General features: G+C 34.4%; 2 protein-coding genes, 1 non-coding gene and 1 pseudogene across 3 annotated transcripts; 1 reads left to right on the top strand and 3 right to left on the bottom strand.

The window, feature by feature from the left end:
- Nucleotides 1-43,532: 43,532 nt before the first annotated feature.
- On the bottom strand, nucleotides 43,533-44,429 carry LOC139876020 (hevamine-A-like). The gene has a single exon (XM_071863319.1). The coding sequence runs from the start codon at nucleotides 44,427-44,429 to the stop codon at nucleotides 43,533-43,535; it is 897 nt and encodes a 298-aa protein (XP_071719420.1).
- A 1,537-nt stretch (nucleotides 44,430-45,966) lies between these two features.
- Nucleotides 45,967-73,014, bottom strand: LOC139841269 (uncharacterized mitochondrial protein AtMg00810-like). Its single transcript, XM_071831497.1, has 2 exons — nucleotides 72,858-73,014; nucleotides 45,967-46,319 (listed from the first exon to the last, which is right to left on the bottom strand). Exons 1-2 carry the CDS (start codon nucleotides 73,012-73,014, stop codon nucleotides 45,967-45,969), a joined length of 510 nt encoding a protein of 169 aa, XP_071687598.1.
- Nucleotides 73,015-103,907: 30,893 nt separating this feature from the next.
- Nucleotides 103,908-104,014, bottom strand: LOC139886872 (small nucleolar RNA R71). Its single transcript, XR_011772733.1, has one exon. It is a non-coding gene; the product is annotated as a small nucleolar RNA R71 (small nucleolar RNA).
- A 19,512-nt stretch (nucleotides 104,015-123,526) lies between these two features.
- On the top strand, nucleotides 123,527-125,102 carry LOC139841256 (non-specific lipid transfer protein GPI-anchored 19-like; annotated as a pseudogene).
- Nucleotides 125,103-144,179: the final 19,077 nt, after the last annotated feature.

Raw genomic sequence — 144,179 nt, 5'->3', positions numbered from 1 at the left:
TAGTAGTTACCTATATTGGTTCCGGTGTGATTGTAAGTGAAACAAGGATGTGACTCGTTGGTGGTGGTGATAATATCCGAAAACAATATCAGATTTATTGATAGGTTCAATGATGGTGGTTCGTGTGTGTGTGTAAGGGAGGTGGTATTAGAAAATGGTGCAAGGTGGTTATATATCGTGAAACAGAAAGAAAGAAATAAAATAGTTGCAGGTGTGGTGATGTTGTGATTCGAAAGGTGTTCACAACAGAAAACATAAGCATATTCAGCAGTTGAGTTTGATAGTTGTAGTTGTGGTGCTCAGTTAAATAAGTGACAAAAGTGATGGTGATGGTTGTTAAAAGATGGTGGTTTGGCTCGCGGTTTCAACGGCAAAGAACAAGCAGCAACAATCACTAGTATCATTACTTAAGTGGGTTTCGGGCTGAGCAGCCTTTTTTGTTTCGAATTGAAAACAGAAAACAATTATAGAATAGTAACAACAACAGTTTTAATGATGGTTTGATGGTAGTTAAATGCGAGAGTTTACAACAAAAACAGTAAGACAATTGTGGTAACAGAACAAGAGGTTTGTAGGCGGTTTAACAGCTGAATAGAAACATTACCATGGTGGCTGCAGCAATAGTTGTTGATGATGGTTGCAGGTGTTTTCAAATGGGACTTCTCGGTGAATGTTGTCCTCAAAGTTTGGATGAAGGTGGTGTGTGTAACCGATGGTAAATGGGTTGGGTTGTGGTTCGAACAATAAATAGAAAGATGGTGGATTGAAGTGGGTTTGATGGTCGTTTTCAAACTCCAAGTACAATTTTACGAATACATCACTAACACGACACCAATATTGTAGGAAGGAGGTTCATAAAGGTGGTGGGTGATGGAGGTGTGGTTGTCCAAAGGAGTCGATGGAGAAGACAAAGTGTGAGATGGTCGAGTTGTATGTGTAATTGCTTTAAGCATATGTATATATATTCCATAGACATATAGATTAGGTAAGATAGAATATAGAGAATTAGATAATCAAACACAAACAGTCGCTCTCAATCTCAATCATAATTCATACTCACGGGTGTAATAATCTATTACCTGTCGACACTTTAACTCTTACATACAAGAATCAATTGAAATGGAAATATAAAAATAAAAAGTTGACCATGATTGATAACAGAATTCACGTAATTATCTGATTTATTACCATTATTGATTAATAAATATAAATATATTAATTATAATACAAAAATAATAATAATAATAATAATAATAATAATAATAATAATAATAATAATAATAATAATAATAATAATAATAATAATAATAATAATAATAATAATAATAATAATAATAATAATAATAATAATAATATTGATAACCATAATAATAATTATTAATAATAATGTTAATAATAATATTATTAATGATAATTGTGTTATTTTTATATTAATAACAATAATGATAATTATAATATTAATAATGATTTTTAATGATAATGGTAATAATATTATCTAATGATAATACTAGTAATAATTCTAATATTACAAATTACATGTATCAAATTTCATATCTTTATATTATATATATTTATATTTATTTATATATATATATATATATATGTGTACATATTTATTTACAAATAATGGTTCGTGAATCGTCGAAAATAGTCGAAGGGTAATTACATATATGAAACAGTTCAAAATTTTTGAGACTCAACCTAACAGACTTTTCTTATCATGTCGAAATCATATAAAGATTAAGTTTAAATTTGGTCGGAAATTTTCGGGTCGTCACAAAAGAGACTCGTTAGTAGAACCAAATACAATATCATCAACATATATTTGAACAATAACCAAATCATTTTCATGTTTTTTGACGAATAAGGTATTATCAATTTTTCCCATTTCGTATCCATGATTAATAAGGAAGGTTCTAAGTCTCTCATACCAAGCTCTAGGAGCTTGTTTGAGTCCATATACGACTTTCTTATGTTTAAACACATGATATGGTTTTTCAAAATCTTCAAAGCCGGAGGTTGTGACACAAATACTTCTTCATTAATGTCACCATTTAGAAAAGCACTTTTGACATCCATTTTATATAGTTTTAAGTTTTTAGAACATGCATATGCAAGAAGTATTCTAATGGACTCTAGTCTAGCTACGGGAGCAAAGGTCTCATCGTAATCGATTCTTTCTTGTTGTCTATACCCTTGTGTAACCAACCTAGCTTTGTTTCTAACAACCTTCCCATCTTCATCTAATTTGTTCCTATATACCCATTTAGTTCCTATGATATTTTGTTCACTCGGTAAGGGAACCAAATCCCATCGTCACTCCTTTGGAATTGATTTAGTTCCTCTTGCATGGCTTCTACCCAACTTTCATCTAATAAAGCTTCCTTGACGTTTTTGGGTTCAATTTGGGAGATGAATGCATAGTTTGCAACTAGATTGAAGATTTGTGATCGTGTGGTTCTAGTATTGATATCTCCTATGACTTGATCTATTGGATGATCCTTAATATGTTTAAGGTCAGTTGTGGGTTCTAGATTGTCTTTGCTAGGATCATTTTCCAACTAAGATTATTTCTCATTGGTTTCCTCGACTTCTTTGGGTTGTGCTAGTCACAATGGCATCTTGTTCAATCACATCATCATCTACTAGTGGTTTGGACTTAGGTGGAGGAGTTTCATCAAGAGTGACATCTAAAGATTCTTCTTTGACATTAATGTACTTGTTTAGAACCATATAGGCTTTGCTCTCTAACGAATAACCTAAGAATACTCCTTCATAGGCTTTAGGTTCAAACTTTGTTAGATATTCCTTTTTGTTTAAGATGAAAAACTTACATCTAAATACCCTAAGGTGACTCACGGTGGGTTTCCTACCATTTAGAATTTCATAGGGTGTTTTATCCGTTGAATGCCTAATTAGAACTTTGTTTTGAATACACGTAGAGGTGCTACCGCTTCACACCAATTTTTTTGAGGAATTGATTGTTCACTTAACATTGTTCTACTCATTTCTTAAGAGTTCGGTTTTTCCTTTCAACAACCCCATTTGATTGAGGAGTGTGAGGAGCCGAGAAATTATGAGAAATTCCATGTAAATCACAAAAGACTCCAAATTGGGCATCATTATTAAATTCTCTTCCATGATCCGTTCATATGGTGACAATTGTACACCCAAGCAAGTTTTGAATTTTTGTAGCAAAAAATTACGAATCTTTCAAATGACTCATTTTTGTGTTTTAGAAAAAGTGTCCATGTGTATCTAGAAAAATCATCAACGATTACCAAGGTGTATAAATTCCCACCATAACTTTGAACGGATGATGGACCAAACAAATCCATATGTAGGAGTTCTAGATATCTTTTAGTTGAAATTAAGTTTTTAGGTTTATGACTAGCATGGACTTGTTTTCCTACTTTACATGCATCACAAAAATGACTTTCATATTTTAGCTTGGGTAAATCTCTATCCATTTCTTTAGAAGATATGTTGTGAATTAGTGTCATATTAGCATGCCCAAGTCTCCTATGCCACAAAGTGGTAGTGTCATGAATGGAAGTAAGACAAATATTTAAATGTTTAAAGTCATTTAGTTTGCACATGTAAAGGCCCTTTTTCCTAATTCAATTTATAACATTTTTACCATCTTTGGTTATATGTGATGATGATTTAGTGAATGTCATATTATAACCTTTATCACATATTTTACCAACACTTAGCAAATCAAAGCTTAGATTCTTAATATGCAAGACATCTTCAAGAGTAATTTTAGAGTTAGTGATGTGATATTGCTTAGTTCTACATATTTTTACTCGCAATATCGGTTAGTTTCTATTGAGTTTCTATTGAAATGTTCTGATAGTACTCCAAATGAACATATATTTAGTAGCAATATCCTCCCAATATGTAAATTATTTAGTTGTAATTGTCCTATTTTAAGTTGTAATCGTTTATATTAAATAAGTGCGAAGACAAAAGGCGAAAACGACGATTTGAAGATGCAAATGACCAAAAAGCTCAAATGTACAAGATACAATCCAAGTGGTTCAATTTATTGATGAGAAACATCTAAAAATGACAAGAGTACAAGTTGCGGAACGCAAAGTACACGATATAAAATAATACGCAAGGACGTTCGAAAATCCAGAACCGGGACATGAGTCAAATCTCAACGCTCGACGCAACGGACTAAAAATTACAAGTCAACTATGCACATAAATATAATATAATATTTAAATAATTCTTAAAATTATTTATATATTATATTTATTTATATATTATGTCGGCAAAGCTAAGATCCAAATTGATGTGAGCTGGAAAATCAAACTCCACGACTCGCGGAGTTTGAAGGCCAAAAACTCCACGACTCGTGGAGTTTGAAAAATCAGAAATCCCTATAAAAGGCCTTGCATTCTGCCGAGTTTAATAATAATAATAATACTCCGTAGTATAATATAAATAATATATATATATATATATATATATATATATATATATATATATATATATATATATATATATATAGTATAGATTAGTGTTATATTAGATTAGTTTGGGTTATGTAAAAGTTATTTTTACGAGTTTTATTGTCGGAGCTCTGTTCGTGTACCACTACGCGATAAATAATCAATGTAAGCTATGTTCTCCTTTTTAAATTAATGTCTCGTAGCTAAGTTATTATTATGCTTATTTAAACCGAAGTAATCATGATGTTGGCCTAATTACTAAAATTGGGTAATTGGGTTTTGTACCATAATTGGGGTTTGGATAAAAGAACGACACTTGTGGAAATTAGACTATGGACTATTAATGGGTTTTATATTAACTAAACAATACCTTTTTAATTTAATATACAAACTTATAATTTGACGTATTTATATATAACCACATACGCTTGACTGGGTACGGTGGGCGGGATATCTATAAATACCAATAATTATTCATTTTACCGGACACGGAACTGGATTAATAGTTAATAGACTTGTTGAAACAGGGGTGAATTACATTCAAGGGTAATTGGTGTAATTGTTAACAAAGTAGTAAAACCTTGGTTTACACGCAGTCGATAACCTGGTGTATTCATGAAATAAAGTATTAAAATCTTGTTACAATTCGAATTCCCAATTAGTTGGAATATTTGACTTCGGGAATAAGAATAATTTGACGAAGGCTTTCGCTCTTTATATTTATGACTGATGGACTATTATAGACAAATCCGTATGGACATATTAAATAATCCAGGACAAAGAACAATTAACCCATGGGAATAAACTAAAAATCAACACGTCAAACATCATGATTACGGAAGTTTAAATAAGCATAATATATTTTATTTCATATTTTCTCGTACTTTTATTTATTGTCATTTTAATTATTGTTATTTATTTTATATTGTTAGTTAAATATCATCATTTAATTTACGCTTCGCTTAAAATATAAAATCGACAAACCGGTCATTAAACGGTAAAATCCCCTTTTATATATTAGTAATATAATATATTTTGTACGAATATAATGGTTTAAAATATAGTGTGAAATAAGCCAGCTCCCTGTGGAACGAACCGAACTTACTAAAAACTACACTACTCTACGATTAGGTACACTGTCTATAGTGTTGTAGCAAGGTTTAGGTATATCCCGTTTGTAAATAAATAATTAAAACTTGTCATATCTTGTGTAATTTGTAACGTATTTCGTAGTAAAATATAGTACTATCACGTACCCCCACGCTACCACATCAAGTTTTTGATGCCGCTGCCGGGGAAGTCGGCGAAACTCTATATTTTTAATTTATTTTTGTATAAATATATTTATATATATTTTTAGAAAAACAATATAAAATAATTTAAAAAAAAAGAAAAAGAAAAACCCGAAAATGAAAACTCCACGACTCGCGGAGTTTACAGGCTTAAAACTCCACGACTCGCGGAGCTGCCCTGACGCGCTGACAGAAACCCTATTTTCGCTTTAATTACGGAGTAATATTATTTATTATTATTTTTAAACCCTAATTACTTTATTAGTTTAATATAATTAGTTTTAATTTTTATTAAATTGTATTTTAAATTTTAATTAGTTTTATTTATATATATAAATTAATACTTTTATAAAATAAATATAAAAATAATATTTTTATAAAAATAAGTAATTTTATCACTTTTTATTTTTATATTTTGTATCTTTTTATTTAGTGTAATCGTAATATTTTTATCGTTCGTAGTTAATTTTAAATTTAGTTTTGCCGTAGCTTATTTTTATTTTTAGATTTTTAGGCTTTGCCGTAAAATCTCTTAAGTGCTATTTCTTTAGACTAAGATTTAGGTACTCTAGAATTTTGCGACGATTTTAAAATTTTAGTGCCTTTTAAGTCACGACGCGCTACTTTCTTATTTTTATTTCTCGATATTTTTCGACTCGCTTCTTTTTCTTTCTTATTTCTCTCCACGCTAGTTTTAGGACTTAGAAATTTTCTCTACTTCTTCTCTAATAATTCCAAACGAAAAATTATTTTAAGTGGTTAAATTGATAGACATCCAAATTTTCTGCTTCGTAGTAATAGTTGGATTTGTTAGTGGCTGAGTTGTGCGCTTCCGATTTAAAGGGTTCTGGCTCCCTGCTGCATTTATTGGCTATTCGAAACGTGGGCAAAAGAAGAAAAGTCTATTAATTTGATAACTTATATAATTTTTATATTTATAACTAATAGGATAATTAAAATTTGGTAATAAGCGCATTATGAAAAGTCTCGAAGATATTTTGGAAACTCTTTACGACATACGAAATCAATACTCTCAACCGAGTGTTGATGACAATTCGTTCGGTCAATCTTGGATCACGAATGAGGAAACAATAACTGGTTGTGAAATCTGTGGAGATTATCACTCAACATGGGAATGTTATTATTACGTTCCTATGGAAAATTACGCACCCACGGAACCTGAATGGAATGATTATGAAGAATACAATTCAAATTGGGATTATTCTCAAGAATATTTCCAAACTCAACAACCAGTAGACGAGGAAAATTACGTGTCTGAAAATTTATTAGACAATATGAAAATCAAACTCGAAGAACTCAATGCTCAAAATGAACAAATGAGAGAGTTTGTAAACCGGAAAGCTGAAACTCTATCAGACTACACACCTGTTGATCTGAGGAGTATTGTACAAGAAAATCTCATATCATCGAATTTTGATGAATTCGAGAGCTCCGAAATCACCAACTATCCCGATGATACTTTTTATTCAGTCTTACCAATTTCACAACATAATGACACATTAGCCTCTACCGACAAAATCATCAATCCATCAATGGATGATGATGAAGAAGTAAGGGTGACAAAATGGTACTCTTGGGAAAACAATAACGTTGAAAATTTTACCCCCGAGGCCAAACCGAACTTCACCATTCCACAACCTTCCAACCTAATATTCTCAATAGACGAGTCATCCACCGGAAATGAACTACGAGCTGTAATAGATAATGACACCTCGAATTTCACCCAATTGGGTAATAGAGGTGAAAACTTTGATCCTGAGAATAAAAGGAAGGAAATATTAGGAATTTTCCACCCTATAGAAATAAGTATGTCGGTGTATATCAATCCATTTGACCAAAAACCAGAAAAGAGACATATCCATTTACTAAAAGCTACACTTAAAAAAAGAATTAAGTAGTGACAATCGGGCGAGTCTAAACTTTAAACCCATTGATATATTATACACCACTCGAGATGTAAATAACTGGCTCACTACTCTAATTCGTGGAACTCATTCTACCGACTTTACATGTCGTCAGCTAAGTGTGGGGAAGTCTAACCCCACTTAACGTTAAATTTGGGGTTCGGGTTAGTGCATAACTCGTTAATAAAAATGCATGATAATTTAGGGTAAAATACGTATATTCAAAGATTAGCGAACAGTTCAGAAAAGCAACCGTTTTTGAAGAAAAATATGTGTGATAAAACAAGAAGGAATGAACAATGAGGCGCGTCATCTATCATTTGACGAGCTTTGTAATTACAAATTGGGTATTTTCAATCACTTTTCTACACTAATCACCCTCATGAATTTATAATTAGAGTCTGATTTCATGCAAATGAGGGCATTGCATGATCTCAAGTGTGGGGAAGGGTTATAAATTCTCTCGGGTTTATACGCCAAATTTTATGAAAATTTGAAAAATTTTCAACTAAATGAATTTAAAATCATGTTTATATATATTTATGAACGGTGAAAATTAGGTGTTAATACCGAAATTATCGTTACCTCGGAAAGGACATAAATTGAGAAACACCCTAAAATGCTTGAATTTATTTATTTAAGAATAAAAAGGCAAAGAAAGAAACTAAGTGTGGGGAGAATGTACCTAGTTATTCAATTAAAAACTATCTAGCACATGTTTCTGTAAAGTTTATTGCAGGTGCTTTTGTTTTGGACTAAATTAACTATTTTACCCGATGAAAGAAAAGAAAAGATGGATCTACACGATGAATCAATTCCATCATTAAAAGGAAGTAAAGTCTTCTGAAAACGACACGCGCTTCTTGATTTAGGTCATGAAGTTGTCGTCCAGACCAGCTGTAGGTTGACCAAAAAACCTAGAAAAGTCATCTCTAAAATCAGCAGGAAATCCACGGACCTCAGCATCAAACAGGGTCGCCAAGTGGTAAGACTTATCCTAACCATGAGAGGATCTGTCTTGTAAAATGGGGAGGACGCCGTGCAAATTAGCTGGATAAGACTAATGAATCAGATCTCCAGAAAGGATAATCTCTTTAAAGATTAAAAATCAGCTTTTAAGCCTGATATTACTCAATCCTTGAGATTGACCTTAAAGATTGAGAATTACAAACTCATGGAATTCAATGATATCTAAACTCGAGCTTGAACGAGAAAATATTTTGATCAAAATTAAAACCGATTTGTTTTCTGAAAACCTATTTTCAATGTGTTAATTACCATTGAACGTAAAATCCTAGGAATTCACCTGGAATTCATTAGGTCACCTGAACCAAATCGGGTGTCAACCGTAAGAACGGTGGTTGCATAGCATGGTCGGAGACAGGACCTTGTGCCAGACTGAAAAAATTATAGGATGATCTTACTATTGCTCCTACAAAGGATAGTACTAGCATTCGACACGTTTATAGACCATAATCAAATGCATGTCATTAGACATTGCCTTAACAGTTTCTTGTTCATCGCTTTCCTTTACAACCGGACGGTAGTTTGCCGAAAGGTAATATACGGAGCAAGTATACTGGACGTGTTGCTTTCCTAATACAAGGTTAGCAAGTGGGTGACACAAAACCATAAGTTTTGAGCTAAAATTTTCAAATCTGAAACCCACAAAACCCACAAAAATATTTTGCAACACCGGTGAAGGGTTATTCCGGAAAACTTGTCTAGGGTAAAAGCTAGATTGAATTTTTAAAAGATCAAATGTTTTCATAAAGATCCAATTTCCTAACGGATCTAAATTTTCATAGTCATGTGGGACTGTAAACCGCCTTTCAAATGTGCACTTTGCTTTGGAAACCGAAAGTAAATCGGCTATTTGATTGCAAGTGTCGTTGACCTAAACCCGAGGCAACTGTGGATGACACACCCACCTTTAACCATGGTTCTATCGTTACTATCATTGTTTATACCGCCATCTCAAAATCACTGATGTATAAAGTGTGAAAAATAAAGAAGTGATTCGTGTGATGTATTATATTATTTCAAGTTATGTATTGCTTGAGGACAAGCAACGTTCAAGTGTGGGGATATTTGATAGTGCTCCAAATGAACATATATTTAGTAGCAATATCCTCCCAATATATAAATTATTTAGTTGTAATTGTCCTATTTTAAGTTGTAATCGTTTATATTAAATAAGTGCGAAGACAAAAGGCGAAAATGACGATTTGAAGTCGCAAATGACCAAAAAGGTCAAATGTACAAGATACAATCCAAGTGGTTCAATTTATTGATGAGAAACGTCTAAAACTGACAAGAGTACAAGTTGCGAAACGCAAAGTACACGATATAAAATAATACGCAAGGACGTTCGAAAATCCGGAACCGGGACATGAGTCAACTCTCAACGCTCGACGCAACGAACTAAAAATTACAAGTCAACTATGCACATAAATATAATATAATATTTAAATAATTCTTAAAATTATTTATATATTATATTTATTTATATATTATGTCGGCAAAGCTAAGATCCAAATTGATGTGAGCTGGAAAATCAAACTCCACGACTCGCGGAGTTTGAAGGCCAAAAACTCCACGACTCGCGGAGTTTGAAAAATCAGAAATCCCTATAAAAGGCCTTGCATTCTGCCGAGTTTAATAATAATAATAATAATACTCCGTAGTATAATATATATATATATATATATATATATATATATATATATATATATATATATATATATATATATATATATATATATATATAGATTAGTGTTATATTAGATTAGTTTGGGTTATGTAAAAGTTATTTTTACGGGTTTTAAGGTCGGAGCTCTGTTCGTGTACCACTACGTGATAAATAATCAATGTAAGCTATGTTCTCCTTTTTAAATTAATGTATAAATTAATGTCTCGTAGCTAAGTTATTATTATGTTTATTTAAACCGAAGTAATCATGATGTTGGGCTAATTACTAAAATTGGGTAATTGGGTTTTGTAGCATAATTGGGGTTTGGATAAAAGAACGACACTTGTGGAAATTAGACTATGGACTATTAATGGGTTTTATATTAACTAAACAATACCTTTTTAATTTAATATATAAACTTATAATTTGACGTATTTATATATAACCACATACGCTTGACTGGGTACAGTGGGCGGGATATCTATAAATACCAATAATTATTCATTTTATCGGACACGGAACTGGATTAATAGTTAATAGACTTGTTGAAACAGGGGTGAATTACATTCAAGGGTAATTGGTGTAATTTTTAACAAAGTAGTAAAACCTTGGTTTACACGCAGTCGATAACCTGGTGTATTCATTAAACAAAGTATTAAAACCTTGTTACAATTCGAATCCCCAATTAGTTGGAATATTTGACTTCGGGAATAAGAATAATTTGACGAAGGCTTTCGCTCTTTATATTTATGACTGATGGACTATTATAGACAAATCCGTATGGACATATTAAATAATCCAGGACAAAGAACAATTAACCCATGGGAATAAACTAAAAATCAACACGTCAAACATCATGATTACGAAAGTTTAAATAAGCATAATATATTTTATTTCATATTTCCTCGTACTTTTATTTATTGTCATTTTAATTATTGTTATTTATTTTATATTGTTAGTTAAATATCGTCATTTACTTTACGCTTCGCTTAAAATATAAAATCGACAAACCGGTCATTAAATGGTAAAACCCCCTTTTATATATTATTAATATAATATATTTTGTACGAATATAATTGTTTAAAATATAGTGTGAAATAAGCCAGCTCCCTGTGGAACGAACCGGACTTACTAAAAACTACACTACTCTATGATTAGGTACACTGCCTATAGTGTTGTAGCAAGGTTTAGGTATATCCCATTTGTAAATAAATAATTAAAACTTGTCATATCTTGTGTAATTTGTAACGTATTTCGTAGAAAAATATAGTACTATCACGTACCCCCCCGCTACCATATCATGTTCCAATGAAATGGTTTGAAGTATATGGTTTTTGAAGTTATTTGGTTAAAAGTTCTGCTATTTTGAAGAAGAAATCGTGAGCTGAAAAGGAGTACCAAGTGAAGACTTAAAACAGAAAAAAAAATACTGGTCGAATAAGTGCATCTCGCGGCCGCGATTCACCTTAATACAGTCACGAGTTTGACCTTTACTCGTGATAAAAGTCTCACGTTCGCAATACGTTAACAGAACCTCGGAAACAGAAACAAGGCAATTTCGCGATAAATATTTAGTGCGATGCGGCCGCGATTGAGATGAAGGCTCGCGATTGCGATTCCTCTAATGCGGTCGCGAGATTTAGCAGCCGACTCAGATTTTTGGATTAGTATAAATACTCATTTTTAACCCTTTTTAGGGTATGCAGTTTATTAATTACGAATTTTATTGTTCCAACCATTAGGGTACGAATTTCCAAGTCTTTTATTCAATTTTTCATTATCTTTGCAACATAACAACAATTGTGGTTAGTTTAATCTTGCTATTACTTCTATTTTTATTTATGTTAATGGATTCAATGGTTTATTTTGCATGTTCTTGTGTTCTTTATTTTATCATGAGTAGCTAAATTAGTTGTATTCACTTAGATGATTGAACTAAGGTGAAAGGTTGCTATCTCTATGATTTGAACAATTAGATCTTATTATTTCATGTATTTTTTGGCTAAGAACGACTGTTATTGTGATTTATCATTAGTTGAAGTTGAGGGGATTATTAACTAGTCAATGAGAGTTGAGTAAGTGGTGATCTTTAGTAGATTATTGAACGTGAATAACTTAGGCCTTTGGTTGATTATATACGAAAGACCGGTATAATTGATTAATTAGTAACTAAACTGTGATAGAACTTAGTAATTGTGGAATTGTTATGGAGACTTAAGCAATTCAAGTCAAATTAATATATTGATTAATACATTGGTAACTAGATTAGAGAATTAGGATAAGCGAGAGTTGGGTTAATGATTTAGTTGATAATCTGTGAGAATTGAGAGATAATCATAGTGTTACCACCATTACAATTGTTTGAAATGAACTTAACAGCAATCCTGATCCGAAGGAATTGAATCTAAGTGGATACCTTTGTCTTTATTGATTTTAATTTATTTTATTACGCGTTTAAACTCTAAACAAAACAACCTTAATTTTACTAGAATAATTACAAGTTAAAGTTTATGATAAAAATGCTCTATGTGGACGAACTGGTCAATTTTACTTATAAAGTGCTGCACGATCGGGACTAGTTGCCTGTATTGTGTGATAATTATTGGGTGATATTTACTTGTTATTTTTAGATTACAAAACACACATCAACTTTTTGGCGCCGCTGCCGGGGAGCGGTGTTCAATCGGGAACTTATGAGCTTTTAGTTATTTGATCCTTTTGTGAGAAGCAATTCTTGCGAAAGTTACTTTTCTGTCATTTTTATTTTTCAGTTTTACGCGTGGTTTTGTTGTGGTGTGATTACAGGTGAGGTATCAATAACTCTGAAACCGTCTAGAGTTTACTATACGCGCAGCAAAGCTAAAGAAGAACAGGAAATCGCCAAAGGTTTCGCTGAGTTACCTTTATATATTCCAGATTTTGAGTATATTAAGGAAGAAGTTAACATGGCTGAAGGAGGAGAAGGACAGACTATGGAAGCAATGATGAAAGCCACAAGGGCTGGTAATAGGCATGCCATTAGGCAACCGATAGTTAATATGGATTTTGAGGTCAAAGGACAGATTCTTAATATGATAACTCACCAATTCCAGTTCAGGGGTACACCGAAAGAGGGTGCATCCGAGCATCATCTGAACTTCAAAAGCATTTGCAATTTGTTCAAGATTGCTCAGGTTGCAGATACAGTTATCTATTTGAGGGATTTTCCTTGGTCTTTGAAAGTTGACGCCAAGGATTGGTTAGAATCATTGCCCGAAGGTAAGATTGATAGTTGGACTACGATGGAAGATAAATTTTTGCAGCGTTTCTTTCCAGCTTTGAAGGCTGCTAAATTGCAAAGTGACATTAATCACTTTGTTCAGAAGCCACATGAGACACTTTATGATGCATGGACACGATTCGGTAAAATGTTACGCAATTGTCCTCAACACGGGTTGAACAACTTTAATAAGGTCCAGATATTTTATAAGGGTGTTAATGTGCCGATGTTAAAAAGGGTGATTTTGCGTTCATTTCTTTGCTGCATGTGGTTCTTTGATGAAAAAGACTCCGGATGAAGCTTTTGAGATCATCTCTGAAACTGCTACGCATTCATATGATTGTCATCAAGAAATGGATGTCTCTCGCTCTTCTCATGTTGCTAGTACCGAAATTAGTGACGAGCTTGCTTCAGCTAAAGCTCAACTTGCGACTTTTAAAAGACAGATGGAGTCGATAACTAAAGAAATGAACGCAATCAAGGTTGGTTGTGAGTTATGTCAAGGACCGCATCTCACGAAAGATTGTGTTCAAGCGTCAATGGAGGAACAGCCTAATTATCTGGGTTATGTTAAAAAGGGTGATTTTGCTCTTAGCAAATTTCCGGGTGGAAGATGATTTTTCAACCAAACGGGTAATACGAGTGGTACTAATTATCAAAGTTTTAATCAGGTTTATCAGGGTAATCAAAAGGTATATCCGTACAGGCTGCCTGGGTTTAATAATAGAAATCAGCAAGCACCGCCTAGAAATTTTCAGCAACCGATGCAACCTGTTCAACAACCAGAAAATAAGATGCCTCCGTTGAAAGAATTGCTAAGGGGTTTTATTATGAAAACTGATGAGAGCATTACTGCTTTGAGACAGGATGGCGAATCGACAAAACAGCAAGTTAGGAGTCAACAGGCCTCAATTCAAAATTTGGAACGTGATGTGGGTCGTATTGCTCAATCTTTATCGGAGAGACCATCGGGTACTCTCCCATCTAACACGCAGTCCAATCCGAAAAACCGAAGTGATGTGAAGAACAAAGAGCCTCAAGTTTCTCCTTATTCGCAAGAGAATGCTATTTCTAGCTTTGAGGGTTATGGTTCCAATGAGGTTGTTCTGACTTATACTCATAATGGCACAGACGGTTGAATTCGAGTTAGTGATATTACTCCCGCGTATGGTAATTACTTGATGAGTTTAATGACGGGGAGTTCTTTGAGTTCGGGTAATCAAGGGTCCGAGGTGAATAGTGTGGAGACTACCGAGTCTCCTGAGTTTAGTGTTGATGAGATTAAAGTGGAAGAAGAGGTGAAACCGTCACCTAAGTTGAAAGTGTACAAGCCGCCCATTCCATATCCGAGAGCTATTCCATCCGAGCAACCAAAGGAAACTGTTTGTAAGTCGTTTAATAATACTAATAATATTTGTGTAAATGTTCTTTTGGTTGATGTTCTTGCAGGTATGCCCAATTATGGGAAATTTTTAAAAGAATTGATGGCGAGAAAAGGAGAGCATGAGCAGGCATCCTCCACGTTTCTTGAAGCAGAATGTGCTGCTATTTTGAAGAAGAGTGATATGCCACCAAAGCTAGGTGATCCCGGGCCATTCATAGTGCCCTGTAGGATTGATGACTCTGAGATTTTTAAGTGTTTAACTGATTCAGGTGCGAGTATCAATCTTATGCCGTTATCTGTTTATTCACGTTTAGGTTTAAATGATCTTAAGTCAACTAATACTGGAGTTAGATTGGTTAACCAGTCGATTAGTAAACCCATAGGGATTGCTAAAAATTTGGTGGTTAAGATAGGTGAATTAGAGTTCCCAGCATACTTTGTGGTTGTTGACATGCCTGAAGATAAGGTTGTACCCATTATTTTAGGTAGACCATTTTTAGCAACTGCAGGCGCATTAACTGACTGGAGTACTTGCAAGTTGATTTTGAGGGATCGAGGTAAGACATTGAGTTTTCAAAAAAGTTTAGTGTTAAACCACCACCCACACCCATTGATTCTGTGAATGTGCTGACTAGTGAAACTGATAATGTTAAAACTGAGTATAGTAAAAACCTAAGTGTGGGGGTGGAGTTGTTAAAGAAAAACATGTGGTTAAACCGCTCGATGATAGTGTTGTTGATAGGTCTATGAGAATGTTATTCGGGCGGGTTAAGAAAGCGATGAATGAGAAAGATGAGAAGTTAAGACTTTGGTTAGTTTCTAATTTATCGGAGAAACAGAAAGAAAAGTTAAGAGAGTTAACTAGGGAGTCAAGAGCTGCGGATGATTGGTTGATAAGTATGATCGGTAGTGGTGTTGAAAATGGTAGTTCCCATTGTTTGAAGAAGGATGGAACCGCATACCATCCGGGCAACATTTGAGGAGAAAGTGGATTCTAGTGCAAGACTCGTTAATAAACCTGCTCAATGTAAAACTTGTATAATGCATGTGTTTTTAAAACTAAAAAAATAAAAATAAAATTGAAAAACGAAAAATCCAAAAATATTTTTCTTTTTGTGTTTTTTGTTTTTGTTTAATCATTACAGGTACCATTATGTGATGACAATCGAGGAATGACCGTCAGTGCAGAGCCATCTGTCACTCCGTTTCGCGATTATGTCACTCTACATCCGGTTATGTTTTTCCCATTCACTCTATTGTCCTCTCGAATTTATATTTTATTTATCTGATTTCATGTAAATGAGGGCATTACATGATATTAAGTGTGGGGGGAGAGATATAAATTCTCGAGGATGTAATGCACTTGGCTTGAGTCTTATTTTTAACTAAAATTGTTGAAAAATTGGGGAAATTTTAAAAATTTTGACTCGTTAAAAAGCCAAGTGTAATTTTTATGAAGCAAATGTTATCACTATTATAAGTTAATTTGTGCAGGTACCTCAATGATTTTGGTGATTTTGATATTTTGTAATTTCTTTTACATGAGTGTGTGTGTAATAAGGAAGCAAAGTCTTCAAGGGTTCAAACAAACCCAAATTGTAGGATGATTCAAGTCCATCCATAAAGGAAGTTAAGTCTTCCGAATGCCCGTCTTACTTGGTGTAGGAGACTTCATAATCATTTCATACTGACATTGGTTAATACTTCATTTCACGATGTATTATACCGATGTATCGTACTGTGGGAAGAGGAGCCTTGACCTTCAACCGTGCTGTCTTTTTATACAAGAGAAATGGCTTCGTGCTAGCGTTTGCTTAGACAACGCACGCCATGGTCAAAAGCCATGGTAACCCTTAAAATACGGGAATGTAGTATCTGCTTCCTACATTTTCTTAAAACTAGCATAAAAGCTAGATGCATGGGAAGTGGGGTCCAAGGACCTTAAATTAAATAAACAAGTGTTTAAACACTTCCAGGACAATCGAGTCCTCCCATGTTGTTCTTAGTAAGTAAAGTCTTCCGAACTTGTAAGTAAAGTCTTACAAGTTATGCTTGTTTCAAAAGACCATTGCTTGAAAGTAAAGTCTTCAGGTTTCGTGCAATAGACCCTCCGAAAAATTTACACCCAACGTAGTTCGCTTCAGTGCAACTACCCATGCGGATGTCCCATAATCGGGAAGGCTTGTATTCACACAGGCTTTTAAGCCAAATCATGGAATTGATGGACCTCTTAATTAGCCACGTGGGGCACTAATTTCACAAACCTCCGTCAACGCTTTCGCCCTACTATGAGAGAAACCATAGAGTTGTGATAGAAATCTTGATGAGTGCCAGTTATCCTGTCCCCGGATTGACCATAAAGATAGGGGTAACCAGTCCCCTACGCTTTGGAGCACCCACCTTAACCCAGATTTTGGAATTAACGATTATTGGTGTTTTGGCGACATGGAGGTGAAAGAGGAATAGCCAATACGGGTTGATTAGAGGAGCATATCTTTGGAGGCGTATACTTGATGAATGGTAATTTTTATGATGCTTAAAGTTTTACTCATTTTGGTTATACTTTATGATTTTCAAGGTGACTATAATTCATGATACATATTGATTGATACCTTGAACTTATTTTGGTGAAATTGAGTAAATTTTTAACAATATTGAGGGTGATTTTGATTGGTAATTTGTTGAGTCAATGGCTATCCCGTGAATCCTACGTAATTGATCAAAGTCAAGGAGGTCAACTTTTAAAATATGAAAAGTATTTACTTGATGATTGATGTTTTGATGACCTTTTAGAAGATGTAGTTGACTTTGACCGGGGGAATGATTGTGTTGGGTAGACTTAGGCTTGAATAGGTGTTGAATGTTGATGGTTTTGATTGAAGACTTGAGCCTTGTACTAATTTTGTGAAGAGTACACGATATGGAGTTAATGATTTTTGAAGACGATATCGGTATGTTCTTGTTCTATTACTTTTGAAGAATTGTTCAAGTTTGTTTATCTTTGTTCGAGTTATTATTATTTGAAGATAGGCTTGCCTGAGGACAAACAAGGTTCAAGTGTGGAGGATTTTGATATTGCTCCGTTCATACATATTTTTACTCGCAATATCATTAGTTTCTATTGAGTTTTGGTTAATAATTGAGGAAATGGTGAAGGAAATGTTAATGTTTGAGTTGAAACGTTCCTATGAAATGGTTAGAAGAGTTGTATGGTTTTTGAAGTTATTTGGTTAAAAGTTCTTCAAGAGTAATTTTAGAGTTAGTGATGTTACCTTTACCGACGATTTTACCTCGTACATCACCATCAAAGATTACGTCACCACCATTATGTTCTTTGTACCTTGTTAAGAAGTCTTTGTTCCCCGTCATGTGCGTTGTACATCCACTATCGATTATCCAATCTTTTTCTTGTACAACGCCATTTAGGAAAACCTATACTTTGTTGATTAATATCTTTGGTACCCAATGTTTATTGGGTCCGGGATGATTAGCATCAAAAACTCCTATTCTAACCCATCTTTTTACGATTTTAGCGTTGTAGTTTCCTTTTGGTTGGGCCCTTGTTTCAACGATTTCCTTTCTAGGGTTTCTAGAGTGGTTAGTTTTATTTTCTAAGGAATTCTTTCTAATTTCTTCTCTTTTAAATGACCTAGTTTTTAAGAATGGACCTGTAATCGACTTCACGATCTTGTCGTGCTTTGACCGCACGTCCTCTGTGACGTTTGGCTTTCCTTGAGACTTAACAAACATTATAGGTTGTTGTTTTGATGATTAAATTTTGAGAGAGTTTTCTTTAAAACCTAATCCATGTTTGTTATGGCTTGTCCATTGAACACTTAAATGTCTTCTAGCACTTTTCCACTTTTATTATATATTGAAAGCTTGATTTTATTTTCAAGTAGTTTGACGGTTTTGTTAAGCGTTTTATTTTCATGCTTTAGATCATCACAAGTAAGACATTCGTGTGAGTTAGCTATTCTTGCCTTTAGCCTAGACACTTCTAACTTAAGTGAGTTATTTTCTTCTTTTAAGTTAGTATTACCAGTGCTAACTCTACTACTTAGATTACAAAGCTTAATGAAACTATCAAAATTGAATTCAAAAGAGTTTGAAAGAACCTCATTGTCGATTTGTCCGACTAGGCAAGTTTCATTATCTCTTTTCGAGCTTGGTGCTTCAATGGCCATGAGACATGTTTCCTTTCCTTCTTCTTGTATCTCATTCTCTTCATCATCTCATGCACCTCCAAGAAATGACTCCTCGTTCTTTCTTTTGGGGACATTCACTTATCAAATGGTTTGGTTCACCACATCCATAACACTTCCTTATGAACTTCTTCTTGGAATCAAAAAGTGTCGTCTTTGAGTCCATTAGCCTTCGGATATGATTCCAGGGTCTTCGGTAGAATTTCTTGAATGATTGAACAATAAATGCAAGTTGTTCATCATCATTTAGGATATCATCTTCATCCTCTTCGTATTCGCCTTCTTCACTTGCTTTGGCCTTCAAAGCAATTGACTTATTCTGTTCCTTTTTGACTTTGTCCGCCTCTTCATCCTTGTCTAGGATGACCTCATGGACTTTGAGATTTCCAATGAGCTCATCAAGAGACAATTTTTCCAAGTCCTTTGACTCATCTATTGCCTTTTACTTTAGGTCTCCATTTTGAGGGTAACGCTCTTAAGAATTTCCGAACACATTGCTTTTTGTGTAGATAGTACCTAAAACTTTCAAACTTGAACAAATATTGTTAAATCTAGAATAAGCAATATCAATTGTTTCATCATCCGATATCACAAATTGTTCATATTGCGCTACTAACTATTAAACTATCTCATATTTCCTTTGCACTCTTAAGCATAAAGACTCTTTCATATTCTTTTCTAGGCAAAGTGTTAAATATGACTAGTTTAGCTTGATAGTTTTTCCCTACATCTGTTTTATGTTCTTTGAACCAATTATCTTCGGGTACAATTATTCTAGTTTTCCTATCCTCACTTAGTGTGAATGGAACATAATCGCCCTTGGTAATTATGTTCCAAACATCTATATCTTTCACACGGACATATGTTTCAAATCTTTGTTTCCAATAGCAAAATCCTTCACTCTCAAGTAGAGGAGGTCTTTGCATAGAGGAACCTTCACTATAGCTCAAGTTCTCAAATTTTTATTCCATGATCTTTAACTCAAATGTTTGCAAAAATTTATTTTTTATATTAAAAATTAAAATTTTATCAAAATGTTTAGAGCAACTGCTCTGATACCAATTGTAAGTAACTAGAGAGGGGTGAATAGTTACTTAGTGTGATTTGTAAAACTTTTTCGTTTTAGAACTTGAGATTACTATAGTGTGATTTGATTAGTTTGTTCACAAGTATAATAAATATAAAGATAAGAGATAAGAGAACAAACACGGAGTAGTGGTTCGGGAAGATGTTAACTAATCTTCCTTAATCCACTCCTCAATTCTAACGAATTGAGAGTTAGTTTCACTATGATGCTCCAAACTCGGTGGAGTGTCCGGATACAACACTAGCTCCTCGATAAGCCGCAACTTATGAACCCTTACATCCCTTTGAAGAAAGAATTCACAATCACCAAATGCTCTTACTAAAAGATCCCAATGCTTCCTCTAAGTGAAACCTCACCTATCTTCTAGATCCCTTTAAGAAGATAGTTTACAAGTAAACTCACAACTAATTTTACAATCACTCTTACTTGAATCACTCTAAATAGATTACAATAGTATTTAAATGATATTAGTAAATGTATGAAAATGTAAGTGCAAGAGGTGAGTCTTCAAGTGCTCTAAGGTTTGACTTTTATAAGCAAGAGAAAATTAACCCCGGATGACTGCGGCTCACCTCACGGTCGACCGTAGGTCGACCGTGCAGGTCTCTGACCTCTGAATTTGTAGCCGTTTGAGATCTTAACTTTGTCATTTTCCCTTATTAGATGGCTGCAATTAGATGGCAAAAACATCTGAAAAGACCTGCATTACCCCTTTTATCTTGAATGTATTCTTTGAGGTTGACCTTTGCTTTAAATAGGAAAGTCACGTTGTACTAGAGGTGTGTCATTGATTTCCCTTTAAGGCAAATGCAGAATTTTGATCCCATGACAACCATAAGCTTCCAAACTTCAAGTCACAAGTCTTCAAGCCTTTCAACATTAGTTTTGCAAGTATATGCATTCATTGGTTACTTGCAACCTTCCAAATTAGACCAAATTGTTTTTATATGAAGACTTTTGGGAGTTTACACTAAACTCTTATTAAGCATGCAATTAATGCTTAATGGTTAATCAAGTGGAGAGCATCTCTTTAATTGGAACTTTAATGACCATCTAAAGTATTACTTTTAATTCAGATTTAAAATGATAACTTTTGAAAAAGAACTTTTAGCCATACTTGTGTGCTTAATATTATTCAAAAGCTAAAAGTGTCATTAAGGCGTCATTAAGTGTGATTAACCAAGATTAGTGTTTTAGTGACCAAAACTCATTTGGATATGAAGAAGGCAACTATTCTAGGCATGTTTAAATAAGTTTTGTAAATTATAGATGCCCCGAAGTAGTCAAACATTTTTTGATCAAAAACACGACTGACGGTGGAGTCGATCGTGCACCTTGTTTCGTAAAATCAAGGTACAGGGCATCCCACGGTCTAACCTGCGGTCGACCGTGGACCTAGCCGTGCTCCTTTAGTGTTTTTCAAATGTCTCTTTTGACTTAACGGTTTTGTATTGGTCGTTTGCTAGAGATTATGTAGGCTTGTGAACTTGTGTTGTTCTATACGCTTTTTAAGCACAAAAGACTTGGTGTCATCATCAAAACAGAGTGGTTAACATTTGAATATTATTATTGGATCACTAACCAACATGTTTGTTTATGCACGATCCACATGAACCTCACTTTACTGCTCTTAAACGCCTTTTCCGTTATATTCGTGGAACTGTTGATAACGGGCTTCAGATATCTCTATCATCCACCACAAATCTCATTTCCTACTCATATGCAGATTGGGGAGGTTGTCCTGACACTTGCCGGTCTACTTCAGGTTATTGTACTTTTCTCGGCGATAACCTCATTTCTTGGTGATCTCAACGACTTGTAACCATCTCCCGCGCTAGTACGGAAGTGGTATATCGAGCGGTTATCAATGTTGTGCTGAGACATGTTAGATCTATAATCTTCTTCACGAGCTGCACTCACCACTGTCTCATGCTACCTTGGTTTAATGCGATAACGTAAGTGCCGTCTATCTCTCCACCAACCCGGTACAATGATAATGCTAAAAACGAACATATATTTCATAGCATTATTCCTCAAGAAAGACAAGCTTTTAGTTGCAATTGTTCTATTTACAAGTGATATTCGTTTAAATAATAAAAAGTGAAGACAAAAGACAGATTCGACGAATTGAAGACGCAAACGACCAAAAAGCTCAAAAGTACAAAATACAATCAAAGAGGTTCCAATTATTGATAAGAAACGTCTCAAAATTACAAGAGTACAAGACGCGAAACGCAAAGTACATGATATTAAATTTTATGCAAGGACGTTCGAAAATCCGGAACCGGGACCAAAGTCAACTCTCAACGCTCGACGCAACGAACTAAAAATTACAAGTTAACTATGCACATAAATAAAATATAATATTTAAATAATTCTTATAATTATTTATATATTATATTATTATTTATAAACGTCGGCAAGCAAAGAAACAAAGGCATGTGAACTTCACCAGCTGGCCATGCGATCGCATGGCCTGGAAGGCAGAAAGCCATGCGATCGCATGGCACACTTTTTCAGCCCCAGGTCCTATAAATTCGCAGTTTGGTGAACGAAAAAATTATCCATATCCATCTCTCTATCTATACGTAAATATATTTATATTTATATTATAATTTTAATTTTAATTTTAAATTCTAATAATAAGGGTATGTTAGCGAATGTTGTAAGGGTGTAAGTCGAAATTCTGTCCGTGTAACGCTACGCTATTTTTAATCACTGTAAGTTATGGTTAATGTTATTTTTAAATTAAATGTCTCGTAGCTAAGTTATTATTATGCTTATTTAATACCGAAGTAATCATGATGTTGGGCTAAATTATTAAGATTGGGTAATTGGGCTTTGTACCATAATTGGGGTTTGGACAAAAGAACGACACTTGTGGAAATTAGACTATGGGCTATTAATGGGCTTTATATTTGTTTAACTAAATGATAGTTTATTAATTTAATATAAAGATTTACAATTGGACGTACCTATAAATAACCATATACACTCGATCGGATACGATGGGCGGGATATTTATATGTACGAATAATCGTTCATTTAACCGGACATGGGAATGAATTAATAGTCTATGGAATTATTAAAACAGGGGTGAAATTATGTATAAGGACACTTGGTATAATTGTTAACAAAGTATTAAAACCTTGGGTTACACGCAGTCGATATCCTGGTATAATTATTAAACAAAGTATTAAAACCTTGTTACAGTTAAAGTCCCCAATTAGTTGGAATATTTGACTTCGGATATAATGATAATTTGACGAGGACACTCGCACTTTATATTTATGACTGATGGACTGTTATGGATAAAAACCAGACGGACATATTAAATAATCCAGGACAAAGAACAATTAACCCATGGGAATAAACTAAAAATCAACACGTCAAACATCATGATTACGGAAGTTTAAATAAGCATAATTCTTTTATTTCATATTTAATTGCACTTTTATTTATTGTCATCGTATTTTATCGCACTTTTATTTCTCGCAATTTCATTATCGTTATTTACTTTATGCTTTAAATTAAGTTATATTTATTTTTAATATTTTACATTAGGTTTTAACTGCGACTAAAGTTTTAAAAATCGACAAACCGGTCATTAAACGGTAAAAACCCCCTTTAATAATAATAATATTACTTATATATATTTTTGTATTTTTACAAATATAGTTTTTAAAATTATAGCGTTAAGCTTGTTTAAGAGATCCCTGTGGAACGAACCGGACTTACTAAAAACTACACTACTGTACGATTAGGTACACTGCCTATAAGTGTTGTAGCAAAGTTTAGGTATATCCATTCTATAAATAAATAAATATCTTGTGTAAAATTGTATCATATTTAATAATATTACGTTGTAAAAATAATACTATTTCCTAGTACACCTCGTACACATCAAGTATTTTTGGCGCCGCTGCCGGGGACATTCTTGCTTAAACGCCGGAAGCGCAACGCTATATAAAAAAAAGATTTTTATTAATTTTTAGTTTACTTTTATAAAACTACGCTTTTATAAAAATACGTTTTAAATATTCGAAAATATAAAAAGAAAAACAAAATTTATATATTTTTAAGAGTTTGTTAAATATTTAAGTTCTATAAAGTTTCTTTATTTTTATTTTGTAAAAATATAAGTTTTATTTAATTTATATAAATATATTATATAAATATCTAAATCAGAAAACATAAAAAAAATAAATAAATAAGCACTCGGCCCGATCACTGTAACAGCCCAAAGTCTGGCCCAAATTCGTAGACCATGCGATCGCATAGTATTTCAACGGTCAGGCCATGCGATCGCATGACCTAATTTGACAGGCCTGATAACCTCAGCCGACAGTTAGGGTTTAATTAAAATTATAATTATTATATATTTAAAACCCTAATTAGGGTTTAGTATTTAATTAATTTAGTTTAGTTTTTAATTAATTTGTTTTAATTAGTTTTATTAGTTTTAATAAATTATAAAATTAATAGTTTTATTAAATAAATAATATAAAAATAATATTTTTATAAAAATTATACTTTTTACAACTTTAAATATATTTTTATATTTTGTACCTTTTTATTCGTTTTAGCGTAATATTTGTATTTTCGCTCGTTTTTAGTTTCAAGTCATAGTTTTTGCCATAGTTATTTTTACTTCTAGATTTTTAGGCTTTGCCGTAAAATCCCTTAAGTGCTTTTTCTTTAGACTAAGATTTAAGTGCTTTAGAATTTTGCGACTCCGTTTTTATATTTTAGTACCTTTTTAAGTTATTGCCATTTGGGATATAGAATTTCTTTTAAGCTTTAATATTTTTAGACGCAACTTTTAATTTTTAGTTTTTAGTTCCTTTTTAAGTTTCGACGCGCTACATTCTTATTTTTATTTTTCAACTTTTTATTTTTCGACGTTTTTCGACGCGCTCTTTTTCTTTCTTATTTCTCGACATTCTAGTTTTTAGGACATAGAATTTTTCTATTTTTTCTCTCTAAATTTCTTTAAACTTTAACGAAAAATTATTTTAAGTGGTTAAATTGATAGACATCAAAATTTTCTGGTTCGTAGTAATAGTTGGATTTGTACGTAGACTGGGTTATTGGAGCCAAACAGTACTCAATTATATTGAGACCAAACGAATCCTGCCCCTCTGCTGCATCTTTTGGCTACTCGAAACGTGGGCAAAATCAGAAAAGTCTATTAATTTGATAACTTATATAATTTTTCTTATTTTTATAACTAATAGGATATTCAGTGAATGCACCGAGCAAAACGTTCACCACCTTTTCTACGTTCACAACCTGTAACTCGATCAAGACATCTAACAAATATTGTCGCCGTTGATTTTTCTTTAGAATCGTCATCCAGTCGACCAAGTACTCCAATTCAAATTTTCGATAATCCATTTTTTGAACCCGACCTCACAATTGAGAATCCGGAGAATATTCAGGGACAATTCATAGATCCTGAACCATTAATCTTTCCTCCGGAACCACCAATCATTCAAACAGAGATTGTTGAGGAACCTACCATTAAATCAGAATCCTATAGTGATTCAGATTCAACAAATTCAATCATGGAGAATCTGGAACCTCTAAGTATGGAAGACCGAATGAGAGCTAAACGCACTGGCCAAGGTCATGCAATTACTCAACCTGACATAAATGCGCCAGATTATGAAATCAAGGGACAAATTCTACACATGGTAACTAATCAATGCCAATTTAGTGGTGCGCCGAAGGAAGATCCAAATGAACATCTTCGTACCTTTAATTGGATCTGCACACTATTTAAAATAAGAGAAGTGGAGGATGAATAGATATATCTCATGTTATTTCCCTGGACTTTAAAGGGAGAAGCCAAATATTGGTTAGAATCGTTACCTGAAGGGGCGATTGATACATGGGACATTTTAGTTGAAAAATTTCTTAAACAATTCTTTCCGGCATCTAAAGCTGTGAGACTTCAAGGAGAAATTGTTACGTTCACACAAAAGCCAAACGAAACTCTATATGAGGCGTGGACAAGATTTGGAAAGTTATTGAGAGGATGTCCGCAACATGGTTTAGATACTTGTCAAATAGTACAAATATTCTACCAAGGATGCGACATCACAACAAGAAAAGACATCGATATAGCAGCTGGTGGTTCCATTATGAAGAAAACAGAAACTGGCGCTTACAAAATTATTGATAACACTGCTTCCCACTCACATGAGTGGCACCAAGAAAAAGATATCGTTAGATCATCTAAAGCAGCTAGAGCCAATTCTAGCCATGACTTAGATTCCATTTCCGCAAAGATAGATGCTGTTGAGAGACGAATGGAAAAGATGACTAAAGATATTCACTCAATACGAATAATTGTGAGCAGTGTGGAGGACCACATTTGACAAAAGATTGTCTCGGTATTGAACTAACAATGGAACAAATAGAGAATGTTTCATACATAAACTAAAGGCCTGGAAATAATTATCAGAATAATTATCAACCGCCAAGACCAAACTACAATCAAAACCAGAATTATAACCAAAATGTTCCATACAACAACCAACAAGGTCCTATCAATCAACAAGTATCTAACAATACTTACAATCAGCAAAGACCTATTTTTCAAAATAAACCACCACAAAACGATGATAAAAAGCCAAATTTAGAAGACATGATGTCGAAACTAGTTGAATCTCAAACTCAATTTTTCACATCTCAGAAACAAACCAATGAACAAAATGCTCAAGCATTTAGAAATCAACAAGCTTCTATTCAAAATCTGGAACAAGAAGTGAGTAACCTAGCAAGGTTGATAGGTGAAAGAAAACAGGGAAGTCTACCTAGTGATACTAATGCTAACCCCCAGAATGAAACAGCTAAAGTCATTACCACAAGAAGTGGTATCACACTTAAACCACCTGAAATACCTGTAATTTCTGATAATGCTATTCCTACTCCACAAGAACCACAATCTGATCAAGATAAGGAAAAAGAACCGGTAGTTGAAAAGGTTAATGAAGATAACACAATTAAGGCTAAACCTTATGTTAAACCATACCAACCACCACTTCCTTATCCGAGTAAAATGAGAAAAGAGAGACTTGAAGCCAAGCAATCCAAATTCTTGAATATGTTTAAACAGATAAATATAAATCTTCCTTTCATTGATGTGATTTCAGGAATGCCTAGATATGCTAAATTTTTGAAAGATCTAATCACAAATAGAAAGAAAATGGAAGAACTCTCGGCTGTTACTTTGAATGCTAATTGTTCTGCAGTGCTGTTGAATAAGATACCAGAAAAATTATCAGATCCAGGAAGTTTCACAATTTCATGTTTTCTGGGTAGTCTTAGTTCAATAGAAGCATTGGCAGACTTAGGTGCTAGTATAAATCTAATGCCGTATTCACTATACGCTAAACTAGACCTTGGAGAATTGAAACCAACACGAATAAGCATACAACTAGCCGATAGATCAGTAAAATATCCTAGAGGGATAATGGAGAATATGCTAGTTAAAGTTGGAACTTTAGTATTTTCAGTAGATTTTGTTATTCTGGACATGGAAGAAGATTCTCGAGTACCTCTCATATTAGGAAGACCATTCTTAAACACGGCTAAAGCAATAATAGACGTGTTTGGTAAGAAACTGACCCTAAGTATAGAGGACGAGAGTGTTACCTTTTTAGTTGATAGAGCCATGCAACAACCGCAATCTGCAGATGATACATGTTATTATATTCAAACTATAGAATCACATGCAGAGTTGTTAGAAGAATTTCCAGAATTACAAGGAACAGGAGAATGTTCTTTAGGAGAAGGAACTGAACCAATTGATGAAACTGAAATGATAGACACTTATGGCTAATGGATATGAACCAACAACAGAAGAAATTCAAATGCTAAAAGAAGAAGACAAATATCGATACAAATCATCGATAGAAGAACCACCGACATTAGAGTTAAAGCCACTTCCAAACCATTTGGAATACGCTTATTTACATGGTGAGTCTGAATTACCTGTAATAATATCGTCTTCTCTTACTGAAAATAATAAATCTCAACTCATTTCTGTGCTAAAAGCTCATAAACCAGCTATTGCATGGAAAATTCATGATATTAAAGGAATAAATCCTTCGTATTGCACACATAAAATCCTTATGGAAGAAGGTCATAAAACGTATGTGCAACACCAACGAAGACTAAATCCTAATATGCAAGATGTTGTTAAGAAAGAAATTATTAAACTGCTAGATGCAGATCTAATTTATCCAATTTCTGATAGTCCATGGGTAAGCCCAGTTCAATGTGTGCCTAAGAAGGGTGGCATGACTGTCATTACAAATGAAAAAAATGAGCTTATTCCTATTAGGACTGTAACAGGATGGCGTGTTTGTATTGATTATAGAAAATTAAATGACGCCACCAGAAAAGATCACTTTCTCTTACCTTTTATTGATCAAATGTTGGAAAGATTAGCTGGAAATAGTTACTATTGTTTTCTTGATGGTTTTTTCGGATATTTTCAAATTCCAATAGCACCCGAGGATCAAGAGAAAACCACATTCACGTGCCCTTATGGTACTTTTGCTTACAAACGCATGTCATTTGGACTTTGCAACGCCCCTGCAACCTTTCAAAGGTGCATGATGGCAATTTTTCACGACATGATAGAAGAATGCATGGAAGTTTTCATGGATGACTTTTCAGTCTTCGGTGATACTTTTGAAACATGTCTAGTTAATCTTGAACGAATGCTTATTAGATGCGAACAATCAAATCTAGTACTTAATTGGGAGAAATGCCATTTCATGGTTAAAGAAGGCATCGTTCTTGGTCATAAAATTTCAAAGGAAGGAATTGAAGTGGATAGAGCTAAAGTAGATGTAATTGCTAAACTTCCGCATCCCACCAATGTTAGAGGAGTTAGGAGTTTTCTAGGGCATGCCGGTTTTTACCGACATTTTATAAAAGATTTTTCTAAAATTGCCACACCTATGAATAAACTCCTAGAAAAGGATGCTCCATTCATCTTTTCAGATGAATGCATCAAATCTTTTAATATTCTTAAAGAAAAACTCACTAATGCGCCGATCATGATAACTCCAAATTGGAATCTACCATTCGAACTAATGTGCGATGCAAGTGATTTTGTAATGGGAGCCGTTTTAAGACAAAGGATTGAAAAACGATTTCAACCTATATATTATGCTAGTAAGACGTTACAAGGAGCATAAGCAAATTATACAACTACTGAAAAAGAACTCCTTGCTATTGTCTTTGCTTTTGACAAATTTTGTTCATATCTCGTTCTAGCAAAAACGGTGGTCTATACCGACCATTCTGCTCTTAGATACCTATTTTCGAAACAAGATGCTAAACCAAGATTAATCCGTTGGATCTTACTCTTACAAGAGTTTGATATTGAAATCCGAGATAGAAAGGGAGCAGAAAATCTCGCCGCTGATCATCTTTCTCGTCTTGAAAATCCCGAATTAGAAGTTCTAAATGAATAGGCCATACAAGACAACTTTCCTGATGAATATCTATTGAAGATAGATTATAATAAAATTCCATGGTTTGCAGACTATGCAAACTACTTAGTATGTGGATTCCTTGAAAAAGAATTGTCGTACCAAAAATGAAAGAAATTCTTTAGTGATATAAAACACTATTTCTGGGAAGATCCACATTTGTTTAAAAGTTGTCCCGATGGAATAATACGCCGATGTGTATTCGGAGATGAAGCTAGTCAAATCTTAAACCATTATCACACAGGACCAACAGGAGGGCATTATGGGCCTCAACTTACAGCAAGAAAAGTTTACGATGCTGGATTCTATTGGCCTACAATTTTCAAAGACGCACACCTTCTTTGCAAATCCTGTGATGCTTGTCAAAGGGCCGAAAAAATAATTCAACGTGATGAAGTGCCACAAACTTTCATTCAAGTATGTGAAGTATTTGACATTTGGGGTATTGACTTTATGGGTCCATTTCCAAAATCTCATAATAATCTCTACATTCTCGTTGCCATTGATTATGTATCTAAATGGGCGGAAGCACAAGCTCTCCCAACTAACGATGCACGAGTTGTAGTCAATTTTTTAAAACGTCTTTTTGCAAGGTTCGGAACACCGAAAGCTTTAATAAGTGATCGGGGTACTCATTTTTGTAATAATCAACATGAGAAAGTTCTCAAAAGATATGGAGTAACTCATAAAATCTCCACCGCATATCATCCACAAACAAGTGGACAAGTTGAAAATACCAACCGAGCTTTAAAACGTATTCTAGAAAAAACCGTAGGATCAAATCTGAAGCAATGGTCTATTAAATTGGAGGATGCGCTCTGGGCTTTTAGAACAGCCTACAAAACTCCAATTGAAACCACACCTTTTAAACTCGTTTACGGAAAAGCATGTCATCTTCCGGTAGAAATTGAACACAAAGCATTTTGGGCTTTGAAGACATGTAATCTTGATTTACATGAAGCCGGACGTCTACGATTAAGTCAGCTAAACGAATTAGAAGAATTAAGACTTGAAGCATACGAAAATTTGTTAATCTATAAGGAAAGAACGAAGAAATGGCATGATAAAAAAAATCAGAAGTTCAAAAGAATTTAAAGAAGGAGATAGAGTTCTTCTTTTCAATTCACGATTCAAGCTATTTCCTGAAAAATTGAAATCAAGATGGTCTAGACCATTCATAGTCAAAAGAGTTTTTCCATACGGAACAATAGAGTTAATAAATTCAAATGGGATTGAATTTAAAGATAATGGTCACAGAGTTAAACATTACATAGATAGTCCAATGGAAGTCGACAACGAAGTTAATCACAATTTCGACACCACGGCTAACTAAGTGTGGGGAGAATCAAGTCTTTAAAGGATAATATGTATTTCTGTTAGAGTTAGATGTTCTGTTTTCGTGTAGTTTCCGAGAATGGAACCCGAATGGTCTTTCCCTAGCAGACCCTAAAGAACTAGTCTTCTCCCCCCATTCTGAATTTTTATTTTTTTTAAGTTTTACGAGATGAAGACTTCCTGTGAACTAAACCATGGTCTAATGCTACACGCTTTGATCACTAAACGTAATAATGACACCCTTCCAAGTGAAATAGTATCATTAATCAGAGGTAAATTGGACGGAGTAAGAAAAGAATCCAGAAACGAAAATAATAAGTTACAATTTGGTAAAGAAAAATCAAAAACCGCAGCTAAAAGAAGAGCACGACACCTTGAAATATGTCACAAATGCGGAAAATGGTCACACGAAGTAAAATGCTCGACGAATCAGACATATTCCAATACCGAATTTGTTACTTTATGCAGAGACGGACCGTTTATATGTTTAGAAGAAAAAACATTAAATGCTCGAGGTTACGCCTATGTAGCTATGGAAAACCAATTAGTCCGACTATCTTATGAGTGGGCTAAAGCAGGTCACTAAGAATTCTATTTCACAGGTAAGTCTGTACAGTTTTCAATTTTTATTTTTATTTTTTATTGTTTTTAACCTTTTGATAATAAACGCTAAATCGTTCTCTATAAAGTATTAAATTGGTACTCAATAAAATTAGGTTTTGCGACCGAAATTAATGATATCATACAAAAATTTATTACATCACTGCGAAATTTATAGTTTATTCTTAAGGTATAAATATCTTTAATCAATCAACCCAAAATATTTCAAAAATTCGTCATGAGTTAAACTAGGTTATGTAACCGAAATTACTTTATCGAAAAGAGGGGCGTATGTTTTTGATAATATTTGATTGATTAAAGTAGGATAAAAGACCAAAAAGATTTTTAATTTTCTTTTTACTTTGTTTTTAAAATTAATATTAAAATAATATTGTAAACTTTTTAAATCAATATATTTATAATTGTAAATATTTAAAAAATTAATATTTTTAATATAAGTTTGTATGTATAAAAACAAAAATATAATTTAAGTTTGGTGTGAATTTAAAAATAAAAAATTTACTTTATTTCGCTAAGTTAAAAAAATTGATTTCTAAAAATTCGTCGTAAGTTGAAGACTAGGTCGTTGAACCGAAATTGCTTTACCCAAGGGAGGGACGAGAACTTTTATTATCATTATTTTTAGCCTTATTGAATTAAAGTATGCCAAAAACATTTAAAAAAAACCTAAAAATCTTTGCTTTTAAAATTAAGCTTAAAAATGACAAATTTTAAAATTTTGTCGAGGGACGGACTAGGACAACGATTCGAAACGCCCTCATCCTAAAAAGAAACAAATTTTAAAAATTTTATTAATTATATGTTTTATAAGTTTTAAAGTTTTTTTTTTATAAATTATAAAAAAAAAAGCAAATGGTACTGTTCCCGGACCTCCATGCGATCGCATGGAGTTTGGCCTTTATAGCCATGCGATCGCATGGCCCTGGAATTTTGGCCAGAAACAAAAGCTCTCAGCGAGCTGTTCTTCATCAAAACACACACACAAACCCACGAAAATACCCCAAAATTCTCTCGAAAATTCACCATTTTTCACCAAATTCAACCAAATTTCTCGCTACAATCTGCTCTAAACATGAATTTGATAAGGAGTTTATCAAAAAGGGTAACAATTTCACCCCTAAATCTCTTTAAATTTGATTTTAAGTGTTCTTGAGCTATATTTTTCATAATTTGATTTTGTTAATTTCTAGTATAATTAGAGTTAAATTGTTAGTATTTTATGTATGTATAACCTAGATTGATGCTATTTAACATGATTTGAAGCCAAAAACTTCAAAAATTTTAGAAATTTAGGGTTTGTGTTCTTGAGCAATTTGGGGCTTTTTGATATAAACAGGTTATGGCTGATTTTTGTCATGAATTATTGCTAAATTGAGTAGTGTAACATGTTTAGGTAGCTAAATGATCCAAACTTTAATCCTAAACATGATTTTTGAAGATTAAAGTGGACTTTTTAGGTGCAAAATTCATGAACTTGATTAATTTGATATAATTGCCATTTGAGACTTGTTTAATTGTTAGTAAAGATTGTTTTAACATGTTATTTGAGTTAAATGCTTATGAACTTTGTATACATTTTCATATGTGCTTATTTGAAAAAGTGTAAAATTGTAAAAAAAAATTGTGAAAATGTGTATAAGTTTAATTTTGATTGAACATGTTATTGTGATTGTTTTAAATTGTTATTTTGCTAACACTAATGCATATTTGGATGCACAAATTTTGTGTTTAATGTGTTTTGCAGAGAGCCGATACTGGAGGTTCATCATCATCATCATCATCTAGACGACCTGCTCAAGAACCAGAACCCGAACCAGAACCACAACAGGAACAACAACATCAGCCTGATCAACATGTACCTTATTATGATCCGCTACAGTTTGTTAATGCATTCATAGTATTTCCTATGCATCCACCTGTAGAATACCCAACGATTCCTGAACACACGTTGCATCCTAATCTGAGATTCGATAGACGATGGAGAGATTACCCGGCATATCAAAGTAATAAATTCAAATTAATAACGAAAGATGTAGAGGTGCCTATGGTAATTGATTGGGATCCTTTGGAAAGGGTCCAACTAGCTGACCATGTTAGGGAGCATCTGATTCAAAGGTATGGCCGTTCTTCTTTTACCGATTGGGAACGTCTATTCACCATTCGTAGACCTGTATATAAGGAATGGTGTGTTGAGCTGATGAGTACTATAGCATTAAATGTAGATGTAGATAGATTAGATGATAGAAGTTTTCTTAGGTTTATACTAGGCTGTAGGATGTACAGGATGTCCATGCTGGACATGGCCAGGGCATTACAGATATATACGCCCGCTGTATTACTACTACCCGATTGTATGAATTTGATTTATCGTGGTGAAAGGGTAGATAGGAATTTTGACGCGAACGCCGTTTGGAGGCGTATGTCTGATTATAATGTTTTTGGGCGGGGAGGAACACATACCTACTTACATATTAACAGAGCCGAGCTTCGTATAATTCATAGATTTTTGGCTAACTCGATTACACAGAGAGGTCACAACAAGGAAAAATTGACCTTACATGATTTATTTTACCTAAAGTGTATTCGAGACCCAAGAGGCTTTGTTAATATCCCTTACTGTGTTGGTTTTTATTTATCTAAGATGGTTGAAGGAATACAGGAAGGGGGGATTATAGGAGGAGGTATTTTTGTTACTCTCATTGGAGAGTATTTAGGTGTAGATAAGAACCAAGGGGGTCCACTTTTAGAATGTAGGGAACAGGTTGAGCTTTTAGGATTGAGGGTTTATGCGGGTGCTAAGGTATTGAAGAGTAGACACAACCAGGCAATACCCTATGTAGGTAGTCATCCGCAGGTAGAAATAGGATCAGACGAGGAGATGGAGGAAGCGGATGACATTAGGGATGTCATTCGGGAGGCTATGACTGATGTCTACCAACGTGTAGAGGAGGTAGATATGACAAACGCGGAGAGATTTCGTCGGATGGAGCAGTGGCAAGCCCGGAATGATTACGAGCATTCCAGGCAATGACAGCATGATAGATGGGACTATCATCAGCGTCAGATTATGAGCCGGTTGTCACCTCAGGATCACTACGTCCCGACCCGACCCGCTTACTATCCTCAACACCAGCCCGAGATGAGACCACCTTATACACTCTACGACCCTAACCAGGCATACCAGTACACCTATCACCAACCATGGAACCCGGACGATGGCATGAACTGGAACCCCTATCCAGATTGATTTAGTTCCGGTTGGTAATTTATATGATTTCTAATTTTTATTATTATTTCTGTTTATTTATGTTTAAACACATTATATTATGATACTTTTATTGTAATGTTTAATATTTTTATTATGTTGTACTAATGTTTCATATTTGATTTGAAAGTGGGATTTTAAGTCCCATTTCAAATTACCTTGCATGTTTATATTTGTATGTATGTATATTGTCAATTGTACAAAACAGGGTAAAACAGCGCATTTTCAAAGACTGGCATTAAGTTCAGCAAAAGCTACTAATTTTGACGACAAAACGAAAAACAAATGTGATGTAACAACAAGATGGAATGAACAAATGATATGCACCATTTATCATTCAGCAAACAAAAGCCAATATGTTTGGAAACTTTGATAAAATTTAATCATTTTTCTACGCTAATCACCCTCAATAATTTAAATTGTTACTGATTTCTTGCAACTGAGGGCATTGCAAGATCTTAAGTGTGGGAATATTTGGGGTTAAATTCTTTCGAATTTTTTTAAAAAAATTTTTATACACTTGGTTACCATTAAAAATACTAGTAACGCAGTAGTTGTATTAGAATCTAGTGCTCTCTGATAATAAAGAACAACCCTAGTCTTATATACTGACTACCCAATTCTAGTAAAAAAATTTAAAATGAACTCAAAATCATGTTTATACATATTTATGAACGATAAAACTAGGTGTTAACACCGAAATTATTGTTACCTCGGAAAGGACATAAATTGAGAAACAAACCAAAATGTAAGAATTCATTTAAAATGGAATAGAGGACAATAAAAAGGAAAATAAAAGCCAAGTGTGAGAAAATCTACCAAGTTATTTAAAACATATATCACATATTTTTGTACAAATAACTGAAGATACTTTTGCTTTGGACTAATCTAAACAGTTTTACCCAATTTACTATAATATATATGAAAGAAAGATGGATCTACACGATGAATCAATTCCATCATTAAAAGGAAATAAAGTCTTCCGAAAAAGAAACGCGCTTCTTGATTTAGGTCATGAAGTTGTCGTCCAGACCAGCTGTAGGTTGACGAAAAATCTAGAAAAGTCATCACTAAAATCAGCAGGAAATCCACGGACCTCAGCATCAAACAGGGTCGTCAAGTGGTCAGACTTATCCTAACCATGAGAGGATCTGTCTTGTAAAATGGGGAGGACGCCGTGCAAATTAGCTGGATAAAACTAATGAATCAGATCCCCAGAAAGGATAATCTCCTTAAAAGATCAAAAATTAGCTTTTAAGACTGATATTACTCAATCCTAGAGATTGACTTTTAAAGACTGAGAATTACAAATTCATGGAATTCGATGATATCTAAACTCGAGCTTGAACGAGAAAATATTTTGATCAAAATTACAAACCGATTTGTTTTCTGAAAACCCATTTTCAATGCGTTCATTACCATTGAACGTAAAATCCTAGAAATTCACCTGGAATTCATTAAGGTCACCTGAACCAAATCGGGTGTCAACCGTAAGAACGGTGGTTGCATAGCATGGTCAAGGACAGGACCTTGTGCCAGACCGAAAAATTATAAGGGTGAGCTTTACTATTGCTCCTACCAAGGATAGTAATTGCATCCGACATGTTATAGACCATAATTAAAAGCATGTCAGGGGACATTGCCTTAACAGTTGCTTGTTCAACGCTTTCCTTTACAACCGGACGGTAGTTTACCGAAAGGTAATATACGGAGTAAGTATACTGGACGTGTTGCTTTTCCAATACAAGGTTAGCAAGTGGGTGACACAAAACCGCAAGTTTTGAGCTAACATACTCAAATCTGAAACCCACCAAACCCACAAAAACAATTTGCAAACACCGGTGAAGGGTTATTCCGGAAAACTTATCTAGGGTAAAAGCTAGATTTAATTTTCAAAAGATCAAATGTTTTCATAAAGATCCAATTTCCTTAAGGATCTAAATTTTTATAGTCATGTGGGACTGTAAACCACATCGTTACTACCATTGTTCATACCGCCGTATAGAAATCACTGATGTACAAAGTGTGAAGAATAAAGAAGTGATTCTAGTATTTTTATTTCAAGACTATATTGCTTGAGGACAAGCAACGCTCAAGTGTGGGAATATTTGATAATGCTAAAAACGAACATATATTTCATAGCATTATTCCTCAAGAAAGACAAGCTTTTAGTTGCAATTGTTCTATTTACAAGTGATATTCGTTTAAATAATAAAAAGTGAAGACAAAAGACAGATTCGACGAATTGAAGACGCAAACGACCAAAAAGCTCAAAAGTACAAAATACAATCAAAGAGGTTCCAATTAATGATAAGAAACGTCTCAAAATTACAAGAGTACAAGACGCGAAACGCAAAGTACATGATATTAAATTATACGCAAAGACGTTCGAAAATCCGGAACCGGGACCAAAGTTAACTCTCAACGCTCGACGCAACGGACTAAAAATTACAAGTTAACTATGCACATAAATAAAATATAATATTTAAATAATTCTTATAATTATTTATATATTATATTATTATTTATAAACGTCGGCAAGCAAAGAAACAAAGGCATGTGAACTTCACCAGCTGGCCATGCGATCGCATGGCCTGGAAGGCAAAAAGCCATGCGATCGCATGGCACACTATTTCAGCCCCAGGTCCTATAAATTCGCAGTTTGGTGAACGAAAAAAATATCCATATCCATCTCTCTATCTATACGTAAATATATTTATATTTATATTATAATTTTAATTTTAATTTTAAATTCTAATAATAAGGGTATGTTAGCGAATGTTGTAAGGGTGTAAGTCGAAATTCTGTCCGTGTAACGCTACGCTATTTTTAATCACTGTAAGTTGTGGTTAATGTTATTTTTAAATTAAATGTCTCGTAGCTAAGTTATTATTATGCTTATTTAATACCGAAGTAATCATGATGTTGGGCTAAATTATTAAGATTGGGTAATTGGGCTTTGTACCATAATTGGGGTTTGGACAAAAGAACGACACTTGTGGAAATTAGACTATGGGCTATTAATGGGCTTTATATTTGTTTAACTAAATGATAGTTTGTTAATTTAATATAAAGATTTACAATTGGACGTACCTATAAATAACCATATACACTCGATCGGATACGATGGGCGGGATATTTATATGTACGAATAATCGTTCATTTAACCGGACACGGGAATGGATTAATAGTCTATGAAATTATTAAAACAGGGGTGAAATTATGTACAAGGACACTTGGCATAATTGTTAACAAAGTATTAAAACCTTGGGTTACACGCAGTCGATATCCTGGTGTAATTATTAAACAAAGTATTAAAACCTTGTTACAGTTTAAGTCCCCAATTAGTTGGAATATTTGACTTCGGATATAATGATAATTTGACGAGGACACTCGCACTTTATATTTATGACTGATGGACTGTTATGGACAAAAACCAGACGGACATATTAAATAATCCAGGACAAAGAACAATTAACCCATGGGAATAAACTAAAAATCAACACGTCAAACATCATGATTACGAAAGTTTAAATAAGCATAATTCTTTTATTTCATATTTAATTGCACTTTTAATTATCTCACTTTTATTTATTGTCATCGTATTTTATCGCACTTTTATTTATCGCAATTTCATTATCGTTATTTACTTTATGCTTTAAATTAAGTTATATTTATTTTTTATATTTTACATTAGGTTTTAACTGCGACTAAAGTTTTAAAAATCGACAAACCGGTCATTAAACGGTAAAAACCCCCTTTAATAATAATAATATTACTTATATATATTTTTATATTTTTACAAATATAGTTTTTAAAATTATAGCGTTAAGCTTGTTTAAGAGATCCCTGTGGAACGAACCGGACTTACTAAAAACTACATTACTGTACGATTAGGTACACTGCCTATAAGTGTTGTAGCAAAGTTTAGGTATATCCATTCTATAAATAAATAAATATCTTGTGTAAAATTGTATCATATTTAATAATATTACGTTGTAAAAATAATACTATTTCCTAGTACACCTCGCACACATCATACAACATCAAAGCACTAAACATATATAGATTGACATTCATTTCGTGTGTGATAAGGTTACTACGGATGCTATTCGTGTTCTACATGTCCCTACTACCTCATAGTATGTCGACATATTTACCAAGGGACTACCTACGTGCAAATTTACAGAATTCAACTCCAGCTTGAACGTCCGCTCTTTACCCGTCGTTTCAACTGCGATGGTGTATTAGTCTGTATATTATTTATATTGTATAGATTTGAAAATCATTTAATTATAAAATCGTCGATTCCACATTCCCTAAAAATCTAACTACATGTGGATCCAAATTCCTATATATAATAGTTTTCTTATATATTAAAATTAAGATTAAGATTGAGATTAACATTCTATTGATTCAGTGTTATTGAGGTGCCTTATATTCAAATATGTTATAAGTGTATGAGTAAACAATATGTATATTTTTATGAGGATTAAAAATAATTCGTGTTAGATGTATAACTTGTTTTTACTTATTAATTAATAAAAGAAATGCCCTAATATTTTGTAAGCATGCGATGCATGTTTGGGAAAGGGTTTATAACTGGTGGGGCTTCGGAGGCGTGAACAATTTGAGTATTAATGAAATTTTTTGCGGGAAGAATCCTAAAATTAATTCGGGTTGGGGGGCGTCCCTTTGGCAAGCCATAATGGGTTAGTGGCTACATCATTTGGAAAAATTGCAATCAAAAAATATTCAACAACAAATGGTGGTGTGGATCGGTAGCTCTTAACGAAATACAAATTAAGAGAGTTTCGAGTGGATCTCAAATCGTTCGAGGGAAAAAAAGATTGAATGGCTTAAATGGCTTTCGGATCCATCGTCCTATTTGTAGTTACGGTTAATTATGTAAATGATCGTATTGTTTATTGATCTCATCATGCATACAATCGATGGCATAAATAGCTAGTAACCCTACCAATTACAGATGGGCCAAGTCCAGTAATGAGACTACATGGGCTAACACTACATAAGCTAAAATAATAGTCTAACATCCCCCCGCAGTTGTAGCGAGAGTACTACAGACGCATAAACTGGATCGAAACTCATCAAACAGTGCAAACGGGAGTCCCTTGGTGAAGATGTCGGCAAACTGATATATGGACGGTACATGTAAAACTCGAATCTGTCCCTGTGCGACTAGATCGCGAACAAAATGGATGTCAATCTCTATGTGCTTGGTTCGTTGATGTTGAACCGGATTAGTGGAGAGATAGACGGATCTGACATTATCACAGTAAACCAAAGTAGCTGAAAGAAGTGGACAGTGAAGTTCTCGTAAGAGATTCCGTACCCAGCAAGTCTCGGCAACAGCGTTGGCAACTCCCCGATGTTCTGCCTCTGCACTACAACGAGATGGTGTGAGTTGCCGCTTAGAGGACCATGACAAGAGGTTGTTGCCGAGAAAAACAAAGTATCCTGAGGTAGATCGCCTGGTGGTCGGGCAACCTGCCCAATCAGCATCAGAGTATGCAACGAGTGTGGTGGGAGATGATGCATAAAGCTGTAGTCCAAGATCGGCGGTACCCTAAATGTAGCGTATGATCCGCCTGAGGGCATGCATATGTTGTTCGCTAGGGTCATGCATAAAGACACAAATCTGCTGGACAGCACATAAAATATCCGGTCGAGTGAATGTAAGATACTGCAGTGCACCAGCTAGGCTGCGATAGAGTGTCGGGTCCTTAATAGGAGGACCATGGCTAGTGAGTTTGGCACCGGTTCGACCGGTGTTCGGCATGGATGACATGTGGACATACCTGCTCGCTCAATGATCTCAGAGGCGTACTGTTTCTGAGAGAGGAACATCCCAGATGCAGTACGAGTAACATGAATACCAAGGAAGTAGTTCAGCGGGCCCAAATTAGTCATAGAAAACTCAGTATGTAAAGAAGCAATAATCCGCTGAAGTAAACCTGTAGAAGAGGATGTCAAGACAATATCATCAACATATAGAAGTAAATATGCAGTATCAGATCCCTGGCGATAAATAAATAGGGAAGTGTCACAACGACTCTGGTGAAAACCAATCCGCTGAGCAAAACTGGCAAATCGATGAAACCAAACGCGTGGGGCCTGTTTGAGGCCATAAAGAGACTTCTGCAGTAGGCAGACGTGGTCCGGGTATCTGGGATCCCGAAAACCTGGTGGCTGATGCATGTAACCAGTCTCTGAAAGCTGTCCGTGGAGGAAGGCGTTCTTGACATCGAGTTGGTGAACGGGCCAATGTCGAGAAATCGCCAAACTGATGACAGTACGTATCGATGCCGGTTTGACAACCGGACTAAAAGTCTCATCACAATCGATGCCAACCTGCTGGCTGCGACCGTTGGCAACAAGTCGAGCCTTGTACCTGCTCAAGTTACCGTCTGCATTTGTAGAGTACATACCCTAAGCCCTAAACCTAGATATGCACATAGCTCATAGTTATAGTCGTGCTTGTATAGTTGAATAGTTGCACTGATCATACATATACACATGTAAATTTGAGTCTCAATGTTTCTGCTGTAGAGGTTAATTGTGTATAGCAGGGGGCTGCTCATTAGCTCTCACAGGTTTTTTTATTTTATTTATTTTTTTTTTTTTATGAAATAAAATTGTCTTGCTTTTCAAAAAAAAAAAAAAAGAAATTGAAAGTAGATGGGCGGTTGTCCACTTGTCCTCTTGATCATCCACTTTATTTACACGGTTGGTGGTAGGCAACCATTCGTAGCATTTTTAGTTGGAAAATACTATAATAAATACACTAAGTATTTGTGTTTTACAGAATATTTATGCATTAAAAATATACCAAATCCGTTATTTGTTTGTAGTGTGTAAATATATGTAAAAAAAACTTTTAGAGTCTGACGGATAACGATAAAGAAGTCATTCTCAATCTTTTTAATGTTATCGTTTCTCATATTCTTCAACTTTTGTACAATACAACAACAACATCTAATTTCATGAAAGTAGGGTACGAGGGAGGTGAGTTATAGATGATTATTCTACTTAATAATATCTTATCTAATTAATAAGATGGATACATATGGCATTGGTAACTACTACTAAATCATCATTGTATTTACAAAGTACTGTATATTTTGTACTTCCTAGCTATATTCCTTTCTGTTCCATTCAACCCAATGAGTTATTTTACATAACAAAAGTTATGTTCATAGGCATCTTCTAGACGACTAGACATGCGCAAAATACACAATCAAACAAGGCCTAAAATTTTAAAAGGGCTCAAAATCAACATGTTGAACACCAATAAGAGCATGAACACCATTGTATCGATCATCATTAACCAGAAGTCCAGAATCAAGTTGTAAATGTTGTCTATCAGCTCCACCTCACGAGTCTTCAACTTGAAACAGTAAGTGATACGAGGTGTATTAACTATACACGTATATATAAATTTTTTTAAATTTATTTGAAAACATATCAGCAGAGTCTCTTGCATTAACCCATTCCCTTGGCAACAGGCTTTCGAATGTGTAAGATATTGTGTTAACACCTTCTAAAGTGGCAAACATTTTATTTTTTAAGATCATTCCCAAACTGGTCACGACTTGTTGTTGATATTTCTTTGTGCTAGAGGTGACATTATCGACTCAATTACTTTTGATGTGTCAATTTGGGCTGTCATTTATTTCAAGTGAGTCAAACTGAAAATTTTATGCAAAAGGGGAATCAGTTGAAACTTGAAAGTAGCTCAAAGTTTATTTCTGATGCATATATCCTTCTAAATTCAAATTAGTTAGGTTTGTTGGTAATTACATGTTTCTTATAATCATATTTGAGGGTTGTTTTACGGCCTAAAGTTATACAGTGTTTTTGGGTTCGCTGACCCGTTTAGACCTGTTTCCACTGTACTAAAAGGTGACTTGTTTCAACCCGAACTGACCCACTACCCAACAAGTCCAGCTTGCTATCTCTACTACACGCAACTGTAATCTACATGTATCGAATTTTGGGTATATTACTTCGATGAACTTTTTTTCAGAATACCATGTCCTATATCCAGTGGCGGAACATAGAGCAACCCAAAGGGGGTATCCGCCGCCCCCCCCCCCCCCCCCCCTGGATTTAACGGGAAAAAAAATTGTACACTCAAAATTTTTTTTTTTACCAAAAAATAAGGTTTTTTTTAGTGTTCGCCCCTGCTGACAATGAAAAATTTATTAAATTTTTAGACTCGCCCCCTCTGTAGTCGGGTTCAAGTTCCGCCGCTGCCTATATCATATTCTTATGTTTCAGTTGTAAAGTTATGTTCATTTGTTGTTTACATAATAGTGTTCATACTTAGTTTGATATGCAAGTATTTTTAATGCTTTTAGTGCTAATATAGAGAGAGAATTCAGGTAGCTTATATAGTTTATTTTCAACGATAATCACATCACATATCACATAAAATATATTACTCACAAACTTTTATCTAAACAATATTATACATCGTTCTTAATGGCTGCGCTATAACCAGTTTGATCATCATAGTACTTGGACCACAACATCACACCTCCATAATTCGGAGAGCTCTTAATTAACGGGAGCACTTTAGAAGTAAGGTCGTTAATCGGAATAAACCCGCTTCCGGCTGCTTCAGATGCTGCTGGCAGCCCTAAAAAGATCTTCGAAACCGGGATATCAGAAGTCCACTGTTTCCAACCGTCTTCAAGATTACTAATATTTGCAGAATATTGACAAGGCGGATTATTATAAAACTGAACCCAAACATAGTCAAAAAGACCCGTTTGAAGTGCACCACCTAACCACGCATCAGGGTAAGGACATTGTGGGGCCGCAGTTAAGTACACTTTTTTATCGTGTGTACTATACGCCGAAAGATACCTTGCCAGATCATCCCAGTGTTGACTTCCACCAGCTTCTATGTCAAAGTCAATTCCGTCCAATGACGCGTTGCCAAGTGGACGAATACCGGTCGATTCGCCACCTAAGAAATTATCCCAAAGGTAGGTAGCTACGTTTTGAGCGTCTTGTTTAGATGCAATCGAGTAGCTACCAATCCCGCCTCCTATAGATAACATCACTTTTATTCCTTTAGCTTGACACGAAACAATGTCAGTGCTTAGATTGGTGCAGCCGTTGCTATATGGATCACAGTGACCCGCCAAGTCCATTTTTGGCGTCCGACCATTGCCAAATGTCCATAAAAAGGCTATGTTTACATATTCGTAGTTTCCTGTTGCACATGTGTCCGCTAAAGTTCCTTCATTTCCATTTTGGCCCCAATAAATTGAGATACCGCCTGCGTTAGAAGGTACTACTATATATACTAATACCAAGGCCAAAATTACTAGAGAATTTGATGAATTAAATGTCATTGTTAATGTGTTGGTGAATGGTGATTATGGAGAATGTTTATTGCTCCAATTATATAACATCTTTGAATAATATCAGGAATATAAAATATAATTGAGCATCTTCTAAGGCACTTTGTTGAATTCTGTTTGATTAGTTTGAACAGATTGTGTGAGTTCTCTAAGGTTTGTTATCTATTTTGTCATTTTATTGTTATATGTTACATAAAATTAAAATGCATTTTCTAAAAAGAAATTCCTTAATGGTTTGTTGATCAAAGGCACCAAACAAATTTGTTTATTTGCTCTTGTCATTGACCTATGTGATGTTAAAAAAGAGTTCAAATGTTTACATTTGTTATATTGTCTTGAGAATGCTACACTGACAGTACTCTGACACTCAAGTTGGTATCTTCCATATGTTTGCCCATTTTATTTATCAACAGGTAGTTATGTACTAATTTACTGAACAAACAATAGAAGAATCACAAGATATAATCCTTCAATCTCAGAAGGATAATACCTCTAATCACAAGAGGTTATTCAAACCAATCAAAGAAAACGAATGATTCAGTTTACACAATTACACAATGATTCACTCTTTAATAAGATCAATATAGTTTGATCTTGTTATAACTCACAAATAGAATCAAACAGCAAACCCTAATTTGAGAGAGAAATCGCCCAAAATTACAGAAATATGAAACTGAATGAATAAATTATAAAAGAAAATAAATTATATATAGATAAATTAATTTGCAGAAAAGCCCTTCAAGTCTTCATTCCTAGTACATCCATCTTTTGTTTTTTACAGTTCAGCCACACAACTTCAGTTTCAGAAATGACAACTTTAGCCCCTGCACATTCTTAACCCAGAAATAAATACAAAATAACAAAATAAAGAACAAATGTTTAGATTACTTTATATAATTCAATATTCCCCCTTAATCTAAACATTTCAAAATATATTGAGAAGCGTAAGTTGATCACACAACATATTATGTTGTGTCCCATTCAACCTTTTAGTAAATATATCAGATACATTCTCTGAAGAAGAAATCAAGTGTGTTTCTGAAATTCCTGAACTAATTTTTTCTCTAACAAAATGCAAATCAACTTCAAAATGTTTAGTTCTTTCATGAAACACGGGATTTTTAGCAATTTGTAAAGCTGACTTACTATCACAAAGACTTTTAACAGGTAAATCAACTTTAACTTCTAAATCTTTTAAAACTTTTAAAATCCAAATTATTTCACATGAAATAGAAGCAAGTGCTCTGTATTCAGCCTCTGCTGAATACCTTGAAACAGTTGACTGCTTTTTACTTTTCCAAGATACTAAATTACCACCAAAGTAGATGCAAAAACCAGTAACAGATTTTCTTAACATATTACTTTTTGCATAATCAGAGTCAACAAATCCAGATAATGTTAAATCACTAAACTTCTTAATAGTAATTCCTTTACATGGTGATCCTTTCAAATATCTTAAAACTCTTAAAGCAGCCTTCATGTGAGAATTCAAAGGAGCATGCATATATTGACTCAAGCAATGCACAGATTAAGCTATATTAGGTCTAGTTAAAGTTATATAGATCAATTTACCAACTAACTTATGATATTCACTTATATTTTCAAGTAAGAAATCTGAGCCATAAAAATCATCTTTATTAGAAAAAACAACACCAGATTCTAAAGGAGTCACAACAGGTTTACTAGCAAGTACACCAAATTCAGCTAAAACCTCTAAACAGTATTTTCTTTGACAAAGAACAAAAAAATCATCATTTTCAACAAGTTCTAAACCAAGAAAATATTTAAGTTTACCTAAATCTTTAATTTTAAACTTAGATTTAAAAAAAACTTTACATTCCTCAATAATAGCTTCAGAACTTCCAGTAATGATTGATAATGCTAAAAACGAACATATATTTCATAGCATTATCCCTCAAGAAAGACAAGCTTTTAGTTGCAATTGTTCTATTTACAAGTGATATTCGTTTAAATAATAAAAGGTGAAGACAAAAGACAGATTCGACGAATTGAAGACGCAAATGACCAAAAAGCTCAAAAGTACAAAATACAATCAAAGTGGTTCCAATTGTTGATGAGAAACGTCTCAAAATTACAAGAGTACAAGACGCAAAACGCAAAGTACAAGATATTAAATTGTACGCAAGGACGTTCGAAAATCCGGAACCGGGACCAGAGTCAACTCTCAACGCTCGACACAACGGACCAAAAATTATAAGTCAACTATGCACAAGAATAAAATATAATATTTAAATAATTGTATAAATTATTTATATATTATATATTTGTAACATCCCGTTTTTCCCGTACGTATTGAAAGGTACATACTTAATTAATTGTACGTTTGTAACTCATTAGATTATGCGTGATTGTATATATATATATATATATATATATATATATATATATATATATATACTTGTTAATGTGTGAGTACATAAGTTTATAAATGAGTTCGGTTAGCGTTAAGTCTTGTGAGACTTAGATATGAGGTTTAGGCGTGTATTGGAACCATGAACGAATTGAGTGTGTGTAAAACAATTTTTTGGGTTTGAGTGTGGTCGAAGTGGCCAGGTGACGGCTAACGCAGCGCCGCGAGGAAAGGGGCCGCGACGCGACATATCAAGCAAACCAAGGTCAGAACATGGGTTAAAAAGGGTTAAATTTCCCTGTGTAGTTCGCGCCGCGACGAAATGTGCCGCGCCGCGGCAGTACTGCTAGACAGGATCCGGACTTAGCTCTTTTTAAGAGATTTTGAGGGGCAATTTGGTAATTTGACGTCTAGATCAGATTGGAGCATTAAATCTGCACCACTTATTCATTTAATTCATTTCCTTTTTCTATTTTCTTTCATTTTCTCTCCCAAAACTTAAAACCCATTTGAATTAAAAGTGAGATTGGAGAGTGAAGGATTGAGGGTTGATCTTTGGAGCAAGAATTAAAGTTGTTACGTGTGTCTCTAGCTACGCGTTGATAGTCTCGGCAAGTTCTAACTTTAAGTTTTAAGTTTTAATTGGTTAATGGCTAGGGTTTTAGTTACTATAGACTTGTATGACCCATTTGAGGGTAAAATGGGTGAATTTGGGTTATGTTGTTGTAATGAAACCCTAATGGCCACAAACTAGAGTTTTGGTCTAGTGATTTGAGGTTGTAAGTGTCAAATGGTATTACTAGTCACTAATACACTTTTGGATTTATGAAAGAAGTGTTAATGGGTAAGTTTGACTTGATTGTGAGGCTAAGTATTTAAAATGGGTCAAATGGGTACTAGTTGACCTAATTGGGTGAAATGGGTATGAATTACCCTAAGTTATGTTAATTAATGTTAGTAGACTTTAAATCACTAGCCTTAGTGATTTAATATGAGTCTTGGCCATTTATGGGCGGTTGTGGTGTAGTTGAGTCATTTAATGCAAATTGGGTCATTAAATGCTCAAGTGTAAGTATTGTGGTTAATTCCACTAGTGGTGTGATTGAATGTGTACTTAATGAATTAGGTACATTGCCTTGAAGTTCGGACGTGCATAATCATCATCCTTGTGTCAAGGTGAGTGGAATAAGTATACTTGTACATATATGATGTGCTTATTTGTACGTAAGGATATGCGTTGTCCTAGTTAGTGTTATATGTGTTGTACGCTAACGGTTTTAAGAACGGATATATGTTGTCTAATTTAGTGTTATATGTGTTGTACACTAATGATTTATGAATGGATATGTGTTGTCCGATTTAGTGTTATATGTGTTGTACACTAACGATTCTATAAACGAATATGTGTTGTCCAAGGGTTAGTAATATATGTGTTGTGCACTAACGGTTGTTATGAACACTGATGGGAAATTCGAGTACCATTCCTTTTACTATTGGTTAACCATGGTTGTGTGAGTTTGGCATTAGCATAATTAATATTGAACTATATGCTATTGGTGTTGCTAGCTTCTTGTAAATTGTGGATAGTAGTTTATGCATGATGTTTGCATGGTCGTCGTATTGCTAGCTTGTATGCGGTGTTGCGTAAGTGGTTGCAAATAAGTAGGTTATATATGTACATGTATAATTATTGCATTCACTAAGCATTAGCTTACCCCTCTCGTTGTTTATCTTTTTAGATGCAGGTGTGGATAAGGACAAAGGGGTTATCGGGCATTAGGTGTCCTGTGACGATGTTTTATTGGAGCTTTTGGAAGTTGGCCTAGCATTTTGGGTAGTTTAGTCCCAAACCATGCTCGATGTGTTGTTTGGTTTAAAACTATCATTTTTGTATTGGTCATACTTGTATCTCATTCGTTAATGGCCTTTGTGACTCTTGTAAACACTAAAACTTGTTGTATGTTCCAACGAACGTGTGGGATGGTTACATATTTAATTGGCGCGTAAATGTGTATTATTTTAAAAAAAAAATTATCGTATGGAATACGGGTTGGGTTGTTACAATTGGTATCAGAGCATGGTCTAAGGGATTTAGGCTACTTGAGATAGGTGCCTAGACTTAGACTTTATTGTGCATGCACTTTTATTCGGGACTTGTAGGACTTTGGGTCTAATCGGGAATTGTTAGTGCTTTGGTTTATGTGAACTAACCTCGTGCTAATTGTTTTGTGTTGTGTTTAGCAATCATCAAACGAGATGGACGTTGTACTAGCAAGTTAATGCGATGTGCTCGCGTAACAATGATTAGCTACCATTGTTACAGGTGCAAATCGTGTCAAACAAGTAATGTACGACGATTGTTGAGTAAGATGGAGTAGTGTGGTGTATACGTATATGCATGCGTGTTATGTTCTTTTGTTTCGTCGTTTAATCCATTTCATTTTATAGAATGAAGACGAGAAATGGACCCGATAATGGTAACGGGGATACTAGTGAGGACGCCGAGTTGACGGCCAAGATTGAGGCCATTCTTAAAAGTCAAAAGGCGGAGTACCTTGTGGATATCAAGAAGATGTTCCTAGACTCAATTGACGAGTAATTGGTCAATGTAGTCAAAGAACAAGTTAAGGCCGTCCTACATGAAGATAATGTGGGAAGACGTGACTTTTTCTATAAGAACTTTAAGGATGCTCAACCACCTACTTTTGAGGGCGAAAGAGAACCGTTAAAGAGTGCCCGGTGGATCTCCGACATGGAGGGGGCCTTTCGAACTTGCGAATGCCCTCTTGATAAAAAGACGAGGTATGGTTGTAGCATGTTAAGAGGTGATGCTAAGCTATGGTGGGACGCGAAAATCCAAGTATATGGCGAAGAACAATGTATGGAGTTCACATGGGATGAATTCAAGGCGCAGTTTTTCGATGAGTACCGAACTTCGGCCGATCTTACTAGGCTTAAGGGTGAACTACGTTCCTTGAGGCAATGGTCGATGGATTTGAACACTCTCAAATCCGTGTTTTTGTCCAAGACCCAATTTTGCCCGGAGTATGTCGGGAATGATAAAATATTGAAAGAAGATTTCTATCGAATCTTAAATGATAACTATCAAGAGAAAATTAGTGTGAACGTGGTGAAGAGCTTTGATGAATTGTTCAATATGGCGAAGGGTTTTGAAGCGCTTGTGTTGAGAAAGAGTAGTTTTACTTTTGGTAAGAGGAAGTTAGAGAATTCGAATCAATCGAGCTTTTCCAACAAAAAGAACAAGAAGGGCTCCGAAAGTGTTAATAGTGTGAAGAAAGGTGGCTCCGGTGGTCATGTACCCACTTGCTATACTTGTGGGCAAAAAGGTTACATCTCTCGTGATTGCCCCAACTCACCTTCCATACCCAAATTTACTTGTTTCAATTGTGGTAAAGAAGGGCACAAAAGGCCCGAGTGTCCCGAGTTGCGCAATGATAATGTTAAGCGGTTGGAGAAGGCGGCGGGTACGGCGAGGGGTCGCAACTATTTGATGACCAATGATGAAGCCAAACAATCGAACGAAGATGTCTCAGGTACTTTCATGGTCAATTCTAATCCGACAAGAATTCTTTTCGATAACGGTGCAAATTTGTCGTTTGTGTCTCCTAAATTTGTGCCTAAACTTAATAGACCGTTAGCTAAGTTAAGTCATCCGATAGAAGTCAAAATAGCAGACGGAAAGACGGTGCTAGTGGTCGACGTGTGTAAAAATTGTGATGTTGTGTTTGGTGCTGAAAACTTTAAGATAGATCTCATTCCGATGACCTTGGGCAATTTCGATATTGTTGTGGGTATGGATTGGCTCGATCATAATAAAGCCGATATTGCATGCCATGAGAAATTTATCCGTGTGAAGACCCCGGGTGGGGGAGAGTTAATTATTCACGGCGATAAACGAAGAAGACTTGTGCCGATATGCACTTTTGCACGGGCACGTCGTTCTCTTGCTAGTGGTGGCATGGCTTTTCTTGCCAATGTTGTTGATACTCGTGATGAGCCACCACCTATTCATGAAATTTCGGTGGTAAGTGAGTTTGAAGATGTTTTTCCGGATGAGTTACCGGGTGTTCCGGAGGAAAGACAAGTAGAATTTCGCATTGAGTTGGTTCCGGGAGCTACCCCCATTGCTAAAACTCCTTATCATTTAGCGCCAATGGAAATGCAAGAGTTGTTAAATCAAACCCAAGAGTTGCTTGAAAAGGGTTTCATTCGACCGAGTTCCTCGCCATGGGGTGCTCCAGTTTTGTTCGTGAAAAAGAAAGATGGAAGTATGCGGATGTGCATCGATTATCGGGAGTTGAATAAAGTGATGATCAAGAATCGCTATCCATTGCCTCGGATTGACGATTTATTTGATCAACTCCAAGGTGCGACGTATTTTTCTAAGATTGACTTACGGTCCGGCTATCATCAAGTGCGGGTCCGTGAGGAAGATATCGAGAAAATGGCTTTTCGAACGCGTTATGGGCATTTTGAGTTTGTGGTTATGCCTTTTGGTCTTACGAATGCACCGGCGGCATTCATGGACCTTATGAATCGAGTGTGCCAACCTATGTTGGACAAGTCGGTAATTGTGTTCATCGACGATATACTTATTTATTCGAAGAGTATGAACGAACATGAACGTCATTTGCGCAAAGTATTGAAGAAGTTACGAAAGGAGAAGTTGTATGCTAAGTTCTCCAAATGTGAATTTTGGCTAAGGGAGGTTCAATTCCTTGGTCACATTGTGAACAAAGACCGTATTCAAGTAGATCCGGGGAAGATAGAGACGGTGAAGAGTTGGAGACAACTGAATACGCCTACGGAAATCCTAAGTTTTCTCGGATTGGCCGGTTATTATCGTCGATTTATCTAAGACTTTTCTAAGATCGCTTCTTCGTTGATGAAATTGACGAGGAAGAACGCGAGGTTTGTTTGGGAGAACGAACAAGAAATTGCTTTTCAATTGTTAAAGGAGAAGTTATGTCAAGCTCCGGTGTTGGTGTTGCCAGAAGGTGTGGAAGACATGACGGTTTATTGTGATGCTTCTCTAAATGGGCTCGGGTGTATTCTTATGCAAAGGGGTAAAGTCATCGCTTATGCCTCTCGACAATTAAAGGAACACGAGACGAGATATCCGACTCATGATCTTGAGTTGGCGGCGGTTGTACATGCGTTAAAAATTTGGCGCCATTACTTGTATGGTGTCAAAAGTACGATTTATTCGGATCACAAGAGTTTGAAACATCTCTTTAATCAACGAGATTAGAATTATCGTCAACGTAGGTGGATGGATGTGGTAAAACACTATGATTGTGAGATACTTTATCATTCGGGCAAGGCGAATGTGGTCGCGGATGCGTTAAGTCGAAAGAGTCATCACCCGGTGTTACGATTGGGATTGTTACGTATGATTATTACTAACGATTTTCTTGAAAAACTTGGTGTGATTCAAATAGAGGCTTATGTTCACAACAAGCATGCGGAACGAATTATGGGACAATTGGAATTCATTACTATGGGTTCGCGTGGGTTGTTGTCTTTTCAAGGAAGAGTGTGGGTGCCTAAGATGGGTGATTATCGACAAGTGCTATTTGATGAAGAACATAAGTCAAAGTATTCCATTCATCCGGGTGCGACGAAAATGTATCTTGACTTGAGGAAGGATTATTGGTGGCCGGGCATGAAACGCGATGTCGTAAAATATGTTGAACAATGTGTTACATGTTTGCAAGTCAAAACCGAACACCAAAACCCGTATGGTAAGTTGCAACCGTTAGAAATCCCGAAATGGAAATGGGAGCACATTACCATGGATTTCATCACAAAGTTACCTAAAACGGCGAGAACTCAATTTGATTCGATTTGGGTTATAGTTGATCGATTGACGAAAAGTGCTTTGTTTCTTCCCATTAAGGAAGCGATATCGTCGGAGACCTTAGCTAAGTTGTTTATCAAGGAAGTCATCTCTCGACACGGTGTTCCTATATCTATTATTTCGGATCGAGATACTCGCTTTACATCTCGGTTTTGGGAAAAGTTTCATGAAGATATGGGCACACAATTGAAGTTGAGCACGGCGTATCATCCTCAAACGGACGGTCAAACCGAACGTACAAATCAAACTTTGGAAGATATGTTACGAGCGTGCATTATTGATTTTGGTGGTAGTTGGGATGAGCATTTGCCTTTGGTGGAATTCTCGTACAATAATAGTTATCATACTAGTATCGGGATGCCACCATATGAGATGCTTTATGAGCGTAGGTGTCGAACCCCGATTTGTTGGGGTGAAGTGGGACAAAAGGAAATCGGGAGTACCGATTTGGTTTTAGAAACAAATAGCAAGATTGATATGATTCGAGAGCGTTTGAAAAAGGCTCAAGATAGGCAAAAGTCGTATGCCGACAAATGTAGACGAAAGATCGAATTCCAAGAAGGTAACATGGTGATGCTTAAGGTTTCGCCATGGAAAGGTATTATTCGATTTCAAAAACGGGGAAAGTTAGCTCCTCGGTTTATTGGACCATTTAAGGTTTTAGCTCGTGTTGGTGATGTAACGTATCGTTTGGAATTACCCGAAGAGCTTGCGGGGATCCATAATACATTTCATGTTTCCCATCTCCGTAAGTGTCTTGCGGATGATTCATCTTGGGTGCCATTAGACGAGATCGAGCTAAACAATAAGTTAGAGTACATTGAGGAACCGATTGCCATACTTGATGAGAAGGTCAAAAGGTTGAGACATAAAGAGGTTAGGACTTTTAAAGTTCAATGGCGTCGTAGTAAGGGTTCCGAGTTTACTTGGGAGCCCGAAGAGTTTGTGTTGGTTTATCTTCCTTCTTGTCATGCGGCTTGGATCGCGAGGACGCGCTCCGATTAAGTGGGGGAGAGTTGTAACATCCCGTTTTTCCCGTATGTATTGAAAGGTACATACTTAATCAATTGTACGTTTGTAACTCATTAGATTATGCGTGATTGTATATATATATATATATATATATATATATATATATATATATATATATATATACTTGTTAATGTGTGAGTACATAAGTTTATAAATGAGTTCGGTTAGCGTTAAGTCTTATGAGAGTTAGATATGAGGTTTAGGCGTGTATTGGAAGCATGAACGAATTGAGTGTGTGTAAAATGATTTTTTGGGTTTGAGTGTGGTCGAAGTGGCCAGGTGATGGCTAACGCAGCGCCGCGAGGAAAGGGGCCGAGATGCGACATATCAAGCAAACCAAGATCAGAACATGGGTTAAAAAGGGTTAAATTTCCCTTTGTAGGTCGCGCCGCGACGAAATGTGCCGCGCCGCGGCAGTACTGCTGGACAGGATCCGGACTTAGCTCTTTTTAAGAGATTTTGAGGGGCAATTTGGTAATTTGACGTCTAGATCAGATTGGAGCATTAAATCTGCACCAATTATTCATTTAATTCATTTTCTTTTTCTATTTTCTTTCATTTTCTCTCTCAAAACTTAAAACCCATTTGAATTAAAAGTGAGATTGGAGAGTGAAGGATTGAGGGTTGATCTTTGGAGCAAGAATTAAAGTTGTTACTTGTGTCTCTAGCTACGCGTTGATAGTCTCGGTAAGTTCTAACTCTAAGTTTTAAGTTTTAATTGGTTAATGGCTAGGGTTTTAGTTACTAGAGACTTGTATGACCCATTTGAGGGTAAAATGGGTGAATTTGGGTTATGTTGTTGTAATGAAACCCTAATGGCCACAAACTAGGATTTTGGTCTTGTGATTTGAGGTTGTAAGTGTCAAATGGTATTACTAGTCACTAATACACTTCTGGATTTATGAAAGAAGTGTTAATGGGTAAGTTTGACTTGATTGTGAGGCTAAGTATTTAAAATGGGTCAAATGGGTACTAGTTGACCTAATTGGGTGAAATGGGTATAAATTACCCTAAGTTATGTTAATTAATGTTAGTAGACTTTAAATCACTAGCCTTAGTGATTTAATATGAGTCTTGGTCATTTATGGGCGGTTGTAGTGTAGTTGAGTCATTTAATGCAAATTGGGTCATTAAATGCTCAAGTGTAAGTATTGTGGTTAATTCCACTAGTGGTGTGATTGAATGTGTACTTAATGAATTAGGTACATTGCCTTGAAGTTCGGACGTGCATAATCATCATCCTTGTGTCAAGGTGAGTGGAATAAGTATACTTGTACATATATGATGTGCTTATTTGTACGTAAGGATATGCGTTGTCCTAGTTAGTGCTATATGTGTTGTACGCTAACGGTTTTAAGAACGGATATATGTTGTCCAATTTAGTGTTATATGTGTTGTACACTAATGATTTATGAATGGATATGTGTTGTCCGATTTAGTGTTATATGTGTTGTACACTAACGATTCTATAAACGGATATGCGTTGTCCAAGGGTTAGTGATATATGTGTTGTGCACTAACGGTTGTTATGAACACTGATGGGAAATTCGAGTACCATTCCTTTTACTATTGGTTAACCATGGTTGTGTGAGTTTGGCATTAGCATAATTAATATTGAACTATATGCTATTGGTGTTGCTAGCTTCTTGTAAATTGTGGATAGTAGTTTATGCATGATGTTTGCATGGTCGTCGTATTGCTAGCTTGTATGCGGTGTTGCGTAAGTGGTTGCAAATAAGTAGGTTATATTTGTACATGTATAATTATTGCATTCACTAATCATTAGCTTACCCCTCTAGTTGTTTATCTTTTTAGATGCAGGTGTGGATAAGGGCAAAGGGGTTATCGGGCGTTTGGTGTCATGTGATGATGTTTTGTTGGAGCTTTTGGAAGTTGGCCTAGCGTTTTGGGTAGTTTAGTCCCAAACCATGCTCGATGTGTTGTTTGGTTTAAAACTATCATTTTTGTATTGGTCATACTTGCATCTCATTCGTTAATGGCCTTTGTGCCTTTTGTAAACACTAAAACTTGTTGTATGTTCCAACGAACGTGTGGGATGGTTACATATATAATTGGCGCGTAAATGTGTATTATTTTAAAAAAAAAAATTTATCGTATGAAATACGGGTTGGGTTGTTACAATATTATTATAAAAACCGTCGGCAAGCTAGGAGCCAAACTCTTGTGAGCTGGAAAAAGGGGCCATGCGATCGCATGGCCTGGAAGGCAAAAATCCATGCGATCGCATGGCAGTAGGTGACAGCCCACATGCCTGTAAATTTGCAGTTTTGGTTGATCATATATCCATCTTTTTCTCTTATCATTCATATACGTAAATATATATATATATATATATATATATATATATATATATATATATATATATATATATATATTATATTTTAATTTTAATTTTAATTTTAATTTTAATTCTAATAATAAGGGTATGTTAGCGAATGTTGTAAGGGTGTAAGTCTAAATTCTGTCCGTGTAACGCTACGCTATTTTTAATCACTGTAAGTTATGGTTAATGTTATTTTTAAATTAATGTCTCGTAGCTAAGTTATTATTATGCTTATTTAAGACGAAGTAATCATGATGTTGGGCTAAAATATTAAGACGGGGTAATTGGGCTTTGTACCATAATTGGGGTTTGGACAAAAGAACGACACTTGTGGAAATTAGACTATGGGCTATTAATGGGCTTTATATTTTTTTAATTAAATGATAGTTTGTTAATTTAATATAAAGATTTACAATTGGACGTACCTATAAATAACCACATACACTCGATCGGACACGATGGGCGGGATATTTATATATACGAATAATCGTTCATTTAACCGGACACGGGAATGGATTAATAGTTATTAGACTTATTAAAAGAAGGGTGAATTATGTACAAGGACACTTGGCGTAATTGTTAACAAAGTATTAAAACCTTGGGTTACACGCAGTTGATATCCTGGTGTAATTATTAAACAAAGTATTAAAACCTTGTTACAGTTTAAGTCCCCAATTAGTTGGAATATTTGACTTCGGATATAAGGATAAAATGACGAGGACACTCGCACTTTATATTTATGACTGATGGACTGTTAAGGACAAAAACCAGACGGACATATTAAATAATCCAGGATAAAGGACAATTAACCCATGGGAATAAACTAAAATCAACACGTCAAACATCATGATTACGGAAGTTTAAATAAGCATAATTCCTTTATTTTCATATTTAATTGCACTTTTAATTATCGCACTTTTATTTATTGTCATTGTATTTAATTGCACTTTTAATTATCGTACTTTTTAATTATCACAATTTTATTTTCGTTATTTACTTTACATTTTAAATTAAGTCTTTTATATAATTAATATTTTACATTAGGTTTTAACTGCGACTAAAGTTTTAAAATCGACAATTCGGTCACTAAACGGTAAAAACCCCTCTTTTATAATAATAATACTACTTATATATTTTTGTATTTTTACAATTATAAGTTAAAAATATAGCGTTAAGCTTGTTTAAAAGATCCCTGTGGAACGAACCGGACTTACTAAAAACTACACTACTGTACGATTAGGTACACTGCCTATAAGTGTTGTAGCAAGGTTTAGGTATATCCATTCTATAAATAAATAAATATCTTGTGTAAAATTGTATCGTATTTAATAGTATTTCGTTGTAAAAATAATACTATTTCCTAGTACGCCTCGCACACATCAAGTATTTTTGGCGCCACTGCCGGGGACACTAAAACGCAGGAAGCGAAACGCTATATATATATAAAAAAAAGATTTATTTAGTTCTTTGTATAAAAAAATATACGTTTTAAATATTAAATTTTCAAAAACATAAAAAAAATAACAATATATTTATATTTTTAAGAGTTTGATAAAATATATAAATTATAAAATATTTATATTTCTATTTTTAGTTTGTAAAAATATAGTTTTTATTCAATTTATATATATATTTTATATAAATATTAAAACAGAAAACAAAAAAAAATAAAATAAATAAGTATACAGGCCCGAACTGTAGCAGCCCAACCCACCTGGCCCGAAATCCTTATCCATGCGACCGCATGGATTTTTAACGTGAGGACCATGCGATCGCATGGCCCTGTCTGACACGCCACAGTTTGACCTAAATTTTTATTAATTACGGAGTATTATTTATTATTATTACTTTAAACCCTAATTAGGGTTATATTTTTTATATTATTTAGTTTAGTTTATTTATTATTTGTATTATTAAGTTTAATTAGTTTTAATAAATTATAAAATTAATAGTTTTATAAAATAAATAATATAAAAATAATATTTTTATAAAAATTGTACTTTTTGAAACTTTAATATTATTTTATATTTTGTATCTTTTTATTTGTTTATTCGTAATATTTGTATCTTTATAGTTCGTAATTAGTTTTAAGACTAGTATTTGCCGTAGCTTATTTTATATTTCTAGATTTTTAGGCTTTGCCGTAAAATCCCTTAAGTGCTTTTTCTTTAGACTAAGATTTAAGTGCTTTAGAATTTTGCGACGCCGTTTTAATATTTTTGTACCTTTTTAAGTTATTGCCATTTGAGATATAGTTTTTCTTTTAAGCTTTAATATTTTTAGACGCAACTTTTAATTCTTAGTTTTTAGACTTTTAAGTTTCGACGCGCTACTTTCTTATTTATATTTTTCGACGCCTTTTATTTTTCGACGTTTTTCGACGAGCTCTTTTTCTTTCTTATTTTTCGCCACTCTAGTTTTTAGGACTTAGATTTTTTCTATTTCTGCTCTAAAATTTCTTTAAATTTTGACGAAAAATTATTTTAAGTGGTTGAATTGATAGACATCCAAATTTTCTGTTTCGTAGTAATAGTTAGATTTTTTAGTGGCTGAGTTGTGAGCTTCCGATTTAAAGGGTTCCGGCTCCCTGCTGCATCTATTGGCTATTCGAAACGTGGGCAAAAGCAGAAAAGTCTATTAATTTGATAACTTATATAATTTTTATCTTTTATAACTAATAGGATATTCAGTGAATGCACCGAGCAAAACGTTCACCACCTTTTGTACGTTCACCACCTGTAACTCGATCAAGACATCTAGCAAATATTGTCGCCGTTGATTTTTCTTTAGAATCGTCATCTAGTCAATCAAGTACTCCAATTCAAATTTTCGATAATCCATTTTTTGAACCCGACCTCACAATTGAGAATCCGGAGGATAATCAGGGACAATTCAGAGATCCTGAACCATTAATCTTTCCTCCGGAACCACCAATCATTCAAACAGAGATTGTTGAGGAATGAACCATTAAATCAGAAACCTCTAGTGATTCAGATTCAACAAATTTAATCATGGAGAATCTGGAACCTCTAAGTATGGAAGACCGAATGCGAGCTAAACGCAATGGCCACGGTCACGCAATTACTCAACCAGACATTAATGCGCCAGATTATGAAATCAAAGGACAAATCCTACACATGGTAACTAATCAATGCCAATTTAGTGGTGCGCCGAAGGAAGATCCAAATGAACATCTTCGTACATTTAATAGGATCTGCACTCTATTTAAAATCCGAGAAGTGGAGGATGAACAGATATATCTCATGTTATTTCCCTGGACTTTAAAGGGAGAAGCCAAAGATTGGTTAGAATTGTTACCTGAAGGGGCGATTGATACATGGGACGTTTTAGTTGAAAATTTTCTTAAACAATTCTTTCCGGCATCTAAAGCCGTGAGACTTCAAGGAGAAATTGTTACGTTCACGCAAAAGCCAAATGAAACTCTATATGAGGCGTGGACAAGATTTGGAAAGTTATTAAGAGGATGTCCGCAACATGGTTTAGACACTTGTCAAATAGTACAAATATTCTACCAAGGATGCGACATCACTACAAGGAAAGACATCGATATAGCAGCTGGTGGTTCCATTATGAAGAAAACAGCAACTGACGCTTACAAAATTATTGATAACACTGCTTCCCACTCACATCAGTGGCACCAAGAAAAAGATATCGTTAGATCATCTAAAGCAGCTAGAGCCGATTCTAGCCATGACTTAGATTCCATTTCCGCAAAGATAGATGCTGTCGAGAGACGAATGGAAAAGATGACTAAAGATATTCACTCAATAAGAATTAGTTGTGAGCAGTGTGGAGGACCACATTTAACAAAAGATTGTCTCAGTATTGAACTAACAATGGAACAAAGAGAGAATGTTTCATACATAAACCAAAGGCCTGGAAATAATTATCAGAATAATTATCAACTGCCAAGACCAAACTACAATCAAAACCAGAATTATAATCGAAATGTTCCATACAACAACCAACAAGATCCTAGCAATCAACAAGTATACAATAATACTTACAATCAGCAAAGACTTATTTTTCAAAACAAACCACCACAAACCGATGATAAAAAGCCAATTTTAGAAGATATGATGTCGAAGTTAGTTAAATCTCAAACTCAAATTTTCACATCTCAGAAACAAACCAATGAACAAAATGCTCAAGCATTTAGAAATCAACAAGCTTCTATTCAAAATCTGGAACAAGAAGTGAGCAGCCTAGCAAGGTTGATAGGTGAAAGAAAACCGGGAAGTCTACCTAGTGATACAAATGCTAACCCCCGGAATGAAACAGCTAAAGTCATTACCACAAGAAGTGGTATCACACTTAAACCACCTGAAATTTCTGATGATGCTATTCCTACTCCACAAGAACCACAATATGATCAAGATAAGGAAAAAGAACCGGTAGTTGAAAAGGTTAATGAAGATAACACATTTAATGCTAAACCTTATGTTAAACCATACCAACCACCACTTCCTTACCCGAGTAAAATGAGAAAAGAAAGACTTGAAGCCGAGCAATCCAAATTCTTGGATATATTTAAACAAATAAATGTAAATCTTCCTTTCATTGATGTGATTTCAGGAATGCCTAGATATGCAAAATTTTTGAAAGATCTAATCACAAATAGAAAGAAAATGGAAGAACTCTCGGCTGTTACTATGAATGCTAATTGTTCTGCAGTGTTGTTGAATAAGATACCAGAAAAATTATCAGATCCAGGAAGTTTCACGATTCCATGTTTTCTGGGTAGTCTTAGTTCAATAGAAGCATTGGCAGACTTAGGTGCTAGTATAAATCTAATGCCGTATTCACTATATGCTAAACTAGACCTTGGAGAATTGAAACCAACATGAATAAGTATACAACTTGCAGATAGATCAGTAAAATATCCTAGAGGGATAATGGAGAACATGCTAGTTAAAGTTGGTACTTTAGTATTTCCAGTAGATTTTGTTATTCTGGACATGGAAGAAGATTCTCGAGTACCTCTTATATTAGGAAGACCATTCTTAAACACGGCCAAAGCAATAATAGACGTGTTTGGTAAGAAGCTGACCCTAAGTATACAGGACGAGAGTGTTACCTTTTCTGTTGATAGAGCCATGCAACAACCGCAATCTGCAGATGATACATGTTATTATATTCAAACTATAGATTCACATGCAGAATTGTTAGAAGAATTTCCAGAATTACAAGGAACCGGAGAATGTTCTTTAGGAGAAGGTACTGAACCAATTAATGAAACTGAAATGTTAGCTACAGTAATGGCTAATGGATATGAACCAACAACAGAAGAAATTCAAATGCTAAAAGAAGAAGACAGATATCGATATAAATCATCGATAGAAGAACCACCGACATTAGAGTTAAAGCCACTTCCAAACCATTTGGAATATGCTTATTTACATGGTGAATCTGAATTACCTGTAATAATATCGTCTTCTCTTACTGAAAATGAAAAATCTCAACTCATTTCTGTGCTAAAAGCTCATAAACCAGCTATTGCATGGAAAATTCATGATATTAAAGGAATAAGTCCTTCGTATTGCACACATAAAATCCTTATAGAAGAAGGTCATAAAACGTATGTGCAACGCCAACGAAGACTAAATCCAAATATGAAAGATGTTGTTAAGAAAGAAATTATTAAATTGCTTGATGCAGGTTTAATTTATCCAATTTCTGATAGTCCATGGGTAAGTCCAGTTCAATGCGTACCTAAGAAGGGTGGCATGACTGTCATCACAAATGAAAAAAATGAGCTTATTCCTACTAGGACTGTAACAGGATAGCGTGTTTGTATTGATTATAGAAAATTAAATGACGCCACCAGAAAAGATCACTTTCCCTTACCTTTCATTGATCAAATGTTGGAAAGATTAGCCAGAAACAGTTACTATTGTTTTCTTGACGGTTTCTCCGGATATTTTCAAATTCCAATAGCACCCGAGGATCAAGAGAAAACCACGTTCACATGCCCTTATGGTACTTTTGCTTACAAACGCATGCCATTTGGACTTTGCAACGCCCCTGCAACCTTTCAAAGGTGCATGATGGCGATTTTTCACGACATGATAGAAGAATGCAAGGAAGTTTTCATGGATGACTTTTCAGTCTTCGGTGATACTTTTGACACATGTCTAATTAATCTTGAACGAATGCTTATTAGATGTGAACAATCAAATCTAGTACTTAATTGGGAGAAATGTCATTTCATGGTTAAAGAAGGCATCGTTCTTGGCCATAAAATTTCAAAGGAAGGAATTGAAGTGGATAGAGCTAAAGTAGATGTAATTGCTAAACTTCCACATCCCACCAATGTTAGAGGAGTTAGGAGTTTTCTAGGGCATGCCAGTTTTTACCGACGTTTCATAAAAGATTTTTCTAAAATTGCTACTCCTATGAATAAACTCCTAGAAAAGGATGCTCCATTAATCTTTTCAGATGAATGCATTAAATCTTTTAATATTCTTAAAGAAAAACTCACTAATGCGCCGATCATGATAACACCAAAATGGAATCTACCATTCGAACTTATGTGCGACGCAAGTGATTTTGAAGTGGGAGCCGTTTTAGGACAAAGGATTGAAAAATGATTTCAACCTATTTATTATGCTAGTAAGACATTACAAGGAGCACAAACAAATTACACAACTACAGAAAAAGAACTCCTTGCTATTGTCTTTGCTTTTGACAAATTTCGTTCATATCTCGTTCTAGCTAAAACGGTGGTCTATACCGACCATTCTGCTCTTAGATACCTATTTTCGAAACAAGATGCCAAACCAAGATTAATTCATTAGATCTTACTCTTACAAGAGTTCGATATTGAAATCCGAGATAAAAAGGGAGCAGAAAATCTCGCCGCCGATCATCTTTCTCGTCTTGAAAATCCCGAATTAGAAGTTCTAAATGAATCGGCCATACAAGACAACTTTCCTGATGAATATCTATTGAAGATAGATTATAATGAAATTCCATGGTTTGCAGACTATGCAAACTACTTAGTATGTGGATTCCTTGAAAAAGGATTATCGTACCAAAAATGAAAGAAATTCTTTAGTGATATAAAACACTATTTCTGGGAAGATCCACATTTGTTTAAAAGTTGTCCCGATGGAATAATACGCCGATGTGTATTCGGAGATGAAGCTAGTCAAATCTTAAACCATTGTCACACAGGACCAACAGGAGGGCATTATGGGCCTCAACTCACAGCAAGAAAAGTTTATGATGCTGGATTCTATTGGCCTACAATTTTCAAAGACGCACACCTTCTTTGCAAATCCTGTGATGCTTGTCAAAGGGCCAGAAAAATAAGTCAACGTGATGAAATGCCACAAAACGTCATTCAAGTATGTGAAGTATTTGACATTTGGGGTATTGACTTTATGGGTCAATTTCCAAAATCTCATAATAATCTTTACATTCTCGTTGCCATTGATTATGTATCTAAATGGGAGGAAGCACAAGCTCTCCCAACTAACGATGCACGAGTTGTAGTCAACTTTTTAAAACGTCTTTTTGCTAGGTTCGGAACACCGAAAGCTTTAATAAGTGATCGGGGTACTCATTTTTGTAACAATCAACTTGAGAAAGTTCTTAAAAGATATGGAGTAACTCATAAAATCTCCACCGCATATCATCCACAAACAAGTGGACAAGTTGAAAATACCGACCAAGCATTAAAACGTATTCTAGAGAAAACCGTAGGATCAAATCCGAAGGAATGGTCCATGAAATTGGAGGATGCACTCTGGGCTTTTAGAACAGCCTACAAAACTCCAATTGGAACCACACCTTTTAAACTCGTTTACGAAAAAGCATGTTATCTTCCAGTAGAAATTGAACACAAAGCATTTTGGGCTTTGAAGACATGTAATCTTGATTTACATGAAGCCAGAAGTCTACGATTAAGTCAACTAAACGAATTAGAAGAATTGAGACATGAAGCATACGAAAATTAGTTAATCTATAAAGAAAGAATGAAGAAATGGCATGATAAAAGAATCAGAAGTTCAAAAGAATTTAAAGAAGGAGACAGAGTTTTCTTTTCAATTCACGATTCAAGCTATTTCCTGGAAAATTGAAATCAAGATGGTCTGGACCATTCATAGTCAAAAGAGTTTTCCCGTACGGAACAATAGAATTAATAAATTCAAATGGGATTGAATTTAAAGTTAATGGTCACAGAGTTAAACATTACGTACATTATCCGATGGAAGTTGACAACGAAGTTAATCACAATTTCAACACCACAGCTAACTAAGTGTGGGGAGGTTCGTATCTTTTTAAGAATAATATGTATTTCTGTTAGAGTTAGATTTTCTGTTTTCGTGTAGTTCTCGAGAATGGAATCCGAATGGTCTTTCCCTAGCAGACCCTAAAGAACTAGTCTTCTCCCCCCATTCTGAATTTTTATTTTTTTAGGTTTTACGAGATGAAGACTTCCTGTGAACTAAACCATGGTCTAATGCTACACGCTTTGATCACTAAACGTAATAATGACACCCTTCCAAGTGAATTGGTATCATTAATCAGAGGTAAATTGGACGGAGTAAGAAAAGAATCCAGGAAAGAAAATAATAAGTTACAATTTGGTAAAGGAAAATCAAAATTCGCAGCGAAAAGAAGAGCACGACACCTTGAAAGATGTCACAAATGCGGAAAATGGTCACACGAAGGAAAATGCTCGACGAATCAGACATATTCCAATACCGAATTCATTACTTTATGCAGAGATGGACCGTTCATATGTTTCGAAGAAAAAACGTTGAATGCTCGAGGTTACGCTTATGTAGCTATGGAAAACCAATTAGTCCGACTATCTTATGAGTGGGCTAAAGCAGGTCACTGAGAATTCTATCTCACAGGTAAGTTTGTACAGTTTTTATTTTTATTTATTGTTTTTAACCTTTTGATAATAAACGCTAAATTGTTCGTTATAAAGTATTAAATTGATACTCAATAAAATTAGGTTTTGCGACCGAAATTATTGATATCATACAAAAATTTATTACATCACTGCGAAATTTACCGTTTATTCTTAAGGTATAAATATCTTTAATCAATCAACCCAAAATATTTCAAAAATTCTTCATGAGTTAAACTAGGTTATGGAACCGAAATTACTTTACCGAAAAGAGGGGCGTATATTTTTGATAATATTTGATTGATTAAAGTGGGATAAAAGACTAAAAAGATTTTTTAATTTTATTTTTACCATGTTTTTAAAATTAATATTTAAATATTAAATTAATATTGTGAACTTTTTAAAATCAATATATTTAAGTTTGTAAATATTTGAAAATTTTATGTTTTTAATATAAGTTTGTATGTATAAAAACAAAAATATAATATAAATTTGGTGTGAATTTTTAAAATTTTAATAATATGAATTTTTAATTTTATGCATTTTAAATTTAAATTTGGTGTGAATTTTTTTAAAATTTTAATAATATGAATTTTTAATTTTATGCATTTTAAATTTAAGTTTGGTGTGAATTTAAAAACAAAAATTTACTTTATTTCGTTAAGTTAAAAATATGATTTTTAAAATTCGTCGTGAGTTGAAGACTAGGTCATTGAACCGAAATTGCTTTACCCAAGGGAGGGACGAGAACTTTTATTATCATTATTTTTAGCCTTATTGAATTAAAGTATGCCAAAAACATAAAATAAAAAAAATAAAAAAAAAAACACAAAAACCTTTGTTTTTAAAACAACGCTTAAAAATTGACAAATTTTATAATTTTGTCAAGGGACGGACTATGACATCGTTCCGAAACGCCTTCATCCTAAAAAGAAACAAAATTTTAATTTTTAATTAATTATACGTTTTATTAAGTATAAGGTTTTATAAAAAAAAAAATGGTACTGTACCCGGACCCCATGCGATCGCATGGGGTTTGCACTGCAACTCCATGCGATCTCATGGAGCTGAAATTTTGGCCAGAAACATATACGAGCGAGCTGTTCTGCTCTCTCCACTCCAACACACACATACACGAATACACTCCCATATCACCTCTTATTTTCATCAAATTTTCACCAAATTCAACCAAATTTCTCGCTACAATCCGCTCTAAACATGAATTTGATAAGAAGTTTATCAAAAAGGGTAACAATTTCACCCCTAAATCTCTTTAAATTTAATTTTTAGTGTTCTTGAGCTATATTTTACCTAATTTGATTTTGTTAATTTCTAGTGTAATTAGTGTTAAATTGTTAGTATATTATGCATGTATAACCTAGATTGATGCTATTTAACATGATTTGAAGCCAAAAACTTCAAAAATTTTAGGAATCTAGGGTTTGTGTTCTTGAGCAATTTGGGGCTTTTTGATATAAACAGGTTATGGCCGATTTTTGTCATGAATTATTGCTAAATTAAGTAGTGTAACATGTTTAGGTAGCTAAATGATCTAAACATTGATCCTAAACATGATTTTTGGAGATTAAAGTAGACTTTTTAAGTCTAAAATTCATGAACTTGATCAATTTGATATAATTGCCATTTGAGACTTGTTTAATTGCTAGTAATGGTTGTTTTAACATGTTATTTGAGTTGAATGCTTATGAACTTTGTATACATTTTCATATATGCATATTTGAAAAAGTGTAGAATTGTTAAAATTGTGAAAATGCGTATAAGTTTAAGTTTGATTTAACATGTTATTGTAATTATGTTAATTTGTTATTTTGCTAACACTAATGCATATTTGGATACACAAATTTTGTGTTTAATGTGTTTTGCATAGATTTACTAATACTGAAACTGGAGGTTCATCATCATCATCTAGACGTCCAGCTCCAGAACCTGAGCCAGAAATGCAATACGAGCCTGAACCAGAGCAACAACAGGAACCACAACAACAGCCTGATCAACACGTACCTTATTATGATCCGCTAAAATTTGTTGATGCCTTTATAGTATTTTCGATACATCCGCCAGTAGAATACCCAACAATTCCTGAACACAAGTTGCATCCTAATCTGAGATTCGATAGAAGCTGGAGGGATTACCTGACATATCAAAGTAATAAATTCAAACTAATACCGAAAAATGTAGAGGTGCCAAGGGTAATCGATTGGGATCCTTTGGAAAGGGTCCAACTAGCTAACTCAGTTAGGGAGCATCTGATTCAAAGGTATGGCAGTTCTTCTTTTACCAATTGGGAACATCTATTCACCATTCGTAAACCTGTATATAAGGAATGGTGTGTTGAGCTGATGAGTACTATAGCATTAAATGTAGATGTAGATAGATTAGATGATAGAAGTTTTCTTAGATTTATACTTGGTCGTAGGATGTACAGGATGTCCATGCTGGACATGGCCAGGGCATTACAGATATATACTCCTAGTGAATTACTACTACCCGATTGTATGAACTAGATTTATCGTGGTGAAAGGGTAGATAGGAATTTTGACGCAAACGCCGTCTGGAGGCGTATGTCAAACTATAATGTTTTTACGCTGGGAGGAAAACACTCCTACTTACATATTAACAAAGCCGAGCTTCGTATAATTCATAGATTTCTGGCTAACTCGATTACACAGAGAGGTCACAACAAGGAGAAAATGACCTTACATGATTTATTTTACCTAAAGTGTATTCGAGACCCAAGAAGTTTTGTTAATATCCCCTACTGTGTTGGTTTTTATTTGTCTAAGATGGTGGAAGGAATACAGGAAGGGGGATTATAGGAGGAGGTATTTTTGTTACTCTCATTGGAGAGTATTTGGGTGTAGATAGGGACCAAGGGGGTCCACTTATGGTATGTAGGGAACATGTTGAGCCTTTAGGATTGAAAGTCTATCAGGATGCTAAGGTATTGAAGAGCAGACGTAACCAGGCAGTACCCTATGAAGGTAGTCATCCTCAGGTAGAGAGAGTTTCAGATGAGGAAATGGAGGAAGCGGATGACATTAGGGATGTCATTCGGGAGGCTATGACTGACGTCTACCAGCATATAGATGAGGTAGATATGATAAACGCGGAGAGATTTCGTCGGATGGAGCAATGGCAAGCCAGGAATGATTACGAGCATTCCAGGCAACGACAGCCTGATAGATGGGACTATCATCAGCCTCAGATTATGAGCCAGCTGTCACCTCAAGATCACTACGTTTCAACCCGACCCGCTTACTATCCTCCACACCAGCCCGAGATGAGACCACCATATACTCTCTACGACCCTAACCAGGCCTACCAGTACACCTATCACCAACCATGGAACCCGGACGATGACATGAACTGGAACCCATAACCAGATTGATAGTTCCGTTGGTGATTTTTATGATTTTTATCTTTTTATTATTTTTATTTATTTATGTTTAAACATATGATATTGTGATACATTAATGTATTGTTTAATATTTTTATTATTTGGTACTAATATTTCATATTTGATTTGAAAGTGGGATTTTAAGTCCCATTTCAAATTACCATGCATGTTTATATTTGTATGCATGTATATTGTCAATTGTACACAACAGGGTAAAACGACGCATTTTCAAAGACTGGCATTAAGTTCAGCAAAAGCTACTAATTTTGACGACAAAACGAAAAACAAATGTGATGTAACAACAAGAGGGAATGAACAAATGATGTACACCATTTATCATTCAACAAACAAACGCCAATATGTTTGGAAACTTTGGTAAAATTTAATCATTTTTCTACGCTAATCACCCTCAATAATTTAAATTGTTACTGATTTCTTGCAAATGAGGGCATTGCAAGATCTTAAGTGTGGAAAGAGGTTAAATTCTTTCGGATTTTTAAAATTTTAGACTTATACACTTGGTTACCATTAAAAATACTAGTAACGCAGTAGTTGTATTAGAATCTAGTGCTCTCTGATAATAAAGAACAGCCCTAGTCTTATATACTGACTACCCAATTCTAGTAAAATTTTCAAAATTTTCAATTAAATGAACTCAAAATCATGTTTATACATATTTATGAACGATAAAACTAGATGTTAACACCGAAATTATTGTTACCTTGGAAAGGACATAAATTGAGAAACAAACCAAAATGTTAGAATTCATTTAAAATGGAATAGAGGACAATAAAAAGGCAAAGAAAGGATAATAAAAGCCAAGTGTGGGAAGAATTTACCAAGTTATTTTGAACATATATCACATATTTTTGTACAAATAACTGAAGATGCTTTTGCTTTAGACTAAACTAATCAGTTTCACCCGATTTACTGTAATATATTTGAAAGAAATATGGATCTACACGATGAATCAATTCCATCATTAAAAGGAAGTAAAGTCTTCTGAAAAAGACACGCGCTTCTTGATTTAGGTCAGGAAGTTGTCGTCCAGACCAGCTGTAGGTTGACGAAAAATCTAGAAAAGTCATCACTAAAATCAGCAGGAAATCCACGGACCTCAGCATTAAACAGGGTCGCCAAGTGGTCAGACTTATCCTAACCATGAGAGGATCTGTCTCGTAAAATGAGGAGGGCGCCGTGCAAATTAGCTTGATAAGACTAATGAATCAGACCCCCAGAAAGGATAATCTCCTTAAAGATTAAAAATCAGATTTTAAGCCTGATATTACTCAATCCTAGAGATTGACCTTAAAGATTGAAAATTACAAACTCATGGAATTCGATGATATCTAAACTCGAGCTTGAACGAGAAAATATTTTGATCAAATTACAAACCGATTTGTTTTCTGAAAACCCTATTTTCAATGCGTTCATTACCATTGAACGTAAAATCCTAGGAATTCACCTGGAATTCATTAGGTCACGTGAACCAAATCGGGTGTCAACCGTAAGAATGGTGGTTGCATAGCATGGTCAAAGACAGGACCTTGTGCCAGACCGAAAAACTAAAGGGTGAGCTTTACTATTGCTCCTACAAAGGATAGTAATTACATCCGACACGTTATAGACCATAATTAAAAGCATGTCAGGGGACATTGCCTTAACAGTTGCTTGTTCAACGCTTTCCTTTACAACCGGACGGTAGTTTATCGAAAGGTAATATACGGAGCAAGTATACTGGACGTGTTGCTTTCTTAATACAAGGTTAGCAAGTGGGTGACACAAAACCGCAAGTTTTGAGCTAACATACTCAAATCTGAAACCCACCAAACCCACAAAAACAATTTGCAAACACCGGTGAAGGGTTATTCCGGAAAGCTTATCTAGGGTAAAAGCTAGATTAAATTTTCAAAAGATCAAATGTTTTCATAAAGATCCAATTTCCTTAAGGATCTAAATTTTCATAGTCATGTGGGACTGTAAACCACAACATTACTACCATTGTTCATACCGCCGTATAAAAATCACTGATGTACAAAGTGTGAAGAATAAAGAAGTGATTCTAGTATTTTTATTTCAAGACTATATTGCTTGAGGACAAGCAACGCTCAAGTGTGGGAATATTTGATAATGCTAAAAACGAACATATATTTCATAGCATTATCCCTCAAGAAAGACAAGCTTTTAGTTGCAATTGTTCTATTTACAAGTGATATTCGTTTAAATAATAAAAGGTGAAGACAAAAGACAGATTCGACGAATTGAAGACGCAAACGACCAAAAAGCTCAAAAGTACAAAATACAATCAAAGTGGTTCCAATTGTTGATGAGAAACGTCTCAAAATTACAAGAGTACAAGACGCGAAACGCAAATTACAAAATATTAAATTGTACGCAAGGACGTTCGAAAATCTGGAACCGGGACCAGAGTCAACTCTCAACGCTCGACACAACGGACCAAAAATTACAAGTCAACTATGCACAAGAATAAAATATAATATTTAAATAATTATATAAATTATTTATATATTATATATTATTATAAAAACCGTCGGCAAGCTAGGAGCCAAATTCTTGTGAGCTGGAAAAAGGGGCCATGCGAAGGCAAAAATCTATGCGATCGCATGGCAGTAGGTGACAGCCCACATGCCTATAAATTCGCAGTTTTGGTTGATCATATATCCATCTTTTTCTCTTCTCATTCATATACGTAAATATATATATATATATATACATATATATATATATATACATATATATATATATATATATATTATTTTAATTTTAATTTTAATTTTAATTCTAATAATAAGGGTATGTTAGCGAATGTTGTAAGGGTGTAAGTCGAAATTCTGTCCGTGTAACGCTACGCTATTTTTAATCACTGTAAGTTATGGTTAATGTTATTTTTAAATTAATGTCTCGTAGCTAAGTTATTATTATGCTTATTTAAGACGAAGTAATCATGATGTTGGGCTAAAATATTAAGACGGGGTAATTGGGCTTTGTACCATAATTGGGGTTTGGACAAAAGAACGACACTTGTGGAAATTAGACTATGGGCTATTAATGGGCTTTATATTTATTTAATTAAATGATAGTTTGTTAATTTAATATAAAGATTTACAATTGGACGTACCTATAAATAATCACATACACTCGATCGGACACGATGAGCGGGATATTTATATATACGAATAATCGTTCATTTAACCGGACACGGGAATGGATTAATAGTTATTAGACTTATTAAAACAAGGGTGAATTATGTACAAGGACACTTGGCGTAATTGTTAATAAAGTATTAAAACCTTGGGTTACACGCAGTCGATATCCTGGTGTAATTATTAAACAAAGTATTAAAACCTTGTTACAGTTTAAGTCCCCAATTAGTTGGAATATTTGACTTCGGATATAAGGATAAAATGATGAGGACACTCGCACTTTATATTTATGACTGATGGACTGTTATGGACAAAAACCAGATGGACATATTAAATAATCCAGGACAAAGGACAATTAACCCATGGGAATAAACTAAAATCAACACGTCAAACATCATGATTACGGAAGTTTAAATAAGCATAATTCCTTTATTTTTATATTTAATTGCACTTTTAATTATCGCACTTTTATTTATTGTCATTGTATTTAATTGCACTTTTAATTATCGTACTTTTTAATTATTGCAATTTTATTTTCGTTATTTACTTTACGTTTTAAATTAAGTCTTTTATATAATTAATATTTTACATTAGGTTTTAACTGCGACTAAAGTTTTAAAATCGACAATCCGGTCACTAAACGGTAAAAACCCCTCTTTTATAATAATAATACTACTTATATATATTTTTATATTTTTACAATTATAAGTTAAAAATATAGCGTTAAGCTTGTTTAAAAGATCCCTGTGGAACGAACCGGACTTACTAAAAACTACACTACTGTACGATTAGGTACACTGCCTATAAGTGTTGTAGCAAGGTTTAGGTATATCCATTCTATAAATAAATAAATATCTTGTGTAAAATTGTATCGTATTTAATAGTATTTCGTTGTAAAATAATACTATTTTCTAGTACACCTCGCACACATCAATGATAATATCATCAACATAAACAAGCAAATACACACAGTTAATACCATCTGTCTTAACAAATAAGAAATAATTAATTACACTTTGTTTAAATCCATATTCAAACATAACATCACAAAATTTTTCATTCCATTTTCTAGGAGCTTGTTTAAGACCATACAAAGATTTAACAAGTTTGCACACTCTAGTATCATTTTTATCAAAATAACCTTCAGGCAAAGTCATATAAACATCTTCAGTCAAATCACCATAAAAAAAGCATTATTAATGTCAATTTGATATAATGACCAGTTATTTTTACAAGCAATAGATAAGATAAGTCTAACAGTAACCATTTTAACAATCGGAGAAAAATTTCATCAAAGTCAATTCCTTCTCTTTGATTAAAACCTTTAGCTACTAACCTAGCTTTATACCTATCTATTTCACCAGTTGACTTGTACTTGATTCTATATACCCATTTAGAACCAATAGGCTTTCTATCTTTAGGTAACTCAGTTAATATCCAAATATTATTTCTGTTTAAAGCCTCCATTTCATCATTCATGGTATTAACCCAGTTTTGATCTATAGAAGCCTCTTTGAATGACTTTGGTTCATGTCCTTTGGTTAAACTTGTTACAAAACAGTAATTTTCAGACCCTAGTTTAGAATAGTTCTAGTAATCATTGATACAGTACTTAACATTATTGTTAAGCATGTAATCTTTGAATTTAACAGGAATTTTTGTTTCTCTACTTGACCTTCTTAACTGAGGTGTACAATTAAAAACATTATCAGTTAAATTGCCCTCAGGGACAGTTTGTGTCTCAATACTTTCATCATTAGATGTTGCAGGTACACCATCACTTTGTGACTCAATTGAGCCATAAAGTAAGGCATGATTGCCATCATCCTTAGTACTGCCTCTCCCTTCATCATTGGGACTTTCAGACTCAGTTGACTCAATAACATTTAATTTTGTTTTTTGGTTTAGATTAAAAGAAGAATCTTCAAAACAATCAAAGAAATTTTGATAATTAACATTTTCTTTTGCAAAATCAGTTTTAAAAACAGAATCTAGTTTGAAAGGAAAAATGTTTTCATAAAATTTTACATCCCTTGAAAAAATAAAAGTTTTGTCATCTAAACAAAATAACTTGTAACCTTTTTGAAAATTAGAATACCCAATGAAAACACATTTTAAAGCTCTACTGGAAAACTTGTCATCATTATTTAAAATAGTAGCAAAACAAAGACAACCAAAAATCCTTAAGTGGGAGAGATTAGGACATTTTCCATAAATCAATTCATAGGGACACTTACTAGACAAAACAGAAGAAGGAAGCCTGTTAATCAAATAAGTAGCAGTTAGAATGCATTCAGACCACAAATACAGAGGTAATCCCCCCTGAAACACAAGGGACCTAGCCATATTAAGAAGATGCCTATGTTTCCTTTCAGCTATGTCATTCTGTTGTGGGGTATAAGTACATGTAATTTGATGTATAATACCTTTATCTTTAACAAAACTACTCATTTTATTGTTTAAAAATTCTGTTCCATTATCACTTCTTATAACTTTGATAGTTTTACCAAATTGATTTAAAATTAAATTGTAAAATATTTTAAAACAGCTAAATACTTCTTCTTTGGTTTTTAACAAATAAGTCCAGACAGCTCTAGAAAAATCATCAACAACAGTTAGAAAATATCTAAATCCCTCTTTACTTTTAACCTTATAAGGACCCCATGTGTCAAGATGTATTAAGTCACCTAAACTTTTTGTTTTATGATCACTTAATGGAAAAGGATCTCTTGTTTATTTAGCTTTATGACAAGTTTCACAAGGTTCAGCATTGTTATTAATTTTATTAAAACCAAGTTTATCACTTAATTCATTCAAAGCTTGATATGCAGGATGTCCAAGTCTTTCATGCCACAGTTTACTTTTAGACAAATTTGAATAAATCATGTTAGACTTAAATATCTTACCATTGAAATTATCATCAAAGAAGTAAAGACCATCAAATTTACTACCAGTCCCCATCAGTCTTTTTTGAATTAAATCCTGAATATTACATTTATTTGCATCAAAACTAACAACAAGATTGTTATCTTTAATCATTTTATTCACAGTCATTAACTAACACAGTATTGAGGAATGACTAAAACATCATACAGTTCAATATTATAAGACAATTTTAAATTTTCCATTTGTAAAATTTTAGCAACAGTACCATTAGGATGATTGACAGTTAAATTTAAATCTGAAACATCAATAACTTTGTTTAAATTTTGAGAATTTGAAACCATATGTTGGTTTGCACCAGAGTCAATAATCCAACCTTTTGAATCATTTTGAAAAATATTTGAACAGAAAAATTTATTAAACTGTGAATTAAAAAACACATTATTGTTTTGAATACTACCTGACATGTTTGACTCCACTTGATTGTAAACAGGTTTATCATTAACAAGATTAAGAAGCTTCATAATCTGATCACTAGTCAATTGAACATTAAATCCGTTGAACCAATAAAAACGATCGGTAAGAAGCATATTGTTTTACCAACTCCAACGGTAGTGCTTAATAATAATAAAACGCCTAAGTGTGGGGAAGATGAAGTAACACCTAATGATGAGTTGATAACAAAGAACCCCGTTGTTGATACGAAATTAAATGACCCCGTTATTAATAGTTCAATGAAGAAACTTATTAAATGGATTCGCGATGCTAGAACCAAGGGGAACTCTAAGTTATGTAATCGGTTAGTATCCAATCTATCGCCTAAAGAAAAGGCAGAACTAGTTGAATTTGTGGATATTACACAAGAATCCGACCAATGACTTAAAGCAAAAGTCACATATATGCAAGTTGATTATGGTCCAAAAGAAATTGACAATGAAGTTAATCACAATTTTGACACCACATCTACCTAAGTGTGGGGAGATTCAATTGTTCTAAGAAGAAAATGCTGTCTAGAGTTAATTATTCTATTCTCGTGTAGTTCCGTGAATGGAATTCGATTGGTCTTTTTTGCTAGCAGACACTAAAGAACTAGTTTTCTCCCCCCATTCTGAATTTTTTTTTGTTTTGTAGGTTTTATATGAAATTAATATGCATTTTAAATTTAAGTTTTATGTGAATTTAAAAACAAAATTTACTTTATTTCATTAAGTTTAAAAAAAAATGAATTCTAAAATTCGTCGTAAGTTAAAGACTAGGTCATGGAACCGAAATTGCTTTACCCGAGGGCGGGGCAAAAAATTTTATTATCATTATTTTAATATTATTGATCTAAAGTATGTAAATATATATATATATATATATATATATATATATATATATATATATATATATATATATATATATATATATATATATATATATATATATATATATATATATATGTTTGTAGTTTATCTTATGTAAAACAGGGTAAAACAACGCATTTTCAAAGACTGACATTAAGTTCAGTAAAAGTTACTAATTTTGACGATAAAACACAAAACATATGTATGTGAAATTACAACAAAAGGAATGAACGATGAGGCGCGCCATCTATCATTTGACGAGCTTAGTAATTACAAACTCGGTATTTTTAATCATTTTTTTACATTAATCGCCCTCATGAATTTAAATTTTTACGGATTTCTTGCAAATGAGGGCATTGCAAGATCTTAAGTATGGGAAGGGATTAAATTCTTTCGGATTTTAAACATTTGACTTATACATTTGGTTTAATAGCCACCGTCAAATTTTACTAAGTAAAGCAGTAGTTGTATTAGAATCTAGTGCTTTCTGATAATAAAGAACAGCCCTAGTCTTATATACTGACTACCCACTTCTAGTAAAATTTTAAAAACAATTCAAATAAATGAATTCAAAATCTTGTTTATACATATTTATGAACAATAAAACTAGGTATTAACACCGAAATTATTGTTACCTCGGAAAGGACATAAATTGAGAAACAACCCAAAATGCTAGAATTCATTTAAAATGGAATAAAGGAGAATAAAAAGGCAAAGAAAGAAATAAAATTAAAACTAAGTGTGGGAAGAATTTACCAAGTTCTTTAAAACATATATCACATATTTTGTACAAGATTATTACAGGTACTTTTGCTTTAGACTAAACTAATCAGTTTTACCCGATTTACTGTAATATATTTGAAAGAAAGATGGATCTACACGATAAATCAATTCTATCATTAAAAGGAAGTAAAGTCTTCCGAAAAAGACACGCGCTTCTTGATTTAGGTCAGGAAGTTCTCGTCCAGACCAGCTGTAGGTTGACGAAAAATCTAGAAAAGTCATCACTTGTGACGCCCCGTACTAAATCAACATGTTCAGACCATCAACAACAGGATCATTACAAGGTCAAACACTATATGCGTTTTCAAAACAAGTTTGCATTCATGATAAAAGGTGACGTCATAACCAACGTCAAATGTTTTACAACCAAAAGTATGCTTCTATGAATAGAAGTAAAGATAATAGTACGCGACCCTTAGGTCGTTACAAATCATTGTTCAAAAGTAATAAAGTTTGAATGCAAGATAAAGTGTTTCATGCAGTGACATCTCTAGTAAAGCACATCGGAAGTCTACAAGGCATGACTAGTACACAGCGGAAGCAAGCAACCTTAAGCACCTGAGAAAAACATGCTTAAAAACGTCAACACAGAGGTTGGTGAGCTATAGTTTACATATAACAGTAATGTAAGGTAGGCCATGAGATTTCAGTGCTTCAACAAGAGTTTCAAAACAGTATGAAAAGTATATGTATGACCGTGGGCACTTGGTAACTAACTTAACGTTTATAACCCCCTGAAAGTACACTTGGCGAGTGCGTATGTTTACGAAGTATTAAACACCCGTTAAATGCTATCGCGACTAGCCCGAGTGGGGATGTCAAACCCTATGGATCCATATCTAAGATTCGCGTTCACCGGTTCAAAAACCAATGATTAACGTTACCGAGCTAAAGGGAATGTTTATGTCGTTGTATAACTGTAAGACCCAAATATTTCATTGTACATATGTGTAATTAAGTTATTCAAGTTGTGGGGTTTTCTTTGTATATTTTAAAAAGAGAAAAGAATTCTGCCGAGGCTAGCTGTGCGCCGCGCAGAATTATGGCGCCCCACGCCATTACGGGCTGACAGCTCATCTCTTGCTTTAAATTAGATATTTTAAGGGCTTTTTGATAAATTCACATGGGACCCGACTTTAAGGCTTGGGATCAGTTATTGGAGTCATATTTACTCCATTCCCATCTACCTTATCACTTTCCATTTAATCCTAGAGAGAGAGAGAGAGGAAGTTCTAAGAGTGAGAAAGCTCCATTAAAGGAAGAAGGAGGGTGAATCGGGTCTTAGTGCGAGTTCTAAAGTCGTTCATCTAGTCGCTAGCTATGTGGTGATTGTGTTGGTAAGTTATAAAACCTAATTTCTTACTTTAATTGTATTAAGGGTTAGGGTTTGGGTAGTGTTGCACATAAAACCCATTTGTTAGTGAATTAGGGGTTTTTGGGTGAATTTGGGTCTTGTAGACTCAAAGTTGACTAACTAGGGTTTTCAAAGTATTAATTTATGTTTATGAGCTTAAATTGGTTAGTCAAATTACTAGCACACTTATATATATGTAAAGAGGTGTTAAGTGGGTTAGTGGATGACCCGAAATGGGTGTGTAGACCTTAAATTGGTCAAATGGGTCAAGATGGACCTAAGTTAGTTAATGTTTGTGATTAATGCCTAAACCTTGTTTTGAAATGTGTTTTAAACCTATATTGGCTAATGTTAGGGTTTTGGTATGAGTTGACCCAAAATTAGGGTTAAGGGTGCAAATGGGTTGAAATTGCACTTTGGGTCAAAATGGCTTTAGAATTGTGAAAGAATTGGTTGACCAACTTGAGTTTGTGATTGATAATATGTATAACGTGATAGGTACATTACATTGAGGTTTTGCAAGCTCGGGTATCTTTTCACAAGAGATTTTGAGGTGAGTGAAATAATTATATGTGTAGGTATATAATGTATCTATTTGTTGTAGCGTGAAATGTGTAGTGTCGAGGTGCTAAGACACCACGTTTCATGTGATGAGTGAAGCATCGAGGTGTTAAGATGCCACTCGGGGTGAAGCATCGAGGTGTTAAGATGCCACCTAGGGGTGTAGTGTCGAGGTGTTAAGACACCACTCCATAAAATAATGAGTGAAGCATCGAGGTGTTAAGATGCCACTCGGGGTGAAGTACCGAGGTGTTAAGGTGCCACCCTAGGGGTTAGTGATACGAGGTGTTAAGTACCCTAACGGATGTTATGAACACCGATGGCGTTTTTGCGAGCGCCATTCCCTTGTACGATTGGTTAACCATGGTTATTGTGTTGTAAGTGTAAGCATATTATATTATTCGAGATATATTTATATGCGTTGCTATGCTAGCTTGTGGTATTGAAGATTTCTAGCTCGTATTCGAGATTATAAGCTAATTGTGTTGCTAGCATGTATGCGGTGTTTGAGTAAGTGATTGCAAGTAGGTATATTATATATGTATGTGTATAATTATTGCATTCACTAACCTTTGCTTACCCTCTCGTTGTTTACCTTTTTATAGGTTCGGTTGTGGACAAGGGTAAGGGCATCATATTGGATTAAAGATTCCGTTGTTGTTAGGGAACGCTTTTGGAGATATTAGCTTTTGGATTTTGATCGAGACTTGGGTAGTTTAATCCCAAACACCATGCTCGTAGTGTAGTTTGGTCGAAACTCATATTTTTGTATTAAACTTGCAATTGGGTCGTATGGGCCCCGCTTTGTAAAACTCATTTTATTAATGGAATGTGTTAGATTTACATATTTGAATATGTTGTTAAAAGCGTTTGGTCTAATTATGTCAGGAAGTGGCCGATCTTTTTCACGTTTCAAAACTTTTGGGACAGACCAGATCGGCGCGCCGCGTGGTCCTATGTGGCACGCTGCGCCACAGTGCTGTACAGGAATTTTTTTATTTTATTTTGATATTTAACGCGGGTTGTTCGTGGTTTGGTTTGGGGTTGTTACAAGTGATATCAGAGCATGGTCTAAGGGATTTAGGCGACTTGAGATAGGTGCCTAGACTTAGACTTATTTGTGTATGCGCTTTGTGCGGGACTTGTAGGAGACGGGTCGGACCGGGAGTTGATTAGTGCTTAGGTTTATTTGAATTTACCTTGCACTAACTGTTTTGTGTTGTTTTAGCAAATCATCAAGCGAGATAGACGTCGTACTAGCGAATTAATGCGACGTGATCGCGTAACAATGATTAGCTACCATTGTTACGGGTTCAAATCATGTCAAACAAGCGATGTACGACGATTGTTGAGCAAGATGGGGTAGTGTGGTGTACCTGTATATACTTACGTGTTATGTCCTTTCGTTCTTTGTTTAACCTTTTCCGTTTTATAGAATGAAGACGAGAAACGGACACGATAACTATATCGGAGGTACAAGCGAGGACTCCGAATTCACGACCAAAGTTGAGGCCATCTTGAAGAACTACAAGGAGGATTTTCTTGTTAACGTAAGGAAAGTTTTCAAAGAATCGGTTGATGAGAAAATAACCGATTTAATTAATGAACGAATGAAGGCCACTGTCGAAGAGGCACTTGACGCTAGAAATGTTTATCCTCGTGGTGAAGGAGGCGAAGGGAGGCGGGACTTCCAGTACAAGAACTTTAAGGATGCTCAACCCCCGATGTTTAATAGGGTGCGAGATCCGTTGAAAAGCACGTGTTGGATTTCTGATATCGAGGGGGCTTTCCGTACCGCGAAGTGTCCTCCTGAAAAGAAGGCGAGGTATGGTTCTAGTATGTTGAGGGAAGAAGCCAAGTTGTGGTGGGACGATAAAATCAATTTATATGGTGAAGAGCAATGCATGAGCTTGACATGGGAGGAGTTTAAGAAGGAATTATTCAAAGAATACCGAACTTCTTCCGATCTTGATAGAATCCGGGACGAGTTGCACCATTTGTAACAAGGTTCAATGGACTTGGTCACACTCAAGTCTACCTTTTTGGCAAAAACTCGTTTTTGTCCGGAATATGTGGGTGACGATCACAAGCTAATGAAAGATTTCTACCGTACTTTGAATGATGAGTTCAAGGGCAAGATTAGTCAGGGTATGGCTAAGTCTTTTGATGAGTTATTTGAATTGGCTCGGGGTTTTGAGCCGGAGGTTCCAAGAAAAAGCGATTTCACGTTTTCCAAAAGAAAGTTTGAAGGTTCTAGTCATTCTAACTTTTCGAACAAGAAGAACAAGAATAAGAAGGGTTCCGAGAGTGTTAATAGCGTGAAGAAGGGTGCTTCCGGGGGTTTTTCTTATATGTGCTACAATTATGGGCAACCGGGTCATATGGCACGTGAATGTCCTAAACCATCTTTCGGAAACAAGGTCACTTGTTTTAATTGCGGTAAAGAAGGGCATAAGAAGCCGGAGTGTCCCGATTTGCGAAACGATAATGTGAAGCGGTTAGAGAAGGCGGTGGGTACGGCTAGGGGTCGCAACTATTTGATGACCAATGATGAAGCCAAACAATCGAACGAAGTTGTCTCAGGTACTTTCATAGTTAATTCTAATCCGGCAAGGATTCTTTTCGATAGCGGTGCAAATTTGTCGTTTGTGTCTCCTAAATTTGTGCCTAAACTTAATAGACCATTAGCTAAATTAAGTCGTTCGGTAGAAGTCGAAATAGCGAACGGCAAGACGGTGCTAGTGGTCGATGTGTGTAAAAATTGTGATGTTGTGTTTGGTGCCGAAAACTTTAAGATAGATCTCATTCCGATGACCTTGGGCGATTTTGATATTGTTGTGGGTATGGATTGGATCGATCGTAATATAGCCGATATTGCATGCCATGAAAATTTATTCGTGTGAAGACCCCAAGTGGGGGAGAGTTAATTATTCACGGTGATAAGCGTAGAAGACTTGTGTCGATATGCAATTTTTGCACGGGCACGTCGTCTCCTCGATAGTGGTGGCATGGCTTTTCTTGCCCATGTTGTTGACACTCGTGATGAGCCACCACCCATTCGTGAAATTCCGGTGGTTAGTGAATTCGAAGACGTTTTTCCGGACGAGTTACCGGGTGTTCCGGTGGAAAGACAAGTTGAATTTCGCATTGAGTTGGTTCCGGGAGCTACTCTCATTGCTAAAACTCCTTATCATTTAGCACTGATGGAAATGCAAGAGTTGTTAAATCAAACCCAAGAGTTACTTGAGAAGGGTTTCATTCGACTGAGTGCTTCGCCATGGGGTGCTCCGGTTTTATTCGTGAAAAATAAGGATGGAAGTATGAGGATGTGCATCGATTATCGGGAGTTAAATAAAGTGACGATCAAGAATCGTTATCCATTACCTTGGATTGACGATTTGTTTGACCAACTCCAAGGTGCAACGTATATCTCTAAAATCGACCTACGGTCCGGCTATCACCAAATGCGGGTCCGTGAGGAAGATATTGAGAAAATGGCTTTTCAAACACGTTATGGGCATTTTGAATTTGTGGTAATGCCTTTTGGACTTACGAATGCACCGGCGGCATTCATGGACCTTATGAACCGAGTGTGCCAACCTATGTTGGACAAGTCGGTGATTGTGTTCATTGACGACATACTAGTCTACTCGAAAAGTATGAACGAACATGAACGTCATTTGCGTGAAGTATTGAAGACGTTACAGAAGGAGAAGTTATATGCTAAGTTCTCCAAATATGAATTTTGGCTAAGGGAGGTTCAATTCCTTGGCCACATTGTGAACAAGGACGGTATTCAAGTAGATCCGGGGAAGATAGAGACGGTGAAGAGTTGGAGGTAACCGACTACGCCTACGGAAATCCGAAGTTTTCGCGGATTGGCCGGTTATTATCGTTGGTTTATCCAAGACTTTTCTAAGATCGCTTCTTCATTGATGAAATTGACAAGGAAGAATGCGAGATTTACTTGGGAGAACGAGCAAGAAATTACTTTTCAATTGTTAAAAGAGAGGTTGTGCCAAGCTCCGGTGTTAGTGTTGCCGGAAGGTGTGGAAGACATGACGGTTTATTGTGATGCTTCGTTAAATGGACTCGGGTGTGTTCTTATGCAAAGAGGTAAAGTCATCGCTTATGCCTCTCGACAATTAAACGAACACGAGACGAGATATCCGACTCATGATCTTGAGTTGGCGGCGGTTGTGCATGCGTTGAAAATTTGGCGCCATTACTTGTATGGTGTTAAGAGTACGATTTATTCGGATCATAAGAGCTTGAAACATCTCTTTAATCAACGAGATTTGAATTATCATCAACGTAGGTGGACGGATGTGGTAAAAGATTATGATTGTGAAATACTTTATCATCCCGGCAAGGCGAATGTGGTCGCGGATGCGTAAAGTCGAAAGATTCATCACCCGGCGTTACGATTGGGATTGTTACGTATGATTATTACTAACGATTTTCTTGAAAAACTTGGTGTGACTCAAATAGAGGCTTACGTTCACAACAAGCATGTGGAACGAATTGTGGGGCAATCGGAATTCATTACTATGGGTTCGCATGGTTTGTTGTCTTTTCAAGGAAGGGTGTGGGTGCCTAAGATGGGTGATTACCGGCGGGTGCTACTTGATGAAGCACATAAGTCAAAGTATTCCATTCATCCGGGCACGACAAAAATGTATCATGATTTGAGGAAGGATTATTGGTGGCCGGGCATGAAACGTGACGTTGTGAAGTATGTTGAGTAATGCGTCACGTGCTTGTAAGTAAAAGCCGAACACCAAAAGCCGTATGGTAAGTTGCAACCATTAGAAATTCCGAAGTGGAAATGGGAGCACATTACCATGGATTTCATTACAAAGTTACCTAAAACGGCGAGAACACAATTTGATTCAATTTGGGTGATAGTTGTGTAGCGACCCAGCAAAATCGTCATTGACGGCGCCTACTACTTAGGTCCCGTTGCGTGGTCATAGTCCCTATATGAGACTCGTTTGACCAAAATTATGTCGCATTCATTTGAAACGTACAAGACTTGCAAAGTTTAGTTACAAACAATTCGACAACAAGTTTAAGATTACAAAAATTGTAAAGTATAAATGAAATAACTTGCGACATAATATAAGTTGAAAATCACAGTTGCTATAAATAGCGTAAGTATGTATGCTTTAAGGTTTAATCCAAAAGTGCTATCACTAGCGTATACATGTATGCTTGACCTCAAGCAAGTAATCAAAGTGTGCGGAAGCATGTATCAAGTAGCCGAGTATGAACCTGAGAAACATATAGAAAACTGTCAACGAAAAACGTTGGTGAAATCATAGGTGTATTTGTAAACGTTGTTTTTGAACCACAAGATTTAGTATTCCCATAGTTGATTATCAAAATCGTTTGCATTCCAAAAGTATTGTTCGCGAGCACCCAATTATCAAGACTTAACATTTCCTTCCTTAGAACCCCATCACAATAGTGTTAGAACATACACTGTTTCTCAAAAATATATTTTATCCGTAGACGGTAGCGAACCGTCCGTAATGAGGGTTTGTCAAACCCGTATGGCCACACAATATAAGTTCTCGCTTACACCCTGCAAGTGTAACTAATGATAATCGAATTGAGGATTTTTGTTCTAACTCGCTGTGGAATGTTTGTTTTCCTTGTACTTGTGTTCAAAGTATAAAAGTAAGTAGTACAAAATGTAACAAAGTATATATTTCTCAGCCCACAATTTAAAAGTATAAAAAGTTGTTGAAAAGGTGGGACTATGATCTCACCTCGAGTGCACGAGTATAAAAGTACTTCACAAAGTAAACGTGTGCATGATAGTTGTTTAGCCTTGACCTAAACAAATAAGTTGTATCAATTAACCGGTTACGACACAAGGTCGGGTGAAATGTGTTCAATTAGTCCTATGGCTCGTTACGACTCGAATAGTATAGCAAGTGAATCACATTGTCAAGTTTCATGCAAGAATCAAGTATAAAATAAGATTAGAACGATTGCATAAGTGTTTTGTTAAGTTTGACTAAAAGTCAAACTTGGTCAAAGTCAATGAAAAAGTCAATGGGGTGGGGTCGGGTCCCGAACTATTTTCATGAGCTTAGAAATCATATATGAGCATGTTGTCCAAGTTTCACGTTGATCGGGGGTGTGTAGCATAGCAAACATTATTCAAAAATCGACAAAGTTGGACAGACCACTTTGGCGCGCCGCGCGGGTATATGGCGCGCCGCGCCATTACCTGTGCAGAGAAATTCTGGCAGTTTTCACACTCAAGCACGAATCCAACTTCAAATACCCATAAATCCTAAACCGTAAACATCCAAAACAAGTATCTTATATCGTTGGAAAGGTATTTTGACAAGGAATACAACTAACCACTTTTCATCAAGCAAAAACATCATTTACAATAACCGAAAACTCGTCAATTGATCAAGAAAGGTTTATTTTCAAAGTTTCAAGTTCGTAAAACGTATTTTATGATTCGGGAATCCAATTTACACATACGATATGCCGTTTCGAAGGTAATTAAGCATACATTGCATCTAAACACTTACTAACAACATTAACAAGCATTCAATGCATCAAAAGTTCATTTCAAAGTCTATCAAACCCTAACCAAAATTCACAAAAATCAATAATCATGTGTTTGAAGTTTTCTTAATCAACCTACGCATCAAAACGAAGCTAGTGATACTAGTAACACAATTAAAACATGAACTTTAACAATCAAACAACATTTAATCTTCCAAAATGCAAGATTAAGCAAACCCATTTCAAATGTTCAAACTAGTTACTCAAAACAACAAATTGAGCAAACAAAATATATATTCATGTTACACACGAGCCATAGACACTAACTAACACCATTTCAAGTATAAAAACACGAATTTAGAGAAAATCTAGAGTTTTAGAAACTTTACCCCAAGCTATGAAATTGGTACCAAATCGAAGAGGATGAAGAGAGGATCACGAAAATGTAATTTGTTTTGATGTTTGCTTCTCCAATCGGATTTAGATGATGAATTTGTGAATTTGGTGTTTGAGTTCCAATAATGGAAGTAGAGAGAAAAAGAGAAAGAGAGGTGGGATTGAATGTGTGGTGGTAGTGGTGGGTTGACTAGTTGACCTAGTCAACTAGTTTGCCCACTAGCCAACTTTGGTCCCTCAAGTTTCAAAGCGGGTGCGGGAATTAACCAAACGAATATTTTAAAAATGCTCGAGTAAACGAGTGATGTTATAATTAAATAACGGGAATATTATGAACGTTAGTCAATGGAAACCACGAATTTAAATCACGAAAGGTATTATTAAAAAAAAAGATAGTGTTAAAAAATAAATTTAACGGAAAAACGCGGGATGTTACATTACCTACACCTTAAAAGAAATTTCGTCCCGAAATTTAGTTGGAAGTAGTAGTCGTTGTTTCTTCCTCGAGATCTTGCGTTGTCGGTTCTACGAATAAGTGAAGGTACTCCTTTGGGTATTTCAACGAACTTCGACAGTCGCGATTTTATGTTGGTTTAAAGTTTGGTTCCACGATTTATAGTTTCAACCGGTCCTCCTTGGAAGTGAGGTTTATCGTCGTTAGTAAGCTCATCGAAAAGGAATAACAAGTTCTTGTTTCGCAAAACACGTCTTTAAGTTGATACATAGAATGTAGGATGAACGGAATTTGTTTGAGTCGGAAGTTCGAAGCGGTAAGCAACGGGCATAACACACCCCAAAATTTCAAAAGGACTAAAAATATAGCGGATTTAGCTTTCTACGTTTCCGAAACGGACTACACCTTTTCAAGGTGCGACTTTTAACGTTACGCGGTTTCCCACTTGGAATTCGAGAGGTTTAAGTTTAACATTTGTATGGCTCTTTTGGCGACTACGGGCCGTCTTGAGCCTTTCTTGGAATTGAAAATTTTTTTGGTTGTTTCATGAATGATTTCGGGTCCGGTGGTTCGCTTGTCACCTACTTCTGTTCAACAATTTAAGAAAACGACAATTACGGCTATACAGGTCCTCGAGAAGTGTGACGTTAAGACTTGAATGATAACCATCGTTGTAGGAGAATTTGGTTAAAGGCAAAAACTTTTCTCAAGTAAATTTTGAAGTTGATAACGCAAACTCGTATTATGGTTTCCAAGGTTTGAATCATATGTTTGCTTGGTCCGTCGGTTTGTGGATGATACGCGGTACCCATGTTTAAACGTGGTCCCGGGGCTTTTTGTAAGGCACCCTGAAATTTAGAAGTGAAACGAGAATCTCGATCTGAAATGAGGTACATTTCTGTAAGGTATGTTTGAAAAAGTTTGTTAGGACTTGAAAACGTTAGATAGAACAAGTTTCTCAAGAAATTCGCGCCGCGGAAGATTTATCGTTTTCCAAAAATGTTCGTCGGGACTATTCACCCTCGAGGCGAATACTAGTATAACGTGGAGAGTCTCTCTCTCCATTGAGAGTTTAGAATAAAAGATTTCCTGAACCGGAATTATGAGGGTGATGCAAGAGAAGTTTCCGCCCTGATGTAAGCATAACGAGTAAATTGTAGTTAATCAATAAGACTGTGCGAGGACGAGATAGTATTCATGTATAACGTATGTTTGAAGTTGAAAGAATTCGTCATTCATTCGGAAGCATAAATATGGTTCGACAATATTCGAAGGTGTGTCCCCGGCATGGTTTTTGTCAGTACTTTCGGAGTTTTCAGATGTCCAAACATGAATAGATGAAGTCATGTACATGGCACATGGTGGTGATTAGGTTGATCGAGTCCAATCACCATCAAGAGTCATTAGAACTTTGGTATGTCTTACCGTAATATAACCACGTTGATCGAGTGTCGTTATATTACGCTAACTCATACCTCCATTCCCACATCACTCCATAGATTCAAGTTCGTGTCATCGTGAAGACCTAAAATGAACAAAATGTAACGACGTCTCAAACGTGACTCGTATTAAATCGAAAGAATTTCTGCAACTCTAAGGAAGCGTTCCCCGAGGGAAGTGTATAAATGATTGTTCACGTCAATGCGGTTCGAGTCAGACAAAAATGTATTTAGGTATGAAAAGAGTAACGAGTCATGATAACGAGTAGTACGCAATCGTAGTGATAAATAGTGATGACGATACTCATCTAGAGTGGTGGTGGTAACTTTACAACACTTGTGGATAGTAAGCTGAGACGGGGTGGATAACAACCAAGGAGTCAGAATTCCTGAACTAGAGTGACTAACGAAGTCGTGGTCATCCGTACGCGTATAAACCTTGAATTCACGTGTGTTACCAAAAAGTGGCGGAATACGGGTTCGTATGATGAAGGTTGGGTACCATTAAAAAGTTTGCCTAAGAATGATTCAAGTATAATGCACAAGTAGTCAAGTAAGTGCTATCTATAGCAAATGTATGTCAGAATGCAATGGTTAACTATCCGGTTGTAGTCTAGACTCACTAATGCGTCCTAACGACTCTGTCAGACACACTAATGCATATCCTAGTTCCCTACAACCAATGCTCTGATACCATCTGTAGCGACCCGGCAAAATCGTCATTGACGGCGCCGACTACTTAGGTCCCGTTGCGTGGTCATAGTCCCTATATGAGACTCGTTTGACCAAAATTATGTCGCATTCATTTGAAACGTACAAGACTTGCAAAGTTTAGTTTACAAACAATTCGACAACAAGTTTAAGATTACAAAAATTGTAAAGTATAAATGAAATAACTTGCGACATAATATAAGTTGAAAATCACAGTTGCTATAAATAGCGTAAGTATGTATGCTTTAAGGTTTAATCCAAAAGTGCTATCACTAGCGTATGCATGTATGCTTGACCTCAAGCAAGTAATCAAAGTGTGCGGAAGCATGTATCAAGTAGCCGAGTATGAACCTGAGAAACATATAGAAAACTGTCAACGAAAAACGTTGGTGAAATCATAGGTGTATTTGTAAACGTTGTTTTTGAACCACAAGATTTAGTATTCCCATAGTTGATTATCAAAATCGTTTGCATTCCAAAAGTATTGTTCGCGAGCACCCAATTATCAAGACTTAACGTTTCCTTCCTTAGAACCCCATCACAATAGTGTTAGAACATACACTGTTTCTCGAAAATATATTTCATCCGTAGACGGTAGCGAACCGTCCGTAATGAGGGTTTGTCAAACCCGTATGGCCACACAATATAAGTTCTCGCTTACACCCTGCAAGTATAACTAATGATAATCGAATTGAGGATTTTTGTTCTAACTCGCTGTGGAATGTTTGTTTTCCTTGTACTTGTGTTCAAAGTATAAAAGTAAGTAGTACAAAATGTAACAAAGTATATATTTCTCAGCCCACAATTTAAAAGTATAAAAAGTTGTTGAAAAGGTGGGACTATGATCTCACCTCGAGTGCACGAGTATAAAAGTACTTCACAAAGTAAACGTGTGCATGATAGTTGTTTAGCCTTGACCTAAACAAATAAGTTGTATCAATTAACCGGTTACGACACAAGGTCGGGTGAAATGTGTTCAATTAGTCCTATGGCTCGTTACGACTCGAATAGTATAGCAAGTGAATCACGTTGTCAAGTTTCATGCAAGAATCAAGTATAAAATAAGATTAGAACGATTGCATAAGTGTTTTGTTAAGTTTGACTAAAAGTTAAACTTGGTCAAAGTCAATGAAAAAGTCAATGGGGTCGGGTCGGGTCCCGAACTATTTTCATGAGCTTAGAAATCATATATGAGCATGTTGTCCAAGTTTCATGTTGATCGGGGGTGTGTAGCATAGCAAACATTATTCAAAAATTGACAAAGTTGGACAGACCACTTTGGCGCGCCGCGCGGGTATATGGCGCGCCGCGCCATTACATGTGCAGAGAAATTCTTGCAGTTTTCACACTCAAGCACGAATCCAACTTCAAATACCCATAAATCCTAAACCGTAAACATCCAAAACAAGTATCTTATATCGTTGGAAAGGTATTTTGACAAGGAATACAACTAACCACTTTTCATCAAGCAAAAACATCATTTACAATAACTGAAAACTCGTCAATTGATCAAGAAAGGTTTATTTTCAAAGTTTCAAGTTCGTAAAACGTATTTTATGATTTGGGAATCCAATTTACACATACGATATGCCGTTTCGAAGGTAATTAAGCATACATTGCATCTAAACACTTACTAACAACATTAACAAGCATTCAACGCATCAAAAGTTCATTTCAAAGTCTATCAAACCCTAACCAAAATTCACAAAAATCAATAATCATGTGTTTGAAGTTTTCTTAATCAACCTACGCATCAAAACGAAGCTAGTGATACTAGTAACACAATTAAAACATGAACTTTAACAATCAAACAACATTTAATCTTCCAAAATGCAAGATTAAGCAAACCCATTTCAAATGTTCAAACTAGTTACTCAAAACAACAAATCGAGCAAACAAAATATATATTCATGTTACACACGAGCCATAGACACTAACTAACACCATTTCAAGTATAAAAACACGAATTTAGAGAAAATCTAGAGTTTTAGAAACTTTACTCCAAGCTATGAAATTGGTACCAAATCGAAGAGGATGAAGAGAGGATCACGAAAATGTAATTTGTTTTGATGTTTGCTTCTCCAATCGGATTTAGATGATGAATTTGTGAATTTGGTGTTTGAGTTCCAATAATGGAAGTAGAGAGAAAAAGAGAAAGAGAGGTGGGATTGAATGTGTGGTGGTAGTGGTGGGTTGACTAGTTGACCTAGTCAACTAGTTTGCCCACTACCCAACTTTGGTCCCTCAAGTTTCAAAGCGGGTGCGGGAATTAACCAAACGAATATTTTAAAAACGCTCGAGTAAACGAGTGATGTTATAATTAAATAACGGGAATATTATGAACGTTAGTCAATGGAAACCACGAATTTAAATCACGAAAGGTATTATTAAAAAAAAAGATAGTGTTAAAAAATAAATTTAACGGAAAAACGCGGGATGTTACAAGTTGACCGATTGACGAAAAGCGCTTTGTTTCTTCCCATTAAGGAAGCGATATCGTCAGAGACTTTGGCTAAGTTGTTTATCAAGGAAGTCATCTCTCGACACGGTGTTCCTATATATATTATTTCGGATCGAGATACCCGTTTTACATCTCGGTTTTGGGAAAAGTTTCATGAAGATATGGGTACACAATTGAATTTGAGCACGGCGTATCATCCTCAAACGGACGGTCAAACCGAACGTACGAATAAAACTTTGGAGGATATGTTACGAGCGTGTATTATTGATTTTGGTGGTAGTTGGGACGAGCACTTACCTTTGGTGGAATTCTCGTACAATAATAGTTATCATACTAGTATCGGGATGCCGCCAAATGAGATGCTTTATGGGCGTAGGTGTCGAACCCCGATTTATTGGGGTGAAGTGGGACAAAAGGAAATCGGGAGTACCGATTTGGTCTTAGAGACGAATAGCAAAATTGATATGATTCGAGAGCATTTGAAAAAGGCTCAAGATAGGCAAAAGTCGTATGCCGACAAACGTAGACGAACGAAAGAAGGTGACATGGTGATGCTTAAGGTTTCGCCATGGAAGGGTATTATTCGGTTTCGAAAGCCGGGAAAGTTAGCTCCTCAGTTTATTGGACCATTTAAGGTTTTAGCTCGTGTTGGTGAAGTCGCGTATCGTTTGGAATTACCAGAAGAGCTTGCGGGGATCCATAATACATTTCATGTTTCCCATCTCCGTAAGTGTCTCGCGGATGATTCATCTTGGGTACCTCTGGACGAGATTGAGCTAAATAATAAGTTAGAGTATATTGAGGAACCGATTGCCATACTCGATGAGAAGGTCAAAAGGTTGAGACATAAAGAGGTTAGGACCTTTAAAGTTCAATGGTGTCATAGTAAAGGTTCCGAGTTTACTTGGGAGCCCGAAGAGTTCGTGTTGGTTTATCTTCCTTCTTGTCATGCGGCTTGGATTGCGAGGACGCAATCCGAAGAAGTGGGGGAGAGTTGTAAGACCCAAATATTTCATTGTACATATGTGTAATTAAGTTATTCAAGTTGTGGGGTTTTCTTTGTATATTTTAAAAAGAGAAAAGAATTCTGCCCAGGCTATCTGCGCGTTGCGCAGAATTATGGTGTGTCGCGCCATTACGGGCTGACAGCTCATCTCTTGCTTTAAATTAGATATTTTAAGGGCTTTTTGGTAAATTCACATGGGACCCGACTTTAAGGCTTGGGATCAGTTGTTGGAGTCTCATTTACTCCATTCTCATCTACCTTATCACTTTCCATTTAATCCTAGAGAGAGAGGAAGTTCTAAGAGTGAGAAAGCTCTATTAAAGGAAGAAGGAGGGTGAATCGGGTCTTAGTGCGAGTTCTAAAGTCGTTCATCTAGTCGCTAGCTACGTGGTGATTGTGTTGGTAAGTTATAAAACCTAATTTCTTACTTTAATTGTATTAAGGGTTAGGGTTTGGGTAGTGTTACACATAAAACCCATTTGTTAGTGAATTAGGGGTTTTTGGGTGAATTTGGGTCTTGTAGACTCAAAGTTGACTAACTAGGGTTTTCAAAGTATTAATTTATGTTTATGAGCTTAAATTGGTTAGTCAAATTACTAGCACACTTATATATATGTAAAGGGGTGTTAAATGGGTTAGTGGATGACCCGAAATGGGTGTGTAGACCTTAAATTGGTCAAATGGGCCAAGGTGGACCTAAGCTAGTTAATGTTTTAGATTAATGCCTAAACCTTGTTTTGAAATGTGTTTTAAACCTATCTTGGCTAATGTTAGGGTTTTGGTATGAGTTTACCCAAAATTAGGGTTAAGGGTGCAAATGGGTTGAAATTGCACTTTGGGTCAAAATGGCTTTAGAATGGTCAAAGAATTGGTTGACCAACTTGAGTTTGTGATTGATAATATGTATAACGTGATAGGTACATTACATTGAGGTTTTGCAAGCTCGGGTATCTTTTCACAAGAGATTTTGAGGTGAGTGGAATAATTATATGTGTAGGTATATAATGTATCTATTTGTTGTAGCGTGAAATGTGTAGTGTTGAGGTGCTAAGACACCACGTTTCACGTGATGAGTGAAGCATCGAGGTGTTAAGATGCCACTCGGGGTGAAGCATTGAGGTGTTAAGATGCCACCTAGGGGTGTAGTGTCGAGGTGTTAAGACACCACTCCGTAAAAGAATGAGTGAAGCATCGAGGTGTTAAGATGCCACTCGGGGTGAAGTACCGAGGTGTTAAGGTGCCACCCTAGGGGTTAGTGATACGAGGTGTTAAGTACCCTAAAGGATGTTATGAACACCGATGGCGTTTTCACGAGCGCCATTCCCTTGTACGATTGGTTAACCATGGTTATTGTGTTGTAAGTGTAAGCATATTATATTATTCGAGATATTTTTATATGCGTTGCTATGCTAGCTTGTGGTATTGAAGATTTCTAGCTCGTATTCGAGATTATAAGCTAATTGTGTTGCTAGCATGTATGCGGTGTTTGAGTAAGTGATTGAAAGTAGGTATATTATATATGTATGTGTATAATTATTGCATTCACTAAGCTTTGCGTACCCTCTCGTTGTTTACCTTTTTATAGGTTTGGTTGTGGACAATGGTAAGGGCATCATCTTGGATTAAAGATTCCGTTGTTGTTAGGGAACGCTTTTGGAGATATTAGCTTTTGGAGTTTGACCGAGACTTGGGTAGTTTAATCCCAAACACCATGCTCGTAGTGTAGTTTGGTACTTAAACTTTTGATGGTCGCAAACTCGCAACTCATATTTTTGTATTAAACTTGCAATTGGGTCGTGTGGGCCCCGCTTTGTAAAACTCATTTTATTAATGGAATGTGTTAGATTTACATATTTGAATATGTTGTTAAAAGCGTTTGGTCTAATTATGTCGGGAAGTGGCCGATCTTTTTCGCGTTTCAAAACTTTTGGGACATACCCGATCGGCGAGCCACGCGGTCCTATGTGGCGCGCCGCGCCACAGTGCTGTACATGATTTTTTATTTTTATTTTGATATTTAACGCGGGTTGTTCGTGGTTTGGTTTGGGGTTGTTACAATAACCCACACATATATAAAGTTTAAGTACTCATGCCTAGTATGTAAAACGTAAAATGCGCATGAATTCTCAGTTCCCAAAATAGTTTAAAGTAAAGAGGGATGCTATAACTCACAGTGATTAAGTAGTTAAGTTGACACGGGAAAAAGTAAGCAAGTATGTAGGTATGGAAAGTCCTCAACCTAATTCAAAAGTTACTAAGTCAGTAAATCATCCTAATAAGTTTAAATGTATGTAAATTAGGTCTTAAGTATCATCATCATTCATCATTTAACAAAAGTGTAAAGTAAGTTTCAAGTAAAGACTAGGGTTTGAAACAAAGGCTGACTTCGTTCAGTCGCGACGACCTCTATACAAACTGAATTGAAGTGAGACCAGTGGACATGACTCCGTATATGAGTCCTTTAGTTGCTATAAAAATTCCAGAACCAAACTCGTCTTCGTTTGACCGTGGTGACGGTTTAAGTGCGAGTAGGTCAGAATTTTCAGCACAACGTTAAAAGGACATAGTGACACTCGGAGGGCCATAAATCCTAAACCGTAACTCGGATTAAGACGAGTCTTAAACGAAAAATTATCTAATCAAACAGAGCTAACTTAAAATCAACTTTACAGTAGCCCAGGTATTCTTATCAGACCCTAAAAACAGTAGGTTTAGTGTTTCGGTGGGTTCTTGGTGCTCGATGCTTATCACGGTTCTCATCCTTGATGCATATAGCTTCAAGGGTACAACTCGTTGATGTGTTTGCATCATCTTTACCAAGTTTTGACCATCATAACACAAGTGTAAGTCTAAGATGAGTAGCACAACTCAATTAAGTGTTGCAAGTAGTTTGATGAACCAAAGTTACATCAAGATCTTAGATCCGACACATACATGAACTCTAAAAGTGATATTAAGCTACAACTTGAAAATAAACTTAAGCAAACAAGATCTTAGGTTGTAGAACATAGTTCTTAGTTAGATCTTGAAGATCCTAGACCCAAAATTCTAGATCTAAAGTTCTTAAGTTAAATCCAACACAAGTATATAAAGTTGTAACTAGAAAGTTAAACTTCCATGTTCTTGAACTTACAAAGTTAACTTTGGTTTCAAGAAGTATGAGATCAAGTTTTAACTAGTAATACTTGACCATGAACAATCAAACACAAATTTAAAGTAAGTAAAAATGAAGAAATAAACTAGATCTACAAGTAATATGTTTATATTTGCTTCATACTTGAGAAGATTCAAACTAAAGTTTTGAATCTTAAGAATTCAAGTCTACAAACATGAAAACAAAGAAGATTATAAACTTATGAACTTTAAATCTTTGAAAACATTAAATGTAGAACCATAAACTAGAAAGTTTAGATTCTTGTATGTTCTTGAATAATCAAGATGATATGAAGAATCAAACTAGAAAGTTTGATTCTTATAGCTAGTAGTAAGCAACAACAACAACAAGTAAGTAACCATAAACAAAGAACAAGTAGTTAACAAGTAGGAAAATGATGATGATGAAGGTGTAGGTTTCGGTTTTGTTCAAGAAAGAAAAGAGGAAATGAAACATTTTTACTTACAAGAAAAGAGAGAAAAGTTGAGAGAGTTTGAAGTGTTGAATGTAAGTGCGTGTAAAGGAAATGAGATGCAAGTAACTAAGTAACAAAGTTTAAAAAAAAAAAAAAAGAACTCCTTTGCCATCCAAAAAGGCCACGGCCAAAGTGAGCAAAATGGGGAAGTCAACAAGGTGCTTTCTAATGTGGGAATAAGGTGTTAGCTAGAAAGGTGTATAAGGTTAAGTGTATGGGTAAATGGTCATGCATGCTTGAAAGGTTTGTCTCCTCATTAGGTTAATTAATCCATGCTTAAGTTTAATGATATACTAGCATAATAAATGGGGTTACAAGTCCATTATAAGTGTAGGGTGGGCTTACTAGTCCAAGTAATAAAAGTCCAAGCCCAAGTAATCAATAAATAAATAAAAAGCCCAAGTAATTAACCACTAACCTTAGTTAATTAAAAATGACTAATATTAATTAATCATGAATGTAAATAATATTCAAAAATATTATTCGTGAAAAGTACGCGTGTCACAAAGACTAGTCGGGCCATGGAAAGTTTAATACGGTAACAAGTAAATGTAATAAAAATACATTTATTAAAGCACAAGTATTAATAATAATTATTAATAATAAACGCTGGAAATTTCCGGGTTGTTATATTACCCACCTGTTAAAGAAAATTTCGTCCCGAAATTTTAAGCTAAGGTAGATGGAGGAGTTGGGAAAAGGTGAGGATACTTCTGTATCATTTGATCCTCTCACTCCCAGGTAAAATCGGGTCTCCGTTTGGCATTCCACCGTACTCGGACGATCGGAATCTTGTTGCGTTTCAAAGTTTTGACCTCACGGTCCATAATTTCGACAGGTTCTTCCACAAAGTGGAGTTTATCGTCAATCGTAAGTTCTTCAAGCGGTATGACAAGTTCTGGTGCAGCAAGGCACTTCTTCAAGTTTGACACGTGGAAGGTAGGATGAACTGAGCTCAATTGAGTTGGAAGATCCAAACGGTAAGCAACGGGTCCCACACGTTCCAAGATTTCAAAAGGACCAATGTATCGTGGGTTTAACTTTTCACATTTTCCAAAACGAATCACACCTTTCCAAGGTGCATCCTTCAACATTACATGGTCACCGACGTTGAATTGAAAGTCTTTACGTTTAAGGTCGGCATAACTCTTTTAGCGATCACGAGCCGTCTTAAGTCTCGCTTGAATCTGGGCAATCTTCTCCGTTGTTTCATGGACTACCTCGGGTCCAGTGATTTGCTTTTCACCTACTTCGGCCCAACAAATAGGAGATCAGCACATGCGGCCATACAACGCTTCAAAAGGTGCGACATTAATGCTCGAGTGATAACTGTTATTGTACGAGAATTCGGCTAACGGTAAATTCTTTTCCCAAGCCTTTCCGAAATCGATGACACATGCACGCAACATGTCCTCCAAAGTCTGAATCGTGCGTTCACTTTGTCCGTCGGTCTATGGGTGATATGCAGTACTCATGTCGAGACAGGTTCCCATGGCTTCTTGTAAAGAACGCCAAAATCTGGTAGCAAAACAGGGATCGCGATCTGAGATGATCGATAAAGGTACTCCATGACGAGATAAAACCTCCTTGATGTATAGTTGAGCAAGTCTCTCCATCGTATCCTTCTCCTTCATGGCTAAGAAGTGTGCAGATTTAGTGAGATGGTCAACGATAACCCAGATGGTATCGTATCCGCCCACCGTCTTTGGTAGCTTAGTAATGAAGTCCATTGTTATCCTCTCCCACTTCCATTGTAGGATTTCCAGTTGTTGAAGTAATCCAGAAGGTCTTTGATGTTCGGCCTTAACTTTCGAACAAGTCAAACACTTACCAACATAAGTTGCAACGTCCTTCTTAAGATTAGGCCACCAATACTGTTCTTTAAGATCGTGGTACATTTTGCCCGCTCCGGGATGAATCGAATATCTCGATTTGTGGGCTTCATCAAGTATAAGGTTCCGTAGATCTCCATAACAAGGTACCCAAATTCTTCCGGCGAAGTACCGAAGTCCTGTCTCCTTGACCTCGAATCGAGAGACGAGAATGTTCAAGTGTTCATGAGATATATTCTCCTCTTTGAGAGCCTCATCTTGGGCTACTCGGATCTGGCTGTTGAGATTTGAATGGATGGTGATGTTCAGTGCCCAAACACGAAGAGGTGTCATCCTCTCCTTTCGGCTCAAAGCGTCAGCTACAACATTGGCGTTGCCAGGATGATAACAAAGTTCACAATCATTGTCGTTCAACGTCTCGATCCGTCGACGCTGTCTCATGTTCAGCTGCTTCTGATCGAAGATGTGTTGGAGGCTTTTATGATCGGTGAAAATAGTGCTCTTAGTTCCATAAAGATAGTGTCTCCACAGTTTTAATGCGAAGACAACGGCTCCCAGTTCGAGATCGTGAGTAGTGTAGTTTCGCTCGTGAATCTTTAGTTGACGAGAAGCATAGGCAATAACTTTTGATCTTTGCATCAGTACACAACCAAAACCACTTTTCGAAGCATCGCAATAAACGACAAAATCGTCACTGCCTTCAGGAAGAGATAAGATAGGTGTGGTGGTCAACTTCTTCTTCAAGGTTTGAAATGCTGATTCGTGTGCGGGTTCCCAAATGAACTTCTTCCCTTTGTGAGCCAATGCGGTCAAAGGACGCGCAATTAGAGAGAAACCTTCAATAAATCTTCGGTAGTAACCGGCAAGACCTAGAAATTGGCGAATGTGAGTTGGAGTAGTGGGGGTTTCCCACTTGCTGATAGCTTCAATCTTGGCGAGATCAACTTTGATACCCTGGTCGCTCACAACATGACCCAGAAATTGGACTTCCTTCAACCAAAATTCACACTTGAAGAATTTCGCATAAAGTTGCTCTTGTCTCAAGAGTTCAAGCACTAGACGAAGATGTTGTTCATGTTCTTCTTCACTTTTAGAGTAGATGAGGATGTCATCTATGAAGATGATAACGAACTTATCTAAGTATGGCTTGCAGACACGATTCATGAGGTCCATGAACACGGCAGGTGCGTTGGTCAATCCGAACGGCATAACGAGAAACTCATAATGACCGTAACGAGTTCTGAATGCAGTCTTCATCACATCACTCTCTTTCACCCTCAACTGGTGATAACCGGATCGCAAATCGATCTTAGAGTATACGCTCGATCCTTGCAGCTGATCGAAAAGATCGTCAATTCGTGGAAGTGGATACCGATTCTTGATTGTCAATTTGTTGAGTTCATGATAGTCGATACACATACGGAAGGATCCATCCTTCTTCTTCACAAACAAAACAGGCGCGCCCCAAGGTGAAGAACTCGGTTGAATAAACCCACGGTCTAGTAGTTCTTGTAGCTGACTCTGCAACTCTTGCATTTCTGAAAGTGCGAGTTGATAAGGTGCATGAGCTACAGGTGCAGCTCCTAGCACTAAATCGATCTAAAACTCTACTGCTCTCGTTGGCGGTAATCCAGGCAATTCTTTTGAGAAGACATCGGAAAACTCGTTCACAACACGAACATCGTTCACACTCTTCTCCTCAGTTTCTACCGTTTTCACATGTGCTAGAACAGCAAGACGTCCTTTCTTCATGATCTTTTACGCTTTCACGTAACTAATGAGATTCAGCTTCGAGCTACATCTCTCTCCGTAAATGATCAGTGGATCACCGTCTCCGCGTGGTATACGAAGAGCTTTATCTCCACAGATAATGTCGGCCCTTACTTTGGTCAACCAATCCATACCGACGATCACGTCAAAACTTCCCAATTTGATGGGTATCAAATCAATTTCGAAATCCGCACCAGCTATGTTGATAATAGCTCCTCGGCCAATTTGGTCAACTTTCTCAAGTTTTCCATTGGCTACCTCGATAAGCATACTCTCTATTAAAGGAACTAATGACCAATTTATCTTATCGCAAAAGTGTCTACATACATAACTCCTATCGGCACCAGTATCAAATAAGACAGAAGCTAATAGATTGTTGATAGTGAATATACCTGTCACCAAGTCGGGGTTCTCACGGGCATCCCTTGCATTAACGTTGAAAGCCCTGCCACGCGATGGTCCGCCGTCCTTTCTTTTGTTGGGACACGCATTTCTGAAATGGCCCGTCTGTCCGCATTCGTATCACTTTTTCGGTCCATTGGGGTTCGCCTTCACATTCAGGGTGGTGACCTTGCAGTCTTTACCGATATGCCCAGTCCGTTGGCACTTTTCACAAACCACATTACAATACCCGGTATGGTGCTTGTAGCACCTCTTGCATTGCGGTAGGGTACCCTTGCAGTTCAGGTTTGAGCTTGTGTTTGTGTTGGGATTCCCACCGTTATTATGCCTCTTAGCGGGGGTTTGATCATAGGCTCTCCCTTTGTTGTTATCCCACTTACGCTTATCACTACTACCTGCTTCGAACTTAGCCTTCTCCGGTTCATCGATGATGATTTGGTTCATTAAGGTATGCGCCATGCGCATTGCTTCCGGGACATTGGGTGGCTTAGACGAGGTGACATTTCCCTTAATTGACTTAGGAAGTCCCCACAAATACCTTTCCATACGCTTAAACTCCGGGGTAACCATGGTAGGACACATCAGGGCTAGTTCCAAATACCTACGATTATAACCATCGAGATCGTTCCCCACAACCTTCAGCTGCATAAATTCCATCTCCATTTTCTGGATCTCCGTCCTAGGGCAATATTCCTCAATCAGGGCCCCTTTGAATTCCTCCCTTGGGGTAGCAAACGCCTCATCAATACCCTTTGCTTGAGCCAACGTGTTCCACCATGTTAGTGCGCCGTCAGATAGCGTACATGAAGCAAACTTGGTTTTGTTCGCCTCTGACCAGTTACTAACTCGAAACACAGATTCTAATTTTTCAAACCACCTAGTGAGACCAACTGGCCCCTCCGTTCCACTAAAGTTGTGGGGCTTGTAGCTTTGAAACTCTTTGTATGTGCACCCATTATGAATGGGCTGGATAACCGGTGGCGGTGGAGCTTGGGGGTTCATTTTCGCTAAAGCCGCGGTGACTCGTTCATTGATCATCTCCTTGATTTGGGCTGCGGTGGGTGTTGATCGTCCGTTGGCCATTGGTGTTCTAAACAAAAATTTTGACTCAAGTCAAAATCCAGTATTCAATAAATAATAATACAGTACATGGTAACCAACATGGAATCAACACATCACATGTTTATTAAGTAACGCATCTAGGTACAAATACCACATAATCATCATACAGTAACTGATAATGCTAAAAACGAACACATATTTCATAGCATTATCCCTCAAGAAAGACAAGATTTTAGTTGCAATTGTTCTATTTACAAGTGATATTCGTTTAAATAATAAAAGGTGAAGACAAAAGGCAGATTCGACGATTTGAAGACGCAAATGACCAAAAAGCTAAAGAGTTCAAAGTACAATCCAAGTGGTTCAATATATTGATGAGAAACGTCTAAAAATTACAAACGTACAAGCCGCAAAATGCAAAGTACAAGATATTAAATTATACGAAAAGGCGTTCGAAAATTCGGAACCGAGACATGAACCAACTTTCAACGCTCGACGCAACAGAGCTAAAAGTACAAGTCAACTATGCACAAGAATATAATATAATATTTAAATAATTCATAATAAGAATAATAATAAATAATAAAAAGTTGTTAATTGAGCATAGTTAAGGGGTCATAAGTGAAAATTTCAAATCAACATTTGCCTATAAAACGAGACTACGGAGAATGAAGAAAGACACACCTTTTTCCAATCTTCTTTCTCTATATATGTAATTTATATATATTTATAATTATAATTATAATTTAAGTTTAATAATAATTGAGTTATTGTAAGAAATGTTTTACGGGTTTTAAAGTCGGAACTCTGTCCGTGTAACGCTACGCGATTATTCACCACTGTAAGCTATGTTCTTCCTTTTTAAATTAATGTATTGTAACTAAGTTATTATTATGCTTATTTGAGCCGAAGTAATCATGATGTTGGACTAAATATTAAAGATTGGGTTATTGGATTTTGTACCATAATTAGGGTATGGACAAAAGACCGACACTTGTGGACATTGGACCATGGACCATTAATAGATGGGGGGTATTGTCTAATCGAATGACAACTCTTTGGAGTCTGTCAAACCTATCTTCAAATTAGTTAATCTAATAATTATTAAATGATTATGCATGTCCTATTTAGTGACGTTTATACGACATCTTTTACAATCATTTAATTAATCAATTGGGTTGGGTAATTTATTATTCATTCTGGCCAAGTGGGTAAATTAATAATCATGGACTAATTAAAACAGGGGTGGATTACATACAAGGGTAATTGGTGTAATTGTTAACAAAGTATTAAGACCTTGGATTACACACAGTCGATAACCTGGTGTAATTATTAACAAAATATTAAGACCTTGTTACAGTTCGAATCCCCAATTAGTTAGAATATTTGACTTCGAGTATAAGGTTAATTTGACGATCATTTATAATTATGACCGATGAACTATTATGGGCAAAAACCAGATAGGTATCAAATAAATCCAGGACAAAGGACAATTAACCCAGCATAATAAATTAAAATCAAAACGTCAAACATCATGATTACAGAAGTTTAAATAAGCATAATTATTTTATTGTATTTCTCATCGTACTTTCATTTACTCGCAATTTTATTTATTGTCATTTTAATATTGTTATTTATTTTAAGCACTTTAATTATCATCATTTATCTGTATGCTTAAAATATAAAATCGACAAACCGGTCATTAAACGGTAAATCCCCCCAAAGTTACCTATAATTACTATATCTAGTTTAACTACTTAATTAACTAATTTGACCTAGTAAGACACCCAATAATAGTGTCCACGGATCGACCTCCCGGACTTTACCTTAGCTATATTATTACACGATAGGTATACTTGCCTTTTATGTTTTAGTTTAGTTTAGGTGATTTCCTGTAGTAAATAAATATAAAACTGATAGCCGTTTCATACACACCTTAGAGAACACATCAAGTTTTTGGCGCCGCTGCCGGGGACACTTTTTGTGTCTTCACGGGGTATTTAAGTTTTTTTTAGTTTTTGATTGATTAAAGATATATTAATTTAAATATAATAATTTAATAAACATAATAATATAATAATATTAAAATAAAATATAATAATATAATAATATTGAAATAAAATATAATAAAATATAATAATAATTTTGATATTTATTAAATACTTCAGGGGTATATTATGTAACTTATAATTAATAATTTCTATCATGTCGCTTTCATGTGAATAGTAAATTAATTAATTTCGTTTCATTTACTATTCATGAATAGTAAATGAGTTAAAAAAAATTTAAAAAATAATAAAAAAAATTTATTAATTTCGTGAAAAAAAAGAAAAAAAAATTTAAAATCCTTAAAAAATATTAAAATCGTTAAAAAAAATTTTTAAAAATATAAAAATAAAATTTTTTTTTTTAAAAAAAAATTATAAAAAATATATATATATTTTTAAGATTTTGTCTATAAAATTAAAAATATATATATATTTATTTTAAGTTTTATTACCTTTAGATTTTTAGACTCTAGTTACAACTTTTATTATTAAGTTTAGTTTTGCCATATTTATTTTTATACTTTTATATTTTTAGGCTTTGCCGTAAAATCCCTTAAGTGCTTTTTCTTTAGACTAAGATTTAGGTGGCTTAAAATTTTGCGACGCCGTGTTAAAATTTTAGTATCATTTTAAGTAATTGCCGTTTTTCGTTTAGAATTCCTTTTAAGTTTCGACGCGCTACTTTCTTATTTTTATTTTTCGACCTTTTATTTTTTCGACGTTTTTCGACGCAATCTTTTTCATTCTTATTTCTCGACGCTCTAGTTTTTAGGACATAGAATTTTCTATTTCTTCTCTAAAATTTCAAACGAAAAATTATTTTAAGCGATTAAATTGATAGACATCCAAATTTTCTGGTTCGTAGTAATAGTTGGATTTGTTAGTGGCGAGTTGTGGGCTTCCGATTTAAAGGGTCCTGGCTACCTGCTGCATCTATTAGCTATTCGAAACGTGGGCAAAATCAGAAAAGTCTATTAATTTGATACCTTATATAATTTTTATTTTTATAACTAATAGGATATTCAGTGAATGCACCGAGCAAAACGTTCACCACCTTTCAAACGTTCACCACCTGTAACTCGATCAAGGCATCTAGCCAATATTGTTGCCGTTGATTTTTCTTTAGAATCATCATCTAGTCGAACAAGTTCTCTAACTCAAATTTTCGATAATCCATTTTTTGAACCCGACTTCACAACTGAGAATTCGGAGGATATTCAAGGACAATTCCAAGATCCTGAACCACTAATCATTCCTCCTGAACCACAAATAGTTAAATCAAAAGCTTCTAGTGATTCGGATTCAACAAATTCAATTATGGAAGTAACGGAACCTCAAAGTATGGAAGACCGAATGAGAGCCACACGCACGGGCCAAGGTCACGCCATTAATCAGCCAGATGTTAGAGCATCAGATTTTGAAATCAAAGGACAAATCTTACACATGATCACCAATCAGTGCCAATTTGGTGGTACAACAAAAGAAGATCCAAACGAACATCTTCGAACTTTTAATAGGATTTGTAATCTATTTAAAATCTGAGAAGTTGAGGATGAAACTATTTATCTTATGTTGTTCCCATGGACTTTAAAAGGAGAAGCCAAAGATTGGTTAGAATCGTTACCTGAAGGAACGATTGACTCATGGGATATTTTAGTTGAGAAATTTCTTCAAAGATTCTTTCCGGCATCTAAAGCCGTGAGACTTCAAGGAGAAATTGCCACGTTCGTGCAAAAGCCAAATGAAACGTTATATGAGGCATGGACAAGATTCGGAAGGATGTTGAGAGGATGTCCTCAACACGGTTTAGATACTTTTCAAATAGTGCAAATTTTCTATAAAGGCGTCGACATCGCCACACGAAAAGACATCGACACAGCAGCTGGTGGTTCCATTATGAAGAAAACCGCAACCGAAGCTCACAAGATCATTGATAACACAGCATCCCACTCACATGAGTGGCACCAAGAAAAAGATATCGTTAGATCATCTAAAGCAACTAGAGCCGATTCTAGCCATGACTTCGATTCCATTTCCGCAAAGATAGATGCTGTCGAAAGACGAATGGAAAAGATGACTAAAGATATTCACGTAATACGAATTAGTTGTGAGCAATGCGGTGGACCACACTTAACAAAAGATTGTAATGTTGAGCAAACGATGGAACAACAAGAGAATGTTTCCTACATAAACCAAAGGCCGGGAAATAATTATCAAAATAATTATCAACCGCCAAGGACAAACTTTAATCGAAATCAAAACATTCTTTACAATCCAAATGGACCCAATAATAACTCATACAACCAACAAGGTCTGAATAACCAACCAACTCAAAACAACACTTTCAATCAACAAAGACCTGGCTTGTATAAACCACCACAACAAACCGAAGAGAAAAAGTCAAATCTGGAAGAAGTGGTATTTAAGCTAGTTGAATCTCAAACACAATTTATTGAAACTCAAACCCAAACGAATGAGAGGTTTGATCAGTCATTTAGAACTCAACAAGCTTCCATTTTGAATCTAGAAAAACAAGTAGGTACTCTTGTTAGATTGATGAGTGAAAGGGAACAAGGAAAACTACCGAGTAATAATGAAGTAAATCCTTGGAATGAAAATGTTAACATGGTATCAACAAATTCTGAAAAACCAACACCAGAAGATGGGAAAGTTTTAGATGTGAGTAACAATGAAGAAGTTACAACACCACCACCACCCGAGTATGTAAAGCCAGTGGTGGCACCATACAAAACATCCATCCTGTTTCCAAGAAAAGGAGTTGAGTATGAGCAAGTGATAGGTAATAAAGTTTGTGATACCTTTGGAAAAAAGAAGAAGAAGAAGAATAAGAAAGTGCAAGAAACAAAAACCGTAGAAGTAAACCCGGTGAAGACAGTTCCACCAAAACTTCCACCTAGGGTAGGTGATCCGGGTGAATTTATTGTTCCTTGTCTACTAAGTGACTGTGTCATGTATGATGCACAAGCAGATTTAGGTACAAGTGTGAGTGTTATGCCTCTTTCATTATATAAGAGATTAGGAGTAGGTGAGTTAAGTCCAACAGATATGAGTGTTTGACTCCTTGATCAAACCATTAAGCACCCAGTTGGAATTGCTGACAACCTACCCGTTCAAGTAGGTAATTTAACCTTTCTAGTCGAATTCGTTGTCATTGACATAGAAGAGGACCCAAACATTCCTCTAATTTTAGATCGACCATTCTTAGCGTCCACCGGGGCGTTATTTGATGTAAGAAAGGGTAGAATGACACTTAGTAATGATGAGAAATCGATCACCTTTATGATTCGAAAGTCTAAATCTCCACCAACCAAAACCGTTAAACCAGCAAAAACGATTGGTAAGAACCATGTTGTTTTACCAACTCCAATGGTAGTGCTCAACAATAATAAAATGCCTAAGTGTGGGAAAATGATGTAACACCTAATGATGACCTGATAACAAAGAACCCCATTGTTGATACGAAATTAAATGATCCCGTTATTAATAGTTCAATGAAGAAACTTATTAAACGAATTCGCAATGCTAGAACCAAGGGGAACTTTAAGTTATGTAACCGGTTAGTATCCAATCTGTCGCCTAAAGAAAAGTCGAAATTAGTTGAATTTGTGGATATTACACAAGAATCCGACCAATGGCTTAAAGCAAAAGTCACAGATATGCAAGTTGATTATGGTCCAAGAAAAATTGACGATGAAGTTAATCACAATTTTGACACCACAGCTACCTAAGTGTGGGGAGATTCAAAATGTTCTAAAAAGAAAATGCTGTCTAGAGTTAGTTGTTCTGTTCTTGTGTAGTTTCGAGAATGGAATCCGATTGGTCTTTTCCACTAGCAGACACTAAAGAACTAGTTTTCTCCCCCCATTCTGATTTTTTTTTTTTTTTGTAGGTTTTATATGAAATTAATATGCTTTTTAAATTTAAGTTTTGTGTGATTTTAAAAACAAAAATTTACTTTATTTAATTAAGTTTTAAAAAAATGATTTCTAAAATTCGACGTGAGTTAAACACTAGGTCATTGAACCGAAATTGCTTTACCCGAGGGCGGGATGACAAATTTTGTTGTCATTATTTTTAATTTTATTGATTTAAAGTATGCCAAAAAAATATTAGATTTTATAAATTTTTGAAAGTGGGGTAATATACCAAATTCAAAAATATGTATATATGTTTGTAGTTTATCTTATATACAAAACAGGGTAAAACAACGCACTTTCAAAGACTGTCATTAAGTTCAGCAAAAACTACTAATTTTGACGACAAGATGCAAAATATCAAATGTGAAATAACAACAATATGTTTGCAAACTCGGTAATTTTAATCATTTTTCTACACTAATCATTCTCATGAATTTAAATTTTTACTGATTTCTTGCAAATGAGGGCATTGCAAGATCTCAAGTGTGGCGAAGGGTTATAAATTCTCTCGGGTTGGTTTAATTGCCAAATTTTGTGAAAATTTGAAAAAATTTCAACTAAATGAATTCAAAATCATGTTTATACATATTTATGAACGATAAAACTAGGTGATACTACCAAAATTATTGTTACTTTGGAAAGGACATAAATTGAGAAACAACCCAAAACGCTTGAATTTATTTAAAATGGAATAGAGGGGAATAAAAAGGCAAAGAAAGAAATAAATAAAAGCTGAGTGTGGGAAGAATTCACCAAGTTCTTTAAAACATATATCACATATCTGTACAAGCTTATTGCAGGTACTTTTGTTTTGGACTAAACTAATCAGTTTTACCCGATTTACTGTAATATATTCGAAAGAAAGATGGATCTACACGATGAATCAATTCCATCATTAAAAGGAAGTAAAGTCTTCCGAAAAAGACACGCGCTTCTTGATTTAGGTCAAGAAGTTGTCGTCCAGACCAGCTGTAGGTTGACGAAAAATCTAGAAAAGTCATCTCTAAAATCAGCATGAAATCCACGGACCTCAGCATCAAACAGGGTCGCCATGTGGTCAGACTTATCCTAACCATGAGAGGATCTGTCTCGTAAAATGGGGAGGGCGCCGTGCAAATTAGCTTGATAAGACTAATGAATCAGACCCCCAGTAAGCATAATCTCCTTAAAGATTAAAAATCAGCTTTTAAGCCTGATATTACTCAATCCTTGAGATTGACTTTAAAGATTGAGAATTACAAACTCGTGGAATTCGATGATATCTAAACTCGAACTTGAACGAGAAAATATTTTGATCAAATTACAAACAGATTTGTTTTCTGAAAACCTATTTTCAATGCGTTCATTACCATTGAACGTAAAATCCTAGGAATTCACCTAGAATTCATTAGGTCACCTGAACCAATTCGGGTGTCAACCGTAAGAACGGTGGTTGCATAGCATGGTCGAAGACAGGACCTTGTGCCAGACTGAAAAACTATAGGGTGATCTTTACTATTGCTCCTACGAAGGATAGTAATTGCATCCGACACGTTTTAGACCATGAACATCTGCATGTCATTAGACATTGCCTTAACAGTTGCTTGTTCAACGCTTTCCTTTACAACCGGACGGTAGTTTACCGAAGGTAATATACGGAGCAAGTATACTGGACGTGTTGCGTTCCTAATACAAGGTTAGCAAGTGTGTGACACAAAAACATAACTTTTGAGCTAAAATTTTCAAATCTGAAACCCACCAAACCCACAATAACATTTTGCAACACCGGTGAAGGGTTATTCCGGAAAACTTATCTAGGATAAAAACTAGATTGAATTTTCAAAAGATCAAATGTTTTCATAAAGATCCAATTTCCTAACGGATCTAATTTTTTATAGCCATGTGAGACTGTAATCCACATCGTTACTATCATTGTTCATAACCGCCGTATTGAAATCACTGATGTAAAAAGTGTGAAGAATAAAGAAGTGATTCAAGTATGTTTTTATTTCAAGACTATATTGCTTGAGGACAAGCAACACTCAAGTGTGGGAATATTGATAATGCTAAAAACGAACACATATTTCATAGCATTATCCCTCAAGAAAGACAAGATTTTAGTTGCAATTGTTCTATTTACAAGTGATATTCGTTTAAATAATAAAAGGTGAAGACAAAAGGTAGATTCGACGATTTGAAGATGCAAACGACCAAAAAGCTAAAAAGTACAAAGTACAATCCAAGTGGTTCAATATATTGATGAGAAACGTCTAAAAATTACAAACGTACAAGCCGCAAAACGCAAAGTACAAGATATTAAATTATACGAAAAGGCGTTCGAAAATCCGGAACCGAGACATGAACCAACTTTTAATGCTTGACGCAACGGAGCTGAAAGTACAAGTCAACTATGCAAAAGAATATAATATAATATAATATTTAAAAAATTCATAATAAGAATAATAATAAATAATAAAAAGTTGTTAATTGAGCATAGGTAAGGGGTCATAAGTGAAAATTTCAAATCAACATTTGCCTATAAAACGAGACTACGGAGAATGAAGAAAGACACACCTTTTTCCAATCTTCTTTCTCTATATATGTAATTTATATATATTTATAATTATAATTTTAATTTAAGTTTAATAATAATTGAGTTATTGTAAGAAATGTTTTACGGGTTTTAAAGTCGGAACTCTGTCCGTGTAACACTACGCAATTATTCACCACTGTAAGCTATGTTCTTCCTTTTTAAATTAATGTCTCGTAACTAAGTTATTATTTTGCTTATTTGAGCCGAAGTAATCATGATGTTGGACTAAATATTAAAGATTGGGTTATTGGATTTTGTACCATAATTAGGGTATGGACAAAAGACCGACACTTGTGGACATTGGACCATGGACCATTAATAGATGGGGGGTATTGTCTAATCGAATGACAACTCTTTGGAGTCTGTCGAACCTATCTTCAAATTAGTTAATCTAATAATTATTAAATGATTATGCATGTCCTATTTAGTGACGTTTATACGACATTTTTTACAATCATTTAATTAATCAATTGGGTTGGGTAATTTATTATTCATTCTGGTCAAGTGGGTAAATTAATAATCATGGACTAATTAAAATAGGGGTGGATTACATACAAGGGTAATTGGTGTAATTGTTAACAAAGTATTAAGACCTTAGATTACACACAGTCGATAACCTGGTGTAATTATTAACAAAGTATTAAGACCTTGTTACAGTTCGAATCCCCAATTAGTTGAAATATTTGACTTCGGGTATAAGGTTAATTTGACGATCATTTATAATTATGACCGATGAACTATTATGGGCAAAAACCAGATAGGTATCAAATAAATCCATGACAAAGGACAATTAACCCAGCATAATAAATTAAAATCAAAACGTCAAACATCATGATTACGGAAGTTTAAATAAGCATAATTATTTTATTGTATTTCTCATCGTACTTTCATTTACTCGCAATTTTATTTATTGTCATTTTAATATTGTTATTTATTTTACGCACTTTAATTATCGTCATTTATCTGTATGCTTAAAATATAAAATCGACAAACCGGTCATTAAACGGTAAATCCCCCCAAAGTTACCTATAATTACTATATCTAGTTTAACTACTTAATTAACTAATTTGACCTAGTAAGACACCCAATAATAGTGTCCACGTATCGACCTCCCGGACTTTACCTTAGCTATATTACACGATAGGTATACTTGCCTTTTGTGTTTTAGTTTAATTTAGGTGATTTCCTGTAGTAAATAAATATAAAACTGATAGCCGTTTCATACACACCTTAGAGAACACATCAGTAACGTAAATAGAACACTGTGCAAAAATTAAACAACTCAAAGTTCCATTCATTAATAATAAGTTGCATACATCCGCATAAGTTCGTATAATACATAAGTAATACATGAAACTACAACTAGATTACATAATGAAATCTACTACAAATGCCCTACGGTGAAGGTGGGTGTAGGATGTCCAATACATGAGACATCTGGTCCTCGAGCTCAGCTACCCGAGCACGAAGGATTTCCACCTCCCTTGTCAGTTCCTCGACAGTGGGAGATGGTGGGGCAGGCGGTGCTGGTGGTGCAGGTGGTGTCGGTGGTGCAGACGGTCTGGCTCCAGAAGTAGAGGCTGCAAAGCGGTAAGGCTTACACAAAAAAGGATCGGCAGGGTACGGCACAAGTCACTTGTGGGCGGTAACCCTACGACGCCCACCATATGCGTCAGTGAATGCATGACCTCCGTTGATCCCTGGAATAACGGTGCCATCGAAACGGTACCGCTTCTTCGGCGGGGTGGAGGGTGGTTGTACAGGTGTATCATCAGGGTCCTCATTAGAATCATCGTTACTGGAGTCGTCTGAGGAGGTGTCATCGGATAAAGAGTCAGCGGAGGATGGGTCGTCCGAATCATGTGGAGGTGGCTGCACGGGTGGCTGTACTGGCTCTCCTCGGGCGGCCATCATCTATCGGTATCTGGCGGGTCCGATCGACACGAGAGGTCCATCAGGAGCGCGTCGGCACTAATGGTTATGCTCATTACGGACTGGACCTTCCCCAAGATCCGCGGGAATCACAGCACCACCGGGATGGTGCTGTGGCTCCGAGGGTCCGGGGGCAAGTGGAGCTGGAATCTCCTGGAGGTCCTCGGCTCCGTCAGAGGTAACCACTGGGGCAGGTGCATGACTACTGGCACCAGAGGATGAAGCGCCAGGGTCACTGGTGGTTGTCGACGACGGCATCTGGGAATCGACAACAACGGTCGGTGAAGTGGCTGATGAGTCTGTGTCGCTGTCCAAAATGATGACAGGTGGAATATCCGACATCTGAATAAGGAAAAATAACTTTTTCCACGTCAGTAAGTCATAAAGCAAGCACGTATTAGGCAAAGTAACTACGACAGTCTAGATCATGTGTAACAGTAAGTAGCATGGTAATAACGACAAGTATCATGCAATCGAAAGCAGATAATAGCATGCAGTAGTGAAATCATGTAATAGCATACGACATATAGTAGTAAAAGTAAACAGCAGCATGCAGCAAGTTCCGCAGAAACAAGTAAACTAGCAAGTTGTAGATTAGTCCTATTAGTGAATCCTACTCGGGTTGGTCCAGACTCACTAATGCAACCTAATTCCCTACAACAAATGCTCTGATACCAAATGTGACACCCCGTACTAAATCAACATGTACGGACCATCAACAACAGGATCATTACAAGGTCAAACACTATATGCGTTTTCAAAACAAGTTTGCATTCATGATAAAAGGTGACGTCATAACCAACGTCAAATGTTTTACAACCAAAATATGCTTCTATGAATAGAAGAAAAGATAATAGTACGTGACCCTTAGGTTGTTACAAATCATTATTCAAAAGTAATAAAGTTTGAATGCAAGGTAAAGTGTTTCATGCGGTGACATCTCTAGTAAAGCATAGCGGAAGTCTACAAGGCATGACTTGTACACATCGGAAGCAAGCAACCTTAAGCACCTGAGAAAAACATGCTTAAAAACGTCAACACAGAGGTTGGTGAGCTATAGTTTAAGTATAACAGTAATGTAAGGTAGGCCACGAGATTTCAGTGCTTCAACAAGCGTTTCAAAATAGTATGAAAAGTATATGTATGACCGTGGGCACTTGGTAACTAACTTAACGTTTATAACCCCCTGAAAGTACACTTGGCGAGTGCGTATGTTTACAAAGTATTAAACACCCGTTAAATGCTAGCGCGACTAGCTCGAGTGGGGATGTCAAACCCTATGGATCCATATCTAAGATTCGCGTTCACCGGTTCAAAAACCAATGACTAAACGTTACCGAGCTAAAGGGATTGTTTATGCCGTTGTATAACCCACACATATATAAAGTTTAAGTACTCGTTCCTAGTATGTAAAACGTAAAATGCGCATGAATTCTCAGTTCCCAAAATAGTTTAAAGTAAAGAGAGATGCTATAACTCACAGTGATTAAGTAGTTAAGTTGACACGGGAAAAAGTAAGCAAGTATGTAGGTCCAGAAAGTCCTCAACCTAAGTCAAAAGTTACTAAGTCAGTAAATCATCCCAATAGGTTTAAATTTATGTAAATTAGGTCTTAAGTATCATCATCATTCATCATTTAACAAAAGTGTAAAGTAAGTTTCAAGTAAAGACTAGGGTTTGAAACAAAGGCTGACTTCGTTCAGTCGCCACGACCTCTATACAAACTGAATTGAAGTGAGACCAGTGGCCATGGCTCCATATATGAGTCCTTTAGTTGCTGTAAAAATTCCAGAACCAAACTAGTCTTTGTTTGACCGTGGCGACGGTTTAAGTACGAGTAGGTCAGAATTTTCAGCATAACGTTAAAAGGACATAGTGATACTCGGAGGGCCATAAATCCTAAACCGTAACTCGGATTAAGACGAGTCTTAAACGAAAAATTATATACTCGAACAGAGCTAACTGAAAATCAACTTTAAAGTAGCCCAGGTATTCTGATCAGACCCTAAAAACAGTAGGTTTAGTGTTCCGGTGGGTTCTTGGTGCTCGATGCTTATCACAGTTCTCATCCTTGATGCATATAGCTTCAAGGGTACAACTCGTTGATGTTTTTGCATCATCTTTACCAAGTTTTGACCATCATAACATAAGTGTAAGTCTAAGATGAGTAGCACAACTCAATTAAGTGTTGCATGTAGTTTGATGAACCAAAGTTACATCAAGATCTTAGATCCGACACATACATGAACTCTAAAAGTAATATTAAGCTACAACTTGAAATTAAACTTAAGTAAACAAGATCTTGGGTTGTAGAACATAGTTCTTAGTTAGATCTTGAAGATCCTAGACCCAAAAGTCTAGATATAAAGTTCTTAAGTTAAATCCAACACAAGTATATGAAGTTGTAACTAGAAAGTTAAACTTCCATGTTCTTGAACTTACAAAGTTAACTTTGGTTTCAAGAAGTATGAGATCAAGTTTTAACTAGTAATACTTGACCATGAACAATCAAACACAAATTTAAAGTAAGTAAAAATGAAGAAATAAACTAGATCTACAAGTAATATGTTTATATTTGCTTCATACTTGAGAAGATTCAAACTAAAGTTTTGAATCTTAAGAATTCAAGTCTACAAACATGAAAACAAAGAAGATTATAAACTTATGAACTTTAAATCTTTGAAAACATTAAATGTAGAACCATAAACTAGAAAGTTTAGATTCTTGTATGTTCTTGAATAATCAAGATGATATGAAGAATCAAACTAGAAAGTTTGATTCTTATAGCTAGTAGTAAGCAACAACAACAACAAGTAAGTAACCATAAACAAAGAACAAGTAGTTAACAAGTAGGAAAATGATGATGATGAAGGTGTAGGTTTCGGTTTTGTTCAAGAAAGAAAAGAGGAAATGAAACATTTTTACTTACAAGAAAATAGAGAAAAGTTGAGAGAGTTTGAAGTGTTGAATGTAAGTGTGTGTAAAGGAAATGAGATGCAAGTAACTAAGTAACAAAGTTAAAAAAAAAAAAAAAAGAACTCCCTTGCCATCCAAAAAGGCCACGGCCAAAGTGAGCAAAATGGGGAAGTCAACAAGGTGCTTTCTAATGTGGGAATAAGGTGTTAGCTAAAAAGGTGTATAAGGTTAAGTGTATGGGTAAATGGTCATGCATGCTTGAAAGGTTTGTCTCCTCATTAGGCTAATTAATCCATGCTTAAGTTTAATGATATACTAGCATAATAAATGGGCTTACAAGTCCATTATAAGTGTAGGGTGGGCTTACTAGTCCAAGTAATAAAAGTCCAAGCCCAAGTAATCAATAAATAAATAAAAAGCTCAAGTAATTAACCACTAACCTTAGTTAATTAAAAATGACTAATATTAATTAATCATGAATGTAAATAATATTCAAAAATATTATTCGTGAAAAGTACGCGTGTCACAAAGACTAGTCGGGCCATGGAAAGTTTAATATGGTAACAAGTAAATGTAATAAAATACATTTATTAAAGCACAAGTATTAATAATAATTATTAATAATAAACGCTGGAAAATTCCGGGTTGTTACATCTCTAAAATCAGCAGGAAATCCACGGACCTCGGCATCAAACAAGGTCGCCATGTGGTCAGACTTATCCTATCCATGAGAGGATCTGTCTCGTAAAATGAGGAGGGTGCCGTGCAAATTAGCTTGATAAGACTAATGAATCAGACCCCCAGAAAGGATAATCTCCTTAAAAGATTAAAAATCAGCATTTAAGCCTGATATTACTCGATCCTTGAGATTGACCTTAAAGATTGAGAATTACAAACTCATAGAATTCGATGATATCTAAACTCGAGCTTGAACGAGAAAATATTTTGATCAAAATTACAAACCGATTTGTTTTCTGAAAACCCATTTTCAATGCGTTCATTACCATTGAACGTAAAATCCTAAGAATTCACCAGGAATTCATTAGGTTACCTGAACCAAATCGGGTGTCAACCGTAAGAATGGTGGTTGCATAGCATGGTCGAAGACAGGACCTTGTGCCAGGCCAAAAAATTATAGGGTGATCTTTACTATTGCTCCTACAAAGGATAGTAATTGCATCCGACACGTTTAAGACCATGAACATCTGCATGTTATTAGACATTGCCTTAACGGTTGCTTGTTCAACGCTTTCCTTTACAATCGGACGGTAATTTACCGAAAGGTAATATACGGAGCAAGTATACTGGACGTGTGCTTTCCTAATACAAAGATTAGCAAGTGGGTGACACAAAACCGCAAGTTTTGAGCTAAAATTTGAAAATATGAAACCCACAAAACTCACAAAAATATTTTGCAAACACCGGTGAAGGGTTATTCCGGAAAACTTATCTGGGGTAAAAGCTAGAATGAATTTTCAAAAGTTCAAACATTTTCATAAAAGATCCAATTTCCTTAAAGGATCTAAATTTTCATAGTCATGTGGGACTGTAAACCACATCGTTACTATCATTGTTTATACTGCCGTATCAAAATCACTGATGTATAAAGTGTGAGAATAAAAAAGGTGATTCGAGTGAAGTGTGATTTAATTTCAAGTTCTATATTGCTTGAGGACAAGAAATGTTCAAGTGTGGGAATATTTGATAGTGCTCCAAATGAACATATATTTAGGCACAATATCCTTCCAATATGTAAATCTTTTAGTTGCAATTGTTCTATTTTTATGTAATATTCATTTAAATAAATAAGTGCGAAGACAAAAGAAGAAAACGACGATTTGAAGACGCAAATGACCAAAAAACTCAGATGTACAAGATATAATTCAAGTGGTTCAATTTATTGATGAGAAACGTCTAAAAATTACTATAGTACAAGCCGCAGAACCGCAAAGTACAAGATATCTAAGCACACAAAAGACGTTCGAAAATCCGGAACCGAGACATAAACCGAGCATCAATGCGCGACTCAACGGAGCTAAAATTACAAGTCAACATTGCACAAGAATATAATATATATATATACATATATATATATATACATATATATATATATATATAATCGAGCCGCCCACGTTTTGGAATCTACTTGAGCTGTCACAGCTGGCCATGCGATCGCACGGCCAGGAAGAGGGATCTTCATGCGTTCGCATGGGAGCAATTGTCTGGCCAAGTCTATAAATAGCCACAAAATTCGACGAGTTCAGTACACACCTTCACATACTTCTTTCTCTCTATATGTAATATATATATATATATATATATATATATATATATATATATATATATATATATATATATATATAATTTTAATTTTAATTTTAATTTAAGTTAAATAATAATTGGGTTATTGTAAGAAATGTTTTACGGGTTTTAAAGTCGAAACTCTATCCGTGTAACGCTACGCAATAAATAATCACTGTAAGCTATGTTCTTCCTTTTTAAATTAATGTCTCGTAACTAAGTTATTATTATGCTTATTTTAGCCGAAGTAATCGTGATGTTGGACTAAATATTAAGACGAGGTTATTGGATTTTGTACCATAATTAGGGTTTGGACAAAAGACCGACACTTGTGGACATTGGACTATGACTATTAATAGATGGGGGGTATTGTCTAATTGAGCGACAACTCATTGGAATCTGTCGAACCTACCTTCAAATTAGTTAATCTAATAATTATTAAATGATTATGCATGTCCTATTTAGTGACGTTTATACGACATCTTTTACAATCATTTAATTAATTATTTGGGTTGGGTAATTAATTATTTATTCTAATCAAGTGGGTAAATTAATATTCATATCTCATTAAAACAGGGGTGGATTACATACAAGGGTAATTGGTGTAATTGTTTACAAAGTATTAAAACCTTGGATTACACGCAGTCGATAACCTGGTGTAATTATTAACAAAGTATTAAAACCTTGTTACAGTTCGAATCCCTAATTAGTTGGAATATTTGACTTCGGGAATAAGGTTAATTTGACGAGCATTTTATAATTATGACCGATGGACTATTATGGACAAAAACCATATAGGTTTCAAATAAATCCAGGATAAAGGACAATTAATTCATAGTAATAAATTAAAATCAAAACGTCAAACATCATGATTACGGAAGTTTAAATAAGCATAATACTTTTATTGTATTTCTCATCGTACTTTTATTTACTGTCATTTTATTTATTGTTATTTTAATTTTGTCATTTATTTTACGCACTTTAATTTTCGTCATTTATATTTACGCTTGACTTAAAATTGACAAACCGGTCATTAAACGGTAAATCCCCCTTTTATATATTATTATATATAATATATATATTTTGTACAAATATAGTTATATAAAAATATAGTACGTAATCACTAGCTCCCTGTGGAACGAACCGGACTTACTAAAAACTACACTACTCTACGATTAGGTACACTGCCTATAAGTGTTGTAGCAAGATTTAGGTATATCCGTTCTATAAATAAATAAATAACTTGTGTAAAATTGTATCGTATTTAATAGTATTTCGTAATAAAAATATAATCTATTTCGTATACACCGCTGCACACATCAACGTCTCACACTCTCAAGTTATTTGATGACACACGGTGGGGCACGGTAGAGCGAGAAGAAATACAATGCAATACTACACAAAACCGATTTAATGAGGACCAAACAACCACCAAAAAACATCGTACGCATTTTCCAATCCGAAAGTCGGTTTTTGAATTTATCGATCACCGGTTGCCAAGCTGCAATACTATTCATTCTCGTACCGATTGGAAGACCCAGGTATACAAAGGGGAGTTTCCCTGCCTTACAACCCATTATCCGAGCCATAACTTCCACTTCAGAAGGTGAAACGCCTATGCCATACAAGCAACTCTTTTGAAAATTTATTCTGAGGCCCGACGAAAGCTCAAAACATTTTAAGATGTTTACAAGATTTAGAGCATTTGATCTACCCCAATTCCCGAAGAAGATGGTATCATCTGCGTACTGTAGATTGGATATGGTGACTTTATCCTTACCTACCTCTACACCATCAAAGTGACCTTTATCAACCGCTGCCTTGGCAAGAATGTTAAGACCCTTTGCAGCAATAATGAATAGGAAGGGAGACAACGGGTCACCCTGCCGGACCCCCTACCCAAGTGAAATTCCCGTGTTGGGGAACCGTTTACTAACACCGAAACCGAGGCTGACTTAAGGCAAGATAAAATCCAGTTTCTCCACTTATCCCCGAACCCCATACACCTCATAACCTCCATTAGATAATCCCAGTCTAGACAATCGAAAGCTTTCTCGAAATCTACTTTGAAAATAAGCCCCTTTTTCTTGCTTGATTTGAGAAAGTCCAATGTTTCGTTTGCAATTAACGCCCCATCTAAAATAAATCTACCCTTTAGAAAAGCCGATTGCTCTGATCCCACAATCTCAGGAATCACCTTTCTAAACCTATTTGAAAGGATTTGGGCGATAATCTTATAAAAACTACTAATCAAACTAATGGGACGGTAGTCCCCGAGCCCCAACGGATCAACCTTTTTTGAGACGAGAGTAATGAACGAAGCGTTGCAACCCCGAGAAATCTCACCCTTCTCTCAAAACCAGTGAATAGCTGCAATTAGTTTTAGATTGTATATTCTTATATTAAATCTAGCTTCAACTATTATTTATCATTTATTATATTTTTTTTTCAAAAGCATACCAATCATATTTCATAATTTCGCACCGAACAAACTGTATTAAAATCAAATCCAAATATAAACAGTTAAGATCCCTAAAAACTACTATTTAACATTTAACATAAGCTAACAAATTCAACTTACATAAATAAATATCATTTATTATTATATTACATACTACATTAGATAAAGAATTAAAGATATGATATATACGTGGTTATACAACCCAACCAAATGATTTTAGAGTCGAACAGAACAGATCGATTAGTAATCAATTACTAACTGCTTCACCTAAGTTTGTTCACCTTATTCTTACTTTATTTATTTCATCATTTCTTTTTTCAATTTTCTTTTCTTCTTTTTTAGACAAGTCACTATCTTATATTATGAGGGTGTTGCTTCAGCAACCTAGATACATACATATTCTATTCTATATTGACTTATATATCAAATTTTTAATTCATACATATATCAAAGAAGCAAGATAGAATGAGAGTACCTTTTGAAGTGAGAGATAATAAGCGTTATGAGATTAGTCGGTTCAAAAAGCGAATCAATAAGCATTTAATTGCCAATAATAAAATGGATTTTTCAAACGATAGTTGGTTTAACTATTAATAAGTTGCTTACAAATATTGTACATGTTAGTCGACTATTAGTAACGTGCTTACAAATATTGTACATAATATAAATAGATGAATGTTTGAACCACACATATTTTATAAAACAAATACAACTTTATAAACCAATAGAACTTGTGGATGTGGTGTAGTGGATTGACGCATTCTTCCCACAGGGGATATGCGGGTTCGAATTTTTGCACACACAATTCCCTAGTTCACCCACCACATTACCTGGAATGTTTGAGTTGAGGTCACCAATTTAATCTGTTCGTGAGAGGTGTCTCATTAAATTAAGCCTGGCTGGGAGGTTTTACCGGATCCGTTCACGGACCTCTACCCGGACACTGTCCGTATGGATGTGTTCTCGGATGCCGTCAATCGGGCTCGGGTTTTTGCCCGAACGTGTGTGTTACGTGCAAATTATAAGGGTCGTTGAAATAAACGACCCGCTGACGCAAAAATCGCCATTCAAAAAGATAATAATAATAAAACTTAATAAACCAATATTATACAGAGAAAAAGAAAAGGCATAATTTTGATTAGTTTGCAACATAAGAGCACAATTATTAGTGACTGCCTAAAAATGAAGTTTATATTTATATGAGAGAAAAATGAAACCCCAAAATTGATTTGGAGGCGGAAATCTGATGGGAACTTCAGTAACCTTATCCACTCCTAGTGCTTCTATATATATATATATATATATATATATATATATATATATATATATATATATATATATATATATATATATATATATATATATATATATTTTTTTTTTTTTTTTTTTTTTTTTGACAGCGATTGGGATCACCCGATGGGGACTAAACCACCCATTGCGATCATCTCCCGTTTCGACTATGCCGATGCAGCGATAATAATCCCGCCCTCATCGCTGCCCGAGAGGAAGTAAAACCTCCCTCCCCTTTACCCCCCAAACGATATGGAAAATGTGCCATGGGTGGATACTTTATGGCAGAGATGAAATTGTGTTTTTATTATGTAGCCAACGGGGGTCGAACTCCTGACCTCCCCTAAAGAAGGCAGGCCACCAACCGCTGGACCACATCACAACTTTCTAGTGCTTCTATATATTGTATACACTTTTTTGTGTGAAATCTGATTGTTGTTAAAATTGCTTGTTTACCATAATTACCTGCTATATTATACAACCAGTTTTATGAGCCCGTGCGTTGCACGACATGTGTATAAATTAGTAATCGATAACGTTAATATTGTTGTTAATCAACTTTAAACATTTGTATCGTAAACATTAATATTGAATACTAACACATAGATTATGAGTCCGTCCGTTAAAATCATTTCAACTTTAATTTGACAAATAATCGATAAACCACCGAACATGAGCCCCCTAAAAAATTGTTTAAAATCGATCGTTAAGAATAATATTTTACGTATATCTCTAATTATATATGTTTTTTACTACAAACTAATTCCACTACGTCAACATTTCAAACGAAGCAAAACAGACATACATCTAAATACCTATAAGGCTCATAAATAACCATTTTAACTTCAAGACAAACTTGAGCTCGTGCGATAATATAATATTCTACAAATATTATATTAACATAATTTTTATCCTCAAACTGAAAATAATTTTATAATAGATAAAATATCATTCTAAAATAATATTATAATATTAGTAATATTAATATAGTATTATTTATTTTATAATTTTTATTACAATGAAAAACATTTTTATTGGTTTTCAATATATGACCATTTATTATACATAAAAATCATATCGATATTTATTAAATTAATGTATTGATTTAATATAAATTTAAAATTTTTATTATATTATTTATTTTATTATAGAACTAATTCTTAGCTCATTATAATAATATTTATTATTTTAAGAATAATAGTTCAAATAGTCTTTAAAACAATTTCATAATAATAATATAATATATAGTATCATTAATATAGTTATAACACATATCATTTGTTAATATTGATATAATAATATCATATATTATATTATATGATAATATAATATAATATTTTAGGTAATAAAATTGTATATTAACTTATACTAGGAAATCTAATATTTCAATTAATATATGAAAATAACTTATATACTAGCACATGGCAGGAGTAAATAAGGAGTTCACGTGACAATAATTAATGAGGAGGTGACACGTAGAATTATTGTCACGCGTTTTATAGAATGTATAGATATTTTAATTGTGGTAAATAACCAACCAACCGCCTCGCGCCACATCACCCAATTTTAGTGTTCAAACCGAATTACAAAACAGGTCAACCCAAACCCGGCGACCCGACCCGTCAAAAATACCAAACAGCCCCCCAAATCTTCACCCCAATTACAGCATCATCATCTTTTTTTAAGGCAAACACACACAATCATACACGAATTTAAACACAAATATATACATGCTCACCCCGGGACTCGAACCCCCCAACTATAGGTTGAAGGGGTCACCTCAATACCGCTAGGCCAATGGCCCTTTGGTTCACCCCAATTACATCTTCCACCCAAAATCAGGGGGTAAAGTGTGAAACCCATATTCAATTTAAAAAACTTAAATAAACTCCTCTCAAACACTCAATGAGCCATATCTTCCCGCTCGCCATGAGTTAAATTTTTCCGACGCCGCCGTTTACCTTGAAAAAATTTAACGAGCACAACGTGACTAACTATACGCGAAACGGACGTCTTTCAAAAAATGCTAAATATTTCGTGCTACCTCACCTACGTACACATACACGTACAATAAACAATATTTTGGGCTACCTCTCATACACACACACACGTACAATAAACAACCCAAACTAACTACATCATATCGATGTTTTCGTTCCATTTTTAACACATTCTTACTCTTTTTTCCCGTTTTTTCCCCGCACACCACAGAGAAGGAAGTTGCGGTATGTAAACCTCAACAGATTAGTATTTTTTTTTTGTTAATAGTAGATTATAGATTATATCGAGAGTTTATATTGTGGTTTTGATTAGTCTTTCTTTTTGTTAATAGTAGATTATAGATTATATCAAGGGTTTATATTGTGGTTTCGATGACTTTCAGGCCGAAAACTGTGTAACCATATGGTAGCGTTAAAATGACACTAATCTGCTGCGAGGCGCGGACCACAAATTTGGTTTTACTTAAATAAGGGTGATTTGTTTGACTTGTTTTTCCAAATTTATTCGTTTTCAAAAAAATTGGTGTTGGAATCTCTTTAGATACTAGTAAAATGACCTGTAAAATCACGGATTTGTTTAAACGAAATAATTTAATGACATGTTTTAAGTATTGAATGAATGTAAATGATGAAGTCATTTATTTTAATGACCCGTTTGACTAAGAAACTTGTCGTTGTTTTTACAAATATATAGAGACATGTATCGTAAAAAGACTCCATATTTGAATATTAATAATTTAATATTATAATTATAATTATAATTATTATGTTAAAAGTAAATAATAATAATAAAGTTCGCTCAAAGTAGAGTATTTATATTTTTAATAATAATAATAATAATTAGTAATAATAAATGTCTTTTAAATTTTTTTAGAAAATTAAAATTACAACTTATTAGCGATTGGTATTTCCTTTTATAAAAGATTTCCTATTTTTTTAATTAAATTAATATATAATTATGACATTATTATTATGAAAATCAAAAAGTAATTAGCTTAATAATGACATCATTATTTTAAAATTTTATATGACTGTATAGATAGATTCTATAATACTAATCAATAAGAAACTCGTAACTCTGGCTATGATTCAAAATCTAGAGCATCAAAGTGTTGTGACAAAAACAGTAAATATTATGTCATTTTAAGCCTTGAAAATTGCCAAGACAACTAAACAACGCAACTTGTATGAGTGAAGAGTGTTGAAATTAAAATAATTAAAAAGTATTAAAAATAATGGACAAGAAAGTTTTCCAAACGAACTCGTCGGACATGCAGTTTGAGTTAGGACAACAAATTTACATGTAACAAGCATATCTTTTTTTTTTTTTTTTTTTTTTTTTTTTTTTTTTTTTTTTTTTACGAGGAACCCCACTATGGGCCAGAGCACATTGGCCCCCCCACCGCAGGTAAACCCCGGGTAAACGGCAAGCCAGCCCTCCACCGCTACCAGGTAAGGCATTCTCCAGTTTGGTCATTAAATGCGGGCACCCCTTAGGATTGAACCCGAGACCTCCCCTTCACTGAAAGTGCTGGTGGCTACCCAGGCTAGGCCTGGATGGTTAACAAGCATATCTTGATGTTCGTTGTAACATACAATTACTTGCATGTAAGCATGTATGTATATAACTACCTTAAAAATCCCACTTTATTATTAGTTTTTTATTAAAATCCCACCTTAATCAGTCCATTTTAAAACTTTTTTATTAGTTGAAGTTGGCTACCCAAACTATAGTAATAAAATCCCAATTATTAGTTCCTAAATCAGAAAGTTTCTCCCTATAAATACATTCCATAAATTACACAAAATCCATAAGCCATTTAATCACACATTCACACTCAATCACAAATACAACACACTTTAATTGTCAATTTGTATTCATTAAAAACAAAACTTTAATTAGCAAACCAATGGCTCTAAAGGCACAAAAAGCCATGGGTGTAGTCTTGGTCATGATGGTCATGTATTGGGGTGGAGCCCGGTCTCAATCAAGCAGTTGCGCGAGCGCTCTAATGGGCTTGGCACCGTGCCTGAACTTTGTTAACGGAAGCTCGTCGACTCCTTCACCTTCATGTTGCTTATCACTCTCAAGCGTCGTACAAACACAACCACGTTGCCTTTGCTCGTTACTTAACGGAAATATCCCTAACGTCGGCATTACTATTAACCAAACTCTTGCAGTTACCCTTCCTGGAGCTTGTAGTATACAAACTCCATCAATTAGCCTATGCAATGGTATGCTTTTATTTCTTTTCTAATTCAAATGCACCTTGTACAGTTGTACCAATAAGGCTATAACTATGCAAATATATACAGTATCTATTACTATCTTTTTTACTGTTTTATGGTTTTAATAAACATATCAAGTTAGAAGCTTTTAACCATTAACCATAGATAATAGTTTGGAAGTGCTTGTCTAAAAATAACAAAAAAAAAATAGTTTGGAAGCAGTTAAAAAGTGACCTAACTCAGTGCGACACCCTCTGACCTTAAGGTCATTGGTTCATGTCCTGATTGAACATTATGTAAATATTCGTGTAAAAAATCGTGTTAGGTTTGTGTGTTTGCCTCTAAAAAATAAACTCAGTGCCGGCCATATTGACACAGAGCTAAAAAGTATCAGCAGGTCATATTAAAATGCAATCTAACATGCATTAGCAATCCATTCAACTACCTTGATTAATTGTTCTGTTTTCGTATGATATGTTCTTTGCTTACACCAGCATTTGTGTTTTTATCTACGGTAATTTATATTTATATTGTTGATGTTGATGTATCATATACAGTGGAGTACTATTTGTTTATATGTAAATTACTTCCCTGTATATTCTCACAATTCTGTACTCCGTATTACTCCGTAAATTATTGTGATAGGTGCTAATGGACCGGCTGGTTCACCTGCTAGTGCACCCACAAGCTCAGCAACTGCGCCCACTGGCTCTATTGGAACATAACCATCGGAAGAAACCCCTGCAACCGAAGCTCCTACCGTACCATCAACCCCAACTGTCCCTTCAGGTAACGTGCTAAATGTTAAACTCTTTATCTTTTAACTTACATAATTAGTTTATAATTTATGTTTCACTGATCTAATCTAAATGTGTTAATTTAAAAGACGACTCGTTACCTATTTACGAGTTTCATCAGGCATATATTCTTGTCCTAAAGATTTAAAAATGTAAAAACAGAAATTTAAAAAGGAAAACGAATCAAATATTACTTCAAGTAGTATATTGTATTATTTATAATCATATTTCACATAGTTAGTTAATAAATAGTTTGATCAAAATTTGCAATATATTGATCACCACTAAAATTTGCAATATATTTCACATAGTTAGTACTATATTTGCAGGAACGGGATCCGGGTCTAAGTCTGGATCTGGATCTGGATCAAAGGCAACTCCATCTGCAAATAGAGGAAGTAAATTTGGAGCACCAATTTACCTTGTGCTTCTTGCTCTTTTCTTAAGAATGAAATTATGAGATTTCTTGAGATTGTTTAGATCTTGTTGTTGCTTTATGTTTGATTGTACAATTTGTTTCGTTGGTTTCTGCATGTAATATTATTTTCAAATTGTGTTTCTTGTTCTTGTGATGTGATATTATTTTCCCTTTTTATTTTATATATAAATATATGGAACATGTTTTTGCTTTATTGTAGCTTAAGTGTTATCCAAATTTTAAAGTAAATAAACAATATACTGATGTCTGAGTAAAATTTACTCCCACATTATATCGTTACGTGTCTGAGTAAAATTTACACGAGAAAACCCAATGTATTCCATAGATATTCACGAGCCGGTATTCGATTTATCTTTCACATATATTTTTGGATGAATCATAAATATTAATAAATGTAAAAATAAAAGAAATTTATTAATGAATTTTAATTTGATTTGTTTTAAGTAGTTTTATTCATTTTGTAAACAACATCCGGAAGATATACTAGTGAAGTTGTAGATTTCAGGTTTAATCCTTAATAATTTCCTCTTGAGCTTGATTAAGGGATAGGGTGTTTTACCTAACATCGGGGTTACGCCTAGATTCACAATATCCAAAGTTTACCTGCTATGGAGGAGCCAATGTGCTCCTTCACAAGAGGGTTCCTCGTTACATAAAAAATACTCATTCATGATCATACATATATTTTCTGAGGGAAAACACATCCATTATTTACAATATGAGAAGGTTTTTTTAGGCGTCAAAGTCATTAATCTCCGGTCCGTAAACCATGAATAACCCTAGCCGAGATGAAGATCTCGGGAGGGTGGTTAACGATTTGCCAGCCGGCCTATCAACGGGATCGATCGACATCAAGGGAAAAAACTTTAAGGTGATCCGTAGGAAAAATCCTAGATCGTGAGAGATCGTAGTTGCCGTAGAGAGACGTTTGCGAGGAGAGCCGTATGCGATGGAGGGAATGTGTCCTTATCCTTGATGTGGGGTTTTGCCCCATATTTATATATGGTGTGGGCCAAGTCAATGTACAAGCCCTAATTTGAAAAATCCTACGTTATCAAGTCCCACAAATTCGGTATGATATCTTTGTAAAGTATCGCATTGAAATTCTCATTATGCTGCAGAAAAACAAGTTCAGAGAAACCTGCACAAAGACTACGCGTAAAACCGCGGAGCGCTGCGGGAATACAACGCTGGAACAACTACACGATAAGCATGCAAAAACTGGGAAACAGAGCGTGCGAACATTTGCAAAAGCGCACTCGAACATCAACGCGAAAGATATTTTTTTACTTGAACCGCATATATCAAATTCAAAGCTCAACAAGATGTGATACCCCTTCCAAAACCTCTATGGTACGGATCATCAACAACAGGTCCATTACACGGTATAACACTATATGCTGTTTTAAAACAAGGTTTTGCATTCATAAAAAGATAACGTTTTCCCAACGACAAATGTTTTACAAAAGTAAAGTGATTCTACGAATAGAAAGCATTAACAATAGTACGTGACACTTAGGTCATTACATAATAGTGTATCGAAATACAGTTTCATTTTATTGAATGCAAAAGTAAATTTGAATAAAGTCTGCGACACCAAAGGTAGGCCTTCTAACGACAGCGGAAGTCTAACACAGCAAGTCTATTACAGCGGAAGCAATTGTGTCTAAGTACCTCAGAAATAACATGCTTTAAAAAGTCAACACGAATGTTGGTGAGCTACAGTTTTATTGTGCGCAGCAAAGTAATGTAGACCATGAGATTTCAGTGCTTCAAATCAGTATTTCAAATCAGTATGATAAGGTATATGCTTATCTGTGAGCACTCGGTAACTAACTTAACAAAGTAATATAAATCACCCCCTAAAAGTACACTTGGCGAGTGCGTAAGTTTACGAAGTATTAAACACCCGTTGAATGCTAGCGCGACTAGCCCGAGTGGGGATGTCAAACCCTATGGATCCATATCTAAGATTCGCATCTACCGGTTCATAAACCAATAGTTAAACGTTACCGAGCTAAGGAGAAAATTTGTGCCGTTATGTCACCCACACATATATAAAGTTAAAGTACTCGTATCTAGTATATAAAACATAAAAAGCGCATGTATTCTCAGTCCCAAAAATAGTTAAAGTAAAAAGGGAGCTATAACTCACAGTGAATGCTCAGTATAGTAAACAGTGCGTAACGTAAGCAGGTAAGGTGGTCGATCCAACGAGCCCTCATCAAGTTGCTAAGTCGGTAATCGTGTCTAGATAAGTTTCGTATGAAGTTTAAAGTAAGTCGAGTGACATCATCATCATCATCAATCATTAAAAGAAAAGTCGTTTAACAAAAGTAAAGATTGGTTTAGAGGGCTGATTTAGGACAGCCGTTGTGCCCTCTATACAAACTCAATTGACGAGTGGTCAGTGGCCAAGGCTCCATTTGCGAGTCCTTTAACCGCTGCCAAATTTCCAGATCTGAACTCAAAGTTGTCAAGCTGTGGCGACAGTCTGAGCGAGAACAGGTCAGAAATTTCAGCACATCGTTACAAGGTAGTAGTAAGTTTCTTTTGACCATAACTCCTAAACCGTAATCGAATTTAGGAGAGTCTTAAACGAAAAGTTATCTACACATCCCGAACTTTCTGGAAATCAATTTTCCAGAAGCTCCAGGAGTCAGATCAGACCCGGAAAAGCAGATTCAAGTGCTCCGATGGGTTTCTTAACTCATGGTGCTTATCATGGTTCTCATCCTTGATGCATTTAAGCTTCAAGTGTACAACTCTAGATACTTTTGCATCATTTTGGTCAAGCTTTAACCATCAACACACTTATTAACATTAAATGAAAAAAAAACCCAACTCTTTAAGAGTTTCATTCTACATAATGAACCAAAGTTACATCCTTAGCATTAAGCATTGTTTCTTATCATCCTTATATAAGTTTATGTGCTTTTATCATATGTAGATGATAAATACTTGATTTTTATCACCATAAAAATCATAAAAAGGTTACAAGTAAATGAGATCTACAACAAAACTTATATCTCAAGTATTATAACCCTAAGCTAGAAAGCTTGGATTCTTACAAGATTAATAAGACCATAAGCTAGAAAACTTAGATCTAAACAAGATATATGAGTCCATAAGCTAGAGAGCTTAGATCTAGTAAAAGTAATGAGATCAAAAGCTAAAAACTTGGATCTAAACAAAATGGTGAAACCCCTAGAAAGCTTGGATCTCTAATGTTCTTGTAGATCCTTAAAGCATAAAGCTAGATCTACAAGTTTTATGAAGATTATAAACACAAGTTTTGATCTTTTAACAAAAGTAAAGTAATTTAAACAAGTAAAGAAAGATTTAAAGCTAGGAAGCTTGAATCCTTCATGTTCTTGCATAATCTTCAAACCAAGGCTTGAAGTTACAAGATGTATGAAGATTCAAGTTACAAAACTTGAATCCATGAATAATGATGATGATGATGAATACGGTTTTGTAAGAAAAAGAAGGAAATAAGTTTTAAACTTACAAATGAGAGAGAATTCTAGAGTGAGAATGTAGAGAGAAGAGTGTATGTGAAAAATGAATTAGTAAATGGAAGGGTCTTATATTTATAGGCAAGTAATCACAAAATAAGACAACAAAATGGTGGTGATGGTGGGGGACAAAAGTGGACGGTTTTCATGAGGGGTGGGGGGTCCATTTTGGCTTCAAGTGGTGTGGTGTGGGAGACAAGAATGTTGGCTATGGTACATGTACTAGTTGTACCATTTGTCACATATGCTAATGGGTTTGTCTTTAACTAGATGGGCTAATCAACTTGTTGGTTGAATGTCGGTTAATGCACTAAACGATAAACTTAAGTATGATTAACCAAAGGAATATGTTTTGATGATGACACATACATATGCATAAGTAATGACTGACATCTTAACATAAAACACGCAAGGTCACTAATCCATACTTTATCTTGCAAATGACCAAGTCAAACATAAGTTAAAGAATGAAATTAAAAGTTTAGCTAAACACACAGTCGAGGTACGGTCGACCGCATATTCAACCGTGAAACCCCAAACTGAATTGCAATGCAGTTTTGTAAAAACAAGTTTCACGGTCGCCACCACGGTCAACCGCAGCGCGACCGCAGTTTTCTCTGTTACTGTTTTTGACCAAATAAAGTTTGACTAGTTTCTGACATCTATAATTCATGAAACCTTTCTCAACATGCTTAGAATAGATGCCTTCTCCATACTCATTTGAGTTTTGGTCATAAAAACACTAATTGTGATTAATTACTTCTAAAGACACTTTAATGACAAATTAACCAAGATTAAGCATAACACATAAGTGTTAATCAACAACTTGTGATCTTAATTCTTATCTAGATATTCTTAGTATGATCATCAAGTACCAACACACTTAAGCCAAGGTCACTAGAACAATAATTGTTATTAGAAATGACTTAGTGATTAATTAAGGCTAAATGAGGAATAATGCTCTCAAGGTTAAACTAGAAATGACTTCTAATCCTAAAACACACTTAGATACATATAGGATGGTCACCAAGTCCCAACTAGAGATTGCTCTTCCCTTGTGCATGTGTTGGACATTAATGTGTGCTTACACATTAATCAAGCAATATGTTATATTGCACTTAAACTTGTTAAAGCTTGAATTATAAGTTGTGGAAGTATCTATATGATTGATTCTAGAATAACTATCTCTTGCTATGTGAGTATTACTTGCTACTTGCCAATATGATTAATACTCATAAACTTGTCAACTTGATTAATATGTTTGCTATGTGCTCACTAGTTAGGATTCAAGTAACTAACCTACTCCAATAGATTAAGTGTAAAATGGTTCACAATGAAAGTATAGTCAATTGTCTATTTGGTCTAGTCTAAGTAACTAAGGGTGATTGTTTATGACTTAACTTTGATGTCTCTACATACTTCATGATTATCTTATAGAGACATTATTCAATTAATCTCTAAACTAAACTCAAATAGAATATGACTTGAGATTAATTGAAACTAGGAAGTTAATGACATAGTGACTAGTCTTTAGAATTGAACCAAGAGCATTAAAGTGACTAACTAAGTCTTGACCAAACTGAGATTTCCCAAAATATCAATCAAGACACTTCTCCAAGAATGTTGGGTTTGCCACTTTTGGAATAATTAGTCACTTTCATGCATTAAGACCAAATCTCACACACTTAATGCATATAGTACTTGTATAGGATGTTTGGTTTCTTTTGCAGGTGCTAGAAGGAGTAAAGGTGCCATAATGTGGTGTTCAAATTTGAGTCAAACGGCTATACAACGGATACCAATTTTGGACTAGAGCACGCACGGTCGCACCACGGTCGACCGTGGTGACAACCGTGTGTCAACGGCTATTTTTTGAATCCCACTATAAAAGGCAAACATTTAAGAGCATTTGAAGCTGACCCTCTTGCATATTTCAAAGGCTTATCTCCAGTGATGACAAGTGCATCAATTACTACTCAAATGTGATCAAGCAAGAGAAGATTCTATGTAGATATAGAATTGGGTTGTTGTAAACTTACTAATCAAAATCATTTATCTTGTGAGTTTACTTAATGTAATGTATATCCTAGTATTGTCTTAGGATCATCATTGCAAAGTGTATAAGTCTTGTAGAAGCATAGGCTAGCTTAGTGGTCTACTTCCTTAAAGGGACTTAGGAAGTTGATTAATCTTATTTGGAGATTAATACTTGTCTAAGGTGAAGACAAGTTGATCTAGGTTGGAATTGATCTTTCAAAGGGATAGAAAGATTAGGTTTGTTGTCTACCAAAGAAGTTGAAGAATTGTAAATCGGATCTCCACGGGGTTTGGAGAAAAGTGCTTAGTGAAGCAAAAAATCCCGATTAGTGTAATTGGGGAGTGGATTAAGGTGGATTAGTTAACATCCACCCGAAACACTATAAATCCTTGTGTCTATGTTCTTTACATTACTTCATTTATCATTTTGAACATATACACTACACACATCAAGGTTGAGTTGAGTTGGTTGATCAAAGTTAAATCGAATTTGGTGATCAATCGAAAAAGTGTTAAAAACGTATCAAGTAACTATTCACCCCCCTCTAGTTACTTACACAACTCATTAACTAGCCCATGAAAATGAGCCCATTAAGTTGAGTAGAGTAGGCTTTGTTAATCCTAGTCCATCAAAGTGTTAAGCCCAAGTGATTAACTAGTGCACATTAGTAATTCACTAAACGTAATTAAGCAAATGACGAACTAAGTAATTGTCATTAAGAAATAACAATAAGAATTAAGGTATCATAATATTCCCATTATGACCAAAGGTTAACGTGTGCCAAGTACGTAGCTCGTTCTAAACGACTAGTGACACTTGAAAGGACTCGTCCTAATCCATCCGGATGAATACATTACATTTGGTTACGTCGCGAGGTACTTGACCTCTATATGATACATTTTACAAACATTGCATTCGTTTTGAAAAGACAAACTTTCCTTACATCTAAAGTTGACAATATGCATACCCTTTCATAATACATCCAACTATAATTGACTTAATAATAATCTTGATGAACCCAACGACTCGAATGCAACGTCTTTTGAAATATGTCATGAATGACTCCAAGTAATATCTCTAAAATGAGCAAATGCACAGCGGAAGATTTCTTTCGTACCTGAGAATAAACATGCTTTCAAGTGTCAACCAAAAGGTTGGTGAGTTCATTAGGTTAACATAAATAATCATTTCATAATTTTAATAGACCACAAGATTTCATATTTCCATTTCTCATAAACATACGTCCCATGCATAGAGACAAAAATATCATTCATATGGATTGAACACCTGGTAACCGACATTCACAATATGCATATAAGAATATCCCCATCATTCCGGGATCCTCCTTCGAACATGATTTAAATTTCGAAGTACTAAAGCATCCGGTACTTTGGATGGGGCTTGTTGGGCCCGATAGATCTATCTTTAGGATTCGCGTCAACTAGGGTGTCTGTTCCCTAATTCTTAGATTACCAGACTAAAAAGGGGCATATTCGGTTTAATAATCCAACCATAGAATGTAGTTTCGATCACTTGTGTCTATTTCGTAAAACAATTATAAAAGCAGCGCATGTATTCTCCGTCCCAAAATGTAATGAGTAAAAAGGGAGCAAATGAAACTCACCTAATGTATTTTGTAGTAAAAATACATAGAACGACATTGAACAAAAGTAAGTTTGGCCTTGGATTCACGAACCTATATCATTTGTATATATATTAATATATATACTTGAAATTGAACAAATTTATATATCATAACTTAGGCTATTATATATATACATATATATATATATATATATATATTTAATTTTGTGTATGTATATTTAAAGTGATTAGTGTTTAGTTAGTTATATTTATATATTTAATTAGTATTATATTAAAAATACCAAATTTGTTATATATATGAATATTCATATAAAATTTGTTAGTATAATTTATACATGCTCGAATGTAATATTACTTATAAATATATATATATATATATATATATATATATATATATATATATATATATATATATATATATATATATATATATATATATATATATATATATATATATATATACGAAGTATATATATATATATATATATATATATATATATATTTATATACTAAGTATTTATTCAGTAAAATAATATTAATAATAATACTTATAATGATCTAATAATATTGTTAACAATGATAATAATAACAATACATAATAATACTAACAATTATAGAATGTCACTAATACTACTATTTATATAAAACAAAATATAATAATAATAATAATAATCCTAATTATAATTATAATATTTATACTAATGCTAACGATAACGATAATACTCTTAATTTGATTAATAATAATGATATTTCTAATTATTATAAGTAATGACAATTATTATAATAATAATAACAATGATGGTAATAATATTATTAGTCATGTTAAAAATACTCATAATATTAATTTTAATGATAATAATAATTAAAACAATAATAATAACATAAATGATAATAATAACAATAATAATAATAATAATCATAATAATAATAAAAATAAGTTACAACCTTTGTAGAGAAGCTCAATAAAAAGAATGCACCCGCCGGGACTCGAACCCGTGACCTCCCGCTCACCCGCAACCTCTCATTACCAACACGCCATATCTGTTTTCTCTGATTTATTCTCACCCTATATACATTTAACCCAACTGTCTGTTTCTATATCTATTTCTTCTTCTCCTTCTTCCGTAACAACTAATCGACCAAAGGCAATTCAAATCATATCTGTGAGTTTTTGGGTTTTAGTTAGGATGTATAAATAAAGTGGAAACAACTAATAATAGTTTTTGTTATGGATCATTTAGACGGAAAAAAAAGAAAAAGAAACTGCTGTACTGCAGTTCACGAAGAACAAAAAAAAAATACCATTTTTATTTTAGAATCGATTTGAGACCCCGATGTCTTCATGAAATATCTTACTTATGATTATTGGAATACACTAGCATCGTTCATTGAACCTTAATCGTAACAGATTACCTGAATTGATTTGAAGAACAATGTTTGACTTTTGAAAACCAAAATTTTGACTTCGAAATTCTCACTCGATACCGAAAATTGGCAATTGAGATTTTCCAGATAGTTTGAGAAAAATGATCCTAACAAGACTGCATTTTTAGTTTTGAAAAAAATATACAAAATCGAGCTTTTGTATATAGGATAACAAAACAGAGGTGAACTTGTTTTTTTTTTTTTATAAAAATTTGTTTGAATTTACAGAAATAAACGAATTGGAGCTGTTAGAACTTGACATTTGATATTTAGAAGGTTGATTGAATAATCACAAATGAATCAATTGATTTATATTAGATGATTGTCAACAAGAATTTCAATCAGGACAGAATATGAATAAATAAATAAAAATAATAAAACAGAATGAGATGGGTAACCGAATTTGGATGTTTCTGTGTTAGAATTCGAATCTTATTACAGGATTGGAGACAAGAATCAAACTAGAAAAAGGGTGATGGGTACGCAAAACAGAATTCCTAATATATGTGATATATATATATATGTAATTATATTATATATATAATTAGTGTTAATAAGTATATTAATAATAATTCTCTTAATAATAAATAATAATAATACTGAATATTATTAATAATAACATAATAATAATTCAATTAATAATAATTATCCTAATAATAATAATAGTTATCATAATAATGATATTTTTAATTGTATTGTTTTTATAACAATAATAAAAATAATGATATTAATAATAATGGTTCTTAATGACAAAACATAATAATGTTACTAGTAATAACGAGTTACATATATCAATTTTATATCTATATATTATTATTAACAATACAGATATCAATACTATACTACTAATAATAATAAAAGTAATACTATTAATATTGATATAACAAATTATGCTTATCAATCTCATATTTATATATTATATATTAAATTAATAATACAAATATCAATATTAATAATGAAAGTAAAAATATTAATAAAATATTTATTTTAACTTGTACTTAAATATATTAATATTATAGGTTATTAATCATGTAACATTTTATACATATTTAATAACGTATATTGAGTATTGAAAATTTATATTTTATAATATTATAATAATTTATTTATAACAATCATATATATATATATATAGATTCATAATCATATCCTATATATACCTTTATATATTCATATATTAGTAATTTAAATATTCTATTTATTATCTTACATTTTTAATTTCAATTGATTAAGTGTACTTTATTAATTCAAACTATTATATATACATTTATATTTATATTTATATATATACATATTTATTTATTTATACAGAACTGTTCGTGAATCGTCGGGAACAGTCAAAGGTAATAATGCATATATGAAATAGTTCAAAATTTTTAGACTCAACGTTACAGACTTTGCTTATCGTATCGAAATCAAATAAGATTCAGGTTTAAATTTGGTCGGAAATTCCCGGATCATCACAGTACCTACCCGTTAAAGAAATTTCGTCCCGAAATTTGAGTGAGGTCGTCACGACTAACAATAAATATGTTTTTCTTGACGAATATGAGCTGATAAATAGAGTTTTCATCATTACAGAATAATAAAGATAAAATAATTCGATTATTCGAATAGCACGAATGAATCTATCATGAGAGAGGTCCCAATGGGCATCGTCCACCTTCACCCAAAAACTTGCCCAAATTTTTAGCCGTTAGTAAAATAAAAAAAAATTCCAACGGCTATCCCAACGGTCACTTTTACACTATAAAAACACCAACCATATACTTCATTTTATACACTCAAACATATATTTCTTTTATATTTCCACCTTTCTCAAAATCAACATCAAACACTCCCAAACTGCAAAATGTTAACACTTCCCCCAATGATTGTTTCATTCGATGTTCATTACGGAGGTGATTTCCGTAATCAAATGAAGGAATATAAGTGGGGAGACAGTATTTCATTTGAAGATATCGACATTCGTGATGTTGGTTTACAAGACTTGCTATCCTTTCTGAAGGAAAAAGTTTCGTGTGAATTCACGTCTGTGTTCTTTTATAAAGACGATTATGATGCGGATTGTAGGGCAAGTTTTCTGTGTACCGATGATCAATGGTACTTTATAAAAGATACCATTGAAGATCGCGGTAAACGCATTTCTTTGTATGCGGTTCTTGAAGATGAAGAGACGTTGGGTTATCGTTACCTCGATGAATCAGCTGAAGCAGCAGTTGAGGCATCAAGAGAAATACCGATGTCTCCAGAGTACCTCACGGATGGTGAAATGACTGGTGAACGCTACTTTGCAGATGACAATTGACGACGACAAGTAGTTTGATTGTAATCTTTTAATTTTTAATTGTCGTGATGTTTTAACTTTTTTTTTTATTTTTTATTTTTTATTGTAATTTCAGTGTTGTTGTCGAGTTTTATATCCTCCTTTATGTTTCGGAGCTCTTCATTTTTTTAATCTCCTCTCGATCTCTAGTAAAACGAGTAATGGTCTAGAATTTATAAGTATGGAGTTTCGAATGAATTTAATGTTATAATCAAGAAAGAACGTAATAGCACGATTTGATTCGTCAAATTACCAGAATCATTGAGAATAGAGCTATCAAGAATATACTTTCTTGATATGTTCAGAAGTTAATTAGAATGAAAGAGTTATGTAACATGACACATGATGGTGGTATGATCTACTGTGAACTATCATGTCCCATTAGAACTCATCATGACTTACTGTAATATAATCACGTTGATCAAGTGTCATTATATTATACTAACTCATGCATCAGTTCCCAACATTACTTCAATAACATTCATATTTTAAGCTCGAAAGTTTACAGAATATAGAAACTAACAGTTTCTATATGATGTAATACTGATAGCACGAAGAGATCAATGATTTCAGATAAGAATAGTTATAAAAATATCTCCAGAAATATGGAGGATATTTATAATGAAAGATACGATAATATCTCGGGATTTCTAAGATCAGAGGATGATAGAAACTATTGTCTGCAAGGGTTTAAAGTAAGGAGCAAGATATTCGCTAAAGACTTTAGTAGGGCATTAAATCATTTGAATTCTTTGAAGTCAAACTTATTCCTTGTGATTTGTCCACGGCTTTCTTCCTAGTTTCGCATAATCTGCTTTTCGGAACTAAATTTTCTATTGAATGTTTCCAATATAATGATACACTGGAAGCGCGGGGAGGTATATAATTTTGGATGAGAATATTTATGAAAATATCCTCAGAAATATCGAAGATATTGATGCTGATATTTTGGAATTTCTAAGTTCGATGGTTGATGGAGAAAGATTTTTCGCAAGATTTTAACATGACTTCAGAGCAAGATATTCTCTAAAGATTTCAACGGATCCAGAATTATCTAGATTCTTTGAATATAGGGTATGGTTCTTGTATTTGTCCTTGGTCTCCTTCATGGGTGGCTCAATCTGTTTTTCAATACCCAATTTTTTTCTATCGAGCGTTCTTAACACTCCTTTCTTTATCATCAAACTTTTGGTCGTTTAGACCATCTACCATTTTTCTGTTTCCTCTGCATTTAATGCTATGATATCTGAATCATTGGTTATTAATCCGAGGTGGTTTCAGGAAAATTGTGTTTTTAGATGATTAAACGCTGATGGTAATATGGTGGAATATGAAAAGTTCCCTGATAACAATAAAAGAGCACGCGTATATATCAACGTTATAATAAGGTTGTTTCGTACGAAAAGTCGAAGTTGACTTGCTGGAGCTGTGACAAAATTGGCTAATTTTGAAAAGGAGTTGTAAAGTTATTTTCGGTAATAACAACGCCAAAGGAGCTAGCACAGATACGTGTTAAACGTTTACTCAGTTTCTGAGAGTTTTCAGATGCATAACAATACGCATCAGTCCTTTCTTCCGTAGATGAAGTGCGGTTGGTTCATCCTCCCGATTGAGGTGTTTTCAAGAATCATGAAAGGTTTGAACGCAAATTAGAATCGTCAAGATACAAATGATGTTTAAGATGAAATCAAGTGGCAAACTTGAAGAGATGTTTAGTTTCATATGTTATAATCAATATTTTAATTCATTTTTAATTGTCCAATCTTATTAGTCCACAGTTGATAGTCCACAGTTAACAGTCCAATAATTCATATATAGTTTAATATATAATATTCGAATTAATTAATACGTGTCGTGACCCGTATACATCTCAGATTCGATCACAACTCAAAGTATATATATTATTTGAGAATCAACCTCAACCCTGTATAGAGAACTCGATCATTACTGCATATAGAGTGTCTATGGTGATTCCAAATAATATATATATATATATATATGCGTCGATATGATATGTCAAAACCTTGTATACGTGTCCCGATATTTAAAGTGCGTAAAATAAATAACAGAAATTAAATGACGATAAATAAAGTGCGTAAAGTAAATAACAGAAATTAAATGACGATAAATAAAATTGCGAGAATGTAAATTGCGATAAATAAACTGCGATAAATAAATTGCGATAATTAAATGGTAATACGAAATTAACAGTTAGCTAGGAACAGTTAGCTAGGATTTTGTTAGCGTGGATTCTTAATAGAATTTCATATTGTTAATTAATCTGTTTCTAATCAATTTTTATTGTGTCCATTATTTCTTCATTATGCCACTTGTTGGATTCTGATAGGTCAAAATCCAAATATGTATTTGGATGAATATGGTTATTCTGTGGTGAACGGATTTGTATATCGGTGGATGTAAGTAGGATAGTATATGACTGTTGAAACAGATTCGAAGAACGTACAATGTAACTTATTAATGTGAAATTTAAATAGTCCTCGGGTATTACCTACCCGTTAAAATATTTTCACCATTAACAGTTTGTACAAGAGAATTTTTAATTACAATCTTTATGAAAACATATATACATATATATTTTCTTCAGATGTATTCATGGATTTAATGAGTTAATATAATATTAAACTCATTTGCTTTTCGGTTGGAACTGGAATAAATAATCTTTAAAACTTTAGAGATTACATATTCGACATGTCGAACGAAGATCATACTCAAAGTACAGATGATGATATTGAAGCATGGATTGTTGATGGTACTGGTGCTGTTATTGATTGTACTGTTGGTGCCGATGATGTTGCTGAAGCTGGTACATTTTGCACCATATTCTCCGAATTGATTATTCGAGCGCGAAGTTTGTTGACTTATTACTCCAGGATGATTGTCGGTCGGAACGAGCGGATGAATAAGGTTCAGAATTGTGGATAGAATATAATATTGTCAAGTTACCCCAGAAATGAGACTGAAAATGGTGTCTCGAACAGGTTCACCGGTAAATGCTTCAGGTTCATTGTCAAGAAGTGAATTCGGTTGGTGGAAGGGATTGCCTTCTGCACGTTTCCATTAATTAAGTCGACTACAAACCCATCAGATGAATTGATAATGGCTGATTGGTTGATTCATGTTGGTGACGCTGTTTTCGGAGCTTAGGTGAACATCTATGTCGGAATAGTTGTCGGAATAACTATCGGAATAGCTATCGGAATCTGAGGGACTCGAACTGGTTTAGGGATTCATCCCGTACGATCAGATGAAGGATTTTCGATAAGAAATAGATTATAAGATATAGATTAGTATCCTGCAATACATAATTTACATATGCATATATAATACTAAAATCCCATAAGTTTCGGAGGAATCTACGAAAGCTGTCAGGCAAAGGTAACAGTAACAGGTACGCTAAGATATGAATTGTCAGATACGCTAAGATATGAATTTTGCCTATACACTATTCATGCAGTCAATGCAGTAAAACATGTCTAGACTAAGAATAGTAAGCAGATAATTTCCTAAGGATGATAAGCAGATGATTTTCGACACGAAATGATAAGCAAAACTTTTGACATGCAGACATGGTCGAAGTCCAGACTCACTAATGCATCCTAATGACTTCTCAGTCAGACACACTAATGCAGACCCGGTTCACTAAGACCACCGCTCTGATACCAACTGAAAGGACCCATCCTAATCCATCCGGACGAATACATTACATTTGGTTACGTCGCGAGGTACTTGACCTCTATATGATACATTTTACAAACATTGCATTCGTTTTGAAAAGACAAACTTTCCTTACATCTAAAGTTGACAATATGCATACCCTTTCATAATACATCCAACTATAATTGACTTAATAATAATCTTGATGAACCCAACGACTCGAATGCAACGTCTTTTGAAATATGTCATGAATGACTCCAAGTAATATCTCTAAAATGAGCAAATGCACAGCGGAAGATTTCTTTCGTACCTGAGAATAAACATGCTTTCAAGTGTCAACTAAAAGGTTGGTGAGTTCATTAGGTTAACATAAATAATCATTTCATAATTTTAATAGACCACAAGATTTCATATTTCCATTTCTCATAAACATACGTCCCATGCATAGAGACAAAAATATCATTCATATGGATTGAACACCTGGTAACCGACATTCACAATATGCATATAAGAATATCCCCATCATTCCGGGATCCTCCTTCGGACATGATTTAAATTTCGAAGTACTAAAGCATCCGGTACTTTGGATGGGGCTTGTTGGGCCCGATAGATCTATCTTTAGGATTCGCGTCAACTAGGGTGTGTGTTTCATAATTCTTAGATTACCAGACTAAAAAGGGGCATATTCGGTTTAATAATCCAACCATAGAATGTAGTTTCGATCACTTGTGTCTATTTCGTAAAACAATTATAAAAGCAGCGCATGTATTCTCAGTCCCAAAAATGTAATGAGTAAAAAGGGAGCAAATGAAACTCACCTAATGTATTTTGTAGTAAAAATACATAGAACGACATTGAACAAAAGTAAGGTTGGCCTTGGATCTACGAACCTATATCATTTGTATATATATTAATATATATACTTGAAATTGAACAAATTTATATATCATAACTTAGGCTATTTATTTTATATATATATATATATATATATATATATATATATATATATATATATATATATATATATATATATATATATATATATTTAATTTTGTGTATGTATATTTAAAGTGATTAGTGTTTAGTTAGTTATATTTATATATTTAATTAGTATTATATTAAAAATACCAAATTTGTTATATATATGAATATTCATATAAAATTTGTTAGTATAATTTATACATGCTCGAATGTAATATTATTTATATATATATATATATATATATGTATATATATATATATATATATATATATATGTATATATATATATATATATATATATATATATATATGTATATATATATATATGTATATATATATATATATATGTATATATATATATATGTATATATATATATATATATATATATATATATATATATATATATATATTTATATACGAAGTATTTATTCAGTAAAATAATATTAATAATAATACTTATAATGATCTAATAATATTGTTAACAATGATAATAATAACAATACATAATAATACTAACAATTATAGAATGTCACTAATACTACTATTTATATAAAAAATATAATAATAATAATAATAATCCTAATTATAATTATAATATTTATACTAATGCTAACGATAACGATAATACTCTTAATTTGATTAATAATAATGATATTTCTAATTATTATAAGTAATGACAATTATTATAATAATAATAACAATGATGGTAATAATATTATTAGTCATGTTAAAAATACTCATAATATTAATTTTAATGATAATAATAATTAAAACAATAATAATAACATAAATGATAATAATAACAATAATAATAATAATAATAATCATAATAATAATAAAAATAAGTTACAACCTTTGTAGAGAAGCTCAATAAAAAGAATGCACCCGCCGAGACTCGAACCCGTGACCTCCCGTTCACCCGCAACCTCTCATTACCAACACGCCATATCTGTTTTCTCTGATTTATTCTCACCCTATATACATTTAACCCAACTGTCTGTTTCTATATCTATTTCTTCTTCTCCTTCTTCCTTAACAACTAATCGACCAAAGGCAATTCAAATCATATCTGTGAGTTTTTGGGTTTTAGTTAGGATGTATAAATAAAGTGGAAACAACTAATAATAGTTGTTGTTATGGATCATTTAGACAGAAAAAAAAAAGAAAAAGAAACTGCTGTACTGCAGTTCACGAAGAACAAAAAAAAATACGATTTTTATTTTAGAATCGATTTGAGACCCCGATGTCTTCATGAAATATCTTACTTATGATTATTGGAATACACTAGCATCGTTCATTGAACCTTAATCATAACAGATTACCTGAATTGATTTGAAGAACAATGTTTGACTTTTGAAAACCAAAATTTTGACTTCGAAATTCTCACTCGATACCGAAAATTGGCAATTGAGATTTTCCAGATAGTTTGAGAAAAATGATCCTAACAAGACTGCATTTTTAGTTTTGAAAAAAATATACAAAATCGAGCTTTTGTATATAGGATAACAAAACAGAGGTGAACTTGTTTTTTTTTTTTTATAAAAATTTGTTTGAATTCACAGAAATAAACGAATTGGAGCTGTTAGAACTTGACGTTTGATATTTAGAAGGTTGATCGAATAATCACAAATGAATCAATTGATTTATATTAGATGATTGTCGACAAGAATTTCAATCAGGACAGAATATGAATAAATAAATAAAAATAATAAAACAGAATGAGATGGGTAACCGAATTTGGATGTTTCTGTGTTAGAATTCGAATCTTATTACAGGATTAGAGACAATAATCAAACTAGAAAAAGGGTGATGGGTACGCAAAACAGAATTCCTAATATATGTGATATATATATGTAATTATATTATATATATAATTAGTGTTAATAAGTATATTAATAATAATTCTCTTAATAATAAATAATAATAATACTGAATATTATTAATAATAACATAATAATAATTCAATTAATAATAATTATCCTAATAATAATAATAGTTCTCATAATAATGATATTTTTAATTGTATTGTTTTTATAACAATAATAAAAATAATGATATTAATAATAATGGTTCTTAATGACAAAACATAATAATGTTACTAGTAATAACGAGTTACATATATCAATTTTATATCTATATATTATTATTAACAATACAGATATCAATACTATACTACTAATAATAATAAAAGTAATACTATTAATATTGATATAACAAATTATGCTTATCAATCTCATATTTATATATTATATATTAAATTAATAATACAAATATCAATATTAATAATGAAAGTAAAAATATTAATAAAATATTTATTTTAACTTGTACTTAAATATATTAATATTATAGGTTATTAATCATGTAACATTTTATACATATTTAATAACGTATATTGAGTATTGAAAATTTATATTTTATAATATAATAATAATTTGTTTATAACAATCATATATATATAGATTCATAATCATATCCTATATATACCTTTATACATTCATATATTAGTAATTTAAATATTCTATTTATTATCTTACATTTTTAATTTCAATTGATTAAGTGTACTTTATTAATTCAAACTATTATATATACATTTATATTTATATTTATATATATACATATTTATTTATTTATACAGAACTGTTCGTGAATCGTCGGGAACAGTCAAAGGTAATAATGCATATATGAAATAGTTCAAAATTTTTAGACTCAACGTTACAGACTTTGCTTATCGTATCGAAATCAAATAAGATTCAGGTTTAAATTTGGTCGGAAATTCCCGGGTCATCACAACACTAACGGTCGTAAAAGCATTCAAGGATCAAGTTAAGTGATTAAGCACTTAATAACACATTTTAAGATTTTAACGAAAGTAATTAACATGGATAATGATCCCAGAATATTATCTAGCTCAGTACGCACATATACGCAGATTCATGAAAGTATAAATCATAAATATAAGTCGAAAAAGTTGGGTCTTACACAAGAGACAAACCTTCAATACTCGTGTGATTGCTAGAGTACGAGAGAATGTTGCGTCTCTTAATGAAAGCACAATTGATCATGCATATATTGTCCGAGAAAAAACATATCCATGAGTTGCGATATGTGAGGATTTTTTAGGCGTCAACGTCATTAACCTCCGGTCTGTAAACCGTAGATAACCCTAGCAGAGATGAAGATCTCGGGAGGTTAGTTAACGATTTTTCAGTCGGCCGATCAACGAAATCGATCGATAGTAAGGGAAAAAAAACCTACGATGATCCATAGGAAAAATCCTACGTAGTTGTCATAGAGAGGAATTTGGGTGGAAAGTCTTATGCGATGGAGGAAATGTGTCATTGATGTAGGTTTTTACCCTATATGGCATTTTCATTTAGATTCCCTCCCGGTTCGTTGTAATCTATCCGTGAAAGGGATTGATGTTGCTTCGATTGTGTGCCCATCTTATATTAATGGGATGGAAACTAGAGACCACTTATTTTTTGATTGTGATTTGGCTCATGATTTATGGTAGAAAGTTCGTGTTTGG

Source organism: Rutidosis leptorrhynchoides, chromosome 1 (genome assembly GCF_046630445.1).
Source record: "Rutidosis leptorrhynchoides isolate AG116_Rl617_1_P2 chromosome 1, CSIRO_AGI_Rlap_v1, whole genome shotgun sequence".
NCBI classification, from domain to species: domain Eukaryota; kingdom Viridiplantae; phylum Streptophyta; class Magnoliopsida; order Asterales; family Asteraceae; genus Rutidosis; species Rutidosis leptorrhynchoides.
Note: the sequence above shows the minus strand (reverse complement) of the source record. Positions and strands in the feature narration are given on the sequence as shown.

Coding starts and splice junctions, on each gene's coding strand:
- LOC139841269 (XM_071831497.1), bottom strand. CDS start 73,014: ATGAATGATGAAATGGAGGCTTTAAACAGAAATAATATTTGGATATTA. Junction 46,320..72,857: donor AGCTAGGTTAGTAGCTAAAG/GTTTTAATCAAA, acceptor GTTCGTTTTTAG/CATTATCAATCATTACTGGA.
- LOC139876020 (XM_071863319.1), bottom strand. CDS start 44,429: ATGACATTTAATTCATCAAATTCTCTAGTAATTTTGGCCTTGGTATTA.